At 43.1% G+C, this 102,599-nt stretch overlaps 3 protein-coding genes and 1 long non-coding RNA gene across 6 annotated transcripts in view; 2 read left to right on the top strand and 2 right to left on the bottom strand.

The window, feature by feature from the left end:
* Nucleotides 1-6,419, bottom strand: part of TUBGCP5 (tubulin gamma complex component 5) — a 21,590-nt gene extending 15,171 nt beyond the window's left edge. The window contains exons 1-7 of one of the 2 annotated variants that reach the window (XM_079972541.1): nucleotides 6,108-6,419; nucleotides 3,781-3,834; nucleotides 3,588-3,696; nucleotides 2,904-3,000; nucleotides 1,860-1,936; nucleotides 1,101-1,233; nucleotides 301-415 (exon numbers count right to left, since the gene is read on the bottom strand). In XM_079972541.1, the coding sequence (XP_079828667.1) occupies nucleotides 301-415; nucleotides 1,101-1,233; nucleotides 1,860-1,936; nucleotides 2,904-3,000; nucleotides 3,588-3,696; nucleotides 3,781-3,834; nucleotides 6,108-6,280 (758 nt within the window). In that variant the 5' untranslated portion in view covers nucleotides 6,281-6,419. Of the gene's footprint in view, nucleotides 1-300; nucleotides 416-1,100; nucleotides 1,234-1,859; nucleotides 1,937-2,903; nucleotides 3,001-3,587; nucleotides 3,697-3,780; nucleotides 4,666-6,107 lie in introns of those variants that run through there. The other variant, XM_079972542.1, reaches the window with a different exon arrangement.
* A 26,678-nt stretch (nucleotides 6,420-33,097) lies between these two features.
* Nucleotides 33,098-49,580, top strand: CHST7 (carbohydrate sulfotransferase 7). Its single transcript, XM_079972819.1, has 2 exons — nucleotides 33,098-35,393; nucleotides 46,279-49,580. The coding sequence occupies exons 1-2, from the start codon at nucleotides 33,881-33,883 to the stop codon at nucleotides 46,281-46,283; spliced, it is 1,518 nt and encodes a 505-aa protein (XP_079828945.1). The 5' UTR covers nucleotides 33,098-33,880; the 3' UTR covers nucleotides 46,284-49,580.
* A 2,221-nt stretch (nucleotides 49,581-51,801) lies between these two features.
* Nucleotides 51,802-101,767, bottom strand: SLC9A7 (solute carrier family 9 member A7). 2 transcript variants are annotated; one of them, XM_079973149.1, is made up of 17 exons: nucleotides 101,113-101,767; nucleotides 81,943-82,142; nucleotides 80,926-81,003; nucleotides 77,406-77,482; nucleotides 76,893-77,005; nucleotides 74,707-74,812; nucleotides 74,320-74,461; nucleotides 73,299-73,404; nucleotides 71,710-71,798; nucleotides 70,840-70,953; nucleotides 68,827-68,938; nucleotides 67,569-67,722; nucleotides 62,666-62,725; nucleotides 59,365-59,428; nucleotides 58,347-58,429; nucleotides 56,920-57,025; nucleotides 51,802-53,636 (listed from the first exon to the last, which is right to left on the bottom strand). In XM_079973149.1, exons 1-17 carry the CDS (start codon nucleotides 101,372-101,374, stop codon nucleotides 53,394-53,396), a joined length of 2,109 nt encoding a protein of 702 aa, XP_079829275.1. In that variant the 5' UTR covers nucleotides 101,375-101,767; the 3' UTR covers nucleotides 51,802-53,393. The 2 variants fall into 2 exon arrangements, with proteins under 2 accessions (XP_079829275.1, XP_079829276.1); XM_079973150.1 differs by lacking the exon at nucleotides 62,666-62,725.
* LOC307214508 lies at nucleotides 62,726-67,147 on the top strand. Its single transcript, XR_013838170.1, has 2 exons — nucleotides 62,726-63,180; nucleotides 63,325-67,147. It is a non-coding gene; the product is annotated as an uncharacterized lncRNA (long non-coding RNA).
* Nucleotides 101,768-102,599: the final 832 nt, after the last annotated feature.

Below are 102,599 nucleotides of genomic sequence, written 5' to 3'. Positions count from 1 at the left end.
TCTGACACCATTATGACATAAGAATAACACAGTCCCAAGACGTTTTGTAATCCTTCACAGATGTTCATGACAGTTTCAGGAATCTAAGCAATTCTTCATACATATTAAATTCAGTTTTATCATTACTACACATATATACAAAATAACCAGAGAGGGGAGTGTAGGGCAGGAATCAACCCAATATAGCATTTCATAGCATGCAATGGCATCTGCAATAGGGTTTTTAGAAATTATCATAAAGTAGTAGTCAGCTGATCATAAATTATATCCTCCCAACACAAAATTAATTTAACTACTTACCATACAGCTGCTAAATTGGAATGAAAATGCAAACTATGGGGAAAACGAACTCCTCTGCCAGTCCAGTATTGAGCAACTACATGTTGCTCTAGCCAGGTACGTGCATCAGGTTCACCTGCATACAAGATATTTCACTCCAGTTTCCATTTACATAGAAGAGAAAACTTTATAATGTAAATAACAAGAGCAATCCTAACATTTCTATGGGGAAGAATGCCCCACTGAGTTTAACGGGGTTTCATCTCAGGTAAGTTTACAGGAACCTAAATCTCAGGAGCAATAAGGCAAACTGAAATAGGTGTCAATTTGAAAATTCACAAACCAGAAATGGATGTTTCCAGAAGCAGGAAAACAATTTAGACCCATGGTCACTAAGATTATTGGTTGACCAGGAAGCTGGACTCAGAAACGGCATCTCTTCTATACTGAGCAAGAGCCTAACAACTCTCTCCTATTATGAAACTGCCTGAAAACAAAATACAAGCGGTAAGAGCATATTAGAGGGGGAAGTGTCCAATGGTAGGCTGGACCCTACCTCATAGTGCCTTGGTGCCTAGCAACTCTCTCAAAAGGGAATTTGGCCATAGCTTATCTGAGGGCCCCAAAGAGGCCACCAAACATCATGGTTTGTTGCCAAAACAGAAACTCTAGTTTTGTGGAGTACTGAGACTTGCCAGCTCAAGTTTCAATATTAACTATACAAACTTTCATAAAGTTCAAAGCAATTAGGCACATGACAGCAATATGCTTCACAAAAGGTAAAAACTCTAGCCAAATGAAGCAAGTCTTGAAGAACAAACCTTTCCATGTGACATGTGATGACTTCTTGTTTTGATCCTGATCTTCTTGGGGTGTCCTGTCCACCTGAATGCCAGAGTCTTCTCTACTCAGTGGTTCAGTATCTTCATCATCATCACTTACGTCAGACCACTCCTGTAAAACATAAGCATACAAAGTATATTTTAATTCATGACAGGTGGGAACCTTACAATGCATTTTTACAAAATAAAATGAACATTTTGTTGTATTACCTTATGTCTTAACAACTAAATCAGGTCCCCCTTCAACCTATTAACAATGCCTTTCTTCACAAGTTCCATCACCAAACACCCTAAAAGCATAATCACTGCCTCATTAATTTAGATTAAAAAATCTATCTAGCTTGGCACTCTTCTTCCAACACTGGCCTGTCAAATGTCACAGAAAAGCTTATGAGCAGAGCATAATAATGGAATGCTCTCCCCAGTGAGGCTCGGCTGGCACATTCGTTGTGTACTTTAGGTGCCAAGCAAAAACATTCCTCTTCTCCCAGACCTTTGGCTAATTAAACAATCCATGGTCTTTTAAAGGGGGGAGTTGTTTTTGTTTGTTACTATGTTATGTATTTTTATATTATAAAACTGTGATCCTCAGGTGAAGGGCCATCAAGAAATTTAGTAAGTAATAATAAAAATAATAAAAAGCAGATGGATTTACAGAAGACTATGGTCTGCAGAAATAGTTCCCCAGTTTTCCAATGCATCCTGTGACTTTATAATGCAGTTCTATGTATTACTTACTGGTGTTTCTAAATCAGGACCATAGTCAAATTCTTCACCTTCCATCAAGTATTTCCGCCAATCAAATTCTTCTTTTTCTAGATGAAAAAAAAAGGTCTGTAGCTTTGGGATATTCCTGGATCCAACATTGTCACTGAAGGCTCAAGTAACCTCTTAGACTGGTTTGGCAGCTATGGCCTGTTTTAGACAATTAGCCACTGTTCTCCATGCTCTAGTACTTCAAGGCTGGATAGCTGCAAAGCACTGTACAGGGAGCTGCCCCTGAAGATGCCTCAAAAACTTCAACAACTGGTTCAAAATTCAGCAGCCATATTATTGGCTCAAGTACCATTAAGGACTCATATAATCCCTGTTTCAAAACAGCTGCATGGGTGATCAGTTTGTTTGCAGATCCAGTTCAAGGTGCTCATAATTTAGGCCTCAAATATCTTGAAGACCACTTCCTTCCCTATAGACCCACCCAGGTGTTAAGATCAGCAGAGCGGGCCTCTTTGTAGTTCCAGCGCCCTCAGACATTTGGGGAGTAACAGGACAAGAGAGGGCTTTCTCTGTATAGTCCCTAACTTATGAAATTCCCTCTTCACAGGGGTCCGCTTGGCACCTTCAGTGTGTCATTTCCAATGAAGACACTTCTTTACCCTCGACTTTGACACCTGATATATATATATGACCCACCCTATCATATTTGATTATAATACGTTTAAATTGATTTTAATACTGTTTGAAATTGCTGGAACCTGCCCTGGAACCTGCCCTGGAAATTGCTGGAACCTGCCCTGGAAATTTGTAGCGAAGGACAGGTAAGAAATCAAATAAATAAATAATCCCATTTCTTCCAAGAACATGACAATTATGTAAGTAGTCTGAACTACTACAGTGCAGAGAGATATGGAAAAGCTAAATAATAGTATACATTATTTATTATACATTATTATATTTCAATATACATGGACAATCTAATACTAATAACTCACAAAATAAAAAGGAATTGGCATGAGATTAAAAATCATGTTCCTGAATTATGTGTAATATATTAAAACCTACCCACTTCTTTCTCTCTTGGTTTTTCTGCATAACTGGTGTTGGAAGGAGAATCAGATAAGCACAACAGAAGAGAAAGTATGGCATAATGGACATCTGTCTTAAACGGAAGACAAACAGATAATTCAGTGGAGGAAATGTATTTGTCAATAGTTATGGAAATGAATAGATTGGACTTCTAGTACAACGATATATTTAGAAATGCAAAATAAAAGCTTCAGTTTATCACACATCTCAGTACATCATTAAAAGGATCACGATGCAGAATCACATGAAAAACAAGACACTAGGCTACATAACAGTGCATTTCAATTAGCTGAAGTCTGTATTTCATAATAATAGCTTTTAATCTGGACCAATTGGTTAGAGAAACATTACTAAAACTCGAACTTACTGCCTTCATGGTAAACCTCCAACTGTTTGAACAATTCAAGTTCTGAGTACATGAGTATAGATATTTAAAATGCTGCTAAGCATGAAATGTTTGCTGTGTTGATAAATTAATAAGTAAATTATATATATAAGAGCTAGGATAGCTATTATGAAGCAGTTAATACAGTTAAGTTAGAACAGGAAATTAGAACTATAAGAACTCTGTAAAGAAAGACTACTTGTTCTCCATGGTATGTTCCTTGTTTAGAAAGAAAGAATACAACACAACTGAAATCTGTTTTCTAAACTGCATACCTTTGTTCCTTCAGTGGTTGGAAGTGGAGAATTCAGAAACTCTTCTGTTAAACTCTTCCAGCTTGCAGCTTTAACAAGGTCTGAATGAACTATCAGCTTTTCATAAATCCTGTATCAAAAAGTTCAGTGCTTATAAGTAAATCTGTCAACAGAAAACAACTAATCCAATGTCATAAAAATAGAAATGTCTTACCCCTCTATTATTTTGTCTACTTTGTGCTGGCTGACATCAAGAAATTGATGAAACCTAAAGAAAAATAATAAAATATCTACTGCACCACATAGTTTAATTTTTCAAAAGTTTTGGTGTAGAGTATACAAGTAAGACTTGCAACAAAATGTTGCAGTGTGGAGAACTCCTGTTGACTATTCCAACCAGCCATCCCCTTTTCTAGGACACTCCATTCTGCTGCTCATTCCACTCAGATTTTTCCTTTCTCCCCACCCCTGTCAGTTAGCATTCCACGACCAGTGATCATGCCCAGTCCTCAATAGATTTATTTTTTGGGTTCCTCCTTAGTGCTTAATTTCTAATGATTTTTTTATGTCTGCAAACCTTGTGTCTTTTGATACCCCTCTCTTGTAAGTGAGTGGTGGAGTTTTGGCTACAGAAGCAATTGAATTCACAGCCTGAATATTTTATATCTCTCAAGCATGAATTGGAAGTGAAATGCCACTATTCCTAACCATTGACCATGGTGGCTGCAGTTAATAGTTGTATTCTAAGAGTGCAGGAAGCTGCCTTATAAAAAGTCAGACCCCCGCATATCCAAGTCAGTATTGTCTACAATGACCAGAAGCAACTCCCCCAGGTTTCAGAAAGGGACATTCCCATTCTTAACTAGAGTTGCCAGGGGTTGTAACTAGGATCTTGTGCATAAAAATCAGATGTTCTACTACTAAGCTACATTCCACTTCTAGAAGAAAAGTTAAAATTCTATATGCACTTATACAGCAGCATAGGAAGCTGCCTTATGCAGTTGGAACATTGGTCTATTTAGCTCAGTATTGTCTCAGTATTGTGGTGCATGCTCTAGTTATCTCCCGCGTTGGACTACTGCAATGCGCTCTATGTGGGGCTACCTTTGAAGGTAACCTGGAAACTATGGTGGTACCTCGGGTTACAGATGCTTCAGGTTACAGATTCCGCTAACCCAGAAATAGTACCTCAGGTTAAGAACTTTGCTTCAGGATGAGAACAGAAATAGCACAGCGGTGGCAGCAGGAGGCCCCATTAGATAAAGTGGTACCTCAGGTTAAGAACAGTTTCAGGTTAAACTGTTTCAGGTTAAAAATGGAACTCCAGAATGAATTAAGTTCTTAACCTGAGGTACCACTGCACAACTAAGAGAGCCAGTGTGGTGTAGTGGTTAAGAGCGATAGACTCGTAATCTGGGGAACCAGGTTCGCGTCTCCGCTCCTCCACATGCAGCTGCTGGGCGACCTTCACTCACCTCACAGAGTGTTTGTTGTGAGGGAGGAAGGGAAAGGAGATTGTTAGCCGCTTTGAGACTCCCTAGGGTAGTGATAAAGCGGGATATCAAATCCAAACTCTTCAACTAATCCAGAATGCAGCAGCTAGACTAGTGACTGGAAGTGGCTACCGAGACCATATAACACCGGACCCTCCAAGTGCCCCTATTTTCCAGGCACAGTCCTGGTTTTACAGAAGCCACCCCAGTTTCTGATTTGAGCCATGAAGGTTCCGCTTTTCCTTAGAACGTCCCTATTTTCATTGGAGAAATGGAGGGTATAGAGTTACGCAAGCCACAATACAACCTTTAGAAGTCACAATACAACCTTTAGAAGACACTCTAAGGCAGACCTGTATAGGGATGTGTTTTTTTCAACGTTTCATGTTTTATTATGTTTTTATATATGGTATGTTGCAAGTTGCCCAGAGTGGCTGGGGAAACCTAGTCAGTTGGGTGGGGTAAATAATAAAAGTTTATTATTTTATTTATTTATTTATTTATTATTGAATGGATGAATGAATTTATATACCGCCCTATACCCTGATGGATGGATGGATGGACTGATGGATTGAATGAATGAATTTATATACCCCCCCATACCCGGAGGTCTCAGGGCAGTTCACAGAACAAAATTGAAATATAAAACCAAAATATATATTATACAGTATAATCAAAATAAAAACAACCCCCCAATAACACCCCCCTCCAAAAAAAGAGCCACATTTTAAAAAGTCAAAAGATGTCATAAAATATTATTATCATTATTATTATTATGGAATAGGATATCCCTATTTTCATTGGAGGTATGTTGGAGGGTATTAGGAAGGTTGGCTACAAATGTACTAAAAAACTCGGGCCTGGATCCAGTCTTAGCTCCACCCCCCTCCCTTAACCCACATAAGTGGCCAATGGGAGGACAAGACGGAGACTTCCAACCGGTAACAGGTGAAACTGGTCGCGCGCCTCTCCCGTCTCCCGCCCCTCCCATCCCCAACCGCCGCTCTGGGCGCGAGCCACGCCACGCCACGCCCCCCAGGTAACGGACCTGAAGTTGGACCAGGAGAAGTTCAGCGCCGCCTGGAAGTGGGCCGCCTCTTCTTTGCTTTGCCCGCTCAGGCCGGTTACCCTCCGGATCAGCTCCCGCAACGTCACGTCTTGCTCCTGCTCGAAGCGGCTCCAGTGCGCGGGGGGTGTCGTCGCCGCCGCCGCCGCCGCCATCGCCAAACAGGCCTCCTGAGCGAGGCAAGAAGCTGAGAGGATTTTTTTCCCGCACTCCCCCCCCCTCCTATGTGGTCACCTTTCGGCGCTTCCGTTTGTTTTCGGTCGCCATCGTCCACATAACATCTCGCGGCAAGTACCGCGAGGTTTCCGTTCCCGATTCTCCAGGAGGAGGGAGAGGGCGAAGGAGGCTCTTTCCTCCCCATCTTCTACGCATGCGCCTTTTGCTTGCTTATTAAAACTCTGGAGGTTTTCTAGAGGGCTGCGTTTTGGCAAGCAGCTTCTTGGATGATAATTTGCTGCTTTTTTTAAAAAAAAAAAAGTAAAACTTGATATGTACCCCCGTAATGTCTGCGTCAGAAAAGCTGTATCAGGATTTGAAATCCCCTATTGAAAACACAAGGACTCAACATTTGTGTAAAGCATCGTGATTTATTCTCAGTTTTTTGGCTCGAGAAGATGAAGGAATCAAATCTCACTCTTCAGTTTCTGCAGCTGCAATCCTGTGCATACTTATGTAGGAAACAGTCCCATCCATGCTGTGGAATTTACTTCTGTGTAGACATGCCTAAGATTACACTGCAAAACTTTGTTTTCCAGAGTAACAGCTATTTTCAACCAACAGCTTTTTCCCATTTATATAACTATGCTGAAGCCCTTAGTCGTGTTAATATTAGTAACAGGAAGAGTTTTATGCCTGTGGTAGAAACTAGTAGTAGTTTAGTGGTGTTGCCTTAATCACTGTCAGCATCCATTGGCAGAATTTGGGCTCTCAAAAATTTCAGCAGCTCCCTGTATATCGCTAAATTTTTTGCCCTCCCCCTGCCTCTCACGCTCCATTCTACAGCATTGTTGTGGTGCTGCCTGCAATGGGTACCCAGTGTGGCCGCACTAATCGCGCTACCCAAAAACCACTTCTGCAGCTTCTAAAGAGACATTGGGATCCTTTCCATGTAGAAGACATGAGAAAGCCCAGCTGAAACAGATTCTTAAGTTTGTCTTCATCCACATCCCTTTCTCTTCTGAAGCATTTATTACTTTTGCCCAACCCCACACTCCTTTACATTACTTCAGTCAATGACAGAAGAGCACCTTTCCTGAAGTGGGAGGAGAGTCTCTTCAGAGCTTCTGGGACATAGACCTTTTTTCTCCAACAGCAGGCATGGGTTGACAGTGTACTGGCAAAAACGGTTCTAGTAAACAAAACTTATTGGCAGCCCACTTTTGCTTGGGGTTGCTAGATGTTACTGTGTTACACTCCTGAGTTTTTGAGCACCTTAATCTGGTTTTGGAAACCAGATTTTCATTTCGACTCAAATTATATTTTTTGTCTGTTTTTTTATACTGAAACGGAGGATGTGATCATTTTTCAGTTCAGGTGAACTTCAAAACATGAAATGTTGCTTGCTGCACCTAGTAAGTTATATAACACTATGCTTATAGTGTACTCCTTTGCACGTTTGTTCATAAGTAAATCCCACTGTGTTCAACAGGGCGTACACTCAGGAAAATATGCATAGAATTGCAGTCTTAAGAGTTGTATAGATGGGATCGCAGCTAGATGGTAGTTGAATGAAAATGATATAGCTGAGACTGGAAACACTTATTCTGCCCTTTTATTCTAATCAAATACGTTTTATGCAGTAACATATTTCCAATGGGATATTGCTGCAACTCTCAGTTCCTTTTACCTGTTGAGGATTAAGTTGAGGAATAGTGCTTTTAATCCATGTTGGGAACCAGGCCTGACCTTTACAAATGCTAATGAGCATTCTCCTTGCATAGCCTGTCACATTCATTTATATTCATTTTGCTTTCATTGCTTTTTCCAATAGAGCTTTCAAGAATGTCTTGCTTCACTGAAAGTTTCCCAAGATTACTATATTAGTACTGTTCGCATGTTTCCTGTTAAATGTAAACGGTAATAAATGGAATTTTCTTAGATAAGTATCTTTCTCTTTAATAACACTGTGTCAAAAGTGTTCTTCTCCAGACCTTCCTTTTTCTTCTAGATGTCTGTTGAGCTTTATTCCAAGAGATTAAAGTTATAAATTGTGCTACAAACATAGGCTTCTTCAAAAGTTTGACTGGTAGATGAGCCCAAGTTTGCGGGGAAGCTCAAAAAGGTGGGGTGAGGTTTTGATTTAATACTAAGGCCCAGCACAACAGTAAGGTGTGGTTGAACCCTTGCCATTCCCCAGATCACAGGAAGGGAGAGGGATGTGTGCTCATCAGGGATATTCAATAAGCACCAATAAGTCTCAATACTTCCAGAGGCCCAGTTTTCACCTAACAAGCCAAACTGGGTGCTATTGTCCTATTAACTGCACTGGTGTACAAACCCCCTTTTAGCTTGGGACCAATACATACATACCTTGTGGGTTTGGTTCCAAACCATCACAATAAACCAAGTCACAGTCTTTTAGGTTTCCCAGTGTTATATAAAAGATAAGTTTATACTATACTGTAGTCTATGAAGCCAGGCCCCCTGATTACAGTCTAAGAGTGTTGTCCTACTTCTACCCAGCTGAGGCTCCAGTACTTTGGCCACCTCATGAGAAGAGAAGACTCCCTGGAGAAGACCCTGATGTTGGGAAAGATGGAGGGCACAAGGAGAAGGGGGCGACAGAGGACGAGATGGTTGGATAGTGTTTTCGAGGTTACCAGCATGAGTCTGACCAAACTGCGGGAGGCAGTGGAGGACAGGAGTGCCTGGCGTTCTCTGGTCCATGGGGTTACGAAGAGTCGGACACGACTAAACAACTAAACAACAACAACAACAAAATCCCCTTTGCTAGCAAAGGAACACTGCTGGGGAAAGGGACTCCAGAACAGCAGAGGTCCCAGCTGTGCCCTAGCAGACAGATAACTTGCCAGCAGTAAGCCCTGAAACAGAGCAGGGCACCATAGCTTGGCACAAACTCTCCTTAATCTCAGCTATGCTTTGTTTGAAACTAGCCAACTTCATGCCATGGGTTATGAAAGTGGCTTGTTTCAACAACTGTATTTAAAATTAGTTACAGTTTAGGATTTGGACATCATTGAGCTCTGGTAAATAAAAAACAAAAGCACCAGCTCCTAGTCTTCTCCGCTTAGGCTCCCCAAGGCTCACTCCCATTGTGATAAGCCATGGTTTATCATAATCATGGGGGCTACAGTTCTCACCATCCCTGAGCACTGGCCATGGTGGCTGAAGCTGATGGGGGCTGGAGTCCATGAACATCTGAAGGGCCAAAGGTTCACTGTCTCTGGTTTATCATATGTAAAAATGCATTAGATGAATATGTATGCTGTGTTTACAATACTTGGAACGTGCTGTAATGGTATCCCTTCAAAACATGAGGCCTTCCCCCCCTCACTTGGGATTCACTGTACTAGTTAATTGAAATCAGCACAACAAAAAATCCCTTAGAGAGTTTTAATGTTGTCCTGGTGGCCAGAAGCCCCACCTAGTTTAGTTCTATTTATATCTTAAGTAGAGTCTGTTGACTGCCTTTGGCATGAAGAGACTGGATACTTCCTTATTTCTGAAATCTATCGTTCACATATGATCAAGGATTTAACCATGGAAAAGGAAAGCTAGAGATTATTTACAAGTAAAATTAAAACTAACATTGAACTCTTTGGTAAGGAAAGCAAATGCTTCAGAATAACAAACAGCTGTCTCTCTTCCTCATCCCCAGCTGTTGGTTTCATACAACTCTGCAATAACAATATCAGAAGTTTTTCATTCTTTTCCCATATGGTACTGTCTCAAAGGATATATCTTACAGCTCACAGGGGAAGCTGCAGAGCTCTAAACCCCTCAGAAACTATGAGCAGAGAAATGCTTGTTCTATTTTCTCTTTGACATGTTGCCAGTCTACAAAAAATGAATCCCATTCAGATACTATGCAAGTGTGAAAAAATGTATTGTCTATTGCTGTGGAGACATTTTAGATGCCAAGTTGTGACAGCAGAAAATCGTATGGCAAAATGTTTTTATTCTTGCTCAGCTGTGCTTAACATTTAGCTGGAATTTCAGAGTTCCCATCCTCAGTGCACATCCATTTCTACTGAAGAAATTGTTCCAGAATAATAAGAAGAAAAAACTATTTTAAATACAGGTTTGTTAAAATAAACTCATTTTCAGACATGAGCTCTACCAAATCTTTTTGTGTGCAGAAGATAAATAAATAGGATGCCTTAGGATGTGGTCAATACAGACCAGGTATTATCTGCCATCCAGTCCATGCTCGGCTTAGGGCAGATGAACAGAATCAAAGTCCACAATCCACCAGTGGCATCCTATCCTAGAGAGGGAGGCAGAAGGAGAAAGAGGAGATGAGGTCCTGGTTCTGCTGACAAGGTAGTGAAATTTCCTTCTACAGCAGGCACAGGAAACCTGTGGTGCTTTGAATGTGGTTGACTCCACCTCTCATTAGCCCCAGCCTGCATGGTCAAGAATGCTGGGAGTCATAGTCCCATTTGGAGGGCCACAGGTTCCCTATCCCTGCCCTACAGTTCCAAATTCTCCCACAAAGAAGTGCCTGGGAGTAAGAAGGGAAGGTGAGGACCATATTCAACAATTTTTTTGTGCCACAAGAATCCATCACAAAGATTCCCGCCAGTGCAGTGTGACTTCCCCCTCTCTTCCCCTGCATGCCTCACACCATTCCCAAATCTGCTTTGGAGGGTTGGAGGAATACATGGCGGGAGGATAAAAGGAAGACAGTTCCATTGCACAAGGAAAATCCTATACTGATAGCTGAAACAGTTGTGGGATTATTTCCATATTAAAATTGGAGAAACATTTTACTCAAGCTCCCTAGGAAATTCCAGAATTTTATGTTGTCAGGGGATATATTATCTGCCTTAAAATATGTAAAACCCAGAACAGTGACTAATTCCAATTCAAGGGAGCACCCTCCTCCATGGGTGGTATTTTGCATGCTGTTTCCAGTGGCAGTGACTGAATTATCCAACAGTAATTATTGCAGAGAGGCAACAGGCAGCCTCCTAAATGGGGTGTCCTTTGGATTGCAGCCTTTACTTCTCATGGCACACAGGACATTACTGTCCCACACTCTATCCTCTGCACAGACAATAACTTAGAATGATGTTTAACGGATTAAAAACAACAGCAGCAATGGTTGATCACTGATTATATAGTTTAAAAAGTAATACAAATATAAATATAAAACGTTGCTGGCTCTTAACATTGCTGTAATACCATTGGTTACAATTAATCGTCAATGAATTGCCTGGTCCATTTAGAAAAGAGATGTTTCTGAAATTATGTCACTGGAATCCATTCAGTCTGAATGCATTTTATCACTTCATTACTCAGAGAATGAAGTTTACTTATTTTTCTAATACTTTGATCTCACTGGAAATAGCATTACTGCTAAAGCAAGTAGATGAGAGTAGTGGCATCTGGCAAGGGACAGCATGGCCGTATTTGGCTAGAATTAAACAACAAAATGCAAGATTTGCAAAGGAAATACACTCATCTGTGCTGAATGTCTTGCAATTGGCACAGTTCTTATTTTTCCATTTTATCATGTAGGGAACCTCATATCAGCTGTACCACCAAGCAGGGCTTTCTCTGACTAATTTTCCAACATTATGGTTTACAAGTGTCTCCAGAATTAAGCAAAATAACAATCAGTTCGTCTTTGTTCATAATGATCTTTGTCCATAATGATCTTTGTCCATAATTCTGCAACAATAATTAGTTTATTATATTTATATATCGCTTCACACATCCAGAAGCTATTTACAATACTAAAATCCATAACAAATTCAATAAAATAACACAAACACAAAATGCCAACCATGTTCATTCAAAGAAAAAGTAATCCAAGACAGTACAAAATCCATCCACACAAGACCACCAAAAGCCTGATAATCAGTGCTGTCCAAATGTCTGGAAAAATGTCTTTGCTTGGCACCAGAAATGCTGTATGACAAAGACTAGGTGAGCTGCATCGGGGAGACATTCCACAAGCAAGAAACTACCACAGAAAAGGCCTGCTCTCCTAATTAATAAAATAATCTTGAACGATAATAATAATTAATAAAGGCAACACATTTTAAATGACCCAAGTAAAATGCCACAAAGTAGTAAGCAATATTTTAGTAGGTCCTAATGAATGTATTGCCCTACTGTGAATTTATTAATTGTTTTCCAATCACTGTAGACTATTTTCTTCACAATAGGTAACATGTAGAACCCCTTTTAAAAACATAGGTTGTTATTATTTAGTTTGGGGGGCTAATTTTATCCCTGCCACTAGCATTACACTGATACAGGGTGGAATGGAGAAGAAACCCAACAATGTACAGACTGTACTAGGAAACCAACAAAAGGATGAAGAAAATTATCAGAGGCAAGCGGCAAAGTCTTTTCTCTGTAGAAAACAGTCGTGGAGCTCTTATCAGAAGCCACAGCATGTTTACTGCTTCAATTATTGTTCCTCCCCACAAGCTGATTCTCTGAAATGTTCCTGAACTGATTGCAGTAATTACACCTGAAGATTTAAAGTAATGTTCCTGGGGGGGAGAGGAGAGGTAAAGGACAATTAATAAATGGCCTGTTTTATTTTCCATCTACATGGCTGAGAAAACATTTCATTAAAAATAAAGGTAGTTCTTGATTACTGTACACTTGTTTGTTTGTTTGTTTGTTTGTTTGTTTGTTTGTTGTTGTTTTTGAGAAGTAGAACAGTCAAATAAAAATAACTCTGCATTTTTCCAGTTAGATATTTTGCTAGCTACAGAGGTAGGAGACTTTCCAGTGTAGGAGCCTTTGATCCTGAAGTTGTCTAGCCTTTCTGAATACGCTGCCTACTGCAGCTGCTAGAGGACAATGCTACAAATATCTTTTTGCACAATAGAATGTGTTCTATAGAGCATGAAAACCCTCTTTGGCAGCTGTGATGCTCAGTGGAAAACCTGGCAACAGATTTAGTAATTTTAATATCTCAGTTGCTATGAATAATAGTGTCAATGTGAACAAAAGCCGTATAAACGGTGAGTCAACTCTTCATTCCTCCGTGAGAAGTCATTTAACTCAGTTCCACATATAACACATTAAAATGATTCTCCCCTCCACACCCACAAAAATACAGCACACTGCTAGTCCCAAGGATGGTGTGGATACAAGTTAAATTGAATCACGTGGGGCTTATTTCCAAGTAGATGTTTAGGATTGAATTTCCTGGCAGAAATGAAATGCAATACAGCTACATCCTTGTCGACTGCTGCTGCTGAGTTTCCAGTCAGATTTTCCAGTCGTTTAGTCGTGTCCGACTCTTCGTGACCCCATGGACCAGAGCACGCCAGGCACTCCTGTCTTCTACTGCCTCCCGCTGTTTGGTCAGGCTCATGTTTGTAGCTTTGAGAACACTGTCCAACCATCTCGTCCTCTGTCGTCCCCTTCTGCCTTCTCCCTTCTCCCCTTCTCTGTCTCCCCTTCTTCTGAAAAGTGAAAAGATCGCACTAACTTGCAAATGGGTTTCTGCATCACTTGATGTATGGACCATTTGAGCTGTTTGTAAGATGTTGGCTTGACACAGGATACAGACTAGTTGTCGAGACAATGCTTTCCTTCTGAACTGTTAGCGCTAACCTCTTTGTAAAAAGAGCGCTCAAGGTAATAAAAAGAAAATTGCCAGTAGCTGCCTGGGAATGTGTGTCTTGCAATTTCCTTGACATCTATCTTCCCCACCCCCATCAAACAACAAAGGCTGAGTATGGCAGATACAAAGTAGGTCACTGTTAGGAACGAGCAGTGGGGGTAGGGGACTGATGCTTACCTCTGAATCAGCAGGGAGCTAAATTCTCTAGCAATGTCCTTGTGAGTTGATTTGCAGGAACAATGTCTGAATAGCTTGCCTTCTAGCATCCTAAGCATTCCAAGCATCAAACTAGGTTAAAAATAAGTTATCAGTGTGTTTGGAGAACTGAATAAACAGTTCATTTGTCTATTACTTTCAGGTTGTTCCTGTGGTCCTGGTACTCCATGTCGCCACTACACCAGGGCTAATGCCATCATACTCATAGGTCAACCAGAAGGAAAAGTTCAACCAGAAGCACAAGTTCCTTGTGTGATGTTTGAAAATATCCTTTTAAACCTAGAACCTCCATGATCTTGCAATGTCTGAAATATAGAAATTTCCAGAGCAGTTTCCATTATTTTATGTGTGTGTGTATGTTTGTGTATGTATGTGTTATATTTGATGGCTTGGAGTTTTGTGTACAAATTGACCTGCAGAGCAAAGGGGAACTTTGAGGGGAAGATTTTAAGAGAACATATTAAAGGTACTTTGCTGCGTGTGTTGACTCCTAAAAATAAGCTGGCTAATACTGGTAAGAATTTGTGAAAAGATGTGTGAAGTAAGGGTTAGATAAGGTAGTTGTATCAGACAGGATTTGAAATAAGTCCAATGTCTGACTAGTAGGCCTTTATCTTACCAGAAGCAGAGCATCATATGCAATACCGTACCAGATATAAGGCAAGTAGGATTATTTGTTTTATTTATTGTTTATGTAATGTATTTATATCCCACCTTTCTGCCAAGCTGGGTCAATGGACTGAGGTATGATCTGAGAAAGTTAGATGGTTCTACAAGCTGAGAGTGTTTAAACACTTGCCTTCGTCCACAAAGCAGGAAACATAGCCCAGAGGGAGGATAGTTCTCCGTCCCGTTTGTCCATCACTACCATGACTGTTATGTATTGAAGTTCTCACCCTGGCCACCAGGAGTATCGTGTAGATAGTTTTCACTCAGGTCCACATCAGTTATTTTAGGCAGGAAACCCTGGAATTTGGAGAACTCCTGGGCCCATCTCACTTGTCTCTGGTTCAGTACTCGGGCAGTTCTCCAGTACTCCAGATTTTTGTGGTCGGTCCGTACTTGGACCTTGTGCTGCGCCCCAATCAACAAGTGTCGCCATCTCCGGAACGCTTCATGAATGGCGAGCAATTCTCGGTCGTATACGCTGTAGTTCCTCTCGGATTTGTTCAACTTCCGCGAGAAGAAGGCACATGGTCTCCATTCCGACGTATCTTTTCCCGGCTGTAGAAGCACAGCCCCCACCGCTCGGTCTGAGGCGTCCGTCTCCACTCTCATTGGTTGCTGTAGATCCACATGCAAAAGTTGTTCTTCCGACGCAAACGCCTTCTTTAATCTTTCGAACGCTCGCTGCGCCTCTTCCGTCCAGACAAATTTCTTCTTGCTGCTAAGACAATCAGTGATGGGCGCCGTTAAGTGGGCAAAGTTCTTGATGAACTTCCGATAGAAGTTTCCGAAGCCCAGGAACCTTTGCACGTCTTTCTTAGTTTTCGGTGTCTTCCATTCCAGTACCGCTTGAACCTTGCTGGGATCCATGGCCAATCCCTTGTCTGACAACCGGTACCCCAGGAATTCCACCTCTCTGGTATGAAACTGACACTTCTCCAGTTTCACCCACAGCTGGTTTTCTTGCAGTCTGCTCAGTACCTCTCTTACATCTCGCACATGTTGCTCCTCATTCTCTGAGTACACCAGGACGTCATCTAAGAACGCTACACAGTTCTTGTAAAGCAATGGTCCCAGGACGTGATTCATGAACGATTGAAAACAGGCCGAGCCCGCCTGTAGACCGAAGGGCATAACGAGGTACTCAAAGGCCCCCAAGGGGGTGAACATAGTGGTTTTCCACTCATCTCCCTTTCTCATACGTATCAGATTATATGCCCCCTTTAGGTCCAGCTTGGTAAAAATTTTCCCTTTCCTCACCCGGGTCAAAATGTCATCGATTCTGGGCATGGGGAAAGTCACTGGTTCTGACACTGCATTTAGGACCCGGAAGTCCACGACCAATCTGGGTTTATTAGTATTTTTTTTGTCCACAAAGAACACTGGGCTGCCCCCCACCGCTCGTGACTCTCTGATGAAACCTCGCTTGAGATTCTTGTCAATGAACTCCCTTAACTCCTGCATCTCACTGTCTGACATTGCATACAGATTGCCCACTGGCAGTTGTGCTCCTGGGAGTAAGTTAATTTGACAGTCAAAGGGTCTGTGCGGGGGCAGTTTATCTGCTTCTCTTTCGCTGAAGACGTTAACCAGGTCGGCGTATTGTCGTGGTACCTTCCCTTTATCTGTTATTTCCATCCCTGTTAGCGTAGCCTGGGTTCTTACTTGGGCTTCCCCTTCCTTGCAGTGTGCCAGGCAATGCGCTGACCCCGCTGGTGCCATCCCACTAGCGGATCATGCAGCGCTAGCCAGCTCATTCCCAAAATAATGGGCGCTCCTCCCAAGGTGGCCACATTAAACGCTAACAGTTCCGTGTGTCTTGCCACCCTCATTATCATTGGGACAGTCTGCTGGTTAACTTCTCCTCCCAACAGCGCCCTCCCATCAATCGTGGTCACCTGCAAAGGGTTACTTAGAGGGATAGTCTGTATCTGGTGTTCGGCTGCAAACTCCTTACTCATAAAATTACAGGAGCTGCCTGAGTCCAATAGCGCCTTTATCTTTAGTGGGTGTCCGTTTGGCAGCTCTAGCGACACCTCTATTACAAGCGCTGGTCTTGGTGGTTCCGGCGTGGGCACATTCACTGCTCTTTGGCCTGGCTGCTGTGCCCTGATGGTGGCAGCCAGGCGTTGGCTTTTACTTGCTCCTTAACTCCCTCCTCCTCCCCCCCAACAGCTGCCGCCATCCCTTGCCATTCCTTTTTTTGTGGGCAGACTCTGGCAAAGTGACCTGGCTGTTGGCAGAGAAAACATTTCTTGGCACCCTTTCCCTCCTTCTTCCGCCCTTCACTGGGGTTTGAAACTGCCCGCTGCGCGCGCTGTTCCAATTTCCATCGGCTCTACTGGCGGGGAATGCTGCTCGGGAATCTCTGGAATGCGGAAATCCCTCCAACGTTCCCCCTTCCCTTCCCGCTTCTCCAAAGCTCTCGCCTCCTGGTGTGCTCCTATGGCCAGCGCTGATTTAGTCAGCTGGTCCATAGACTCCGCCCTGGGCGCCCAGGAAAGTTCGTCCTTCACTGCCGAAGATAGCCCTTCTTCAAAGAGCATTTGTATGGGTTCCGCCGACAGGTCCCATCCCAATTTATGGATCAACATGGTGAACTCAGTCCAGTACTCACGGACAGATCGGCTCCCCTGTTTACACCCCATTAACTGTCTGCGCACCACTCCCTGCTCAATCTCGCTGGAAAACATCAGGTCCATGGCGCGAAAAAACTTCCTCGAGTCCTTTAGGGCGTCATTATTAGCTGCCATCAGGGGTCTCACCCAGTCCTTCGCCCCTCCTTCGAGATGGCCAATCACAAACGCTACCCTCGATTCCTCATCGGGAAAGTCATCAAACTGCAGATTGAGGGCATATTGCATCTCTGTTCTAAAGGCTTGATAGTTCCTGGGATCCCCCCCAAACTTCTGCACCAATCCTGGCACCTTCCTCGTGAGTGGGATGGCTTTCCCCTTTTCTGCATCCTGAGCCCTCCTCTCCTCGAGCCTAGCCGTTTGCAGCGCTAGCTGGACCTCCAACATCCTGTACCTTTCTTCCAGGCTTGGACCCGCTCCAGCTCCTCCTGCGTCTCCTGCTCCGGTTGGGTTGCTCATGATGCCTCTTTTGCACAAGCGGCTTTCAGACACTGTCGGATTGCTGTGATGGGATGATGAGCTGCTTGTGCGTAAAGCTTAGTCCCTCAGAGTTTGCTCAACTTAGCAAGGCTCTGTTTTTAGCGGAGCCCTTAAGCATGGCTCCCTCAGTTGCTGGCAGAATCCGACAGTGGGCGTTTACGGAATCTACTCCAGCATAAAAGCTCCTTGACGGAAACGCATCGTCTAGATTCTCGGCGCGACAGTTTCCGGCGAGGAGTGGGTGTACCTATGGGAGGACCTGAGACTTCTCCGCTGTTATCGCTGGAAGACTCCCTGAGCCATTCCTTCGTCTCTCTCTCTCCCTGATCCCCCACTCTCCCCCTGCTGCTGCCTTCCGCCGCTGCTGAGTCTCTCCTGACTTCTGAGAGCCCCTCCACCTCCTGTCTTTCCGATGGCAGTTCCCTGACAATACCTTTGAAACATGACTATAAACAATGAATGGCTATTGCTGAATTCTAGAATCTTAGTCTGTTGCATTGTTTCCAACCTTTATTTCTCCTACTCCCCAATTAGAATCAGTGGAGGCTGGTCCACTTGGGTGGAGAGTCACCAGCCTGGCCTTCATTGGTGCTGCTGAGCAGGTTGCAAAACTCTGAGCTATCAAAAAAAGAAAAGAAGGTGAGACAGTCTAGCCCATCTAGAAATAAAGTTATGAAACCTTGGAGAGCCGCTACATAAACAATACTGTTCTGAGCTAGACGGAAGTATAAGGCATCTGCCTATGTTTCCTTTGCTTTTCTTATTTCCAGACAACTGGTTTTTTTCACCATCATTCAGAATTTTGTGGCCACTGAGTCCTTATTGGACATTTTGAGGTTTCTTCCATGCCTTAGGATTGTTTTCTGAAGATTTTTGTACCCGTGCAAACCTCAGGATTACCACAAGTCTGCTGATACATCTGTCTTTCCTTGTACATGGGGCGGTGCACTTCCAGCTACATATATGGGATGACCTGAATTGGAAACAGAGGAAATGGTATTGCTTGTGGATCACCTCATAAAAAGGCAAGTGAATGTGGACAAGTCCTTGGGCAAAGAGCTGGTATATTTCTTTGAATGATGGCTTTTGTCTCCAAGCTACCAAAAATGGGCTGAACTGGGCTAAGATGGCAACGGTCCCTGTCACTAGATTTATTGCTCACTTTTAACATCAAGGGAACACCCATACAATTTGAGTGCTCTGCTGGGAACATTATCTTTTTAGACACACAAAACCTGTCCGTGCAAATGGTCGGCCCCTAATATTTATTCCTAATAGCAAAAGCATAAAGGAATAGAAAAGTGAACAAAGGTATTTATTCATTTTGAGATTTTAAAAGCCAACATTATATTGCAGCAATCATATATCTTAAGCTGTGTCTTCCAAATAATGTGCTATCTCTGCCTAGAGTTAAATTGCTTGCTTTGGAACTGGCAGAATACAGTTCAGCCAGTATGTCTGTCCTGCCATGCAGAAAATCAGGAAAGCTGTGAGCAGGGTGAGTGATAGCTACATGTTATGCAAGTGATTGACACCTTGGAGTAGAGACCTAGAAATGTACTGATCCAAACGTAATAAAGGTATTTGGACTGGAAACTTATATGGCGTGTTAAAGCATACACCAATTATGAGAAAGTGTTTATTTTAGATCTAAACTGCTTTTTATTCAAACAGCACTTTAAAACAGAGATGAGAACTCTGTATGTCCTCTTGAAGCTTCTGGGCTCCAGCTCCCATCAGCTACAACCAGCATTGCAAATGATTAGGGCTTGTGGGAAATGAACCCAAACATTTGGACAGCTGCAGGTTCCTTGACCCTGACTTTGTCACCTCTGTTTGCCTCAGTTCCTCAGATCCCCTTCTTGAGAAAGTTTAAAAGACAGGATCTACATCTTCTGTGAAGAGGATCAAAAAGAATTATCTGCAATCTTATGTCCCTCATTTAGCACACCTTTGACTTCCTTGTCATACAAAGGTTTTAACTGCCCCTCTAGCCAGTCTCCTATGTATGTGTGTCGCGGTACTGATATTCAGCACTATTTTTCTATAAAAAGAGGTGCCGGAACTCAACACGAATGCCTCCCTTGTTCTCTTAGAAGGGCAATGGTGCCCATTTGAGAGGAGCCGGAACTGAATTCTGGTGAGTTCCGGCTGCAAAAAAAGATGTCCTGTGGCATTTATGTTTTTAGCAATGGGCTCTGTGTGGGTTTTTACATCTGTTATCATCTTCTTGCGTGTCTTTTGCCAAAGCCTGTGTTCCTTTTTTGTTCTCATTTGGACAAGATTTCCATTTTCTGAAGGAACATCTCTTGCCTCTAATAGCATCTTTGACTTGCCTCATTAACCATGTTGGCATATTATTCTTTGACCTATATGTCCTCAATCACATCCAAATGTGTTACAGTGGTACTTTAATTTCTTCCAGAGGTCCATTCTTAACCCGAAACTGTTCCTAACCTGAGGTACCACTTTAGCTAATGGGGCTCCCGCTGTCGTCACACAATTTCTGTTCTCATCCTGAAGCAAAGTTCTTAACCTGAGGTACTATTTCTGGGTTAGCGGAGTCTGTACCTGAAGTGTCTGTAACCTGAGGTACCACTGTACTTGCACTTTGGCTACTGATTCACTAGGGAACCTGCAAGCATCAACGGTCTCCACATCCATGCTTCTCCCTTGCTGAATCGGGACAGGAGTTTTTAGTGCAAAACGAAAAGGATTGTGGCAAAGACAGCTTGATATGATGCGATAACAGACACAATAGACTGCAAACCTCAAAGCCAAAGGCAGTCACTACTGAAACACAAGTAAGAACCACCCAACTAGCCTAGAGAAAGGAATGGCAGTCAAAAACAGAAATAGTGTAGCAGAAACGATCCAGTGTTGCGTATTAAATTAATGAAATTGAGGACACCACCTCCAGTATGCCTCTGTATCCAGAGATAGCCATGCCCCACTGGTTCTCTCCCTTCCACCAGACTTCCATTACGCCAACAATATCTCTAAGACCAAGCACTGCAGCTCATCCATCTTGGCTTGGAAACACCTTCAAATGGTCTTTCTCCCCAAATGTCTTTAGCACATGTCTTTAACTGTCTGGTGCTTTGGCCACTCTCCGTTACTATCATATGCCCTTGCACTCAATGTACTAGGTCTAAACCTCCTCCATTTGAACCATTATAAACACTGCGTTTTAGATGATGTGCGAGCTTTTCAGAAACAGAGAGAAATAATAGTTTCTTATGCCACATGTCCGAATTCAAGTGTTTTGTGTCTTTCCCGTTCTCTGTTATGGTCTGTCTTGAAGCTACCAACTGTATAGCTATTTCAGATGTGTGTTACTGGGTCAGGAAACAAGGAAAGCAAACATAAACTGGGATCACAGGGAATATCTGTGTGCATGGACTTATCCATCTCCTGCAATATCTTTGTCCAGATTTCTTTAATATAACCAGACTGTATTTTAATTATGTATTTACAACCAGAATTTATTTTAATTGTATGCTGCTCTAAGCTTCCAAATAAGAGAAAGGACATTTAAAAATACGATGAATAATAAGATCCACACTGGAGATCTGCAACAAATCCTGGAATGTAATGGCAGCTAAAGTTATATAATCTATGTAAGTTTATATTGTAGACAGGACTGAAGAGTGTCCTGCAAAGTCCAGGCTCAAATTAAGGCCAAAAAAGCTTTGTCTGCATTAGTTTTCCATTAATTTAAGTCACATAAAACACAGATTTCACATGCATTGGCTGGGGGGAGCAGGAAGGGGCTGCTACATTATAGAAGATTACAGAGGGAATTCCCCCCCCAAAGTGTAGCTTACTATGATTTCTTTTCTGTGTGGAGCTTCTGGAGAGTGAGCAACCTATCATTTGAAGATTGCAGTTTTAACTGCCTGCAGGATTAACGGTTGTAGTGTTTGTTTTGAATGAGCTGCCATAATAACTCAACAGAAGCAGTTTGTGACAATTGAAGGAAAGAGAATAGATATGAATGGTTCCTGCTGATAAAACTGATTCCTTCGCGTGCCATTCAATGCCCAGGAAGAGAAATAAGGAGAATTAAGACCTTGGGTAGGTGATGGTGGAAACATCTGGTGAGGATGTACTTTATTTTGGTCACTACTTTCAGCACCAGCAGTATTGAAAACTTTTTTAAAAACCCACAATAATAGGTTAAGATACTATTATGTGTGTGTGTGTGTGTGTGTGAAGACAAATTCATAGAGGATAAGGCTATCAGTGTCTAGGTAAAAGTAAATGGACCCCTGACCATTAGGTCCAGTCGCGAACAACTCTGGGGTTGCGGCGCTCATCTTGCTTTACTGACCAAGGGAGCTGGCGTACAGCTTCCAGGTCATGTAGCTAGCATGACTAAATCGCTTCTGGCGAACCAGAGCAGCGCACAGAAACGCCATTTACCTTCCCTCTGGAGTGGTACCTATTTATCTACTTGCACTGCATGCTTTCGAACTGCTAGGTTGGCAGGAACAGGGACTGAGCAATGGGAGCTCACCCCATTGCAGGGATGTGAACCGCCGACCTTCCGATCAGCAAGCCCTAGGCTCTGTGGTTTAACCCACAGCGTCTACTAGCTATCAAAGGCTATGATGGCTCTATGTTCTACCTCCACAACTGGATGCAATGCGTCTCTGTATACCAATTTCTGGGAATCGTAAGTGGGCAGAATGCTGCTGTTGCATTAAAGTCTTGCTTGTGGGCTTCCCATAGGCATCATCTCGGCCACCGTGAGAACAGGATGCTGGACTGCGTAGGCCTTTGGTCTAATCCAGCAAGGCTCTACATAATGCCAACTGTGAGTGATAGAAGTGCATAGAAGTACCACAATATGAGCCTGGATCAGAGAATACCCTGCTTGCTTGCTTGCTGCTTGCTTGCTCATTTATTTATTTATTTAATACACTGGGTGTTTTATTTATTTATACACCACACTCTGCAAGGTCAGTCAACAGCACGTGTCTTGCAGGAGCAGACAAGAGGTGTCATTCTGCACTCAGAAACTAGCACTACCAGGCAAAGAGACACTCAGGGACAAGTACTACCAGCCAATGAGAGGTTTCCCAGAAGCAGTGAGGTGGGGTTAGAGTAAGGTTACCAGATTTTTTTCAATGAATCCGGGGACACTTTTCAACTTCAATGGATTTTGTATGGGGAAACGGGGACATCTGGTAGCCTTAGGTTAGAGGCAAGCAACTCAGAAGGCCAGTGGCTGGGGGATAACATCAGTGGACAGTGAACTGCAGAGGAATCAAAGAGAATAAAAAAGTATAGGGAGAGAGCTGAGGATCTTGTTTGGTGGGGTTGTAGAATTTGTTTCCTTCTTATTCTGTCGTTCCTTGAAGGAATTCATGGGGGCATATATATTTCTCCCAGTACTTTTCATCCTCACGACTACCCTGCGAGACCTTTATGGCTTAGGACTAGATTCTCCACGTATGCCTGCTTGGAGACTCTTTTCTCCAGCCTGAGGTACCCAGCAAATGGATGATTATTTTTTTCTCCAGTGCTGGCATCCTGGATGTGGAATGCTCTCCCCAACCTTATGGTTTCCCCAGGCTTTCACACTTTTATTTTTCCTTTCCCTATTACTCTGGTTTGTATTTTATTTTTTAAAATCTAGCTTTTATGGATTTACTGTTTTTCAATTTCAGTTTTAATATTTCATGGTAATATTTTATTTTAAGATGGCCTAATAATTTGACTGAAGGGCAGGGTGTAAACCTTGATATTAAATAAATAAATGAGGTAGTTACGCTGAGAGGGAGGGACTGAAACAAGCTCAGCCAATGAGTACCCTTGCTTGGTGGATATTGGAACCTGGCTGTCTCCAGCCCTACTTCTTGATGCCAGCTGCTGTACCACAGTTCACCTTCGTGGGATTTAAGCAGCTTAGCAGTGTGCAGAGAGAGAATGGCAAAGTTTCTTGTGTAGAAAATGCCTTTGTCGTTTATGTGGAGGAAGAAAGCACGAAAAACTCTCTGTGTCCTCATTGGTAGCACTCAAGATGGAAAGGGATCGTGAATGCAGTCAAGAAATGAGCAGAAACTATGATTTAATATGTCTCCAAGAGACGCATATAATAAATAAGCATAAGAGATTATTAAGCAATAAGAGACTGGGACTAGATTTTGTGACATCAGATAGGGTGAAGAAAAGAGGGGTGGTAATTTATATAAGGGAAAAATATGACCCACAACTATTGTATAAAGATGATCAAGGGAGAGTAGTCATAGTTCAGATGGTGTTTCAGGGAGAAAAAATAATTGTTGTGGGAATATATGCTCCAAATGATAAAAAATCCACCTTCTATTCTGAATTAGGAGACAAATTGATGGAATGGATGGACCAAAAAATGATATTAATGGGAGACTTTAATGGGGTGGTGTCTCCAAGCCTAGATAAGTCAATAAAAAAACAAGAGAAGAAGGAAGGTAAATTACCGCGATCTTTTTTTGATATGGTAAATAACCTGGGATTAATCGATGCTTGGAGACTCAAAAACCCCACTATAAAACAATATACTTTCTTCTCAAATCCAAATCAAAGTTGGGGGAGAATAGATAGCATTTGGATTTCGAAGGAACTGACTCAGAATTTAACTAAATCGGAAATTCTTTCACGAACTATATCTGATCACAATGCGGTTTCCATTGAGTTAAAAGGTAAGGATATCAAAACAGCCAGATGGAGAATGAATGAATTTTTATTTAATGACCAGAAGATTGTGAATAAGGCAATAGAGACAATAGAAGATTATTTTAAATGGAATTTAAATGGGGAAACTGCTATAGAGACGGTGTGGGACGCAGGAAAGGCAGTTATGAGGGGCTTTCTAATACAGAAAAATAGTCAAGTAAGAAAAGAAAAAGAGATGAAGAAGGAACAGATCCTAACACAGATTATGGAAAATGAAAGAAAGTTAACTATCAACCCCAGTGAGGAGACCGCGAAGCAGAATATAAAGATACTACAAGCTAAATTTTCTATAACTGACCAAGAGGTAGAATGGAAAATTAATATGATGAATCAGAGGACGTTTGAATCTGCAAATAAGATAGGCAAATATTTGGCGTGGCAAATAAGAGAAAGAAGAAAACAAAACACGATTAGTAAGATAAGGGAAGGAGAAAGGATTGTGGAAGAACCAAAAGAAATAAGAAAGATATTCCAAAAATATTATAAGGATTTATATAAAAGAGGAAAGGAAACAAAACAAGAAATAGACTGCTTTTTGCAAAAACATCACCTAAAACAAATTTCAAAAGAAGAAAAAGAGATATTAGACCAGACAATTACTCAAGGAGAGATAAAGAAGGCCATTAAAAAGATGAAAAGTGGGAAAGTGCCAGGGCCAGATGGCCTTTCGGCCAAATATTACAAAACGCTAAGTAACCAAATATCCCCAGTGTTAGGAGAAGTGATGAATAATATATTAAAAGAAGGAAGGATCCCGAATACCTGGAAGGAAGCATATATCACCTTGATTCCTAAAAAAGATGCAGATACCTTGGAAGTGAAAAATTATAGGCCAATTTCATTATTAAATAATGATTACAAGCTATTTGCAGATATAATGGCAGAAAGATTAAAAAAGGTCCTGAACAATAAAATACATAAAGATCAAACGGGCTTCCTCCCAGGGAGACAATTAAGGGAAAATGTAAGGAACTTGATAGATATTATTGAATATTTGGATATGAGTATAGATAGACAAGCGGCCTTGGTGTTTATAGACGCTGAAAAGGCGTTTGATAATATCTCATGGGATTTCTTGAGGAAAAGTCTGGAAACGATGGGAATGGGAGAGAAATTTAGAAAAGGCATAGAAGCAATATATAAGGAACAGAAGGCAAAGTTGGTAATAAATAACACCACAACAGAATACTTTAGTATATATAAAGGAACTAGACAGGGCTGCCCCCTGTCTCCTCTATTGTTTATAACAGTATTAGAAATACTGAACGAGAGACTAAGGGGGGCAACAGAAGTTAAAGGAGTCAAGGTAGGAAAGAGGGAATATAAAATCAAGGCCTTTGCAGATGACATCGTATTAACCTTAGAAGACCCAAAAAATAGCGTAAAAGAAGCTTTACAAAAAATTGACGAATTTGGAGCCTTGGCAGGACTTAAGGTAAATAAAAATAAAACCAAAATGTTGGTCAAAAATTTAACAAAGGAAGAAATGATAGATTTAGAACAAAGGACGGAAATTGCGGTAGCTAAGAAAGTGAAATATCTTGGAATATGGGTCACAGCTAAGAACATAAATTTATATAAGGATAATTATGATGTCACCTGGAGGAGTATAAAGAAAGACATGGAAATTTGGGGGAGGATGAAACTCTCCTTTTTGGGGAGGATAGCTGTTGTTAAAATGAATATTCTGCCTAGAATGCTATTTCTATTTCAAACTATCCCCATACTTAAAGGCTTAAAACAATGTAAAGAGTGGCAGAGAGCCTTGGCGAAATATATTTGGCAGGGGAAAAGGCCACGGATAAAAATGAAAATTTTGATAGATAAAAAAGAAAGAGGGGGCTTTTCTCTCCCGGACCTAAGTCTATACTATGAAGCGGCTTGCATACTCTGGTTAAAAGATTGGATAAAACTGGAGAATAGCGACCTATTGGACCTGGAAGGTTTCAATAATTGGTACGGATGGCATTCGTACCTTTGGTATGGGAAAGTGAAGGTCCACAAGAGCTTTTTAAACCATATTTTTAGGGGACCGATATACCAAGCATGGGAAAGGAATAAAAACCTCCTTGAAAGAAAGACTCCCTGGTGGATTTCACCAATAGAGGTTCTAACGGTCAAGAAAACAAACATGGAGGAGAAAAACGCCACCTATGAAGAAATGTTAAGAAAAACAGACCAAGGGCCCAAACTCAGACCTTATGAAGAGATAAAAAGCTTATTCACTGGTTGGTTGCAATACCACCAGGTGAATGATTTGTTAAAAGAGGATAAGAAGTTGGGTTTTGATGATAAAAAATCAAAATTTAACATAGAAGTAGTAGAAGGCAAAAACAAAACCCTATCCAGAATTTATGATATACTATTAGAGTGGTATACAAAGGACGAGGAGGTGAAGGAGGCAATGATTAAATGGGCAATTGACTTTGGTTATAACATCGATTTTGAAAGGTGGTCGGAAGTGTGGAATTGTAACATAAAGTTTACAGCATGTATGGCACTGAGAGAAAATGTTTGGAAGATGTTATATAGGTGGTACCACACCCCTGTGAAATTGGCCAAAATGTATAGATTAAAGGATAAGAAATGCTGGAAGTGTGGTGAGGTGGAGGGTGATCTATATCATTTATGGTGGACATGTAAAAAGGTGAAAGGCTTTTGGGAATCACTTTATAATGAGCTTAAAAAAATACTTAAGTACACTTTTCCCAAAAGACCTGAAGCCTTTTTGCTGGGAATGACGGGCAAAGAAATCAAAAAGGAAGACAAGACGATATTCCTCTATGCCACCACAGCAGCGAGAATTATGTTGGCACAATACTGGAAAGTGGAAACCATCCCCAGCATAAATGACTGGCAGATTAAAATGGTAAATTATGCTGAGCTTGATAAATTAACAGGTAAAATAAGAGATCAAGATGAACAGAAATATCTGAAAAATTGGAGTAAATACTGGAACTATATTGGAATAAATGTCTAATGTGAACTGGCAGGGTTAGAACAATACTACCAGCGAGTGAATTTAGGATTATAGATTAAAAATCAAATACGTAATGGAAGTAGATATTCGATACTTACCAAAAGGGTGGAAGGGAGTCTAGGGTGTTTTTCTTTTCTTTTCTTTTCTTTCTTTCTTTCTTTCTTTCTTTCTTTCTTTCTTTCTTTTTTTTTTTTTTTGCACGATGTAGCTAAATTATTTTCTTTGTATAGTTGGAAAAAGGAAAAAGTTGGCTTGTATATCTCTGTTGTAGTGACCCCTTTTTTGTAATCTTTTCTGTATATATATATATATATATATTTCTTTTTTATATGTCTGTTTTGTGTATAACTTTAATAAAAATGTATTCGGAAAAAAAAAAAAGAAATGAGCAGAAACCCAAAGCAGACTTGAGAAGATAATGACTTTGTCCTTGCGGCAGAAGGTCTGCAAAAAAACCCCCATGGAAGTAAGAATTGATACTTCACTTGTGACAAGTGGAACATTTGAAGCTGCTCTCTTAGTATTAGTAACCGAAGCAAATTTAACATGCTTGTAATTGGTGTTTTCCAGGTTTTCCCTTTTTGAATGGCACTCCCATAGGCTACATTACAAGCTGCTTCTGAAATTCCTCATGCTTTCAGAAGAAGTTTGCTATGTAGCCTGAGCAGGTGTTGTTCAAGACAGCCCAAGCCCCTTTGAGTTGTGCAGTTTGTTGGACCCTCATCCAGGGCGATGTGACTTACATTGCTTTGGGTCAAGGTGAAAATGTCTACTCTTGGCTTTGTGCTTAAAGAGGCACAGCAAGTAAAAAGATGAGACTGCTGAAAACGTTAGATTTGGGGTAATTCAGCAAAAAAAAAAAAAAATAGAATTCACTTCCAGGGAAAACTTTGTTACTTTTGAGACAGATGCAGAATTATTTACTGAAACATTGCATTATTCATAATATATAGTGATGGGTTGTATTAAATGCTAATCCTACTCAGAGTAAACCCAGTAAACCTAATGGACAAGACTCCCAGGCCTAACTCGGGTTAATTAATTTCAGTGCATCTACTCTGACCATGACTTTGTTGGATACAGTCCACTGTCAACAGAATTATTTTTGAAATTCATAATATTTTATGCATAAAAAGGTAAAGGTAAAGGTACCCCTGCCCGTACGGGCCAGTCTTGACAGACTCTGGGGTTGTGCGCCCATCTCACTTAAGAGGCCAGGGGCCAGCGCTGTCCGGAGACACTTCCGGGTCACGTGGCCAGCGTGACATCGCTGCTCTGGCGAGCCAGAGTCGCACACGGAAACGCCGTTTACCTTCCCGCTGGTAAGCGGTCCCTATTTATCTACTTGCACCCGGAGGTGCTTTCGAACTGCTAGGTTGGCAGGCGCTGGGACCGAGCAGCGGGAGCGCACCCCGCCGCAGGGATTTGAACCGCCGACCTTTCGATCGGCAAGCCCTAGGCAAAAGTCTAGACAAAATTGTTTTAGTTACCAGTAAACATCCATTTATCTCCACGGTTGGTTCAGGAGAAATTAATTTTAATTTAATTAACCCTATTTTGTGTTTATGATCTTTCTCGGCAGTGACCTAGAAATAATTTCTCCTGACTTGCGGAGATGAAATGTTATGGACTAGACTATTTGTCTAGACTTTTGCAGTGGTTATATATTCATTTATTTCTCAGAGGCCTGGGAATTTTAGCAGTTGCAGCCCTGCCACTCACAAGGACAAGATGTCCATAACATTTCATCTCCGCAAGTCAGGAGAAATTATTTCTAGGTCACTGCCGAGAAAGATCATAAGCACAAAATAGGGTTAATTAAATTAAAATTAATTTCTCCTGAACCAACCGTGGAGATAAATGGATGTTTACTGGTAACTAAAACAATTTTGTCTAGACTTTTGCAGTGGTTATATATTCATTTATTTCTCAGAGGCCTGGGAATTTTAGCAGTTGCAGCCCTGCCACTCACAAGGACAAGATGTCCATAACATTTCATCTCCGCAAGTCAGGAGAAATTATTCCTAGGTCACTGCCGAGAAAGATCATAAGCACAAAATAGGGTTAATTAAATTAAAATTAATTTCTCCTGAACCAACCGTGGAGATAAATGGATGTTTACTGGTAACTAAAACAATTTTGTCTAGACTTTTGCAGTGGTTATATATTCATTTATTTCTCAGAGGCCTGGGAATTTTAGCAGTTGCAGCCCTGCCACTCACAAGGACAAGATGTCCATAACATTTCATCTCCGCAAGTCAGGAGAAATTATTTCTAGGTCACTGCCGAGAAAGATCATAAGCACAATTTCATTTCAAAGATCTGCTCCACAGTTTTGGTTTCCATGCATTATAATTTCAAAACCAACAGCTGGGCAATATTTCTTTATTAGGACCAGCCAAAACGTCACAAAAGAAGCGACCAGGCTTTTGAATTCACCAAACCCTTCATCAGACTGGATGGCGAACTAAATGGTGAAAGGAGAGGAAACTGTCTTGATACCAAGGCCACAAAGTCTGCTTTTAGTCAGAGTCTTGAGATAAGAGCGGAGGAGGAGATGGCAGGCTTAATTGGATTAGACTGTACTACAGGGATCTCACGCCCACAGAGACCTTCCCTTGTGCCTGCAAGGGTCTCTCTTCCCCTTTCCTCTGCTGAAATGGGGACTTGAAAGAAGCATTCTATTATAGCCAACAGAATCGGTTGCACTGTGTGTTTGGTTGTGGTATGTGTGGTTCCTATGGCAGTTTCTCTGGTTTAGAAACATGCCCCACAGACCCCAAAAGACTGGCAACCCCCCGCTATACTAGGTGCTACGCAGGTCTCAGGTTGCCGCTACATGGGACAAAGAAACCACTCACATTTAGTCACTCCCACTTTCTGCCTCTAGCCCTGCCCATTGCTGATGACATGTGGTCCATGGAAGGTTACTGATGCAGGAATACCACCCTCAGGCTGAAAAACACCCCCACTCCTACAATATGGGTTCTAGATCTCAAAAATCAAAATACCGTACGAGATGCTCATATACGCCAGGCATAGGCAAAGTCAGCCCTCCAGATTGTTTGAGACTACAATTTCCACCATCCCTGACCACTGGTCCTGTTAGCTAGGGATGATGGGAGTTGTAGTCCCAAAACATCTGGAGGGCCAAGTTTGCCTATGCCCTGCTGGCTATCACACAAGTATGATATTCCACATACAAAATACTTATTATTCGAAAAAATTAACAATGCTTGGGAGAAACTCGCTGTACAAAAAGCCCAGAATTATTGTATGATGTTAACCGGGCATACTCTTTTCATTCATACCTCAGATAGTCCTATTGGCTGAAAAACAGTTCAAAGAACCTCCAGAGTTGTTGGGTTTCTTTAAAACTGGAATTTAAGATGCTATTAGGCATGTGTGAGCTTTTTGGTTGACCCCTTGGGATGAGGCAGATCCAAATGGGGCAAATCCAAGGGAATAAAATCTGTTCCTAGTTTAAAGAGAGACAGACTTCTACGTGTAAAACTGTTACATGCTGCTCGCACTGAGGGGTGCTTGCCAAAACCTCCCACGGATTTAAATGGGGCCAGGATTTCATCCCACACAACCTCAAAGCAACACAATAAACATATAAAACTGTTTTTCACACATAACAAAATAAAAACGTTCATATTTCTATCTCATTCCATGCTGAAGTTTTAGAAAGCAACCGTTTCCAGATAAATATGCGACTGTTGTGCTTATTAGTTATTACGTAACAAGATCTGACTTATGCTGACATATGGGAGAACCTGCATTCTCTTCTCCAAGGCATTTAAGGGATGTGTGTGCCCATTATTCCAACTAATTGGCACTGGCACATGGCCAGAGCCCTAAGAAGTCCTGGTAGATAAGTTATGCTGGGAACTGGGCGATATGAGTGTACATTCTTTTTTAGTTCTCCTGGACTTCTCAGCAGACTTAACACCACTCACTGACCATGGTATTCTTCTGGATTGTCTAGAGCAATGTTTCCCAAACTTGGGTCTCCAGTTGTTTTTGGACTACAGTTCCTATGATCCCTGACCAGGGGCATCTTAACCATAGAGGCTAGTGGTGCGGGGCACCAAGTTCTGGAGGGCACCAGGGAAGAGGTGGAGGCTGGATGCAGTGCCTCCTGGCATCAGCTCGCCACCCTCGCCCACCTCTGCCATGCCCCGCCGAAGCAGCGCTGCACCCAGAGCTTCCGTCTGCCATGGCCACTGCGGCACGAAGCCGCCAGCTGAGCCGGGAAGCACAGTGTCCAGCCTCTGCCTCTTCCCTGCCAGAGGAGCTGCCGTCCAGCCACTGCCCGCCTTCTCCAGCCCCGCCGGCAGCGCCATCCTCCCTAAAAATCTCTGGGAAACTGGCAGGGGGCGCTTTGCACCATGGCACTGGATATGCTTAAGACGGCCCTGTCCCTGACCACTGGTCCTGCTAGCTGGGGATGATGGGAGTTGTAGTCCCAAAACAGTTGGAGACCCAAGTTTGGGAAACATAGGTCTAGGCTTTGGGCTGCTAAGATCTAATGTTAGTTCTATCATAACTCCGAAACCCACCAGCTAAGACGGCTTGGGGCAAAAGACACACGCTAACTTAGGAATTAATAATTCTGAGCCTAGATAAATTTGTTCTGAGTCTCATAACTGAACGGAGCTCAAAATTATTCTGTATAAAAAGGCCACTCTTGCTTACCCTGAGCTGTCCTCGTTTCAGCAGCTTATTTTAGGTCAGGGAAGCGTCATTTCGTTGCTGCTATTAATAATCTATTTCGAGCCATAAATTCTTGCTGATCTACTTCAGATCACCCTGCTATCTACCTCCTGTCCACTCCTGGTTTAGACAGGTGCCATTGGAGGTACTGTTTTATGGTGGTTCCAGTCCTTCCTACAGGTCAGATTTCTGTAGGAGGTGTTGGAGAACTCCTGCATGATGCCTTTCACGTCTCTCAGCATTTTCCTGTTGTCAACTATGCTTCTCAACAGCCACGTGAAACTGTTGTGGAGGTTGCCCAGAGATTTTGAGCTTTTTGTCATCACTAACTATGCAGACATCATGGTCCATCTCCCAATCTCTCTCTCTCTGTCTGTCTTACACACACACACACACACACACACACACTTCCATCTCAAACTAGGGACACTGGAGGTTTTGAACAGATTAGAGCAAGTAATAGGATAAATGTGACCAAACAAACTGAAACTTAATCCAGACAAGACAGAGGTACTCCTGGTCAGCAGAACACTGCAAGGAAAACATCTCATTGGTGTTTTTGCTCTTTGGGATGTATATATGTGAGTGTAGATCGCAAGAGTAGCCTGCATTTTGGGGCATTCCCTGGCACTGTGTCACGGCAAATTCCTACATTGCAAAACTTACCACCGCACCAATGTCCATACAAGGTAGGTCACCTTCAGAGAGTGTGAGGAGCCCGAAGTCACATCGCCAAACAGTGCTTTGAACCCGGGTCTCGTCAGCACATGCACACAACCACTGGCTCTTACCTATTTATGATTTTATGGTATATTGTTTTTAAACAACGGATTCTGCATTGAGCATTCCTTATGGGGCGGAAGGGAGGTTGAATGAATGAATGAGCACAACATGGGAGGAGACTGTGGCGACCATTCTCTCCAGGCGCTGCTCTAGGCACTTCCCTCCTTTTTCTGTTTTGTTTTGAATGGGCATATGGAGCCATAAAGGGAAAACGTGCGTACAAAATGTCAAACTCGCTCCTGCTGCTTTCCACTGCAGAGGTACCGCGACGGCTGACAGTTATTTTGCAAAAAAGATGTAGACGGGAAGCCTCAATGTTAAATCACGAGGACTAGTTAAGGGCTCCGCCATTGAGTCGTCGAGTGTCAACACTCACCCCGACCCTGCGCGCCTTTGTCTAGGATCAAGTTTGGAAGCGCGCAGGCTTAGCTGCCTGCAGGTTCTCGGGAGCGAAAGCGCACATGCGCTCAGGAGGAAGAGTGTTTGGGCACCGACCCGCTTCCAGACCGACCCCATCAGCGGCGGCGGCGGCGGCGGCGGCGGCGGCGGCGGGATCGACTTGAAAGCAAGGCTGGCTGCCGCTTTCTCCTCACACTCGCCGGCGTGTGGGCGTGTTTCTGGGCCGCCGCCTCCTTCGCTTTCCTCCGCCTCTCCAAGTTTGTGGCTGTTTTTAAACAGGCAGCAGCCTCCTCGCTCGAGTCCCGCCTCAGCAGCAAGCGGCGGCGGCGGCGGCAGCAGCGCCCTGCGTTGTTCCCCTCAGGCGTGGCCGGAGAGCACCATGAAGAGCCGGTGGCGCTGGGAGCACCGCGGCTTCGCGCTGGGCTTGGCGCTCTACACGCTGCTGCTCCTGCTGCTGGTGTCTTACATGCTGGACTACGGCGCCAGGAGAGGGCGCGCGGGAAAGGAGCAGCAGCCGCCGCCGCCCCACCGCTGCCCCGACCTGGAGGAGGCGCTCGGGGACTGGGCGTGGGAAGGGCAGCCGCCGCCGGGAGAAGCCGCCGCTGCGCCCGCGCCCAGGCACGAAGCGAAGAAGAACGAGTCTGAGGACTCGGACGAAGCCGGCCCGGGGAGCCGGGCGGGCGGGAAGCGCCACATCTACTTGCACGCCACCTGGCGCACGGGCTCGTCCTTCCTGGGCGAGCTGTTCAACCAGCACCCGGACGTCTTCTACCTGTACGAGCCCATGTGGCACATGTGGCAGGCGCTGTACCCGGGCGACGCGCTGAGCCTGCAGGGCGCGCTGCGAGACATGGTGCGCTCGCTCTTCCGATGCGACTTCTCGGTACTGCGCCTTTACGCCGCGCCGCCGGGGCCCCGAGACCCGCTGGCGCCCTTCTTGCCCGGCGGCGGCGGCAGCGGCGTCAACCTCAGCACGGCCAGCATCTTCGGCTGGAGGACCAACAAGGTGATCTGCTCCGCGCCGCTGTGCCCCGCGGCGCCCCGGGCCCGCTCCGACGTGGGCCTGGTCGACGGCGCCGCTTGCGAGCGCAGCTGCCCTCCGCGGGCGCTGCGGGACTTGGAGGCCGAGTGCCGAAAGTACCCGGTGATGGTGATCAAGGACGTGAGGCTGCTGGAGCTGGGCGCGCTGCTGCCGCTGCTGCGCGACCCGGAGCTGGACCTGCGCGTGGTGCAGCTCTTCCGCGACCCGCGCGCCGTCCACAACTCGCGCCTCAAGGCCAAGCAGGCGCTGCTGCGGGAGAGCATCCAGGTGCTGCGGAGCCGCCACCGCGCCGCCGAGCCCCGGGGACTCCCCCGCCGCCACCCTCTGCTGCCCCCCTTCGCCGGCGGCGGCGGCGGCGCCGCGGCGGCGGCGGCGGCTCTGGCCGGGGTCCACCCTCGCCAGCAGCACCGCGCCGAGTTCTTCCTGGGCGGCGCCCTCGAGGTGATCTGCCAGGCCTGGCTGCGCGACCTGCTCTTCTCCCGCCGCGCGCCGGCCTGGCTGCGCGCGCGCTACACGCAGCTGCGCTACGAGGACCTGGTGCTGGAGCCGCGCGCCCAGCTGCGCCGGCTGCTGCGCTTCGCCGACCTGCCGTCGCCGCCCGCGCTCGAGGACTTCGTGCTCAACATGACGCGCGGCGCCGCCTACTCCTCCGAGCGCCCCTTCCTCATCTCCGCCCGCGACGCGCGCGAAGCCATCCACGCCTGGCGGGAGCGCCTCAGCCGCGAGCAGGTGCGCGAGGTGGAGGCGGCCTGCTGGGAGCCCATGCGCCTGCTCGCCTACCCGCTCAGCGGCCAGGAGGACGGCGACCGGCAGGAGGCCTCCAGGGGGCGCCCCAGCCCTCCTCATCCAGGTAGCCTCCGACCCACCTCCGGTCCCTCTGACCCTCCCCTGGGCATCATTCTCCCTAAGGGGCGAAGAGAGTGAGGCGGTTTGCTTCTTGAGTTTGTGCTTCTCTAGCAGGCAGGCATTAAGGCCACAGGAGAATTGCCAGGGGGAAAGGACAGCTGCCCCTGTTGGGCCATGGGGCATGCGTGCCAACTCCCTGGGGCCTGGGTGCCCAAGCACCCACAAAATACCCCATGAAGGGGCCGGGCACCCACAAATTTCAGTGCCAGGGCCATGCATGCTGCATGTCACCCATGGTCGCTGGCACTCCTGGCATGGGGAGAGGGGTGTGTTATCTAGGGGGGAAACTGTGTGGTCCAGATTTTCATTGCTGATGTCTGGATTTGGTCCCATCCATTTAAGGAAGTGGGCTAATCCCACTCTGCAAAAAAAAAAAGGGAGGAACTGTGCCACTCCAAATGTTTGTCTAGGTGCAATAATATTTCCTTTCCTGTTAAAACTCTGTAACAGTAGTGTGCATCCAGGCCTCTTTACCTGCAGTAAGGTTCACTGAGTCCAGCCTTAAATGTCTAAAAGGATTGGCATTGGTAGACTCTTAAAATGGATGAAATGCACACCGCCACCCTTGATTTCTGCTTTTTGTGAGCTGCCTTGTTCTTTTTCCATTCGCACCAGAAGTTAAGTCCACTGAACGCAGTTCCACTTAGGCTGCAAGGAAATGATACTGGCTATATGGCAAGTCATGTGACCTGAGAGCTAATTGGACAGTGCTGTTCACCAGCCATTCATCACAGGTGGTCGCACCAGAAGCAGCCAATGTGATGTTGTCTGAAAAGGGATGTATGTACGCCATACATTGGATTTGTTGCTCCGTAACATACTGGGTTTATTTCTTGTTTAAAGTATTTCCGTACCACTGTTCAATAAAAGTGATCTGAGAGCACCATTAAAATGTCACAGCAACAAAAACATGCAACAAAACAGCTGGAAGATGAAACATGACCATCAGCAAAATAGAGTTTAAGAGCCTGAGAATGAAAAGGGTGGGGTTTTTTTTAACCTGAATCTTGAAAGAAAGCAGTCCTGGTACCAGGCAAGCCTCCCTGTTGAGATGTGTGCAAAACATCACCTCTCTTTTTTGGTTTGCAGCTGCTTTGCCATCAGCAAAGATGGAACAGAGAGGGAGAGGGAGCAGGAGAGAGAGAGAGATGAGCTAAAGGTATGGATAGGATGGTTCAGTTAACTGGGTCGCCAGCTTTTTAAGGTTTTAAAAGTCAGGCTTTGAAATGAGCTTGGAAGCAAACTAATGCAGCTCTTTTGATGGTGGTGACACAAGAGTCACATACACTTGCCAGAATTATATTCTGTAGTAAACGAAGCTTCAAGTCTGTCTTTAAAAGCCAAACCAAATATAATTCATTTTACAGTAATCCAGGCAGAATTATATGCAAATCAGCATTCATTAATGAGGGGGAAGCACTTTGCACCTGCACAAAGGGGGAGACTGTTTATTATTGTATATACGTGTCAGAACTAACTGGGCAATCCTAGCCATGCCTACTCAGAAGCAAGTTGAGTTTTCCCAGGTAAATGGTGTTGGGATTACATCCTTACGTCTCAGTCATGCCGCCCCAAGCCCAATCCTTATGCACGTTCACTTAGAAGTAAATACTCATCATTAGGATTGCAGACTGAGCACTGTAAATGAGAAGATTGGGAGGAGCACAATATGCTCCTCAGTCTAATAGTTAAGGCAGAGGTTTGAGAAGAAAGATCAAAGGTTGTTTTAAGAGAAAAGGGCTTGTGTCCATAGCTCCATAACTGATTAGTGCAGTGTCTGAAACTAGTTCATGCTGTGCAGGGAAGTAAGTCCCCCGGGTTTCAGTGTGACTCATAAGTGTTCATGCATCATATTGCAGGCTGAATTCACTTGGGGAGGGGGGAATGCAGATCACACTTTGAAGTTTTTAGAACAATACAGCAAAAAGCAAACCAACGCGTATCTGTTTCCAAAAAGTTGAAAACCATACTGCTGGATTGGTTGGTGCAACTGAGTAGGAGAGAAACAGTGTAAAGAAAAAGTCTATAAAAGGCAGATACGCTGATCCTATTGAAATGAGCAGTAAAGCTCACACTGAACTGATTGTTCCTTTCGGAAACAAATTTATGCTGCTGGTGACATTTGTAATGTGAAACTGGTGTTTTCACCTGTGACACTTTTTCTACCCATTGGTGTAGGTGGTAATAGCATAAGACAGTATAAAACTGTGTAGGTTATGAAACAGTCAGATAAGGGACAGGGAAACTTTTGCTTGTGTAGACCCTCAGTTAACATTTGGTTACACTGAGGTTTGGAAGGAACTTGGCAGTTAATAAAACATCTGTGGGATTTATGTTTTTGGTTATTGTTTTTTAAAAAACCTAGTTTCTTTGGAAAAGTAAAGATTGTAGGAGTTTCGTTTGTTTCATAGAGTCTTACCTAGTATGAATTTGTCAGAGAGAGCATATATTTTAATGTACAATTAAGTAAACTACTTAGAGATGTTGGTGATTGGGTGGTATATAAGCCCCATTAAATAAATAAATATAAGTAAGTAACATCATATTGAATGAATTGTAAAGACTACTGAGAAACAGAGTATCAGTGAAGCTGGTGGCCATGATTCATTTCCTTCAGAATAGGCTTGTTTTCAGGGGATCCATGGACCCTCAAGGGGAAAGAGCTAACTTCCCCAGCTTCCTGACTGATGCAGAGATTTGCATCCTATTGCTACAGCAACATCCTCTCAGATTTTAAATGCTGGCTGGCATACAAACAAATCCAAATGCTTCCTAACAGTTTCAAATTAACCTTGGCAAGCTTGGTGAGAAAGCTTTTCCATTTGTGTAACTATTGCAGGCTAAAATTTGAATTGATGCAGTTTTTCTGGGTGAAACCCTAGGGTTTTTTGGGGGGACATTCTAATAAACCTGCAGAGGGTATTTAAGGTTACAAACCCATTTTATATAGCTGCTACTTTGTTACAGAAATGAGACCAGGAACCTCAAATAAGGGATTACCTTGGATCAAGAATCAGCCAATGCATTAAAATTGCTGGGAAGAAAAATAGCTGAGAAATCACTATTGCCACCATCGTAGAAGGAAGCTTTGGAACCTGACTGTAGTTTTTTTTATTATTATGGTATTGCATGCTACACTACAGAGAACATCAGTAGATCTAGTTATGACTTTTGACGATCCAATTCTGCGCATGCTTATTTAGAAATCTTCAGTTACATGTGCACATAGAAGTGAGCCACATTAAACTCAGTGGGACTTGGTGATTAAACATGCATAGGGTCAGCTCACCCATCTCTTGATCTCTGTGGAGTTTGTCTCCGAGCTGGTGTACTGAGGCAGGATTGCAGTTAAGGGCTGCAAATTTCACAGCGCAATCCTCCATCAACATCTACTCAGAAGAAAGACCTCATCAAATTGAGTACTGTATCACGGATTCCCAGTAAGGTGTGTGTATAGGACTGCAACATTAGTCAAGTTAGGCTAAAATCATAAACACAGCTGAAGAGCATCTCATATGATGAACTAAAAATCCTATAATTCATTGACAGCCATAGATAGATAGATAGATAGATAGATAGATAGATAGATAGATAGCCATCCTCGTCACAAATGCAGGCATTGTGGGTGAGGAATCTCTGTTGCCCCAGATGATGTTGGGATGACAGCTCCTGCAATAAAACCAGAACATGGCCCTTGCTGGCTGGATCTGAATCTGATGGGGCTTTGAATGAATAAATTAAAGTCCAACAGCATCTGGCATGCCTGGTACAGGAGTCTTAAGAACAGCTGGAGGTCCCCCCCCTGGCCCTCACTTTGACAGATAGTAGAAGCATTAAGAAGGATAGAAACATCCCTATTATTTTTCACTTTGGTATGATTTGAGAAAAACAGGGCAGTAGCTTTCCATCTTATAAATGGTTATAGCATATTTGAAGCTGCTTCTGTTCTCCCTCATACAAAGCTCTTCTAGCTACTACCAGAGTGAGAGGAGGAGGAGGAGGAGAATTTCGCCCTTCAGGCAACATCTGCTTGAACACTTGCATATAGATGATCGGTAGCATTCTGGCTTCCTTCCTTCCTTTACTTTAATCTGATCCTGCTACAGAGTCACGCTTTCTGAAAACACTGGTGTGTAACTTAAGTTCCTCCAAAGAAGGCATCTGTGTTGGCCGTGGTATGGCAGCGAGAAGACATTTATTTATTCCATTGAAGTGGTGGCCAGACAAGTTGTTTATATCACCCGTAGCCATTTAATGTAATGCAAAAGGCTATGCTTGGAAGATGGGAGTTGCCATTCATAGTGGGAAACTTCCCTTTCCTTTCTTGTGTAGTATAATTATATTTTGGACCTCAGTCTTTCAATGTGTTTCCTGCAACGCAAGCATATAATATATCTCGAACAATTGGGTATTAGTGATAGCCACTTTTTTTTCCCCAGAAGGAAGATTTCTACAAAATAATAATGAGAAGCTGGTGTATAAAGTGGCAATTATGCAAAGCACATTAAGGAGGTTTTTTTTGGTGGGGAGAAGGAGAGAAGCAATTACTGAAGAGGGATTATGGCAAGTAGCTGAAAGGGCCCTATTTACATGCTTGAAACAATAAATGCACTGTAAATCATTCAAGTGATAATTTTGGGGCTCTGAGAAAAGAGAAAGCTTTGCAGGGTTGTCACAATACAGCTATGTCCAAGCCAACAATGTTCCTGCCTTGGAATTTGCTAGGCTTCTTTTTTTAATTGAAAAACAAAACACCCATAAACATAGCATGTTTCACATGCGGTCTCTACATTGGCATTAAAAAATCTCCAAGAAACTCAATTTCTTCATTTGCCAACAACAAATGAATGGTCCCAGTTTTTCCACATAAAGGCATTTTGCCATCAAGATTTTTTTGTTTATTTGCAGTATGCATTGTTTGGAGAGCAAACTCCTTTTGTTTTGTTTTTGGGAAGTGCCCAGAATAGTGGTGGTGTGGTGCCAAGAGACTATTGGGAGATGGCCTACTGTGATGTGAGGGGCTAAGAATACATTTGCAGCTAGAACTTCTAATGACCTCAGAGCTTAAGCAAAAGCAGTCCCTTTGCAAGAGTGGGAAGTGCGGAGTTTTAAGAACAGCTGCAGGAAAAAACCATAAAATCCCAGGGGCGTGACCCACAAAGCATGTATTTAAGGGTTGAGAGACAAAGGAGATTGCGCCATATAAATTGGGATTCAGGACACAAGCATCAACACCCCTGAGTCTTGAAACTATAGATTAGTGCCAAGAATAGGGCATATTTAGCTGCTTAGGCAGAAATTTGGCTCAACATGTTTCCATTGCCTCAAATGTCTTGAAATAATCACCAGGAAAAGCTTTCTGAAAGCAAGAGAAATAAAATATTACTCCTCTTAAGGCAGACCCGTACAGAGAGATGGAGCAGCAGCAGCTGTCAGCAGAATGTGCTGCTTCCTACATTTTTGCTTCAGGTAATTGCTGTGATAACAATAATGATGAAATATCTTAAACACAGGTGAGGCAGCTGCATGAAAAGAATCTCAAAAGCATATTAGCACATCCGCCTCTCATACGTGGATGTAGTCCTACCAATATTACTCTTGTGCAAATGGTAATGTCAGGATGAGAGTGATTGAATCAGAGAGGTAAAATCTAGAAACAGATCCGTTCCTGTTCCTGTTCAACTTCAGATGATGTTACTGCATCCTGGACAGGGCTCACATACATACCTTAGATCCGTAGGGCTGTCCTGAAAACATCCTAACTGTTTGAATGTGCCTTTTGGTTTCCAGGGTTGAGCTTAATGTAGCTGTTCAGTCTTGCCGGCCTTATTACTTATTAAATTCTGAGAAGTGGCTGGTGCATTTCATAACAGTAAACAAAACAGGATGCTGTAATTTGGCACTGCATTACTAAAAGGATAATGCTTGCCCCAGTCTGTATATGAAAGCAAAGTTCTGTGCATGTTCTTCATATAGATGTATGTCTGGATCTGCATGCTCCCCCTAACAACGTCACAGTATTGAACTGATTGGATGCACTTTTTGATGTGCCCAAGCATGCAGTTATGCAGAGAAAGTGACCTATTGCTAGTCATTATTCTGAAAGAGTCATATACGCATAAAGAGGGGGGTTAATAATGGTAATAGGTCTTTCCCATTAGTTGATTCCTTAATGTCCATTAATATTCTTTCCATTAAGTCCTTTAGTCACTGTAATCTAGTGCCATGTTTTCATTCTCCACTCCTTAAAGTAATGAGTGTTCTTAACATTTTCAATACTGCTCATGCTTTTGACTTGGCAATGTAATGATATTTCCCATATATCACCTTAAGCCATTTGGCTGCTGCCCATGGGCTACTTCACTTGATGATAGTTATCAATAACCTTAAAAAAAGAGAATATTACGTAGGCTCATGCTTAAACCTCTGCTAATGAAATAAATGAGACTTGAAAGTGCTTTAAGGTTTGCAGGATGGTCCCTGTTAGTCAGATAAACTCTTCTCCCTGCTACTCCACTGCAGTAGCTGTCAGTGCTGCCGAACTTAAGAATGATGACAGATTAGTCCAACTAGGCTATTTCCTCTTCAGGCATTAATGTGGGTCAGCCTGTGCCCCTTGACACTCATGCAAATCCTTTGCCTTTAAAGGGTTTAGCTAGGTGTAACTGAGCTGGATGGAGGAGGAGGAGGAGGAAATCCCTTATCCAAGACAAACATACACACAGAGGGAAAAATAATTAAACTGCTGGTGGCTTGCATCTAAGAAGAGCAAAATCTTAACCACCTTGCACACAAATTTACTAATGTTAAACAGTGTAAGTAAAGAGGCAAAGAGCATTCCTAGAGCTTTCCTGTTACTTAGCAGCTCAGCGGAGAAAGACTTAAGAGAGCAGAGTTGGGTTGGGTGGTCAGACTAGGACCTGGGAGATCAGGGTTCAAATCTCCGCTCAGCCAGTCATTGCCTCTCAGGATTGTGCAGAAAGGAGGGGGTGGCAATACCCATCTTGAACTCTGAGGGGGGAAAGGTGGAGTCTAAATAACTAAGAGTCTGCTTGTTCACAGTGCAACAGTCAGGAAGCATGGCAGGCTCTCTATCTCTGCTTTCAATTTTTAATTGTCCCACATTAGAATTTGCTAGGCAGATGTGTTCATTATGCATTGGCTTTGTGGAAAAGAAAGCTAATGGGAAGAAAGTGCTTTCCTTATTGCAAACCATTGAAGTGGATTAATGCCCTCCAGCCCTGCAACACAAATTTTCAGCCACTTGATTATTGTGGAATTAGCTTAAGCACAGAGTGCAAAACACCTCACAGCACAATCCTAACTATGCCTACTCAGGAATTCGTATTGAATTCAATAGGGCTTGCTGGCAGGTAGGTGGAATTAGGATTGTAAAACTTAAAACTGCAACCTTGTACTTATTTACCTGAAAATAAGCCCCACCTGACTTAAATGTAGGCTTTTATGATTGTGCGGTTAGGCTCTCATATCACCCAACATATGATGAGCAAAATAAAATGAATAAATCAGATTTACTTAAATGCATGGTGGTTTAAATTCTGGTTTTTCATACAATCAGCTTCTGGATAAAGACTGAGAACAGGTGATAGTGAAAGGGGTGTGTGTGTGTGTGTGTGTGTTTAAGGAAGTGGGAATCAGTGCCACAGGAGCAAAAAAACTGTAAAACTATATCCACCTTGATATCCAAGAATAAAAAAACCAAAACTTAAAATCCTTTACTTATATTGCCAGAGTGCTCAAACGTTATTGTTTACATTTCCTCCTATCATATACCGGTAATTGTGTGTGTGCTTTGGATAGTTCCTTGACTGGTTTGGTGTGTCTGAAAGAAATTTCAAGCTGTGTCTTGTGCCCCTGGTTTCACAACAGGTCAGCCTGATTAACCTCATACTGTTGAGAGTGTCTAGCAAGGTATTTAGCGCCAGGAAACCACTGAAGTGTTAAGCTCTGACGGTGACCTATATTCACCCAGTCCCCCAGCAAGGCTGAGCATACATTTCATCTGTTTCCTAGCTGAAAATAAACTGTCCAATCCTTTGGCTTCTGTGCACTGAATAAAAATGCAGAATTTACATGTATGAGCAGAGGGCTATCTTCCGCCAATAAGAATTCCATACCAATCAGATATCTAAGTTGGTTAATTTCCACAGGGTGTGTGTGCAGTATAGGCTTTAACATCCCTCTTCAGCAAGAGCACAGAGGCTGCATTTGTCCCACAGTGCTTGGCTTTTAAATTTATTTACATCCTCCCTTTAAGATCACGGGTTACAAATCACCAAACACAGAGGACTAAAGATGATATAGCTTTGCACGAATTTGCATATGCTGATATATATATAGGCAGAAATGCAGATTTGGAAATCATTTCCATAATGCAAACAGGAATTCAGTGCGTTTCACTGCAGTGAGGAAGACTGTGATGAGACACACGTGTTCCTGCTCAGTCTGATGTCAAGATGCTAACCATTGATGGGCAGTCCCAAAGGTCCTGGCTGCTGCTGATGTTGTATCTTTAAACTAGACAGGCTGTGTGGCTCTGACCTCCAATGGAAAGGAATGGCCAGGGAGGCTGCTGGCCATTGCCCTCTAGCATCGACTGCCTGAGATAGAGCAAAAGGGTCATACCTCAGTTCCAGAACGTCTGCCTGGCATGCAGAAGGCCCAGGTTCAATGCCTGGTATTTTCAGGTAGGGCTGGGAGACATTCCCAGCCTGAAGCCCAGGAGAGCTGCTGACAGTCAGTGCAGGCAATACTAGGTGGTCTGATTCAGTATAAAGCAGCTTCCTCTCTTTCTCACACTGCCTAAGGGTAGGGCTGGCCCAGCAGCTCAACAAGTTATGGAAACGGTTCTTTCCCTTCTCCTTTTCATCTCTGCATTCTTGCTGATTCTGCTGCTTTTGGAGAACTTAGATAAACTCACTCCTTACTGGAAGCTGCCAGAGCTAGCTGCACAGTGTGCAAGATTAATGTGGAAAAGTAGCCAAATGGACTGCCATAACATGAATTTTTAAAAGCTTTCTCCCTTTAATATAGTATATGACCTGGGGGGAAAGAAAACGAGGAGGGTTTACCTGTAACAACGCATTTAAAGAAGTCCATTGTGCCTCACTAACCATAAACAAGAATCAGCTGTGTTTTGTCCAATATGGTTTCCATTTGAAATAACCTTACCAAACTAAGACGTTCCCTTCTTCCATATGGATCAAACATCTTTGATAAAAATAAATATTTAAGTCTTTGGGGTTTGCTCAGCTTAATTCAATCTTCCTCAGTTCTTATTTTCGCAGTATCATCTTTCATGAAACGTAAGTCTAAGAAAAGTGTTACATTATCTGAACTAGCCTTGATGCTGGTTTCTCAGATAAAAAAGATAAGTTTGTTCAGGCTCTGTTTAACTCGGTGGTTGTGGTGGGAAATAGGTGAGCATGAGGTCATGAAAATATGTATGATTTCACACAGGCAAACAGCTTGGTACCCAGACCTACCATTAATTTTAATCTAAGCCTTCCCAGGGCCCTTTAATATTGCTCAGAGAATGCAAACAACTTTATTCTAAACAGTTTATGAGAATAGAAAAGATAATAGCTGGCAAAACCTAGGGTGGGGAAAAAAATCATTATTGGAAATAATAGTTTCTCTTGCTGAGCATTACTGTTTGATAAGTTATACAGTGGTACCTCGGGTTACAGACGCTTCAGGTTACAGACCCCGCTAACCCAGAAATATTACCTCGGGTTAAGAACTTTGCTTCAGGATGGGAACAGAAATTGTGCGGTGGCAGCGGGAGGCCCCATTAGCTAAAGTGGTACCTCAGGTTAAGAACAGTTTCAGGTTAAGAACGGACCTCCAGAACGAATTAAGTTCTTAACCCGAGGTACCACTGTATTGATGATCTGATCATAGCTGTCTGCTTTGGAGAGTGATTTCACCTAAACCCAGTCTTGTACTAAAGCAGCAGTAGGGAGCTTTGAGTCTGCCCACCAGGCCTCTTAATCTCACCCCATCACTCTTCCTAAGCTACCCCGCTTCCTGTTTCCTAACAATCTCTTCTGCCATGCCTTCAAACTACTACCACTGCATTTCTTCTCTGAGCACCGAGAAATAACCTCCCAGTGCCTCCCACCCCACAGTGAGGACACAAATGGAGTTGGGAGATACAAGGAGAGATTTTTTTCCCCTTGTATGGCCAGCTTCTGCCTTTTCTTAAGTGCAGAGCAAGGGGGACGCCAAGGTGTGTGGGTGTTTGGCCCCATCCGCCACTGGTATGCAACCCATGAACAACCCCACCGTCACACAAGGGAATTGTGAGGGGTGGAGGCAAGGTTTTCCGCCCCTCTTCTGGAGACAATACCTGACAAGCAATAGCACCTCATAAGTGATTCTTAGCTGACTGCAACTATATAAGGACTGACAAGTAGATTAAGTCTTTGCTAGTGTACAGCATACACACATTGAAATTAATTACCATGACCAACTTAGGTCCATTAATTTCACTGGTTCTGCTCTAAATAGAACTTACTAAATTGTAGTAACTCTGCCTATATTGTTGTCTGCTGCTATATTGTTGCCTTAAACCAATAAAAAAACAACAAAAATAGTTTTGCTGATGTTATTTAGCCCTGGTAGGCATTAGTTAAAGATGGAAAACCCATTTGCCTGTTGGGATATAATACAGGTTAGGCCCGGGAGAATGTAAGGAATTGAGTAAGTATGTGCTTGCACCGGTTTATTTAAAATTTATGCACTTTGTTGCTGAAGTTATCTTCTAACGCACGTATTGGGGTTGTTGTTTTTTCTCAACTCCTCAGGCTAACTGGCCAGCGGTTGCCCCGTGACAGAGGACGTGGAAGAGCAGCTGTGTATTCCACGGACACTGGAAACTTCAGTGAAATGCAGCTTCTACTGTAGGTTCTGCCTGGCAGAATGAATACTGGCTAGCTTTAACGAAATGGACGTTATTGTGATGAGGACCTCCATACGGAAGGTTACATGGTGCAATATGAATAACTGTAGCCCTCCATTCGTGGAGTGCCTCAACTTCTTTCTTTCGTCTGCCCGTGTGTTGCCGATCGTAAGTGCTACTGTTTCCTCCAAGAGACCTTTTTTATTTTATTTTTAAACTGTCAGTACTTGGACTACTGTTTACCACGTGAAGTTAAAATACAAACGAGTGGTGTTTTGCTTAGGGTCTCTGGTACTGTTTTTAGAATCCTAAGTGTCCTGATCATTGCATAGAGGGAAAACTTTAGCTCAGTGGGTTGGATTCAGGTTTATTCATGATTAGAGCAAACCTCTGAAATCAGTGTAACAAGTTTGTCATGGGTGACCAACTTAGACCTTTCATTAGATCTACTTCAAGCATGATGAGTAAGCCTAAATCCAATCAAGTATATAGACCAACTTGGGTCTTCAGTTGTTGTTGGACTACAGCTCCCATCATCCCTAGCTCGCAGGATCAGTGGTCAGGGATGATGGGAACTGTAGTCCAACAACAACTGAAGACCCACGTTTGGGAAATCCTGTTCTAGACTGAGGTTGACACTCAAGAGTCCTGCCTAGAGAAGGTATATGGTAGACTGCTGAAATAAGGTAGTAGCTTTCGACCTATTCAGATGTGGAGGCCAATGTATCTACCACTCATTTTTTCTGACTCTCATGCTCTTTTTATTTCACTCTCTCATTTTGTTAAAAAGGTTTAACATAAAAAATGGGGCTGGTCACCCAGGAAGTGAAGATTGCCAGTGATCTGAAGAAACTACACACACATGCATTGTTTCATGCAGGCTATATATAAGATACAGGAACTTAATTTATTTTGAGAACAAAATATTAGGCTGTGATCGAACTGCCAAAACACACAATATTCCCCGACATGCTTATTTTTAACTTTAAGAAACATTAGAGGAACTTTGGGTGGTAGGAACTGAAACATTGTGGTGATTGTTACTAGGCTGCGTGCCTATGATAGAATGCTATTACTACAAGTAATTGGAGATGAGAGATGTAGGTTGTTTGAACTGACCCATAAGTGAACTTTATAAATAGACTTCCAAGTTAGAGGGCCAACATTCTAATCCAATATTGAGAGACCTTTTTGTTTGAAGCATATATTTAGTGCTTGATTTGTGCAAACACAGGTATGCTGCTCAGAATATTTAAGTACAGCTTTCTTCAGAAGATTAGTCTGCAGTATACTAACTTTGCCTTTCTGCCTGTTCCTTTCTCGACAAGGACCTTGGTTTGGGGTTGTAAGGTGCAAAAAGTAGTTTTTAATATGGAGGCGTAGAAGTGGGCATCTTTTCTCACTTTACTCAGCTTCATTCTAGAAGTGTTTTGAGCCAACTTGTACAAAACAGAGTCAGGACCAGGCCGCAGTAGATGTATGGCATCCACAACCTCATGACTAGCCTTTTCACTTTATTCACAACACTGTTTAAAAAGAGTGGTAACTACCAACCTTTTAACAGAGCAATATATACCTCTGTTATGGGAGAAGAATAGAATTGTAGAGCTGGAAGAGACCACAAGGGTCCTGCTGCAATGCAGTAATCTTGCACAATGTGGAGGCAAAATGAATTAGGATTTGGACTGGATAAAGGATAGCTTTAGCTGTGAGTCCTGCATATTTACCCTTGCAGCTGTTCTTTATGGAAAGCACCACTTTGTTCAACAGAGCTTACTTCAAAGTAAGTGTGTTTACGATTGCAGCCATAGACTTGTACCATGTAAAGGTGCAACAGATATTAAGCAAACCCATATTTCAAACCCATACACGGGGAATCTTAATCTATTTGACAGATCGGCTCAAGTGGTGCTTGTTCTCCAACTGGGAGCGCCTCATTTATAGCACATGCCACATATTACAACAACATAGTTTAGTTCCGTCTTACATTATAATGAGTTTTGAATGTGCTTTCAGTGCACATTAGCTTCTGACTTAAAACCAATGTGGGATAGTTCATGTGGCCCTCACCAGTAAAGCCTTGTCTGATTAGGAGTAAAACATATAAAGACAGATAAACATTTGTTTAAGAACATGGCATTTAATTCTGTCTGCTAGAGTTAGGAGGACAGTGAAGGAAGGAAGGAAACTGGGAGGCAATGAAGAACCTAAGGCTACAACACCATGTGGAGTTTCCCTTCCACTCAGCTGTAACTTTGGCCGTGTAGTGTTGCATCAGCCATAGGACCATGGGAAGCCAAGTTTGAGGAAGGGTCATGGCCAAGTTGGAAGAGCATCTGCTTTGCACACAGAAAGTCCCACATTCAGTCCAAGACAGACAAACCCTGGAGAGCAGCTGCCACTCAGTGTAGACAATACTGAACTAGATGGGGCAGAGGGCAGACTCCATATAAGACAAAATCCCTGTTCATCAGTACAACTTGCTGGGTAATCTACCTCACAGAGTTGTTGGGAGGGGTGGAAATTGGATGGGGAGAACCCAGAGCTGCCTGGCACTAAGGGAGGGAAACAGTGCAGCCAATCAGAAGCCACGAAGCCCCATCAGACATTCAGGTTCCACAAGAACGTTTGCAAACCGGAATAATCACTTCTGGGTTTGCGGCACTTGGGAGCCAAAACATCCGAGTTCCAGTGCGTTCGGGATCCGAGGTACGACTGTATTTACATGCAATGCAGTAAGTAAACTAGCTTTGGAACTGGCTTACTTGTTTTCTCCCCACTGCAACCAATTAGAAAGACAATCATAAAAAAGAAGCCAAAGAAAAACCAAAAAAAGGAAAGAAAAACACAGACCACCACCATCTTCTGCCTTGCCAGGACAAGCATGATAGGACTCTGAATTTGATGGTTCCTCTGACTTTTCATTCTTCCACCCTCAACCCCTTTGGATTGCTCTGCCCATATTTCTGTAGGTAAATAGCACAGTGTAGTTTAAAGGGTCCATTTTTGTGAATTCTTGAACCACTTGATCTCTGGATTACCTTAAAAGAGGAACCGCGCGTTTCAGACTTGCACTATCACATGCAGGGAAACTCAACTTGTATTAAGACCCTTGTCTTGTTTGAAAGCAATGTTATGTGGCACAAAATGTACACTGAAATAGAATAAGCATGAATAAAGGGCTTGTACAGGGCTCTCGCTGTCAAATACGACACTTCTTGCTGCTAGCCTTGTAAGACATGACTGCTTTCTGTCTGTGGAGGCGTTTTGCTGCTATAGTCATAAAAATGTTTACAAGAGATAATTGGTTCAATTCCTGGCTTTCGGTGAACGTGCATCTTAGCATAAAGAACACAAGAGTGTATACGGGGGAGAGAGAGGAGCAAAACTACTTTAAAACTCAGAGAATCAGAGTTGGAAGGGACCCCCCCCCCCAAAGGTCATTTAGTCCAAACCCTTGCAATGCAGGAATCTCAGCTAAAGTATCCACGACAGATGGCCATCCAACCTCTGCTTAAAAACCTCCAAGGAAGGAGAGTCTGCCTCCCCGCAAGGGAAACAGTTCCACTGTCTATCAATTCTTACTGTCAGAAAGTTTTTACTGATGTTTAGTCGGAATCTCCTTTCTTGTAACTTGAAGCCAGTTACCCTCCAGAGCAGGAGAAAACAAGCTGGTTCCCTCCTTCCATGTGACAGCCCTTGAGATATTTGAAGATGGCTATCATAATCTCATCTCAGTCTCCTCTTTTCCAGGCTGAACATAACGCAGCTTCTTCAATCTTTCCTCATAAGGCCTGGTTTCCAGACCCTTGATCATTTTGGTCGCCCTCCTCTGCACACGTTCTAGCTTGTAAACATCCTTCTTAAATTGTGGCTGCTAACTTTCTTGTAAGCACATGCCAAACCTGAAGTACATGAGATAGTGGGTTTTAAGGCTCGCTACAGCGCATAGGGACACGGGTGGCACTGTGGGTTAAACCACAGAGCCTAGGGCTTGCCGATCAGAAGGTTGGCGGTTCGAATCCCCGCGACGGGGTAGGCTCCCATTGCTTGGTCCCAGCTCCTGCCCATCTAGCAGTTTGAAAGCACGAAGTGCAAGTAGATAAATAGGTACAGTAGTACCTCTTGTTACATACTTACCGTAATTCGTTCCGGACGTCCGTTCTTAACCTGTTTAACAGTTTCGGGTTAAGAGCGGACCTCAAGAACAGATTAAGTTCTTAACCCGAGGTACCACTGTATAACAGACCAATATAGATGCCATTTTTGAAAGAAAATTGAATACTTTACTGGCTATGCACATGCATATATGACAGAAACCTACTTCCAGTTTTGCAAAACCATTCAATTTATTTTTATCAAACAGCTGAAGCTACAGGGAAAGAGAAAATATGCACTTAAAATCCGCAGCTTCAGAAGCACTGGGGGCTACATAAAATGAACTGGAGGCCTTCAGGTTTCACACCTCTACTGTTAAAAAACAAACAAAACCAAAGCTGCTTTTTCAAATGAAAGGTATTAACTCATCTTAAAATCAGCACACGTTTAGGTGGGCACTGATTTCCATGACACCCGAGTTCCACATAGGATAGTGGCTAAAGTGTACAGCAGTTGCTGCAGCTGTTCACAGCTGGCAAGAGGGCTGCTGCCACAAACACAGTAATTGCTGAAGACCCATCACCAAGTTCTCACACCTTTTTCTCCATGTGCGATGATGGCCAGACTATGCACTAAAAGGGGTGTAGCAGCCTCAAATATCAGCTCTTAAAAGAGTAACTGCACTTAAATGCATTTCTTGGGCAACTTTATCTTACTGAAACTTACAGTGAAATCCTAGGCATGTCTACTCAGACGTAACCAATGAGACTTGCTACCAGCTAATTGCGTTTAGGATCGCAGCGTTAAGTAACTTGAGATACGAAAACTAAGGAAAGGCTAGTTTTAAGGGCAAAGTAGTGCTATTTACCCAATAATGCTATTTAAAAAACCCCAACCCTTTCCCCCTTGTTCTGTAGGAACATCTGTTGCTTCAGCTTGTGGCTCATGGACCTGCTTTGAGAAAAGCACTGTGTTATTATTGGATCATTTTTTAAAGAGTGTTTGGGAAGGACCACATCCTTCTAAGGATGAGAGACACATGCCATCACAGAAGGGATAAATGACACCTGGTTTTAAAGGTGTTTTTTATGCACTGACTTGGATCTGAGCCCCACTGAAGTCAGCAAAACTTGTCTTGAATAAACATGCATCCCACCAGGCTACACTAGTTCACAGGGTGATAAATGAAAGCCTGAATGTACTGTAGTCCAGATATCTTGTATGAACAGGTAGTGCCATTGATAGAAACGGAATAGCTTTCTTTTAAAAACACCATGACGATCAACCTTCTTATCTGCAAATGTGTGTGCATAATCACAACAGAGAAGCAGAAGAGTTACAGACTTTTTATTACATAGACTGGGTTCAAATTTCATTTCTGCTTCACAAGCAGACTAAAAGAAAACAGCAAGTAAAAAATTGTCCTCATGGTAAGAAGAAAAGAACGATTTTTTAAATTTCCCTAAGCATTTTTCTTATGTTTCAATTACCAGGGTAGTCAGTTAAAAAACAAAACAGCCTACCCATTAAGAGTCAAAACATTACATTATTATTTTTTTAAAACCTGTTTTTATCAGCAAAGCTTCTTTTGAGGGAAGCAGCAAGGAACCACCTAATTGTGTCATGGCTGCCACTCATTCACAATTAGGACTGCCTGTGTTCTATTTGCAAACGAGCATCTCTGTGCCTTAAGCAAAGTCTTCCCTTTTCAGATTACAACATGATTTCTTTTCTTTTTTACAGAAAAGGCACTGCACTGTTTTTAATAGATCAGGTTCATAGTGCAATATGCCACTAACACACACACACACACACACACGAACAAATGGACTTCTAACAGAGAAAGAGAAACACTTTTTGTTCTGATGCAAGCATCACATGAAGAGCTTTCACTTATGGCAGGCTCATTCATCCTCCTTGGTTAAGAGAATCGTAGCTTAAATCCAGACACTATACAGCAAGGATGGAGCATCTGTGAGCTTGCGACACCTATCGCCCCTGACCACTGGCCATATGGGCCCTGGAGTACAGGAACCCAAAACAGATTCCATCAATACTTCTTAATGTATAAGCTGCATTGCATTCATTCAACACTGTCTCCATAGTTAGAGGAATGTCACCACTGGTTGACTGATGCTTTCCTCCAAGTAAAGTCTAGGAGTTTATAGAACTAAGAGTTAAATTTTAAAAATTAGGTGGCGAACAGATCGGACTTTTTGCTTGTGATACAGCCAGAGGACTCTTAACAGAAATTCTCAATAAGAGATTAAGAGAAATGCACAGACTGCTTCTTTCCCCTTTTAGACACAGAATAATTTAATAGCAAACTTTACTTGCAAGGACGATTATAATTTTTTTTCTTTCTTTTTAAATATCCCTTGAAATGTAACGGAGCTTTGTTTTTCAACAAGTCTCAGGAAATAAAACAACATTTGTGGGTGTGGTCACAACATAAAACATACACCTTTGCACCTACATTTCTTCAAGTATAAGTCAAACATTGCACCCTCTCTCAGTGATGACCGACCTCAACATCTCCTGCGCTTTCCAGGCTGAAAAGCTTTTAGCGGTTCTCAATTAGTTTAAACCACCATTACCATTAATTGCCTCTTCTCACGAGGTGTGGCTCAGTAGAACAAGGCTCTTAAAACGTGCTACTTTTCATTTCAAGTATTCTTTTTAACAATAACCTGACCACTTTTTCACTTGTCAGGTATCTTCTAGACATTTGCCGGCATCTTGAAAGAAATTAAAGAGAAGAGATGGGGGGGGGGGCAAGGGCATCTTCAGACCTTAATAAAACCACTTGGACAACAGGCATGAATTCAGTTTGATAAGCCTCTCTGCGAGCTCCGAGACCTGCAGGCATCTTTGATCTTTGGGTGTTGGGGGTCTATTGCTGCATTTTTACCAAGCCAGTCATCATGCATCCAGTGGAAACACTAGCCGGGTGCCTCTGCTCATCACCTCAGGCGCTTCTGTTCCCAGATCACGTTCCAGGGCCTCCTCTGAGCTGCTTTTTGTCTTCCTGCCATCAAGGCTGGTAACAGCAGCATGTGAACCCGAGGACCCGTTAGCAGTTATTGTCGTGTCCCCGTACGTCAGCGTCAGGTCGCTATCATTAAGGATAAAGTCAGAGTCTTCGTCTCTAAGCTGCTCTTGGTTCTGCAGAAGAAAAACCACACAGATTTCCCACTGTAAGTCGGTGCAAGTTACTAAAAAGCAAAACCAAAAATGCTGCGGATTTAAGACAAACAAGATTGTGACTGAAACCTTGAGCACAACTAAGACACCAGTTATAAGCAATCAGCTGCATTCTTTTAGAAGTATCCTCACATTCAATAGCTCTAGAAAGAAGCGGTTTTAATGCAAAGATATTGGGGGGAGAGGGGTCACATGTGTCAGCCAGAAAGCTATAGACTGCCCATTTATCCTTTACTCTCATGCCTGCTACTGGTATGCAGAGTCTGACAACTTATCAACAATCTGATAATGCAGAGTACATCCAGCTTTGCTGAATTGTAGAGTTGGAAGGGACCCTAAGGATCATCTAGTTCAACCCCCTATAATGCAGGAATACGCAGCTATCCCGTACAGGGATCAAACCTGCAGCCTTGGCGTTATCAGCACCATGCTCTTAATAGCTAGCAAAGCCCAGTTTAAAAGCAGCTGAAGCCTGCTCTTTGTCAACAATGACAAACATGTCGGCAGCTCCAGCCTCCTTCCACACCTCAGGGCTTTTCCATGTTATCGAGTTTAAATGAAATTGTTTCTAGTGCCCACGCTGGAGTTTCTGACAGTGAGATGAAAGGGATCTAATGGTGTATGGAGCAAAGGGAAGGGGGAACCATTTGCAAAGGTAGCTTGCAGACTAGCGGCGCCAATGCAGTTCCAGGTGAAAAAAGGAGGCAAGTTAGGAGATAAGTAGTTTCCTTAACAATTATTTCCTTTTCCGAAGAGAGATTTGGGGAGACTTTCACAAATTTTGGCTTGCCAGATAAAACATTCCTCCCCCTGAATGCTGTTGCCGGGGGTTCTTCTGCCTGCCCCCCAGAGCCAATTTTTTTTTTGGGGGGGGGAGGAGAGGGGGGGAAGTGCCACTGCACAAAGAGAAGTCCTAGTCCTTCTGCTGATGGGGCAGTTGCATTTTCCTGGACTAGACTAGATGATCGTCAGAGTCCCTTTCCAACTCCAAAACTCTATGAACACATGGTTCCTCCCCACCAGGAGTACTTTGCAATAAACAGGACTTTACCTCAACCCATGTTCTTCACCAAACATTCCCTTTGCTAAGTTTGGTTTATCCTAGAGCAAGCTATAAAACTGCAGCCAAGTGGGACACAAATACCACTTACAAAAAAACACACCCCCAGCTATCACCAATACACCATAACTGACAGCGTTGCTCAGGATTATGCTGTCTTGAGGTGGAAGGGACCAGCGAATACTTCAGATGGAGCTCAAGTAATCTGAAACATTCTTTTGAAAGAGGCCAAAACATGGATCCCTGGGGACTTGAAAATCTTCCAAAAATAACCCTAAAACGGCCTCTCGATTCCTTACTTCTCAAGTGAGTTTAAGATATGCTATCTGCAAGAATGTGTTTGGGTTCAACTTTTACTCATCCTGTTAAATATATATTTAAATATACCCCCCCCCCCCAGGATGGAGGCATTCCTGAAACTGGGCATGCTACAGTAGCCGCATGGACATTTTCCTTTGTATTTTCATATGTTAATTCCTCAGGGTAAGCCCTCGGTGAAAGAGAAGTGTTTTAGCAGAACTGACACTTCAATGTAATTTTTAAAGTACTTAATCTACCTCATTAAAGAAGAAAAGCAGGGGCTGCAGTACAAGTCAATATTACAGGAATCCCGCAGCTAACGAAGGATTGAAACCTGTGCCATTTTCGGGACTAATGAAATCGACTCATGCAACTCAGTTCCCAGTCTGTGGAACGCAGTCCAAGCTAAATACAACCTGTGCAATTTAAAGCTCGTGCAGAGTTTTCCCCAGCTTCCTGTTGGTTTTGTGCATGTACACAAACAAACCTCAGAACGAGACCACAGATTTTGGCTGGCCTTGGTAGCCAGCAATTTTTGGCTGCTATCTTTTCCTCTCCCCCAAGCCTCTTGCTTTGCATTCAGATCTGCAGGTGATCAGAATCCACCTTGCTGCTTGGGAAAGCTTTCAAAAGCACAGTTACAAAGGAGTTTGCCATGCCTTGAAGGCTTTCCAAGGCAGCTAGAAAGATTCTCATCGCTTTCAAGTGCCTTCAAATCCCGGCTGCCTCCCACCCACCGAAACATACCAGAGGATGGGTGGGAGGGGAAGAATCTGCCTCACTTGCCCTTCACAGAGCAAGTAGAGTCTCCTTCCCCAACTCTTGAGTTCTCAGCAAACTTTGAACCTCGCCTAGAACAACTCACCAGTTAAGTTGCTTTTTAAAAGCTAAACACATAGCCATGGGTATGCTACATGACTGAATCCCAATCGCAAATATTTATACCGATTGTCTCTCAAATCCAATTGAGGACCTTAAAAACAGCAAGACCACCAACACAGGGTTGTTGTGGAACTCCTAAAGAGCTAACAGAGTCGCTTGTTCCAAAGTTTCTCTCGTGTCACTGTGCAAATCGCACACAGCATCTGCTGAAAACGGTCCATTCTTAATAAGGTGGTGCCACAGAGGACCCAACTGTCAGGGCTGGAGTCAGGTGCAGGTCAGCAATAAAACAATAAAGCAACTGAGGCCAGTGTAGTTGACTCTTTATTCAAGGGAACAAATCACAGCTCACGTCTCAGAAACTCTTTTCAGGAGATCTTGCCCCAATGAAGCAGTTGTAAGGACCGAAGGCTTTCTAGCACTCCTTCCCCAGGAGCCTAAAGCTTTGCCTTCTTCCTCTCGTTCCTCTGCCCTCATCATTCCTCTCAGTGTTCTGGGAGACCAGGGAGTGGGGGGCTGGTTGCAACAGGAGGGAGAGACTCCATTTTCTTCCACAGCCTCTTGACCCCCCCCTCCTCTCCAGCCTCTTCCCGCTCACTAAACCCTGTGGCCTCTCCCGTTCCCCCCTTCCTGTCTGCTCCTTCTCCCTCTGACCACTTGTCCCACCAACAGTCCCCTAGGTCTGAGCCTTCCTCCCTTGGGGCGGCCTCCCACCACTCCTCTTCATCCAGCCAGTCTTATGACGTCAGCATTCTGAATTATTTCCATATCTACCCAAAAGAATGTAAATCCATGTTCCTCTAAAAACCTACTGTACTCAGGTGTTCCTACAGTCACAAATATACCAACAGCAACATCTCAGATAGCATTTATTGGAATGTATCAGAATATGTGTTGCTTCTACTGCATTTCAGAAATGTAGCACTGCAGTGTGCGCCCAAGTTTTTTTTACTGTAGCTAAAGAAAACACGTTTGTTAACCGAATGGGAAAAACACACTAACCTCATAAACCTGGGGAGTCGTTAAGCAACGCGCTATCAAGCCGCACCAACTTGGAAGAGTCGTAACGAGCGGAGGGCCACTGTGTGTGAGAATGGGCTTGAGGTAACTTTTAATGCATTGTTAAGGAAAAGAAACACGCTTTAGTAAAAACAATTAAAAAAAAATACTTCTTCCCCGATTCATCACGGCTATATTCATTTTTTAAAATTGCTTTTGTAAACAAGTTTTTTTTTATTAAAGTTTTCTTGATTTACAAAGGTGTGTGCAATGTCTCTTTTTTCAAGTTACATTTTCCATAGATCAGTTTCATTTGTTGAGACATTAGGGTTACATTAGGGAGAAAAAGGGGGGGGGAAGAGGTGGAGGGGGGAAAGGCGAGTTGGGGTGGGGTCGGGAGGCAATGTTTCTAATTTGCTTAATGTATGTGTGGGGTTTTGTGTCAGTGTCGTTTGTGTGGGTTCTCTTTGTTATTCGTTTGTGTTCCTTTGGTGGTGAGAGACATTGGGGTTGGCCTAGGGTGTGGTTGCTTGTTTGTGATTGGCTGTGGTGAACTTTGTTTTTTTGGGGGGGGGGGTTTGAATCAGGTTAGCTATATTGATTTGTATGCTGTTGGTGGATTCTTGACATTGTCTTGTTGGGCTGTGTATGTGATAAAGGGGAGCCATACCGGGGTGAAGGTATCTTCTTCTATTTGTCCCCGTGTTGCATGCCATTATTTCAAAGCTGCCTGATCAGGGGGGCTTAGAGGCAGCCGGCGTGTTCATGCAGAAAAAGCTGGACATGGCACCTGGGCAACAGCTTTCCCTCGCCACTGTTGCAACACACAGATCAGGGCGCCGTGTTGTGCAATGCTAGTCTGTTCCTGGCATTGGCCAGCATTAACCTCACTCTTCATGTGCCCTGAAGAACGAGACAATGTGTCATGCTCTGCGTTGCGACACTGGCTTCATGAAGCCACCAGAGGAAGGCTATATCCAGATTTCGTTCTGCATGTGAAGATGATCGTGTGACTGGGGAAGGTTAGGGAGAGTGGTAAAGGGTAAAAAGGTTGGGATTGGGAAAGCCACCTGGCTCTTCTGGTTACCCAAATTCTTTCTGGCTGACCGGCCTTCTGGGAAGTAATCTTTTTCTTGATGCTGGGCTCTGGCAACTTCCCCCCTCCCTCCATTTCTTGGAGTTTCCTATTGCTGGGAGGCCATTTGTGAGTTAAGTGGTGCCTTCATTTCATGGAATCATTGCGTTGGAAGGGACCCTGTGGGTCATCTAGTCCCAACTCAGTGCCACACTCTAACCAACTGAGCTATTTGCCCATTGCTCTTGCTGGAGCACTCTCATCCTAGCTGTCCACTCTCATCATAGAGACCAGCTATAAAGAGCTAGTGGCTACCTCTTGTTCTAAGCGCTTTCTAACAGCTCGAAAAGGATACTTGTGGTCAAAGCTGTACCACAGCCTGAAGATCCAAACACTTTCCTGTTTTGTCCGGTTCCTTCTTTCGGCATCTGGACCCTCCTGTCAAGAAGAAGAAGACCAGTTTTATATATAGAAATACAGAGAGGTGAACCCTTTGGCACAGCAGTTCTTGAGCTTTGCTGAGCAATTGCCAGTGAGTCAAGCAAGAACAGCTTCACCCCCAAGTGAAGATGGCAGTCTTCACTTTTGTTTGGCATGGAAAATGGAAGAGATGATGACCATGGCCATATGGACCTACGCAAAGGAGGAACAGATACAGGACGTTTCTCTACTGGGCATTAGCTCTGTCCCTTATGCTCTCCTTCATGCTATGTTACCAAGCCTACACGTCCCCGATCACATGTTATATGCCAACCTGCATTGTAACATATGTACCTAGAAGTGCGATATTTTTTATCTGCCTTGGGCCCAGAATCATGGTGCTCCAAGAGGATATTGCACTGCATTTTAACTATCAAGGGGGAAATTAGCAAAAAGATTACTGAGCATATTTTGAATGCAATAGAACTCTGTTTATTGTGATGATGAATAGAATGATGGAATGGACAAAAGCACCAGAATTGTTACAGAGAGGAATCCTTTAGCTCGATTTGCCTAAATCTGAATGCCATACCTCCCCATTTGGTCTAGGCTTGCCCCTAATTGACCTGAGCATTGTTTCGTTTTCTTAAATACCCCCCAGGGTTGTCCAAAATCCTAGCAGTAGAAAAACCCCAAAGACTCCGCATCCTTTTTGCTGCTTTTGAATCTCTTCTATATAAGCATTTGCTATGCCTCTTTAGTAACCAAGAAGAAACTGGTTTGAATGAGCTCAGGTTTCCAGTAATTGCAACTTTTGCTCTGGTTTTCACGTGATAAAAGAAAGTAATAAGAGACCTTATGGACTTTGGGCTCTTGCATGCAATTAGCACTTGTGATTTGTCGAAGTACGATTCCAGCATCTCATTAACCTATGGAGAAAGGTAGCTACTCACTCCTTGAAGGACTTGAAAGCTGTCGTTAGTGGGTGGCGGGTCTTGATCTGGATCAACTCCAACTCTGCCAAAGAACAAAACCAAACAACATCAAGGGGAGGATGCAGAATACTGTGTGCTTAGGTGAACTTGTAATGCCCTTTAAACTGGGCTTGGCGCCATTGTAAAAGGGTGGCTGAACACTTTGTTTGTGGTGCAAGAAGTTTCAGAAAGATTATTGTAATCTACAGGATTCTATGCAGCCACTGTCAGGATAAGCCCCATCACACCAACTACTGCAAGTTGAACACTGCTGCCAGACTTCAAAGCTCTGGGCAAGGAATCACTTTATAAAGCTGCAGCAGCATTTTATTTTGGAGAGAGAAAACGCTGATTGTCATGTCCAGTAGCTTGGAGCATCATATCAGCTTGTTTTCCTTATACGATATAATAGGTAGATTACAATTCCTCTGTTATGTTATGATGGGTTCACGACATATTTATTTTCTTATATTTATATCACATGTTTCTTCTGACATAAAACCATATCTATAGCTATATATCTATCTATCTCCCAGGTAGTCACCCATCCAGGTACTGACCAGACCCAGATCTCCTTAGTTTCAGCAAGATGTACTTAAGCTTCATCTGCCTTCTTTTTTTTTTTAATTGCCAGGGAGACAATGGGACATCATTATAAAATCAGGGTTTCCCAAACTTGGGTCTCCAGCTGGTTTTGGACTACAACTCCCATCATCCCTAGCTAGCAGGGCAAGTGGTCAGGGATGATGGGAATTGTAGCCCCAAAACAGCTGGTTTGTGACAGTTTTGAAGGTTCAGATACTTTGGGTGAAAGGAGCCGCAGGGCAGAAGCAGAGAGTTAAGATCCCGTTGCTTAGAAACCCAAGAAGAGATCAGTTCGCAGAAGGTTACAAGAGAGCAGACCACGAGGAAGTTGTTTTTTTCAAAACAGCACACATTTTTAAAGCATGGAAAGACAAAGCCATCAGTGACCAAGCAGAACACAGCAAATCCAAGTTATGGTGTCAGTTTCCCTGCTGGATAATGTTCAATCAACCACATGTCCCAGAAAGACAGAATAGGAACAGTTACAGTTCTTGATTTCTCCAGTTGAAGGTTCTCAAGTGGCAGGACCAAAAGAGAGTAGTTTTTTATATATAGAATACAAAGAGGTTAACCCTTTGGCACAGCAGTTCTTGAGCTTCGCTGAGCAATTGCCAGTGAGTCAAGCAAGAACATCTTCACCCCCTGCAAGTCCCAACTGAAGATGGTAGTCTTCACTTTCGTTTTCTTTAGTACTGTCAGTACTGGTCCATAGAGGACTGGATACTCCCATACTGCATTTGAGGGAAAGAGGCAAGGGTACGCACCTGCTAAAATCACTATGGCAAGCTCCTCGTGTTGATGCTTTTTTTAGCGTACCCAATAGAGTAAAACCCCTTCAAACAACACTTTGTATTTCCAAAAAGAAAAGGGGAAAGAAGCCCTCACTTTTGCACATGGTCACATCTCCAATTTCCCCCCTATTTCCCACAATTCTTTCGTTGCCTGAAAAAGTATCTTCTCAACTTACTTTCACATCCCTTTCCATTACGCAACTGCTATTTCTTGGAAGCACACAACTACCTTGTTACAACAGCTTCGCCGGCTACCAGTCTGTTTCTGCGGATAACTCACAAGTACTGATAAGGAACTACAAAGCCCTTCAAGACTTGGGACTAGTCTACTTGGTTATAAATATGGTCATCTCCCCACATCAGCCTGTCCAGGTTTTCAAGTGTTTGAGAGAAACTCCTCTTCCTGTCCCACCAAAGCTTGACGTAAACTTGGTGGACGCCAAATAAAGGTGCTTCTTGGTGTGGCAGCTTCTAAACTCTAGAACTGCTTCCCAAGCAAAAGCCTATCTAACCCCTTTTCAGACGACCTTCCGCTCACAAAAATCTGCTTTGGAAGGTTGAGGAAATCTTCAGAACAGCAGAGGAGGGCAGCAGAGGAAAAGCAGGGATTAGTAAAAATCACTTTATCTTGTTCTTACAGCAGGAACCTCCACCTTCCACAAAAGGAAGGAGATTCTCCATTCATGGAAGAGGAACGCTGCAAACAAACACCTTTTACTTTTAGGTGCCTGGAAGTCCTTAATTAAATGCAAATTTAAATAACAATTCCCTCCCCATGTTTGTCCTTTGAAAATGGAAGTGGGTATTCCATCAAATACCAGCTAAATACCACCCTAACTAGATCTTCCAAAAACCTTTACAGTACAATCTTATGCAACCACTCTGGTGCATAATGACTCAGGGCTGCAATACCTCAAGGACTGCCTCTCCTCATATGAACTGACCCAGACCCTGCAGTCATCATCTGAGGCCCTTCTTCACGTGCCTCCTCCAAGAGAGGTCCAGAGGGTAGCAACATGAGAAGAGGCCTTGTCTGTGGTGGCTCCCCATTCGTGGAATGCTTTCCCCACAGAGGCTCATCTGGCACCTTTGTTACATATCTTTAGGCACCATGCAAAAACATTCCTCTTCTCCCTGGCCTTGGCTAATTAAACAACCTATGGCCTTTTAAACTGTAGGGGGGTATTGTTTTTGTTTGGTACCATGTTATGTATTGTTGTGTTTTTATATTGTTGTTGTTGTTGTAGTAGTAGTAGTAATAATAATAATAATAATAATAATAATAATAATAATAGACTTTTGTGTTCAATTTTAAGTAAAAAAACAAAACAAGCTGGTTGCACCCCAGTATAACGTTCATACAAAAAAATCTCTTAATGCAAATATTTGCGTTTGCCTAGAATTGATGTTCCGGAAGGATGTTATTAGGACAGTTACTAGGTAGTCAACCATTATGGGCATCTTTTGTGTACACGGTGCTTAAGAAACAAATGTCAATTTTCCAGATCAGACTGGCTTGCTTTAATACGCTATAATGAAGGATAAAATTCTTGGTGCTTCACAAGAACAGCACAGCAAAAGCTCAGCTATTAATTCAGAAAATTCTAATTTAGCCAAAGTACGCGCCACGATTTCTATCTGAATTGCAAGACTTCCCTAGAATGCATGTTTACATTCTAAATCTTTGCACTCCTTTTAACTTATAGGTTAAGAGACTGTAGATAACAGCTACTGCATTCTTTCAACCCACATGAAGCAAGGTTTGCAGAAAATCCAGGAATCCTGCAGCATTAAGAGGCAAGACATGCAACAGCAGACAGAGAGTGCATACACCTTAGGTTAGAAAGATGAAGAAAGCCAAGCGTCAGGTAAAGCTCATTACCAATGGAACTATTATTTGTCACCTGAAGTACAGCCAGCGGCTTTCATTCATCTCTTCCACCGATGGAACATGTTCGCCAACTCTAGTACAGCACAAGAATGGAATTTATTTAATTATAGATTTTTACCCTGCCTTCCACCCCACCCCCCCAAAAAAGTTCCTTAGGGCAGCTTTATGCACACACACACAAACACACACACCCAACCATAATACTAAAATGTTTTTAAAAAAACAAACACGTCAATAAAATCAGAAGAGAAATGCTAGTGTAATACCAATTCCATCATTCTTGCGGAAATAATAAATGTTTTAGGCATACGCAGCAGGCAACACTCCAGGCTGCAAAAACAAATATGCGCTCTTGCGCTCTCTCTCGCTGCCTCTCAAACAAGCCCCTCCCTAGGGCCTCAGCACATTTGCAAACACAAACATAAAAAATACAAGTGTTATACACTTAAAAGGAAAGCCAGAAAGCAAGGACAATGCAGCAAACCAGACGCCCATGGCTGCAATTCCTATATTCTACAGCAGGCATAGGCAAACTCCGGCCCTCCAGATGTTTAGGACTACAATTCCCATCATCCCTGACCACTGGTCCTGTTAGCTAGGGGTGATGGGAATTGTAGTCCCAAACATCTGGAGAGCCGGAGTTTGCCTGTGCCTGTTCTACAGTCTTCTTAGGTTCCTCTTCACTCAAGCCCTCTGCTTGTAACTCCTTCCCTCCTGATTCTTCCCTCAGTGCTTCTCTGCCAATTTATGTGGAACACAGTCTTCTTCCACCCCCCTCCTTTTTTCCTGGTTGCAATCTCCTTTCTTGACTCCTGCACATTCTCCCAAATGCCCTTTGCTTCTCCCCCGTCCCCATTTTGTCTCTCCCACTCCCCTCAAGGTCCTCTTTCTCAGGTTTTTACTCCCTTCCCGTGCTTGTAAACCCCAACTCTGATTTTCCACTTTAACTTCCCCGTTCCTGCTCAGTACTGCCACGTGACCATAGCTTAGTGGCAAAACAAGGTGGGGAAAAACAAACCACAAAGAAAACCCAATATATATCTATACAGGCATATGCCCTAACCTTCCTGCTGGCTAAACTGACACATTCAGAAACTGACGCTTCCTGGGGAAGAAAGCTCAGCTAGATGGCTGAAGATTCTAAGAATGTTCTGATAAGCAGAACTAGATTCTGCTCTAGCAGAACTAGATCTTCTTAAACGCTAGGATCCCCATGCACATTATGGATGGACTAGATTTAGATGTGAACTGTTATGGCACAAACTGTGACAGCCAGGTCATATAGTTTCAAATGATGGTGTATACTCAAACACAATAGGAGTTTCTTAGTAAATGATAACTAATAAGGACTTGAGAGTATAGCAGTGTCATCAGCAAAGACAAGAAAGGGTGCAACTGCCCTTCTATCACATTCCTTGACCCCAAAGTGTCCTAATTGTATATTGTGCTGCAGCTCCCCTGACCTCTTATACGTGAAGGGAACTATTTGGCTCACACAAAAAGGCAGAAGAGAGACTGAAACCCTTGTGTTCATGGGACTTGGATTCAGTTAGTTGCACAAGCAGAAGCTTGGCATGTGCAATTGCCTCAAAACAGCAAAATGAACCAAGGCAAAACTTGGTTTAGAACAACTTGCCAGCTTCCCCCTCCAAGGGCTCAGCGCTCCAGTCTCCAGCGGCCTTGAGAGAAACAGTGCCCATGGCCAATAAGCATATTCATAGAGAATCATAGAACTGTAGTCCAACCCCTGCAATGCAGAAGTCTTTTGCCCTATGTGGGGTTCCTGAGATTAAGGGTCTCATGCGCTACTCATTGGGCTGTTTTTGGAGTTCCCCAGCCTCTATGGGATTTTTTTTTCTCTTTTAAAAAACTGTACTTCTGCAAACCTTGGAGTTTCCTCAACATTACTGATACACCCTCCATGTGTGTATGTGTGGTGCTGTTTTGACTACATAAGCAATGGAATTCACAGTGTAAACATTGAAAATGGAGGAAATTACAGACACTTCAAATGTATCCATTTCGTTTCCATACCCCAATATGTCCCCCCCCCACCCTCTAAAAAGACCAAACATATAATAGATGTTTAAGGCAACTGCTTGTTTCCAAAAGCAATCGTTTTAAAAATGAAAGTTCATTTTCGTTAGGTCATAATGAACACCAGAATTTAGCTGCAGTTTAGTTTAATTTCTTCTGAGAACTACCAGGAAAACTAGTTTAGTCAGCTGTTTTCTGCAGAAGAAAACGCTGCCAGCGGTTTTTTGGTTTCCTGGCTCAAGCCCCTTCTCTCTGAAGATGGGTGAACTGCAAAAGGTTTTGAAGACAACCGGATTTTAAGCTCTCCTATTCAGGCATTACTTAAAATGTAACTGCACTCACTGCATACAGACTACTGGGTCACAACAGACAGTTATAACCTCATTACAGATAGCCATGTCACAATAGCCGCTTGATGTCATGCATTTATTTAGAAGCTGGGATAGTTCAGTCGGTAGAGCATGAGATTCTTAATCTCAGGGTCGTGGGTTTGAGCCCCATGTTGGGCAAAAGCTTCCTGCATCGCAGGGGGTTTGGACTAGATGACTTTCCTGGTCCTTTCCAACTTTACCATTCTAAGTCCCCCAGAGTTCAAACTGCTAAGTGTGGGTAGGACTGTAGCAGTGCATTGGCACTATGTCTCATGGAAGTGCTATCTGTAGTTTCCACATTTGTTCTTGCTAGCGATAGTTTGAAACAGACACTGCACCTTCAGCCAGACATAATTCTTCCAGCAAACATTACAGTACCCCAGCGTACTGGGGAACCTGCACATCTCCAGATAATGTTGCTGTCCAACTCCCATCAGTCTCAGCCAGCACACCCAATGGTCAGGGATGATAAGAGTTTAGTCCAACAGCATCTAAAGGGCTACAGGTTGTGTACCTCTGCAGCAAACTGCCAGGCATGCGAAGTCAAGACCAACCTTCCAATTCCTACTGTGCAGAGTCCTGAGCGTCTAATCCTCAGCTATCAGCCACTATCCCACTCTCTTGCAATGTACAGAGAGACATTTTCTGCAGCAGGATTTCTATGAACAGCCAACTTTCTTTCGCATGGTATTTTAATGTTGCGCATGACTGCCATCTCCTGGACTGAAGGTTTCATCTCACGCAGCCTCATCTGCACTTTGCAGGAAAGCATGGCTGTTTAAAAGTGGTATGATAATGGGGGCTTGCAATTATTTTTTCTGCAGCTCTAAGGTCAAATTTAGCACACTGAGGTTAGCAGACCTAAGCAAAAGGAAGATATGTTATATATGAACTGTATATAGAGTTCCAGAATGCTCGTCCAATATTGAAGTACATTCCCATGCCTGTGGCACAAACGAAAGGACTGTGACACTTGTTTCCAGGAAGGGTACCAATATTAAGTTTGAAATCAGTGGCCCAGCCTCTCACTCCTTCAATTTAGCACAGCGATCAATCCTGACTTAAATATTTCCTATTCAGCGTGCTAAGAGCAAATACAGCAACAGATAAGTGTCAGACCTGGTAAACCAGTCAATGTCAAGAAAGCCTACCTAGCACACTCAAGGAAGAGCTCACACTCCAGTTTCCTACAGCATGGACAGACACATCCATATCTGTAACTGCAAAGCTAAGCCGTTTTTTTCCACTAAGTGTTTTGTTTTGTTTTTTGCTTCCCATCCAGATGGATGCTTGGACACAACCTGGTGCCTAACTAATGGTGAACTTGTAAGAGAGAGCCAGGAAACATTCAAAAACATTGCTGGGTTAGGCAAAGGGGTGAGGGAAGGAAATGGCACTTTTGCAACATCTTTGTTTATGATACACTGGCAAGAATACAGAAAACCAAACAGTTCTATTTAGATAGCAGTAGGCTTGTAGGAGAGCCAGTGTGGTGTAGTGGTTAAGAGCGGTGGACTCGTAATCTGGTGAACCGGGTTCGCGTCCCCACGCCTCCACATGCAGCTGCTGGGTGACCTTGGGCTAGTCACACTTCTCTGAAGTCTCTCAGCCCCACTCACCTCACAGAGTGTTTGTTGTGGGGGAGGAAGGGAAAGGAGAATGTTAGCCACTTTGAGACTCCTTCGGGATATCAAATCCAAACTCTTCTTGTTATGAAAAGCCATTTAGCACAGTACAGAACCAGAGTCCTCTTCTTGTCAATGGGCTTCCACAACCCCTATTGACCTCATTGGAAACTTATGAAAATGGGAAATTACTAGATGACAAATTAAGATCAAACAAGATCACAAGAAGTACACTACAAACTACAAGCAAATTTGCCAATTCCCCAGCATCTGACTACATATTGCTCCCACGCCAGAAGCTGTATGTCGGGAAAGTACAAAGCCTATAAATAATTAACTTGCAATAGAAGAGTAAAACAGTCCCCGCCCCTTGTACAAATGTTCTGCTTGTATGTATCGCCTTACAGAAACGTATCTGAACTGTGCCAGGCATACAGGAAATAAATGTGTTGCTCTACTGATTGCAGAGGAAGGTTCTTAAATGCCCCGCACCCCTTGTAGGATATATGAGCTTCTCATGTTATTTGATAGGCACCAGCATCCCACAAGTTATAACAGAGGATAGGGTTCTGCTATTTAACGGCAGCCACTTATTGTGAGCTACCACAATCTTGGTAACCTAACCCTGCAAAAACCCCACACAGACCTCAAACATGACTAGGTATTAAGAAGCAAGCAAAATGCTCAACCCCTGAATGAACGGCAAGATTTTGCTGTTATGCAATTCTGTTATAAGCAGTTATTCTCCTATGATGCAAAGCCAAACATCAAATGCATATGACACTGATTTTGTATGTATCAAGCAGTTCGCGTTATTTCCTTGTTATTTAAAAAATGTGAATGTGATGCTGAAAAAGGTACAGTTTAGATTCAACATGGGCACCTTATATTTAGCCATGAGAGCATGGGCGTTGTGCCTCCGCCAATGATCCAAACAGTGAAGAAGACAATGAGGAGTGTGGTGGAGAACATCATCTGATGAGAATAAGTTGCGGTGTCTCGTATGGCTAGAGCAAATGCCATGGCTCCTCGAAGTCCTGTAGATAAACAAGTGAGAGGAATGTAAAACCTGACAATACAAGAGCTGTTTTGTATGATACTTCCCCCTCAAACCTAGAGTTGGAATGCTAAGGTGTTTTCGTCCCAAGTAATATAGACTTGGGGGAGCAGTAAACATAAGAAGCACATCTAGCCCAGTATGAATCACATGGACCAGCCATTTCTCTCTCCAGGACTTCGTCAAGCAGAGAGTCTTAGGTGCAGATGCTGGGACATTCTGCAAGCAACACAGATATTCTACCGCTGAACTATGGCCCTTGCCCAAGAGGATATGTCGCTTCAGCTAAGTGTTAAGGGCTGTTGGCATTCCATTCCAAAAATAAGCTGTCAGTTCCCCATTAAGATGCCCTAAAATATGCTCTCTGAGTAACTAATTATGTTATGCAAAGGAAGCAGGTTTCTGCTCAAGTCTCTTGAGAGAGGTTGTTAATCAGTAGAGCAACAAGACATGTGCCACTTAGTGTGCTTCCAGGTTTTTGCAGAGTTTGGAAACCTCGACAAAGAGCAGTTGATACAACATCACAAGAGCCACAGGGTAGAGAAACGCAAAACCCGTCCTCCCTGTCCTGAGCCACTATAAGGCATTTATCTATTTTTATTATTTTAGATATCCATCCAAGGTGGCAAGCAGCATTAAAACTGTATTCAAGGCCTGCTCTGCCACCCCCACCTCTTCAAACCTTTCTGTCCCTACAACACTTCTCAAGAAGTGGGGGTTATAAATAAATCTGATGGACTTTACATGAAACACTGAAGTTATTTCTTGAAAAAATAGTCACCTTTTGTGAAGTTTGGTGTGTGTGTGTGTGTGTGTGTGTGTGTGAGAGAGAGAGAGAGAGAGAGAGAGAGAGAGAGAGAGAAGAGGAGGCCCTTGAGGGGCATGCTAGGTAGGAGGAGACAAGCCCAAATCAATAAAAATCAATAAAAATACACAGCAAACTGAGGTTCTTCCCCCCCCCCCAAAAAAATCCTGCCCCCCTCCCACAAAAACCCTGGCTATATATCTGTGATACCTGTATCTACAGATGGGAACTTTGTGTTGTAGATGAGATAAGATTACAAGCTTGATCTTATCATCTTACCTGAAAACATCAACATGTGCTGGAAATTCCAGCTGATCTTGTGCCTTCTGCCCAGATTCAAGAAGAATGAAAGAGGGTAGATGTGTGCAGCTCGTCCCAGGAAAACAGCTATCTAACAGCACCTTTTGGTTAAGGATCCAATATTGTTATCTACGCCACACTATGATCAGGTAGTTTCTTTAAACTTAAGTGTTCTGTTCCAACCCAGGAACCTTTTTTCCTGTTCTTTCGAAACCTGCTGTTATGTGGCTCCAAACAGGTAAAGCCAGTATCTCTATACTGTAACTATTGCTCCCTTACAGCTGTTTTTGTGTGTGTGTTTTTAAGAAAAGGGGGGGGGGAGGCAGCCCTTGCTTAACAACCCTCCAGTACAGAGAAGCCTGTTTGCTGCTATTCTGTTTGCGGCACCCTAAAGAAAGAGAGAGAGAGAGAGAGAGAGTGAAGAGTGCACTTAACTCCCACATGGCTTTACCTCACTGCTGAGTCAAACACACTCAAGTGAAAGTCTGTGTCACGTCGTTCTTAACCTGAGGTACCACTTTAGCTAATGGGGCCTGCCACACAATTTCTGTTCTCATCCTGAGGTAAAGTTCTTAACCCGAAGTACTACTTCTGGGTTAGCGGAGTTTGTAACCCGAGGTGTTTGTAACCTGAGGTACCACTGTATTAGCATTGCATTCATACTGAACAGAGTCTGTGTCACATTAGCATTCATATGAGGGGTAGAATCGCTCACTCCTACAGGGCAAAATTTCTCATGTGGGCACTTTCCTCCTCTTAAACCTTCACACAGGCTTTTGAGCTGTTCCGTAAGGCCAAACAAACGGTGCTTAGAGGAGATAAAACGGAAGAGGAAGAACCGGATTGGTCTCTTCAAAAACAAGGAAAATTCTTGCTCATCCCGGATAGCTCAGTTAAGAGTGTGGTGCTGATAACGCCAAGGTTGCAGGTTTGATTCCCGTATGAGACAGCTGCTTTGCAGGGTCCCTTCTTCCAACTCTGCAATTCTATGATTCTTACTCATGAACTGTGCACATATGTGTGAACCTTACCAAGATCCTCTTCACTCCTTACCTTTGGAAGCTGCCTTATAGTGAGTCAGGCCCACTGCTCCATATAGTCCCAGCACGGCCTACAGGGGCTAGTTATAGCTCACCAGGATTTTAGACGTGGTTCTCTCCCAGTTCGTACCTGGAGAGGCCAGGGACTGAACTTGAGACCGCTTGCCCGTTTCACACACACCACATGGATAAAGCTGCTTTCCATTTCTTAAGAATGCCAGCAAAAACAAACAAGAGCCTTGGCTGTTTGCTCAGGGACAATTCAGTATGTTAGGATATTCCACTGTTATTAACATTCATTGTACAACTTAAAGGATTTTAAGTTATCATCGTACTGAGACGGTTTTTTGAAAAAAAAAAAGCCTAACATAAGGTTTCCACATAATATTCTTGTAACGTTATAACACAGGGGCCAACAGAGAAGTCTCAGGTGTGCCACCAAATCAGTGGAAGGTTGGGTGGAAAGTACTGTCAAGAGGAATTAGGTTGCAGTTACCTCAGAGAGCAGAGCTTCGGGTTACAAGGAAGACATGGTTTCTGTGTATGTGTTTGTTCCTCATAAGGCAGTGCAGCGAGAGCTGGCTAATGGGAGGGTCTTATCTCTTCCCTCACCTTCCCATTTTCCTCTGCAAATTTCTAATTCTTACTTGTTATTTGCACCTCAGGATCCCTGGCTTTAAGCCCCAGAAGTCAGCCTAGTTGAGAGAGCGGTATTCTTACCATGGCATTTGCAGGAAAGTACTACTAGACACACAAGGTGTTAAAGGCCTGTTTTCTCCCTATAGGTGCACAGGTACCTGTTGGGGGAAACAGGGCTTCCCCCTTTCTCATTTTAGTTCCTTTAGCTCAGCTGCTCCAAAGATCCGCCCCCTCCCCTTTCAAGACTGGCTTCTCAGAAGTGCAACACCGCCGAGAAACAAGTTATAATGCAGAAGAACCCAATAAAGGATACGAAAGCTCCAATGATGAAAATGGGGCTGAATATATGCTTCTGGAAAGTGAAGAGTGCTAAGCCCATATAAGAAAATATGAAGTTCTCAGCAAGGAAGTGCAGCACTTCAAAGAGCTGGAAAGGAAGTTAGGGAAGGGAGAAAAAACATGAAGTCTGCCAACTGAATTCAATGCAATATACATGTCTTATCAAGAGGAACACTAGCTTTTCAGAGCAGCCTATTCTGAACAAACCATCTAAAGCAGCATGCACTACATACATTGTAAAGCACCTTTCACCCCCTCTGCCATAAAATCATGGAAATGGTAGTTTGCTGAGGGTGCTGGTAATTGCAACCTGGCAATAAACTACAGTTCCCAATTAAATACGAAAGCGGCATGCATGCAGATAGCTGTGGGCACACCTTGTTTTTTAAAAAACAATTTCTCTGCCCAAGAAGTGTGCGAAAGCAAAGAGACAGGCAACTGTAAATTTGCTTGTGTAGTTTTCTGGTTTGGGAGCAAATCTAAGGTACTAAAAGATTTTAAAGAAGAAGAAGAAGAAGAAGCCACCACCAAGCTTTTAATGCACTCTTATTAGCGTGGTGAAAAAGCAATGAAAGCAACTACCGTAATTTCTCGACACACACTTTTCATATTACTGTCCAAAATACTTTCTCTAGATTGTACTAATCAGACTTGCAAGTGCAGGAGTACATAAGACCCTCCCAATTGTGCATTTCACCTAATCAAGCATTCATCAACTGTGAGATTAACCATTTCTACCATGTATCAGCAGCCTTCATTCAAAATGAATGAAGAGGAGCATGCCTTATTATATATATATATAGAGAGAGAGAGAGAAAGCAAAACTAAGAAGACATTCTTTCACCTGCTTGGTTCGGCTTCTTGATTCAACAGACAGATTATTGTACGTATAGTGAGCTTGTGTGATTCCACAGAACAGGACAGATACCACGCCTGCCAAGAGAAACAGAACAAGAAGCAGCATTAGGTTAAATGCAGACATCATCTCTTTTCTGGCTTAGTATTCATATCAATCTTCTTTAAATCCTGAAGCATTATATTCTGATATATACTTGCTATCTTTGTGGGTTATCTTTTCAAGTGAGCCTGCCCTGTGTTCCAATGAGAAGTAACGGGGCTTAATTCTGCATCAACGCTTTGCCATCTGTACTTGAAAGGTAGTCCCACAATCCCATGGGTTCAGGGACTAGGTTCTGTTAATTTTTAGGTGAGGGAAATCATTCTGCACTCTTCCAAAGGCAGGCAGGCAGATATATACTCCACGATTCAGTACTGTTGCCAGGAACAAATCCCAGGGTTGTGCCTCATATTTCTTAAGGGTTTGCAAGATTAAAAGAGTCTCTCTTGGGTATGTTTATATCAACCCAAAATGGGCTTGGCATGCAAGGGCTTTGCGTGAACTTTATCAGCACTGGCCAAGAACTGGATGGCCAGCAAATCAGCTATTTATATTGGAGAAATGCAAGTAAAACCTGGAAGGCTCGGTTGGTTAGAGCATGGTGCGGAGAATGCCAAGGTTGCAGGTTCAATCCCTGTATGGGACTGCTGCATATTCCTGCATTGCAGGGCTTGGACTAGATGATCCTCAGGGTCCCTTCCAAATCTACAATTCTATGAAAACACAAGTCTGTTTTCTGCTAGGCTTTCTGCTCCTTTCAACAACAATGAACACAAGGCATCCACTCCCTTGGCTCCTCTTAAGGTTTATGTGTTGTGAATCTCTCTGCTATAAAGGCAATGAGAATAAAATCTACAGCTGGGAATCCAAAAAGCTGTGGTATTGCTCTTTGCCACCCAGTGTTTTGTGAAAAGCAGGCCTCTGACTCCATACAACATTGCAATCAAAAGCAGACTGAAGAACAGATCCCCATGCCATACCACAAAGTCAAAAATCCACTGGATCCAAACCCGGTGTGGACCTATAAAAATCCTATATTAAATAAAAATAAATAAAGAGCACTCCAACCACCCAGTCATCTGTTGACATTGCAGCAATGAAGTCTTCACATTGCAAAATACATTAGAAAAGCCATTTGTGAAAAAAGAAGATCTACAAAGAGGACATGTAACAGCTCCGGTCATTAAAAGGAGTTCCATGTCCAGTAAAAGGAGATATATGTCAAGGAGATATATGTCAGGACATCTACAATGTGAAAGCAATCTAGTTTCAAGGGCCAAAAGATAAGTACTAACTATCATATGTTCATCACTCATTTCCATGTTACATTTGGCCAAATAGATTCCGCCAGAAATCAGATTCATATTATGCATTTATATTATGCATATTATGCAACTTCGTAACATCAGCACAAGTGTAATTTGAAAGGTGACAACGTGAGTACCCAATATGTTGCCAATAATAATAATACCAATTACTGTATAAGCACAAAATCTATTCATTCCAGAGCCTGTTAATATATCAAAGCATCTTACCTGTAAAGCCACAAGCTTCAGCCAGCAAGAACGTACTCCAAGACATCAGAAAAAAGAGTGCAGTCTCCAGTAAGGGGAAGCAATGCAGTTTTGTGAACTTTGTTACGTGATTATTGTGTTAAGGAATCGCAAAAATTACAGCATTAGGTATTTTCTACAGCTATTAGAACTCTTCCCAAAGGACTGAATGTGATGAGTTAGTACTCATGTGATGGTACTGTAGCTCCAAATGTAGACCACAGGTTCTCCTTGACCTGGCCAAGTTATAAATGCTTAGAGCTGTTTATTCACCTAAGCCGGGTGTAAGGAACCTTTGGCTCTCTCCAAATGTTGCTAAACTACAACTCTTATCTGGCCCCTGGCTGTGCTTGCTGGGGCTCCTACAAGTTGTAGTTGAGCAACATATGGAAGGCCAATGGTTCCCCACACCTGATCTAGGCAGCAGCCAAATTCTGAACACATCAATTTGGCTTCCTTGTCTCCCTCTAGGGCAGTGATGGCCACACTTTGCCCTCCAGCTGTTTTTTGGACTACAATTCCCATCAACCCTGACCACTGGTCCTTTTAGCTAGGGATGATGGGAGTTGTAGTCCCAAAACAGCTGGAGGGCCAAGTTTGGCCATCACTGCTCTACTAGGGAGTCTCTGCTTGTCAACCTTCCTGGCTTCCGATCTCACGGCTGTCTTGCTTCACAGTTTGCCTGCTTGCCTTTTCCCCCTCATCCCTATTCCAGCATTCTTAGGATGGGAGACTTCACCTCCAGATGACTACTGTACCTCCAAACTGATCTACCTGTAAAACAAAGTTGTCTATATTTCAGTGCAGTTTTCTAGTAAAGTGGTTTTTTTTTTAATGGCATGACGCTCTCTATGATTCTACAGTCAGAAGACCTGAAGATTGTAGCAGATAAGAGGAAATGCTGCTTTCACCAGAGAATGAAGTCAAAAATGAGTGGGCATCTGCAAAAAAAAACCACACACACACAAAAGAAAACTGGGAGCATTCAACAGAAAAAGGATATCAGAGCTGTCACAACTCCTGTCACTACTCCCATCATGAACGAGCCGCTAAAGATTCCAAGGAAAACACCAACAGATTTAAAAAAGGCAGCTGCATCAAAAGCATGGATGTTTCCTCCCGTGGGCTGATATGCTACAATAGAACTGCAACAGAGGGGACAAGAAGCAGCAATGAGAAAATATTTATCCCACATAATTCTTCCTCCTTTAGTTATCTTAGGAGCTGTATCTTTCCCATCTATCATCCCAACCACACGCAAATGATCTCAAGGCAAATGCAAAAACAGCAGTCTTTCCAAATCTGATTTAGAAGACTATCAGGAATTGGTTCATTTTGTATTAATGGTCTTTCACATAACACATCAAAAACTCTTAATTTTTTTACTTACGAAGATAGTACAATAGCAACAGCATCGTTCAGAACGCTCTCTCCAAACAGCAGTGCATAGAGGTCAACATCAGCATGAAGTTCGTTAAAAATTGCCAGTACAGTGACTACAATTGGGAAAAGAGAAGAACAAGGCACTAAAAATTGGTCTTATTGTATATGTGATTTTGAGCAGGAAAGAAACAGCTCTCTGCCGACTTCGTATGCAGTGAATGTTATCAAGCTATAACACAACCATGAAACCAACAGTGTTTAATACAGGTTGGCAGTTGGTGAAAGGTCTAATCAGTACTTTCAAAAAAAAAAAAAAAGAGAGAGAGAGAGAGAGAGAGAGGTCCCGGTATTTTTATCTTGCTGTAGATACTGCGAATGTCAGCACAAAATGGCTGCTATGGGCAGCAGAAAAGGAGGTGATAGTACTCAATACTCTTGAGTAGTGACATGAGGTGAGAATATTCTCCAGAGAATATTCTCAAGAATATTCTCTGCTAGAAAATTCTCCAGAGAACATTCTCCACATACTGTAAATTCTGTGTTGTCCACAAAGCTGCTTTAAATGTACACATCTCATTAATCAAGAATATTCTCCAAAAGATTTTAACATCACTACTCATGAGTACAGTCACACACACAAAAGTACCGGGTCTCCTAAACATCTGTCCAAGGCCCAGTGCCTACATTCATTTTGCATGTGCTCAAGTTATCACAAGGCAACTCAGTACCTTCTCAGTTCCCCCATGGGGAACATTTAGTCAGCAAACGACCTCATGTGGAGATATCTGGCATTATCTCACTGAGTACATGGTAAACACTTACTGTTGCCACAAGGGGGTATTGCCTCTGCAATAGTGCACCTCTCCTCTACCCCAGATTTAAAATGTGCATAGCCATGTTGGCTCATTGCAGAGGGGGGACGGGGCACCCCAAAAGCTACACTAAGGCCTTATTAAGGTAAAGGGACCCCTGACCATTAGGTCCAGTCGTGACCGACTCTGGGGTTGTGGCGCTCATCTCGCTTTATTGGCCGAGGAAGCCAGCATACAGCATACAGGTCATGTGGCCAGCATGACTAAGCCGCTTCTGGCGAACCAGAGCAGTGCACAGAAATGCCATTTACCTTCCCGCCAGAGCGGTACCTATTTATCTACTTGTACTTTGACATGCTTTCGAACTGCTAGGTTGGCAGGAGCTACGACCAAGCAACAGGAGCTCACCCCATCGCAGGGATTTGAACCGCTGACCTTCTGATCAGCAAGTCCTAAGCTCTGTGGTTTAACCCACAGCGCTACCCACATCCCAAGGCCTTATTAGGACCAACGAAAAAGCCATGAACAAACGTTTGAGTTCTCCAGAATTCTTCACAAAGTTCTGTGTTAAAACCAACGGCATGGTAGGGGGTGATGGTAATGGGGGGGGGGAACAAGACAAGATGGCATTGCCCCCTCCCCAAAGTCTGCAATTTTGTCTTAGAATGGAATGCAGGCATTGCAGCAGGCATAATTAGATGCACAATGCACCCTAGAATATTGGCACAAATATGAGGGGGAAAGATAATGTTGCTGCTGCTTCCCCCCCCCCCCCAATCCTCTCCAGCAGCCCATAAGAAGCCCCAGAACAAGTGTCAGAGGTAGGCCATGACAAGGTTATTTCTAAATTGCCTCAGTTTCCACAAAGGGCCATGAATGCCACTGGCTCCTCCTGCATAGCTCTCCTCATGCTTGTCTGACAGTGTGGAAAGAATCCATACAACATTGTTAGGGATACAGAAGAGCTCCCCCTCCACCCAGGTCTATACAAACTATGGTTGGGGAGAGATAAGGAAATACTTGTATCACTACCACTGCAGGACTGTTTTTGGCAGACAGCCACACTGCAAAACTCCTTGTGCATTTTTCATTTTTCTTAGCCATTTTACCCCATTTTTAAGGCTCCCAGACAGGAAATTTATACTGCATTTAAAAATAATAATGCCATCAACCACACTTCTCCTATAGATTTTTGTAATGTTTATACTTTAATCTTCCAATTCTTACCCCTTATAGAAGGGGAAAAGACATTTCTGTGACACGGGGAAAGATCAGACATAATTGCCTAACACTATTTCTTCTCATCCTATCAACAACAACAGTAAAAAGGAAAAAAAGTGTCGTAAAAAAACCAATGATTTTTTAAAACTGAAGTCTATACCTGGATCAGTAGCAGATATAATGGCTCCAAAAAGGAGACAATCTGTGTAGTAAAACTTATCAGAGAGCTGCCCCACAAGCTTCATTAGTTTTACAACACCATACATAAGATTCCTGGGAGGAAAAAGAAAGAAGAATTCAGTGAAGCATTTAAACCAGATTGTTCTTGATTATATTTATTTATAAAAATGTACAATATTTTAATTTATCATTTTTAAAAATTACCTGCCCTTCATCATGACAAATTTTAGAATAAAATATTAAAATAAGTTTAAAAATACATTGCTGTCAAGAGAATAGCATGAGTTTCTCTTTGAACTGACTTTATTACTGATGACAAACACGCAACCCAGTGTATGCGTGATTATTTGAGAGGTAAGAGATTACAGCATCTCTATGCGTCCAACATATTCTCACTGATCTTGCTGGACGAGCTAAGGCACAACAATGGGTGATAAAGAGATGCCAAAATTATATCCCACGAGACTAAATGGTATCTCAAAACTCAACTTACCCAATGATGAAACAAGAGACTGCAGTTCCTAGGAAAGCATAAACCAGAATAGACCCCAAGTTTCTGAAGAAGTGCCTCTGTAGAGGGGGAAAATGGGTTAGGAACAACCATATAGAAGCAATGCTTCCATAACTCCAAAGAATGCAACACTCTCAGTGCTCTAGTTAAGTCACATTCTATTCTGAGAACAGAAAAATTTCAACTCTACTGTGCAATCCTTCTAAAATATAGGGAACATTTCAAAAAACTAAGCTGATCTTCTGAGGAGACCCTGCTCATTGTTCCACAACAAGCAGTTTGTTACTTGGTGACAATGAATAATTGGGCTTTCTTGATAATAGCACCCACTCTATGGAACGCTCTCCTTTGAGCAATTCACGAGGCAAAGTCAGTAACGATCCTTAAACGCCTCTTAACAATTTTCTTTCCTGTACTGTTAAATTTTATTTATGAGATATAGCTGCATTTTGTTTTTATCTCATTTTTAGGAAAATTCACTGAATGTTGTGTTTTTACTGTGAGCAGCTTAGAGATTTTTGTTATAACAAGTGGCATAATTTTGTAATAAATAAATATCGGGGAGATTGTTATTAGTCTTGTCTGAGTCATATTTTGATTCCACGTACTTTGGGACTGCCTGGTATAAATGGCTCAGGCTGGCCATCAAATCAAGGCTCAAAACCCCAGTGCCTTAGGGAATCATGCACAGAAACCCAGACAGAGGTGTGGAAGAGACAAGCAAGTAGTGAAGTTGTTCCATTCTGAACAGTGTGGATTTACAAAGGCGTTGTTTAAATGCCTTGGGCTTGAGCAAGAGCAGGAAGAAGTTTGGTGGAGAACTTCTTCGTTGCTCCATCAGACAACTCTCCAGACAGGATCCATCTAGTCCAAGCAGTGCTTTGAAAAGCTTCCTAAGCAAGAGACCACTCTTAGAGGAAGCTTAATTCTTCTCCCCTAGCGTTCCAAGAAACACTTTACAGGTTCTTCTGCTCTTGCAGGGAAAGAGGGGCACCCGCAGCTCAACTTGGAAAGGGCAGCCCCTATGTGATTAGAGGTTGCTGCAACACTCCCTCAGCTAATAACCTAAGCAACACCCAGTGGGTTGATGGTTAAAGCCCACATGGAGCCATCTACTGCAGATCAGGCCTACCACTTCACCAAGTTGGACAAACACAATAGAGTAGCTGTCACCATACCCTAGGCTAAACAGCACGTTTGGTTTTCAAGTATGTGGGTGCATGGGAAAGAGATTTAATTGGGGTACCCAGTGAAACTCTGCCAGACTCCCATCTCTAACCACCCAATGAGCCTGGAGGGCTAGCATATTACCTCTCAGGGACTTGGCTAAGAGGGCAGAGGTTAATAAGAGCAAGATTAATCACGGCTCCCTCCAGCTCACAGGTTTATTTAACCAAGAAGTCAATAAGCGTAAGCAATGCAAAGAATCACAGTCAAATAAATAAAAGGAGCAAAAAGGTTGCTTTTTCATGTGCGTGTTTCAGTGGATAATAAACAATCCATAACAAAAGGCAGCAGTTTTTGAGGACATCATCTAAGTCCCTCTAAGCCGGCCTTTCTCAACCTGTGGGTCCCCAGATGTTGTTGAACTACAACTCCCATCACCCCTAGCTAGCAAGGCCAGAGCTCAGGGATGATGGGAGTTGTAGTCCAACAACATCTGGGGACCCACAGGTTGAGAACCACTGCCTAAGCCTTCTGAGCAGAAGAAGATGTAGCATGTATAGTTTCTGCTAACTACAGACTGAGAATTCCTAAAAAAAAGATTTGGTTGAGAGCAAGTGTGTGAAAGTGAGATCCATGCTATGAAACTGACTAGAGGAAATAACTTTGTTTAGAAATGGTTCCATCAGAAAGGACGTTAAGGAGACTCAATGCTGGGCTTCAGTGAAGCAGAAAGCAACATAGACATATACCTTGGACATGGGAGGCAGTTAGCCCCATTCAGCATAAGATACAATTGCTGTAATTCAGGGAGCTACATTCCTAATTCTCCATGAAACTACTCAACTGAGTGAAAGGGGATTTGAATGAAGGTCTACCTGGCTCAAATTCACCAGAGCAAATCCATAAGAATGCCTTGGTGCAACAGAACAAGAAACCTATTCCTTCAACTCCTCTCACACCCTGCTTGGCTTGTAATGTGTCGCCCACAGCCAATTTACAACATGAACTAAATGTAGCCATTAAGGCTTCAGCAACCATTAACTATAGTGAGTTCTCAAAACAATCAGCAACTTAGTGCATCTGTTGTTGTTGTTGTTGTTGTTGTTTAGTCTTACAGTACCGTAAATGCTTGAGAAGCTTGCTTACCTGAACACAGATTGTTGGCACAAAGAGACAATGGAGTGTGCCTCTGCGGGTGAAATCAAACCACTGCATTAGCAGCACAGAAGTGACCTCCCTGGGGAGCAAGCCTGAGAAGTGTGTATGGAGGTCCTGGGCTGCACAGAAAACAAGAGCCCCCTCTTGGCTTCTCTGATGTGGTCCAAAGGAAATCAGAGCGATACATCTGGCACCAGCTTAGCCGCGGGAGTTGCTGGGAGGAGGCGTACAAGGCGCCATCCATCCATCTTAGGAACTCCACTCTGGATTTGTGTAGGGTTTACTCCTTAGCATCTTGTTCTCCCAAAGGTATCCCACAAGGCAGCTGAGGTTTAGGACCAGAGTTTTCCTTCTCTTGGATGGGCTACCTTCCCAGGTTAATGAGTCCCATCTGCTCATGTTATTTCTTAAGGGGAAAACAAAGATCATAGGAGTATGTGGATTGTTAGAAGATCAGGTTGTATCCATCTGGGTTGTGTGTATAATTTACTGACATGGTTTGGGATACCAACCCATGCCCTGATGTCATTAACAGGGGCCCTTCTCATAGTGCCCCTACTAGCAAAGCTATGGTGTGTGGCAGCAAGGGAAAGTGTCTTTAATAGTGGCCCCTCAGATAGGTCTGTCTGGTGCATTTTTTTGGTGCACAACCCTATAGTCCTATCAATTAGAGACAGGTCTTTATGCCAAAGGCTGAACAGGGAGTATCATGCAAACTACGTGACACAGAACAGGCATGTCCAACTTTGGTGGTGATCTACCAAAGTTGAGCTTTTCTTAGGGAGCCAAAGTTCTTGAGCTTTTGGGGGTGGCAAGATCTACCATGGACACACTGCGATCTACCAGTATATCATGATCTACCTCTTGGACATCCCTGGCATAGAACAAAGGCTCCCTGCAGGCAGCCTTCCTCCATGCAACCCAACAAACTTCACAAATCTCTTGGAACAACCTACAGCACAGAATAAAAATCTATAGTTCAGCATTTGTGGAAGAAGAATAGATGGTCTGCAGCTGCAGGAATGGTCTTGCTTGAATGGTCCACTGGATTCAAGCCAGTAGGAGTTAGTTAACTTTGCCTCAAAATACGGCTGACTTTAACAGCTGAGTATTCTACTCTCGGGACCAAAGTCCACACCGGCAGAGCAACGTTGTTCAGAAAATGTTTCAGGCTTACCTTTTTCAGACTATAGCCAGCATGGAAAATAATGGGAGGCAGGAGGATGTTGAAAAACACTTCTGGATCAAATGTTACCTTTAAAGAAAACACAGAAGAAACAGCTGTAAGACAATGTTTCCAGGTGGCTATCCTCAAAACATCTGCAGTCTGTCTACAGATTTCCTATGCCGATCTCTCGCCATTATATTAAACCAATCATTTCCTAGAGATCAGGGAACACAGGTTCATTCCAATAAACTATAAACATGCTCAGTTTCCTGCAGAGAGGTTTTCTTTTTCTTTTTAAGTGTTCCACGGTCTAGGGTTCATTCAGACAACCATCACTCTCGTGACATTTATTTGTTTGTTTGTTTTCTAACCAGGATTATATTTAGCACATAATAAAGTGGTCATATAGGTGTTCCAGAAGAGGCAAAGATACTAGCTTGGTTGCCCTTCACAGACCCTCAAAGCAGTCTTTCCCAACCTTAGGTCCTCGGATGTTGTCAGACTACAACTCCAACCATCCCTGGTCATAATAAGACATGCTAGTTAGGGGTGTAGCAAGTTTTGAGGGACCTAAGGATGTGAAGGGCTGCTTTAAAATCAGCAGGCTGAACAAAAAAAGAAAATCTAGGTTCTAAGGAATTGAACTGAGTAAGTAACCTTGGGCAACAAGATATTCTGCTCCACACTGCACTGAGACCAGCAACCTACTTTACAGGACCAGGGTGAGGAAGAATGGGGAATGATTATTCTGGATAGTCCAGTGTCAATGGATTGATGTTTTTCAGAACTACCAAACAGTCTTGGAGGAACCAGTAAGTATAAGTTCTTAAATGCTAAGGGTAAGGGAATCCAGATGAATGGATCTCCTTACTACATCTGAACAACATTGCAAAGTACAGAACCTTACAATGAAAGCATCACATATTATCACACGTACTGAGATCTGAAAGAGACTTGTGAAAACAGGCCAGCACAAAAATAAATGCATTCATAAACAGCCAGAGTTAACAAAAAGGTAGCTCTCACTTTTCGCAACATGTCATTCTGTTCCACATTGTGTATTTTTCCAGGACTTATTTCTCCTTTTAAGGTGTATTCAAAGAATTTCCCGCTGATATTGACCAGCAAAGTTGTGTAAGCCCGGTCCTCCTGGGAACAGCTTAATGGTTTATCACGACCACTGGTGGGAGGTATGCCATATCTCAAGATCACTCCAACAATGAGCCCTGAAAGAGAAGATGTTATGTCTTGAGTTTTATATCCTATCAGGCATATACAGATGTCAACAGGTTGTTGTTGATTTTAGAACTATGTTTTTTAAAGATGGACACATGACTGATTATGTAGCTAATGCAAAGGTACAATGTGTGCTTGGCACACTGTAAGAATACTTAGCTTTAATATTAAACATGCACAAAGAAAAAGAAGCAGGCAATTGAGTATGAGTACATTGTTTTTCTAAAGGGATTTTTATATTGCATCAGACCTGTGGCCCAACTAGCAAAGTATTCTCTGTACCAATGCTTTGGGGGGGTGTGTTAAAAAATGAGGTGCGATAACTCATATCTGCTGCGGGTGGCAGCACAAAATGGCTGCCAATGGCAGTTAAAAGAAAAAGAAAAAGGTGATGGTACTTCACGTTGGTGAGTACTATGACAACAAAAGCACCGAGAACAGCTCAGGCTTATAGGACCTTCTTTGATTTTTACTAGAACCACTGAAATCCATCAAATGGGAGTCGGATGCAAAGTGGCAGCTTAGAAGTCAGAACCAGTTACCTACTGAACACCAGCATGACCTGATTCTAGAAGTACAAATTTATTACAGATCGGAGATTATAATGCTTTCATCTAGTAGGGAGGGAGAGCAGAGCCTTCCTGTTGTCGAACAAAAAGGATTGAGAAACTCCTGTCAACCCACAGCAAGTCAGCTAGCAATCTATCAGTATAGCCCAAACCCACCTCTGCCCACCTAACATTTAGAAGAATTGTAGAGTTGGAAAGGACCATGAGGGCAGTCTAGTCCAACCCCCTTCAATGCAGGAATCTCTTGCCCAACGTGGAACTCGAACTCACAACTCTGAGATTAAGAGTCTCATCCTCTACTGACTGATTTAAATAGCTGTTTGGAAAGGTACACTGACACACATTCACAAAGCTGTCTGCCTGCCTGTCTGTCTGTCTGTCTCTCTCTCTCTCTCTCTCTCTCTCTCACACACACACACACACACACACAATTGTCTCCTGAGGTGAGGTCTCTCATCCAGGGTCACACCAGGACCATACCTGCTTAATTTCAGATACTGTATGCTGTATGCTTGGATGCTCCCAGATTATTTATGGCATCAAAACAATGAAATATAATAAAATGAAGCTAGCCATCAAGTAAGCTTGTCCACCCCACAAAAAAGGGTACACAATGCAACAAAAACAAGTCTGAATATAAGTATGGGCCTCTTATTTATTTCACTAAAAGATACCTTAAGAAAAACGAGCCATCTGCTGAAGGTATCACAGGTGCAAAGAGAGGAAGATAGGAAGATAGAAATAGCAAAGGAGGAACATAGCACATTAAAAAAAATCAGATCATCAAGAAGAAGTAATAAGTCACAGCAACTCTGAAACATGATCACCAGCTCTCTTATTTTGTGTTACTGAATAAACACCCAAAAACATAGGATAATCTGACTTATGGAAGTGTGACTCACTGGCCACAGTCTATACACCACCACAAGCTATTAAAAACACATTTTGAGAAGTAGGGTTGTTTGATTTTCCTAAGCTTCTCTTACTCTTCCACCTACTCCAGTAGCCATTGACCCAGCATGCCACCAGTCCTGCCTCAATCTTACTTTAGTTCAGTTGTAAAGAACTACTGCAAACAGAGCAGAATTCAGTGCTAACCAAGAGTTGGGTGTGTTCTGCCTACGTGGGCTAATGGATTTGTCCTTTGATAAGGTATCTCCAACAACAAAGGAAAAGTTTTCAGTGAATGTTTCAAGGTTAAAGCAGAAGGCGCCTGCTGAACTTCTACTGGCAGAATATTCCTCAGGACTGGGCTGAAGACACCAAAAGCTCGGTTTTTTTGCTGCTGTCAGACAAGTCTTGCCAACTCGGGGTAGAGGAAACTAAAATACAAATGAATGCGTAGTCTGGTGTGTTTGTACTTGCTACACAATACAGTTACACACAAATAGAAACGTCACAAGTACATCCTTGCCCATTTCTTAAATTTTGACTATTTTCAAAGTGCCTACAATTAATTTTGTTATTCTGAGCATGACATACCTGCTCCGATCAGACAGTAAACAACCTCACTGTATTTGCATGTTAACGGTGACTCTTGAGATGGCGAGTCCTTCTTGCCCCAGAAAATTTAGCAACTAGAACGTGTTACATGACACATTACAAATAACCAAGCGAAAAAGCTACCAACATGAGTTTGCCCAAACTGCGGGAGGCGTGGCTCTGGTCCATGGGGTCATGAAGAGTCGGACACGACTAAACAACAAGAAGAAGCCTAACAAGATACACACACACACACACACACACACACACACACAAAGATTCAAAGGCCTACTGCAAAGGGCATGCATCTTCCCTGCAACTTAAAAATTAATTCTGAATACATAGCAAAAACCAAAATGCCACACGCAAAAATAAAATAAGATCCAATGCACATTGCAGCTAAATTAAGGATTGCTGAAGGCAAGTGTTGTGCAATCTTGCTCCACTTTCTAGCTAAACTGCTAACACAAATTAACAGCAAGCATAAATCCAGGAAAGCTCTGCCTCTAAAAATAATCAAGCACACAGCCTAATAATTAGGTAATAGCTTATACAGACACTAAGCTGGAACACAAGTCATACTTTCAAAGGGGAGACTGAGCCACGGATGCACGATTTGAAGTTTGGGGATCGCTTGTGGCTCCAGAAACATCGCTAGTATGTTGAAATCAAGCATCTCAGCAGTGTGAGAAATGCTGTTCTAGTCCTTACTGTGACCAAGATTAATTATGCTTGAAGCACAGGTGTTGAGACAAAAAACAGATGTCACATGGAAGTGCAACAATGTGTTTTGCTTCTAAACCCATCCCACGATGCAGGGCCTGGTGCCTATTTTAAAAATATTTGTGGTTGGCCATGCCAGAATCCTTGGCCATGTCAGCCATCTGCAAAGATAATTCAGTGAGAGGAAATTTTGTTTCTTCCTCCTTTATACAACACAGCCGGTTTGTTCAAGTTCATGACTCACCTGTTTAACAGGCCTTCGCTGTACCCACACACATTTTCAAATGGGGAGAGGAGAAGAAAGGAGAGACAAGAACAACTGGATAGTGAAACATGCAAGTGATTAATCAAACTGTCTTATATCCCCTGTTTGCAAAATCGTTTAAGTACACGGGTGAGAATGAACAAAGGACTCTTGTTCCATTCAAAAAGAAGCAAAGGATTGTGACTGACAGAGCATCTACGCAACAAATCATGGCTTTCTCCAAAGTTACCTACCTAAGAAGCTGCCTTATACTGTGTCAGCCCAATTGGTCCATTCAGCTCAGTATTGTCTCTATTGACCAGCAATGGCTCTGCAGGGTTTTGGATAAGGGTCTCTCCCAGTCCTACCTTGAACCAACCTGGGTTGAGCAGATGCTACACCACTGGTCTATGTGAAATGCATGCATAACCAAGAACTGTCAAGCTCTCAAGCCATCACACAGGACTAAAAAGCAGTTGTAATCATCGGTGTAGGTTTGTGGGGCAAACAGTGTCTTGTGGTATCACACTTCTCTTCCACTAGTATGGAAGAGAAAAGGACTTTAGCAATAGGAAAAAGTCCTGTTATTATATAAAAACAGCAGGTTCCCCATAACCACCTGTAGATTCCCAATGACTATCTCAACGTCTTCTTGAGGTGTTCAGCACAGTAAGCTGATGTTCACTGGTAAGCATCCGCAAAGCTGTTACCTATTTCTCAACTTCAATAAAATACTTAGATAGGACTTCGGTTCTCTCCTGATGACAGCAGACTACAACTTCCATCATCTCTGACCATTGGCTATGATGACTAGGGTACTGAGAGTTCAACAACATCCAAAGGGCAACACATTTGGCTACCGCTGAAGCACGGAATCGTTAGTACTACACCATTGGCAGTATTCACATGCCTGTGAGTGGGCAGAAGCTCAATTCACATGACACACGGATGGGTATGTTTACTGGTGTTGGTGCCTGTGCCAGTCCACGAATCTTTGAATTGATCAGAGGTCTTCCATGGAGCTCGGGGAAATTTACATAGCTCCCTGTCCACATGTCTAATTACAAGACCCTTGTTATGTACGTGAGGTGGTGACTGACCAAAGCTCAACCAGAAAGTTTCAAAGCTGAGCAGAGATTTGAACCCATGTCTCCCTGGTCCAAGCCATCCACTACAATGGCCTTGTGCCATTTCTCCTTTGCAACATGTAGTCATTTTTCAACCTATCATTGTAGAAAAAAAGAGAGAAAAAGATGAATGTGAAGCAAGAAAAAAAAGCTTGAGGAAATAGAAGCAATGTCTTTTAATAGGGAGTTAAAACGCAATTGGAACGTCACAAGACTTAGTGGCGGCAATGGTGGGAGAAAAGAAGACATTCCACTTTCCTGGCCTTCAGATTTTGCAGAGTTGCAGTGACTCAAGGAAAGCTGTTTGCTAGAGATAAGGATTCTGCTTTATCTCCAAGCTTTAAACTTTGGAACATGAAAAGGCTCTAGAATCTTTTGACTGAAACAGCAGGCTCCCCCACAGACCACCACCCTCCCTAGTAAAGTGAGCAAAGGGTGAGTAATTTGAACAGAATGGATGAGGACAGCAAGAAGGAAGGACCCTGCTCTCTCCATCAAATGTTCAACATTAAATGCCAATAGGGCTATACTGATGTGTGAATCCAGGGTCTATTTTGGTGTATGACTCAGGCAATCATGCCATTGCTATGGCACAAACAGATCAGCACCACAATCCCCTGAAGTGCTGCCAACTACTTCAAGCTGCGTACATGCAGCAGCTTAAAGTGGATTCTCATGTGGTCCACAAGACGTTGTCCTCATCCAAGTGGCAGCCTAACCCCCCCATCCCCGGCCATTTAATTCAGATTTTCCAAATAATAATAATAATCCACCATAAAACCACATGCTACCCAGCTGAAAATGTACTTTAAGCTTCATGATGGTGTAGGGCTTCCTCTGGTCCTCATCCAACCATTTAAAAACTTCTAACTTAAGCTTCATTTATTTCAAATAACCGACTCTTGAAACAGGAGCTTTTAGAATAGGAGAACTTGCTTAAGTAGTCTAATATTAGCAACTCTACTTCGGAAAGTCCCTTTCCTCATGTGTACAAGCAATGAGGGGGAGGGATCCTTTAAAAAAAGAACCAGCTTTCCCATAGTGCCTCAGAAAATTGTTTCTAGAATTTGGATAATTGAGATGGGGGACGCTGCACAAAATTAAAACAAAAAACTCCATCTTCCTAGATGTCTCTCTGATCCATATTTTATGAAGTAAGACATTGTTTACTATAATACCACCAGTACCAGTGCCACATTTTGAGTCTGGAAGCCAACGGATCATAATAATATGTCAACATGAGGTGTGAATTCATGTCAGATTTGGTCTGCTACAGCAGAAGAAGCTCATTTCCGTTCCCTTGACAAAATATCTAAAAGAGCATCAGGCATCATTGCTGAGCAGAACAGGATTTATATTTTCCTTGATTTCTGCCTGCCAGTATATCTCTCAATCACACAAAAGATATAACAGTATGGAAACTTTTGTCCAGATGTCCTAAACTAGCTTACCCAATAGGAAATATGCAAGGGACCATTGACCTGTATTTAATAGGCTCTACCAAATTGCATCTATATGTATGCAGACATAACATAACCTAAATCTGTCACCACCATTGCATAAATGGAGCTTGTTCTCTCCCCCAAGAGAGTGTGTCAGTCACTTACAAGGCACTTCCATCGTTATAATCATAGTTAAAATAATGCTATTTTAACAGTAGGTGCTCTGTGGATGTAGTTGAAAATAGTAAGCAATCTTAACTCAAACCAAAACGTGTTATATGAAATTAGTCTAGTTACATTACTGGACTGGGCCAGGGTCCTATTATAATAGCAATTTGCTTTACTGGTTTCTAATGTGGAATCTGTTTTTTATGGTGCTGCTTCATTGTTTTTCTGTTGTATGATTGAATACTGCATAGAGATTTTAGAATATTAAGCGGCTCAGACAAGCTTCAAATAAATAAAGCAAATAGCAACAGATGCACGTTTGTTAAGACTCTGCTCCAAAAAATTATCCATATACAGGCTGAAATAATAATGAAAGCACAATACCGAGGAGGTAGCCATACATAGATCCCCGGGGAGCGTGTTGCATGAGTGACAGGCCTTCACAGAGACAGCTCTGTCCCTTGTAGCTGCCAATCTGACAGAACTCATCGGTGGAACTGAGAACAGGGCCTGAGATGCCAATGTTACAGCTGAGGCAGTGCTTCAGACTAACAGCTCCTTAAAATGGTCCAGGACCCATATAACTGATGTAGAATAGCTATAATATTGTTGTAATGCCTAACTCCTAACAAATGTTCTAGCTGCCACATTGTGTTCCAATTAAAGTGTCCAAATAGTCTTCAAGGGCAGGCCTGTACAGGGTGCACTTCAGTAATCTAGTCAGGATGTTACCAAAGCATGCACCACTGAAGCAAGATAACACCACAGTTGCACTTTTGGCCACTGACATTATCTGCAGCTCCACAGATGGCACCAAGTTCAGGAGCACTCCCTCAAATCGGCATGCTTAGTACAACCCCACCCAGGAGCAGAATCTAATTCCTCTTTAAGGCCATTTACGTATAGTGGTCACCCCACCGTAACTGGTGGCAGTGAATTCTGCAAGTTCTCACTGAATGAAAGAGCACTTTTGCCCTTGCCGGTTAAGGCCATACAATGGCTTAAGATTCTGATCTTGGCAGAGAGGAAAGACAAAGGGAAGTCGCTCTAGCCACTCTTTTGCACATTGCTTGCAAACTGTTAGTCACCAGGCTGACAAAAACAAAGAAGTCTTCAGATGTACCCAAGATACCCAAACCTCTTGATGCTTTTTTTGAGAGATGACATCCATACACAGTACAGTGGTACCTCGGGTTACAAACACTTCGGGTTACAGACTCCGCTAACCCGGAAGTAGAACCTCAGCTTAAAAACTTTACCTCAGAATGGGAACAGAAATTGCACACCGGTGGCACGGCAGCAGCGGGAGGCCCCATTAGCTAAAGCGGTACCTCAGGTTAAGAACGGTTTCAGGTTAAGAACGGACCTCCGGAACGAATTAAGTTCGTAACCAGAGGTACCACTGTATTTAAAAAAAGATAGCTTCATAAAGGCCGGTTACCATCTTACTGTCACTGTACACGGAGATGTTTTCAGTATTTTCAAGCCTTTTCCTGTGCCAGTCTCCAAAATGGGGGAAATGCTGTTGTTCTAGTAACGCTAAGAGACAGAAATAGCAACTCTGTACACACAACTGTTACTATATGCTTCCATCTGGCTAACACAGACTGAAAGAGGAGGAATAATAACTAGTATTTCTTTCTTAACTGCTTATGAAAATAGAAACAAATAAAAAAGTATGTTTTCTCCAATACACATCGTAGCTTCAATCTGTACCACGTATTAGGATTCATAACTGTTTCATAACATATTCTGTTTTGTGCAGACCTTATTTATGTTGCATTTCACACAGTTCCTAGGAAACCAGCCAAAATCTATTTGTAGCTTTACATGTGTCATCTAAATGGCAAAAATCAGTGGAAATGGGGGTGGGGGTGGAGATATAATACCATGCACACCCTAACACTGAAGTGGCTTTCCCCTCCTTGCAAATTTAAAAAACAACAACTCCAAAATGCACCAAAATTATTCCTTATTGTATCAAATGGTTTCCAAGATCATCATCAACACTTTATGCCTGTACGCACACTCCAAGATATTGCCAATGAAAATGCCCAACAAGACAATTTGTCCTTTCATGAGCGGCAGAGTCCATCATTCCTACTTGCACTTCATCCTTCACAGATGCTCTTCACATCAATGGAAGCTTTCTTCCCCTAGATGGCCAAATGGAACCAATGAAAAGCAGCCATTCAGAGCAGCACTCTAGAGATGTTTCCTGTACTAGCACTCTTAAAATAGCCAGGCTAGGCTGGGGTGGGAATGTAAACGCCATAATTTCACTGGTAATAAGACGCCAGTTACTTCTGCATTTAAGTGGTCTCTTCTTCCTGCCTTTACCCCCCTCCCCCCAACCATTCGTCAAAGGTTTCTGGCAGATGATTGTTGGAATCCAATAGCTGCCAAAGTTTTGGTCAATCTGTCACAAACCAATTCCAAAAGAAGGACAGGGCTGCTTGGTGCCATGCTGCAATCAGTGTTAGAAACTGAGATATTTAAGCTAGGCATCAAATGGCTCCTTAAACCAGGGTTACAGTCGCCAAAATGGAATGCCTATGCCTAGTTGCCATTTGTGGGCAGACGGCTCGAAAGTCGTATTTTTCAATTTGTCTTTTTGGTTCCTGAAATTCATTCTGATTGTGTAGATAAACACAACAGGTAGAATTCTACAGGATGTGTTGCTAGTGTGTGAAAACAGTCAGGATCCAAGGATCTCCAGGCATGCACCTCCAGACGGTGGAGACGTTACGTGTCATCCTGGCACCTGGCCATCTTCACTTGGTCGCAAGTGGCTGACAGCCAGGTGCAAAATACGCCTGGCGAAATTCGAACACTGGCTACGGAGTATATTTCAGTACTCTGGGAGTCTAGCAACGTCTAGAAAAGCCACAAATTTCCCATCCTGGGCCAAGCTTAAATGTCCTCTTGCCGATTTCCAGTTATGCCAGTCTCTAGGTCGGATCTCTGACTTTGCGTATGCCAAGACCATACTCCATGTCCCAAGCTGCTGCTGAAACTCCCCCAGGCTTTGAATGCTGATGACACATTTCTCAAGAAAAAGAAGTTGCACAAGTCCATACTCCAGCTAAATGGAGACATGGGCTAGATGATTTGGCAACCGGTGAAGAATTCCCGATCGTGCACCTGCCTCAAACATGCAAAGCAGCAGTAGCAGGGTGTGGGTGGGAGAATCTGCAGCATTGTAGAGGCAGAGAGCTCTTAAGCTTCCTGCCATCCACCTATTTTCCCTTGCCGACTCCTCCCATCGAACCACTTCCCCCCAAATCTGATTGCAGGCCTGGATTTTCTAGACAAATAAGGAAACATATCCTGGAAAGAAAGGTAATGTTGCAGAGGAAAGCCAGGTGGTCGAAGAATGGTTAACCACTCTTTCTTCCACCTTTCCTCTCTCTGTGTCTCTCTCTCTCACACAGGTGCCTACCTGTCCCTATTATGCAAGTTAGAAGACTGGGAATCCTGCCTTTTGCACGAAGTGTCTAATTCTATTCCATGTCCTTAGATCAGGATACTGTATTACATTCAGACTATATACACATTACAAACATATGCAAAGCAAAGTCATTGCCAGCAGAGACATATACTGCTAGCAGCTTGATGTTCCAGCAACATTTCAGAATAGCTACTTACCTTTCCCAACCCCCAAAAAAATTCTTTCCCCAAAAAAAGATCCAGGAAAAGTGACAGCCCGGCCTAACCTTCAGCTGTCAAGTGATTGGCCAGTCCAAGCCCAGATGCACTCTGCTGGCGACATCATATCCCTCCGGATAATTGACAGAAAAGCCTGTTCACGGACACAAGACGACGTCTTTGTTGCTGTTCAATATGGCATGTTTTCCTTTAAAATATTCTTATTTTATAAGACCCAAGTATAAAATAAGAATATTGAGGCAGGCGAAAAAAATACAATATTGGCGAAAAGATTCACACTTACCTAACCCTTATATGAAGCGTGCAAGCTTCTGTGCATTGGTCTATTGTGGGTGTGATATCGCCAGCAAAGTGCATACTGAGGACCTGCAGCGAAAAGAGAAATGGAAGCAAATCAGTTCAAGTAAGTGTTGTGCCGATAGGCCTGTCAGAACAAACCATGGGAAGCAGGCAGGCAGGCAGGCAGGCAGCTATATTGACTCAACAGACATACACACATGTGCTAAATCATCCTTGGAAATCATGCCAAGCAGCACAGCTTTGCAGGGAACCACTATTTATTTTTTAGAAAACCTATACGCTACCTTTCAAGACAAAATTCAAGACACAATTCAGTGGAGCAATACCGGCAAGATATATAAACCTAAAACTGCACAACATTAAAAATAGCAGTAGTTAAACCTAATAAATAATAATAATGTGGTGCTCTGTAGTTTATATACCACCGTTCATCACAATATCTTAGGGCGGTTCACAGGGGGAAAGTACAAGGTAAAAGCACAAATAAATAGGGGAAGAAAATCAACAAAACAATAAACCCCCTCCCACAAACACATTTAAAAGGCTGTGGAATATTAATCAGCCAAAGGCAGTTTGAATTTTCCCCCCCAGAAGCTTACAGAATATGTTCAAGTAGGGGCTACACAAAATTATTATTATTATTGGCAGCCCTGAAATTTTTAAAGGTTGATGTTTTACCGCGCTTTTAATACTTTGTTGAGAGCCGCCCAGGGTGGCATGTAAATATCATCATCATGTCCCCCTCACTAGGAGAGAATTCCACAAGTATGAAACCACTATGGAAAAGGCTTATTCTCTACCAATGCCAGACTCATAAGCAGGATCTTCCAAGGCCAATCCTGCACGCTGTATAGCATTGTTCAGGGTCCACACGCTAAACAAAATCTGCAGAAAAAGGGAATAATCTAAAGCTCCCACACACACACCAGGCGCACTCCATTCATACACAGGTATAGCTTTACATGCTGTGACAGACAACCCACTTGAAAGGGGCTCAAAAAACAGAATAACTGTCAGGCTTCGGGGAACTGGATCCCTCCTGCAGTGGCAGTAAATAAGCAGATCAAACGAAAGGAGCGTTCTTACCAGATAGTTTCTTTAATAATCACAGCGAGAGACAAAGGAATGCCTATCTCTCTAGAAATGACGTTGCTCCCAGTAAAGGTCCACCCCCCTCCGTCCTCATTAATCTACGTCATAGGTAGGCAAACTAAGGCCCGGGGGCTGGATCAGGCCCAATTGCCTTCTAAATCCGGCCCGCGGACAGCATGTTTTTACATGAGTAGAATGTGTCCTTTTATTTAAAATGCATCTCTGGGTTATTTGTGGGGCATAGGAATTCATTCATTATTATTTTTTCAAAATATAGTCCAGCCCACAAAATATAGTCCACAAGGTCTGAGGGACAGTGGACCAGCACCTGCTGAAAAAGTTTGCTGACCCCTGATCTACGCCACCCCTACGTCAGTAATCTGAGCTTGTTGCCACTGCGCTTTCTGTTCTATCACTCTCAGAGCCCTTCTGGTCTTAGGCGATGGGGGGGGGGGTCAGGAATGCTTTCCAAGGACAGTGAATCTGCCAGCTGTCTGTCTCCTGGTGTTTCCTCCTCTAGCTGCTCCTCACCAAGTATTTCCCAGCTTTCCCCCTCTGGACTACGTCCCTCTGCAAACCACTGTTCTTATTCAATACTGTCCTCCTGCCCTTGTGAAAGTTCAGATAAAGGGGGGCATGTGATTCCCACCATTCCTCCTCAGTCCAGTCCCTGACAATAACAAAGGCCCTACAAGCAACAGCATATAACTTTTTTCTGTACTGTTTTGTGATCTTATTGTACACATATTCACCACTTCCTCAAGGGGCATGGCCACAGAAAGGGTGCGTCAATATTTCTGCAAACGTGTGTCATATATATATGAACTTTAAGACTTCTACTACAAGTAACTTCAAGCGTTGAAACCAGTGCTGATCATTTGGTGTCTGACTGGTGTTTGCTCAGTGGCTCAAGAGAACCTGATGGTTGATTTTCTATCTATCCAAAATAACACAAGTTGTTGCTTACTGAGAGGCTGTAAATAGCTTTTTTTTTTTATGAAAAAGGAGCAAATAATTATCCAAGCAGAGATTCATGCAACCACCAAAGCGAAAAGTACAGAACATCACTCAATGTTTCCTCCAGCCGACAACGACACCAACAAACCACAGTCAGTAGCTTCCCCACAGACACACACTGCAGCAGTCTCACTTAGTTATCTGGTTTCTTCATGCTTCTGCTTTTTAAACTTTACAGTCAGGATGACTAGTGGATATTAGCGATATTGGGGATCAAAATGCAGTGTAAGGAATCAAGACAGTTTTTGCTGTCAGGAGTCAGCTAAAAACACTTTGAGGTTTTTAAACTGCTTTGAGAGGGGTGTTCCGTTTCGCTTTTACAATCAAGCGTTGTATAAATTTTATGAAATCCAAAATAAATAAGCTAGGAAGTTTTCTAGGCAAAAAGGTTTGGACAAAACTGACCCAGCTATTGGAATAGTCTTCCCTTGTCCCTCAAACGTAGGCATTTCATCAGCTTCTCAGGATCCAGTTACCCATAAAAGTTTTAAATGCCCATGCACCAGCATCAAATATCTAGTGACAAGAGACAAACAAGAACTGGAAGATATTCAGACCAATCATTTTTGTCTTCCATTTATTTTAAACCACAAGAAGCCAACTTCTAATATCCATTCTACCCTCCTGACAATCATTCAGGAACCATATTTTGTCACATCAACTGATCAGCTTAAAAGCGGTTTGACTTCACAATAGAGTTGGAACCACAGCAGAGAATTCAAGGAGAAATGTATTCTAGAACAAAATGCCTTTTTAAAAAAAATAATAAAAAATGATATTTATCTAACTATATTTATTTTTTTCAAACTTGTAATATTTATCCTGTCTTCCTTAAGAGCAACACTATAAGGAATTTCTGCCACACCTTGACAAAATTTTGTGGTGATGCTGGGGACCAGACTTACCCCCAGCAGATCATTTTTGCCTTAAACCACCCTAATTCATACAGGTAACATTAAAATAATAATAAATGCAGCTTCTGATAGAGGGTGAAGGAGTGCAACATTAAGGCATGCCCTCACAAGAAACCAAAACTGCTTTTTCATTGCGATCATTTCCTCATGAGGAACTAAAGCTCTTGGAAATTGGTGCCACATATCTAATAAGAGTTCTCAGAACTGGCACAGAACTTTAGTTCCTCGTTCTAGGCAATGCTAATTTTGTAGTTATCTCAATCACAAAAGCGCAGGAAAGGATTTTAACACTGCAACTGTGTTAACAAAAATCAAACTGCCAAGCAAAATAGTTTAAGAACTGAGGACAATTTAAGGTTGCCATGGCAATGCTGTTAAAGATGAAAACTTCAAATTATTTTGTAGGATTGCACTGCAAAACAGGTTTACTCAAAAGAAGACATACTGTGTTCAACGGGGCCCACTGGACCAACATCTTCCTCAAGCTGTCCACTACAACCCCAAGGTTGTGCTCCAACAGTTCAGACCCTCATGAGTGTATGTGTGAAATTAAGATTTATTTTGCCCCAATGTGCAATCTGTTTACCACAGTGACCAACCAGAGGCCTATGGGAAGTCGACAAGCGGGGACCTCAACTGCAACAGTTCCCTTCCACTACTGATCCTCAGGAACCAAGGGTGGGGTTTTATTGATGCTGCATCATAAAAAGGCTCAAAGGAACCCAAGCAAGGGGGCTGGCAGGGTTACACTGATCATTTTGCATGGGGCCCAGAATTCAGGACCATGATCAACTCAGAATACATATTTTAAAAAAGAATAGAAACAAGATGTCTTATAGGCCAGCTCCATGTGTATTCCAGAATCTCAAGAATCTCAGGGTTCATTTTAAAAAAGAATGAAGAAATGTAAATTGAATTCTAGCTTTTATAAGCTGTATCGATAGGCTTGAAATTCAAGCATGTGAGCAGTGCTTAAGGATTCCTCCCAGGTAAGTCGGGTTAGGGACGGAAGCCTTACTGTGTTTATTTTTATTTGTTATTACACTTTATGTCAGGGGGCAGCAAGGTTTTTGTCGCTTGGGCTGGTTCATGGTCCCGCAGACGCCGCAGTGGGCCAAAGTGTGTGCGCACACATGTGCAAACACTATTTCCAGCGCTTCTTCCGGCATGGAGGAGGCTTGTGCAGCTTCCCATTGGCTGCAGGAGCTTCCTGCAGCCAATGGGAAGCTGGACAGAGTCGCGGAAGGCGGTCCCTGCTCTGCTCCGCACCAGTTTAGCGTGGCGCACGGGAGCCGACTGAGCGGATGTCAGGGGTCCATGGGCCGGTTAAACAACCCCATGGGCCGCTTGTGGCCCACGGGCCTTAGGCTGCTGACCCCTGCGTTATGTTAATGTTGTTTTTACAGCATATTGTAAAGCCACTTTGAAGCACTTCTGTGGAAAACAACAACAAATACATAAAATATAATAAATAAAATAACTGATATTCAGAGGGGTGCAGCCTCTGACCCTGGAGGTAGTACACAGCTGTCATGATTGGTAGCCATTGATAGCTTTCACCTCCTTGAGTCTAAGCGCCTTTTAAAATTGGCCAGGTTGGTGGTAATCATCACTGTGTCTTGAGCTAACAGATTCCATAGTTTACCTACCAGCTGTGTGAAAAAGTACTTCTTTTCATCCATCCTTATTCTCCCACCATTCAGGTTCATTGCGTTTTAAATAATAAACTCTGGACTCACATGGAAGTCTAAGCAAAATGACCACATGAGACAAGTTACTCTTGTCCCATTTCATAAACAACCCCCTTCCCAAACGTGTGTTTCCTTTACCTACAATGATGAATACTCATTCATGCATAAGTTACACCTGCAATGGGAAATGAGCATGAAACAGCTTTAACAGCAGTTACTAAATTTGATTACCAAAAGAAATAGAAAAAAAAAACCTGAGTGTTTAATTAATTTACTTTAAAATTTCTTTCAAGTAAGTCCGGAAATCCCCTTTTCTCCTCTCACACAGTGATTGGGCAATTTAAACATGACGCAGAAAGAACTAACAGTATTCCCAAACTGGCTTGACATATTCTATGTTCCACACCAAAGGCTAGATTTTCTAGCGCAGTGCTGAAATAACAAGGCCAATGGGTTGTCTTCAGTATTGCTTTTCTGTGCTTTTTGGAAGTAGAGTTAAGTCCCTGAAATGCAAATAAAGAGCGGCTGAGACTGCTTACAACTAAACACTAGCAATAAATGTTATATGGCTGTAAAGAAGACTGACTTAGTGCTAAAGTTTTCCTGTCTAAATCATAACAATGGTTTAGCCATTGCTTAAACGCTACAAACAACATTACTGCCAAAGTTTTACCAAAAATAAATAGTCAAGTATTTACTATCTTGTTTTATACAAGACTGGAGCAATATGAAAGATTGGATAAATACTATACAATCCTAGTTAACAACGAAATCCTATACGTGTACTCAGAAATAAGTCCAACTCAATTCAATGGGCTTACTCTCAAGTAAGCTAATACAGGACTTCAGCCTAGATGTGCAAGTTTTTTAATACTCAAATTGGTAAGTCCTCCTCATCAACATTCATTCTCCCTTGCTTTTTCTCTGTCTTACACTTCAGTTTTGTCCCCTACTTATAGATAGCGCCAGCTCTTTTTTCTTTCAAACCCCTCAAAGTTTTTTCTCAAAGCCCAACTTTGCCACATAAGTCTCATCTTGCAGATACCATCTTATCAGGAAGTCCATTCCATGTGATGTCAAAAATCAAGCTTTTAGCATGTAGGCACCTACACATGGGTTACATACCGGACAGGCGCATCTCTGTTGTCTTTTTCACATCTGTTGGAGACATCTTTCTTTCAAGAGACCTTCTAAGTGGAGATTTCTATCTTGGTCAGTATCTACACTGGACATGAAATTGCTTCTATATGCAATAGCTTTTTTTTGTTTTATTTTACGTGTGCTATGGTTTCATATGAGTTTTTAATGTACTGCAATGTTGCTTCCGAGATGCTTCATAGGAAAGAATTCATAAATTAAGCAAGCCTTTAGACTAATCCCTTAATTCCTATTTTTTAACTGAACAGAGCTTAAGTGTGTATAATTCCACCAGCTCACTTTCCTCTATCCTTCTGCTGTCTTCTTCACTGTCAATTCAGTTTGGAAGCAACTCAGGGAAAGGTTCTGTGTTTGCTTATGTAACTTTACAGTACTATGTGCACTCGGTGAAGCAAAAAAGACCTTTGCGTCTTTAATTTTTCTTTTTTTTTAAAAAAAAGCCTGCCATTTACTCAATAAAATTTACAGTTTAGCAGGCAGAAACGCTATGTTATATTTATTGACTGACACACGCAAAAAAAGATTCTTGAAATTTTAAGTACATAGAACCTACCAACATATGTTATACTTCCTATAATGGTCTGTTTTGTATTCCATGCATTTAGCTTCAAGAACTGAGGAAAAAACCATTCTATATAAATATAAAAATCAACATAAAACCTATTATTGAGACAAATGTCCCATGGTGGGAGTCATATCATCCACATCCAGGTCAAGTATGTGGATGTTTCTTATGTATACCCATAACTTATGGAAACTGATTTTGTATGGTCTGGAAAATGATGCAAATGCAAGCTGTTACGCTAAGAATGAAATCCTATACGTGCTTTCCTTAGAGCAATTCCTATTAAACTCTGAGGTTTACTTCTGCGTAGACATGCACAAGATTGCAGCACACAGGAAACATTTGCATATCTTTACTGCCAAGTGTTCAGGGTGTTAAAAAAAGAAAAGACTTACAACAACAACAGCACAGCACTGCAGCAGGGAACAAATGACTAAGAAGATTGTCAGAGGTTGAGAAACCTCAGCAGAGAAAATCTCATTGCTTTTCAGCTGTTTTAACTTTTAAGGATTAGTTGAATAGTTATTGTGGAGGAAACAGTTGCTTTTTGCCCAGTGCAAACATTCATGGGCACTTCCTTACCAGATTAAACATCTGCACCATGGAATGTTGAGCAGACATTATGCCCTTTTAGATTTCATTTTTTACCAGCAAAGAAGAACCAAATACAGTAATCAAACCCAGAGTTTGAGAATCAACACACTTCTGCCTATGATCAAAATGTGAACACTTAAGAATTGCTATGATATTGAAGATGCAAAAGGAAAATAGCACAAGGTTATATATATGTCAGTGTAGGTACACATGCAGTCCTCTGCACCAGTCATTAATCAAATCTGGTGGCTACTGAGCTGTTCACAATTCCCCAGTTCTGTGCCACATCAGATAGTAGGAACAAATGTATGGTACTTTTACTTTGATCTTCCACCACCAAAACCTTTCAAAGGGCAAGCTTTTCTCATTTAATTACAGTACTTAGCAAAAAAAAACAAAGAACAAGTTCTCTGTGCAGCTTACAGAAAAGTTAAATGTCCAAATTAAACACAAACGTAACATCTAACAGACTAAAGCACAGTAGCAGAATGAAACCCAAGAAAATACAACAACAGGGAACAATAATAGCGCAAGAGATATAAAAATCAGATCTGAAGTCAGGGATCATGGCATCTGTACATTGCAACTTTGAACCATTTTAGAAATCTGATATAAAAGCAGCAAATGGAACAGCTTCAAACCAGTATTTACTTAATTTCATCACATGACCACACACAAGGATTTAAGGTGCATTGGGTAACCTTTCCTGGTGCAGAGTTTCAGCACAATCAGGAGGGAGCCAGCAAGCATCAAGGGCCAAAGATTAAAAAAACAAAAAACACAAAGCTAGCAGGCAGCCAAGCTTCCAGCTGAAGAGCATGAATGTTTAAAGATGTGTCTAGTCTTCCTGTACAGAGTCCAAGATAACAAAAACAACAACAAAATTATGCCCCGTTTATTCCCAGTAAAAAAATAAGGGAATCCAAAAGGGTAATCCAAAAGTAGTACATGACAGAATCTTGCGGTCAAGACTACAATTAAAATGTTTACCATGCAGTAATTTAACTTCTGCACCACCATGCACATTACCAGTTCAATTAGCGAGCAGCATTCAAATAAGGCCTGAAGGTTTCCTCAGGGGACATTTCAGCATGTCATAATAATGTATCTCCATTAAGAAAAGCGACACGAAAACATAGTTTACATCTCTATTTTTTCCATTATGTAAAAAGCAACTGACTTTTGGCCTCTGTCCCACTCCCTATGACCCTAAACAAGCCTGCAAACCACCATCATAAGAGGCAAATTATGTAATGTGCATTTCAGAGAGGGCTTTTGCATATGAAATGCACATTACATAATTTGCCTCTGACGATAGTGGTATATATGGTGGTGATGGTGGAGTGTATAGAGAGAGAGAAAACAGATGATGCCCAAAGCAATTTGACCTTCTGTTCCCCCATTAGCTTGGAAACGCTGAATTAGGAAACAGCAGAGGCCTGGCTATTTGCACACATTTTGAGGGATGCTCATTCTTCTTCAAGGAGGTGCAGGTTTGACTTGAGAAGAGGCTCACACATGTGCATCTGCATTTATCCAGACCCTGGGCCTTGAGAAAACGATACTAGCAAGACACCACAAAACAACCATAATGTATATCTGAAGGCAATGAAGAAAAAAACAGAGGAGGAATCGAGTAGCATCCACCAGGCAAAGAAGCGATGGGGGGAGTGTCCAAGCAACCAGAGCAAATGCCTCCTTGCTCATCTAATACCCCACCATGTACCCCCCACCCTAACCTCCATAGAGCATCCTTTTGCCATAGACACAGTCGCTGTTCCCGCCCCTTTGGAATCTAATGCAACTCTCCTCCTCCCGCCTCCACAGCCAAGGGCAGGTGGAATTAGCAAATCGCCTTGACATTCATGGCGCTTCCACAAATAAATAAGGTTTCGATGGAGGGGGCGGGGGAGACAAACCCAAACGCGCGCACAACATACAGAAGAGTTTTGTGTCACCGTATATGGATGAGAGAAAAAGCAAGGCGAGGAACGGAAGGACCCCTGCAAGACACACACAAACGCACACACTCCCTCTTCTGCTTACAGGATTTGAGGCAAGTGTGCTAACAAGCCTTTGTTCACGGCAGGCGCTTGCATCAAAGGCGATCTCTATCTCTCTCGCGCACACACCCATCTCTTTCCCCATCCCCGTCCTTCTCCTCCTTCGTCCAGGACCAGAAAGCACAGAGAGAGAGCGCCTCACCGTAGATCATGGCCAGGCCCGTCTCGTGGAGGAAGCGGACGCGGCGGTGCTTGAAGAGCCAGATGGTGAGGATGGTGAGCGTGAGCAGCAGGATGAACGTCAGGAGGCTCACGCTGTCCTGCCGGTGGCTCTCCTCGGCTTCTTTCTCCGTGGCGATCTCCTCCAGGGCGCTGCTGCTCCGCTCCCCGGAGCACGGCCCGGGAATTCGCAGCAGCAGCAGCAGCAGAAGCGAAAGAAGCAGGAGCGGAGGAGGGCGCGTCATGCTGCTGGTCGTGCTGGGGCCGCCGCCGCCGCCGCCGCCTCCCCCGGTGTTTCTCTCTTCCCCCGGCCCTCAGCAGCTGCGCACCGAGCCGCCCGCAGCCTCTGCAATGCCTGGCCAGCCTCTTACGCTCGCTCAGCCTGTGGCCGCCAAGCCAGGAGCAGCCGCTTCATCCCCAGTGGCGCGCGCGCCGCCGCCGCCAGACTCCGCCTCTGCGCGGGTCCTCTCCGCCAGGCAGGCCCCGGCAGGCAAAGTTTGCCGGCTGCTGTAGTCCTTGCTGCGTTGCTACTGCTCCGTCTCTCGCCGCTGCCGTCGCCGCCCCGCCTCTTTTAAGGCCTGCCACGCTCCCAGCTGCGCGGCGGCGGCCGCGGCGGCGCCACCTCCTTGCGCTCCCGCACTGAGGCGGGATTTGCGCCGGCAGCGCAACGAGGCGGGAGAACGGCCGTACCATTGCAGGCAATATATGTATATATTTTCCGGGGGAATATCGTGTCCGAATGCTCCCCGCGTCTGGTGCCTTGGAAAGGTTGTTGCTGCTGACGGTTGTTGTTGTGTTTAATTGGGCGAGAGTTAAAGAAGCATGTTCGACAATGTAAGTTGCCCCCCCCCCGTCACTTCCTGAAGTGGTGCAGGCCATGCTAGCGCCTCCTTCCGCAGCCAGGGTACACCACAAGCTGAGTAGAGAAAGCTCAAAGTCCCTGGAGTTGCCAGAGGGTGGGCATCCAGTTCTTGTCGATGCTGCTCTCTCAGAAATTGCAAACCTAGAAGTGAAAAGGGAGCTTAGTGGGAAGCTTGGGGTTTGGGGCTGCCGCAACGCCTGTTCTATTCTCAGTGTCCCTCCAGCAAAAAAACAAGAGAGCCTTTGTGGTGTTGTGGTGACAGTCTTGGAGTAGTACCTGGGAGACCAGGGTTCAGATCTTCACACAGCCATGAAGCCCGCTGGGTGAGGATTAAATGTGGAAGTGGAGAAGAACCATGTACGCCACCTTGAGCTCCTTAGAGATGAGGTGGAATATAAACGCAACCAATAAATTAAAACTAAGTTGCTGTCCAGGGGTTTTTTTCAGCCAGAACTCGCTGGAACACGGTTCTGGCACCTCTCAGGTGGGTGCCATTGCCATTATAAGAGAACAATGGAGGCGTTCATGGTGAGTTCTGGCACCTCTTTTTCTAGAAAAATACAGTAGCAATGTGTATGCTGATACAGAAACACTAGGCATTCTTACCT

Source organism: Podarcis cretensis, assembly GCF_951804945.1.
Source record: "Podarcis cretensis genome assembly, chromosome: 4".
NCBI classification, from domain to species: domain Eukaryota; kingdom Metazoa; phylum Chordata; class Lepidosauria; order Squamata; family Lacertidae; genus Podarcis; species Podarcis cretensis.
This window is presented reverse-complemented; position numbering and strand designations above follow the sequence as displayed.

What these genes read in the sequence shown, in the direction of transcription:
- CHST7 (XM_079972819.1), top strand. Translation starts at nt 33,881, where the DNA reads ATGAAGAGCCGGTGGCGCTGGGAGCACCGCGGCTTCGCGCTGGGCTTG.
- SLC9A7 (XM_079973149.1), bottom strand. Translation starts at nt 101,374, where the DNA reads ATGACGCGCCCTCCTCCGCTCCTGCTTCTTTCGCTTCTGCTGCTGCTG. An exon ending in AGAATGACATGTTGCGAAAA is followed by an intron (nt 81,004 to 81,942) that starts GTGAGAGCTACC and finishes TTTTCTTTAAAG; the next exon opens with GTAACATTTGATCCAGAAGT. An exon ending in TGGTACAGCTTTGACCACAA is followed by an intron (nt 57,026 to 58,346) that starts GTATCCTTTTCG and finishes ATGCATTAAAAG; the next exon opens with TTACCTCAAGCCCATTCTCA.